This window comes from Haematobia irritans, chromosome 3 (assembly GCF_050003625.1).
Source record: "Haematobia irritans isolate KBUSLIRL chromosome 3, ASM5000362v1, whole genome shotgun sequence".
Taxonomy (NCBI): Eukaryota; Metazoa; Arthropoda; class Insecta; order Diptera; family Muscidae; genus Haematobia; species Haematobia irritans.
The window spans coordinates 23852551-23996729 of NC_134399.1; the positions used below are offsets into that span (position 1 = coordinate 23852551).

General features: G+C 31.2%; 4 protein-coding genes across 4 annotated transcripts; all 4 read left to right on the forward strand.

Moving 5' to 3' along the window:
• Positions 1-10087: 10087 nt before the first annotated feature.
• Positions 10088-12368, forward strand: LOC142229632 (glucose dehydrogenase [FAD, quinone]-like). The gene has a single exon (XM_075300209.1). It carries the CDS (start codon positions 10249-10251, stop codon positions 12106-12108), a length of 1860 nt encoding a protein of 619 aa, XP_075156324.1. The 5' UTR covers positions 10088-10248; the 3' UTR covers positions 12109-12368.
• Positions 12369-67527: 55159 nt separating this feature from the next.
• Positions 67528-73382, forward strand: LOC142229219 (glucose dehydrogenase [FAD, quinone]-like). Its single transcript, XM_075299760.1, has 2 exons — positions 67528-67760; positions 71538-73382. The coding sequence occupies exons 1-2, from the start codon at positions 67616-67618 to the stop codon at positions 73301-73303; spliced, it is 1911 nt and encodes a 636-aa protein (XP_075155875.1). The 5' UTR covers positions 67528-67615; the 3' UTR covers positions 73304-73382.
• A 17896-nt stretch (positions 73383-91278) lies between these two features.
• Positions 91279-98495, forward strand: LOC142230689 (glucose dehydrogenase [FAD, quinone]-like). Its single transcript, XM_075301320.1, has 2 exons — positions 91279-91545; positions 96696-98495. The coding sequence occupies exons 1-2, from the start codon at positions 91407-91409 to the stop codon at positions 98438-98440; spliced, it is 1884 nt and encodes a 627-aa protein (XP_075157435.1). The 5' UTR covers positions 91279-91406; the 3' UTR covers positions 98441-98495.
• Positions 98496-119874: 21379 nt separating this feature from the next.
• LOC142230797 (glucose dehydrogenase [FAD, quinone]-like) lies at positions 119875-121386 on the forward strand. Its single transcript, XM_075301424.1, has one exon. The coding sequence runs from the start codon at positions 119890-119892 to the stop codon at positions 121384-121386; it is 1497 nt and encodes a 498-aa protein (XP_075157539.1). The 5' UTR covers positions 119875-119889.
• The last annotated feature ends 22793 nt before the right edge of the window (positions 121387-144179 follow it).

A 144179-nucleotide genomic window follows, 5' to 3' on the forward strand; every position in this document is an offset into this window, starting at 1 on the left:
GTGAAATTTTGTTGTCGATGAACAGAGAGGAATTACGGCCATTGATTGGTATCATAACAGGACACAACACACTTGGGAAACACATGGTAAGAATAGGACTTAAAGACGATGATATCTGTAGATGGTGCCTGGACCCGGAAGTTACGGAGGACTCGTACCACTTCCCGTGTCAGTGCCCAGCTTTATCCTTTAGAAGAAACAAGATACTGGGCTCCTTTTTCTATCAGACTCTCACTGATCTGCGGGAGTGCAGCTTAAGGAACATACTTGCATTCATCAGGGCCTCTGGTTGGTTATTCTGAGATTTCTTTCAAAGATAACGAGCAGGTGGAAGTTTCTGGGACAAAGCGGCCGCATCGGAAGGAGAAAGATTGAAAAATCACATCGAGGGATCACAATGGACCTATACTGGTCTCTACAACCTAACCTAACCTAACCTAACCTAACCTAACCTAACCTAACCTAACCTAAAATGGCTATTGTAGATATTTAAAATATTTTTTTTTTTGTCTGACTCTAACTTACAATTCAGAAGACATTGTTAAGAAGTTTCAATATGTCTTTTCATCGGCACCTTTTACCACAACCCAAATATTTCGATTGTGAATATCTTCATGTGTGATAGGCCAAACATTCATTTCTTGATATAATTTGAGATCGTAAATCAATATATGGAAGGTAATCTATCAGTTTTACTTCTAGAATATACAAAATAAAAATTTTGAAACGAAGTCTAGCTCTTATTGGGACTAGCAGGCTTAACCATCTTAATATTTAAATTATAGAAAACTTTTACATGTGAGTGAGTCACTGATTTTAGCTAAGGGTGGAGAGTCTATGGGCATCGGCCCCGCTGAATTCAGCCATGTTTTAGTTATTATGAATTCGTTCACTCAGCAGATTCAAAACTAGAAACCTTTCGCTTAAAATGTTTATCTGGCTAAAATGTCTTATTTCGGTCTTGTGATTAAGATTAGTTGTTGACTTTTAAATTTTATTTACATTAATTACATTTCTTATAATGCAAATAAGATTTAAAAATTCTGGTTCTTCGCATTTAAAGATCACTTATCGCTACATTAACCCTCTAATGCCCAATCCCGCTTTTAGTAAAACACACCTTATGACAACAAAAGTGGGTAAAATAAAAAGAAAACGTATTAAAACTATTCATGAGGCTTTGCACCATATACTGAATTTAACCATATAATTTTTTTTTTTTAGTTTTCTTGCTTTTGTATCGTTAACATTGAATATTTAATCAGCTGGCAAAAAAATTGGGCATTAGAGGGTTAAAAAGTATATAAATATTCCGTATATCGTGTAAGCAGTAAATTTTCTATTAACTTTTTACCAACATTTCTAGATCAAAATAGTAAAAATTCTTAAAAATCATGAGCTTCTTACTACTTACACGTTTGGCATAAAATCTAAATAATTTGAATTCTGTGATTTAGAATAACAAAATATTAACCATTTATGGAGTCTCCTTGGAGCCTAAAACCAAAAACCGGATTATCTTCTTGATAGACCACAATATGCCAAAAAAGACAATTTTATGCCATGTAAACTCTAAAACAGTTACATAACAACACTCTATACATATAGATTTGGTGAAGAAAGCCTACAATTTTTTATGGTGTCAAAATCAATCACAAAGATGAGTGGGAATTTTATATTGTTAAGAAGAAAAAATCAATGCCACTGGCAAAGTGCCAAAAACAATGGACTTGTCTGAAATGCCCATAATAGCTAAATATATGGAATTCATTTTTTTTAATATTGATTAAGACAAGGCAACCAAAAAACGTAACAAATTCGCTGAGGAAATTTTCTATTTATTTCTTAAATGCAAAATTGTGCGTCATAAAATGAATTGCGAATTGCCAACCAACCCTCCCTTTCAGGTTCCAATTTCATAATCCTATGATGATTATGGAGCTATTCATACTTTACAATAACTTAAATTGATTAAATTTAAACAAAATTAATTTTCATTAAATATAACGCCATATTTGAAATAATATATAAGAGGGTTGCTTTTTATATTGTGGTATTGGGCAAACCTAGTGTTGGAATCTCGTGTCGATAGGTCGAACAACAATTTTGAATTTTGACAGTGGCATAGGAAAAGAGATATGTTTGTTTCGAATTTATTTCGGCATAAGCCGGCTATCAATGTAAAACCTTTTTTCGGAGGGTTCAAGTGTGGTTTTTGTTGGGTTTAATAAACTGCCTGAATTTATTCTGATAATTGGTTGATAGTTTTGCTGCAAGTAGAGGATGCTGATGAGGAATGTGGTAATTCCGAAACGTGCATCCATCCAACCATCTTGCAGTCTATAGGGCTTTGCCCAAATAAATTTGACAAACATTCTTTTCCTCTGTTGGTTAAGCTACTCTTGTAGTTTAGTCAATGTATGGTTTTAAGCTGAAATAAAAAACAACAACAATTTTGAAAAAAAATTAAATTTTTTTTATTTAGAAATAAAATTTTGACAAATTTTTCTATAGAAATTAAATTTTCATAAAAAAAATCTATAGAAATAAAATTTTGACAAAATTTTCTACAGAAATAAAATTTTGAAAAATTTCCATAGAAATAAAATTGTAAAAAAAAAAATCGATAAAATACAATTTTAACAAAATTTTCTATAGAAATAAAATTGTTACATAACTTTTTTGACAAAATTTTCTATAGATATACAATTTTGACAAAATTTTCTATAGAAATAAAATGTTGACAAAATTTTCTTTAGAAATAATATTTTGACAAAATTTTCTATAGAAATAAAATTTTAACAAAATTTTCTATTGGAATTAAAGTTTGCGAATATTTTTTTTAGAAATAAAATTTTAACAAAATTTTCTATAGAAATAAAAGTTTGACAAAATTTTCTATAGAAACAAAATTTTGACAAAATTTTCTATGGAAATAAAATTTTCACAAAATTTTCTATAGAAATAGTTTTGATAAAATTTTCTATAGAAATAAAATTTTTATAAAATTTTCTATAGAAATAAGTTTGACAACTTTTATTTCTATGGGCCACGGTTAGGCCCATTTCCTTAGGGGGTATTGAAATTCGCTTTGGTGAGTGTGCCTTGGCGTTATTTTGGACAGGAAGGTGAATTTTAGGCTTAATATTGAAGAAAGGGCGAGAAAAGCCACGGTAGCTTTGTACTCGTGCAAAAAGGCAATAGGGAAAAAGTGGGGACTAAAACCAAAAATTGTGCATTGGCTATACACGGCAGTAGTTAGACCTATAATGCTATATGGTGTTGTAGTCTGGTGGCCGGCACTTCAGAAACCGACTTATTTAGATAAAGTTCAGCGTATGGCATTTAGTAAGACAGGAACAGCCCTTAATGTCATGCTGCATGTATTGCCTTTAGATATTTTGGCCAAACAGTCAGCTGCAACAACGGCTTTGCGGTTGCGCGAGCTATCGCTGTGGTCGGAAAAAATGTACGATCACAGTTCGGTCCTCAAAGTAATGCCAGATGTGCCTAACGTAGTGGATTACACCCTGGCAAAACCACTTTTCGAAAAAAAGTTTGAAACTCTCATTCCCAACAGTGAGGCGTAGTGTACACAGACCTGGGAATAAAAGATATAAATATAGATTTCTATATTGATGGTTCCAAATTGAATGGACAAGTGGAGTTCGAAGTATATTCTAAAGATCTGGAAATTCGAATAGCGAAAAGATTACCTAATCACTGTAGTGTTTTTCAGGCTGAAATATTGGCAATAAGAGAGGTGGTGAATTGGCTGAGAAGTAATATTCCAAAAATTGTGGGCATTAATATATACTCAGACAGTCAACCTGCAATAAAATCCTTGGACTCTGTGCTCCTTAACTCGAAAACGGCCATCGACTGCCGCAAATCTCTCAATGAGATGGCTAAGCAGTACAACATTCACCTAATGTGGGTGCCTGGCCATAGGAACATACCGGGGAACTGCGAAGCGGATGAGTTGGCAAGGCTAGGGACTAACTTACATATTCCAGGGGAACTAAAATTTGTTGGTATGCCTCTGGCCACCTGCAAGCTCTTACTGTGTGAGAAGGCTGTTATGATGGCCAATATTCGATGGGAGAATTGCAAGGGTTGTAACGACACCAAGCAAATATGGCCCCATTTAAACTTAAACCACACACTAGTTATGCTAGTGTTCTCAAGGCGTCAGATAGCACTCCTGATATCTGCTATTACGGATCGCTGCCTGATAGGCGAATTTGCAAAAATTATAGGCACGAAGTATAATGACTATTGTATAAGTTGTCATGATGTGGAGGAAAAGGAATCAATTAAACACCTCTTGTGTGAGTGTCCTGCTTTTTGTGTAAGGCGTAAGCGAATTTTAGGAGCATATAGCTTTAGATTACTGGCGGACCTGGAAAACGTTAACTTAAGCAGTTTGTTAATGTTTTTGGAGCAATCTGGTTGGTTCAACAAAAGTAAATAATAGAGAAGGTTAAGACTAGAAGTGCCCATATTTAATAGGTACTTTTAGTTAAATGTGGTATCACAATGGACTGAATAGTCTAAGTGAGCCTGAAATTTAATCGGGCTGCCACTTTAACCTAACCTAATATAACCTTGACAACATTTTCTATAGAAATAAAATTTTTACAAAAAATTCTATAGAAATAAAATTTTAACAAAATTGTCTATAGAAATAAAATTTTGACAAAATTTTCTACAGAAATAAAATTTTGCCAAATTTTCTTTAGAAATAATATTTTGACAAAATTTTCTGTAGAAAAAGTTTTGAAATCTCGTGTCGACTGGTCGAACAAAAATTTTGAAAAAAAAAATTAAATTTTGACAAAATTTTATATAGACACAAAATTTTGACAAATTGTTCTATAGAAATTAAATTTTCAAAATTTTGACAAAATTTTCTATGGAAATAAAATTTTGACAAAATTTTCTATAGAAATAAAATTTTGAAAAAAATTTCTATGGAAATAAAATTTTGACAAAAATTTCTATACAAATAAAATTTTGACAAAATTTTACATAGAAATAAAATTTTGAAAAAAATGTCTATAGATATTAAATTGTGACAAAATTTTATATAGAAATAAAATTTTGACAAATATAACATTTTGACAAAATTTTCTACAGAAATAACAATTTGATAAAATTTTATATAGAAAAAAACTTTGGCAAAATAGAAATAAAATATTGACAAGTATTTTCTATAGAAATAAAATTTTGACAAAATTCTTTATAGAAATAAAATTTTGTCAACATTTTTTATAGAAATACAATTTGGACAAAAATTGCTATAGAAATAAAATTTTGACATAAGTTTTCTGTATAAATAAAATTTTGAAAAAAAATCTATAAAAATAAAATTTTGACAAAATTTTTTGTAGAAAAACTTTTGCTAAACATTTCTATACCAATAATTTTTTTTTACAAAATTTTCTATAGAAATCAAATTTTGATAAAATTTTATATAGAAATAAAATTTTGACAAAATTTTCCATAAATATAAAATTTTGACAAAATTTTCCATAAATATAAAATTTTGACAAAATTTTCTATAGTAATAAAATTTTTACAAAATTTTCCATAGAAATAAAATTTTGACAAAATTTTCTATAGAAATAAAATTTTGCAAAAATTTTCTATAGAAATGAAATTTTGAAAAAATGGCTATAAAAATAAAATTTTGAAACACTGATTTATAGAAACAAAATTTTAACTAAATTTTCGATAGAAATAAAAGTTTGAGAAAATTTTCTATAGAAACACAATTTTGACAAAATTTTCTAGAAATAAAGAAAATTCGTTTTGTTTTGTTATTTTTGGTTTGTACTTCAACCATATTTGCTGTTTTGATCTCAGCTTAAAAACCATTGCGTTGACTAAACTACAAAAGTAGCTTAACTAACAGAGAAAAATAATGTTTGTCAAATTTATTTGGGCAAAGTCCTATAGACTGCAAGATGATTGGATGGACGTACGTTTCGGAATTACCACATTCCTCATCAGAATCCTCTACTTGCAGCAATATCTATCTAACTATCAACCACTTATCAGAATAAATTGTGGTAGTTCACCATTCCCAAAGTGAAACACACTTGAACCTTCCGAAAATAGGTTTATGATAGTGGGCTTTTGCCGAAATAAATTTTTGTACAAAAATTTCTATTTTCCTTTGCCACCTTCTAATCATCGATTTGAGTGCAGTTGGCTGGGTTTATTTACTTACTTCATTGAGAAACTTTTCTATAGAAATAAAATTTTGACAAAATATTCTATAGAAATAAAATTTTGACAAAATTTTCTATAGAAATAAAATTTTGACAAAATTTTCTATAGAAATAAAATTTTGACAAAATTTTCTATAGAAATAAAATTTTGACAAAATTTTCTATAGAAATAAAATTTTGACAAAATTGTCTATAGAAATAAAATTTTGACAAAATTGTCTATAGAAATAAAATTTTGACAAAATTGTCTAAAGAAATAAAATTTTAACAAAATTTTCTATAGAAATAAAATTTTTAAGAATTTTTCTATAGAAATAAAATTTTGACAAAATTGTCTATAGAAATAAAATTTTGAGAAAATTTTCTATAGAAATAAAATTTTGAGAAAATTTTTTATAAAAATAAAATTTTGAAAAAATGTATTTAAAAATAATATTTTGACACATTGTTCTATAGAAATAAAAGTTTGACAAAATTTTTTACAGATATAAAATATTAACAAAATTTTCTATAGAAATAACATTTTGATAAAATTTTATATAGATATACAACTTAGGCAAAATAGAAAGAAAATTTGGACAAAATTTTGTTTAGAAATAAAATATTGACAAGTATTTTCTATAGAAATAAATTTTCGATAAAATTTTCTATAGAAATAAAATTTTGACAAAAATTTCTAAAGAAATAACATTTTGACAAAATTTTCTGTAGAAAAAGTTTTTCTAAACATTTCTGCAGAAATAATATTTTGACAAAATTAAAATTTTGCAAAAATTTTCTATAAAAACAAAATTTTGACACATCGTTCTATTGAAATAAAATTTTAAGAAAATTTTCTATAGAAATAAAATTTTGACAAAATTTTCTATAGAAATAAAATTTTGACAAAATTTTCTATAGTAATAAAATTTTGACAAAATTTTCTATATAAATAAAATTTTAACAAAATTTATTTGGACATAAAATTTTGACAACATTTTCTATAGAAATAAAAGTTTGACAAAATATTTTATAGAAATAAAAGTTTGACAAAATTTTTTATAGATATAAAATTTTAACAAAATTTTCTATAGAAATAAAATTTTGGTAAAATTTTCTATAGAAATAAAAGTTTGCCAAATTGTCTATAGAAATAAAATTTTGACCAAAATTTTCTATGGAAATAAAATTTTCTATAGAAATAAAAGTTTGACAAAATGTTCTATACACAAAATTTTCTTTAGAAATAAAATTTCCACAAAATTTTCTATATATATAAAAATATTGACATAAGTTTTTTTTATAGAAATAAAATTTTGACAAACTGTTCTATAGAAACTAAAGTTTGATAAAAATTTTTATAGAAATAAATTTTTTTGTTTTGTTTTTATTCAGTCTGTTTGTTTCAAAATACATTGATCAGCTATGATGCGAGCATTCGAGACTGTTGTTGTACGAAGTACATTATTGTACTCTAGTACAGGTAATGATATTATGGCTCACATATATGAGCCTATCATTACTCATTTTTTGTTCTAATGTACTTCGTTTATATATATAAAAATATTGACATAAGTTTTTTTTATAGAAATAAAATTTTGACAAACTGTTCTATAGAAACTAAATTTTGCTAAAAATTTTTATAGAAATAATTTTTTTTGATTTGTTTTTATTCAGTCTGTTTGTTTCAAAATACATTGATCAGCTATGATGCGAGCATTCGAGACTGTTGTTGTACGAAGTACATTATTGTACTCTATATTATTATGGCTCATATATATGAGCCTATCATTACTCATTTTTTTTTAATGTACTTCGTACAACAACAGTCTCGAATGCGCGCATCATAGCTGATCAATGTATTTGGAAATAAAATTTTGATAAAATTTCCCTATAAAATAAAATTTTGACAAAAAATGTCTAGACATAAAATTGTGAGAAAATTTTATATAGAAATAAAGTTTATAAAAATAAAATTTTGACATAAGTTTTCTATAGAAATAAAATTTTGAAAAAAAAAATTCTATAGACATAAAATTGTGACAGAATTTTCTATAGAAATAAAATTTTGCAAAAATTTTCTATAGAAATAAAATTTTGAAAAATGTCTATAAAAATAAAATGTTTACACATTGTTTACATTTACAGAAATAACATTTGGACAAAATTTTCTATAGAAACAAAATTTTGACAAAATTTTCTATAGAAATAAAATTTTGACAAAATGTTCTATGGAAATAAAATTTTGACAAAATATTCTATAGAAATAAAATGTTGACCAAATTGTCTATAGAAATAAAGGTTTGAGAAAATTTTCTATAGAAATAACATTTTGGCAAAATTTTTTATAGAAACAAAATTTTCTATAAAAATAAAATTTTGACGAAATTTTCTATAGAAATAAAATTTTGACATAATTTTCTTTCCAAATAATATTTTGACAAAATTTTCTATAGAAATAAAATATAAGCAAAATTGTCTATAGAAATAAAATTTTGACAAAATTTTCTATAGAAATAAAATTTTGACAAAATTTTCTATAGAAATAAAATTTTGACAAAATTTTCTATAGAAATAAAATTTTGACAAAATTTTCTATAGAAATAAAATTTGCGTATTTAGCGTATTATCACTTTTATTATAACTTAAACATTTAATTAATTATAATTTTTTTTTTAATTTAAAACTGTGTCATTTTATTTTTGTTAAAATATAAATTTTCATTTTTTCATCCTTTTCTGATCTAGAGGACATTCATTCTTTTAGCTATCAATGGCTTTAACAATTTCTTATAGTTTTCTATTTTTCTAGAATTTTTTTTGTAAAACTATTTTTAATTTAAATTGGGGGTTAGGCAAGGTAGTCACTTGCTATCATAAGCATGTCGTACGTGCTAAATGACATGTTATCAAAGAAACCAATCTTATGCTAAAAATTGGTCTGCACATGCGTGGCTGTTGCAAACAAAGAAGTAATTCATTGTTTTTATCAAAAAAAAAAAGAAAAAAAACTTTGGTATTTAAAACAAAACAAAACCGAAAGTTAAATAGGAAAAAAATGAGTAAGCATTAAACATAAATCTCATAAAAATGTCCAGAGGCAAAAGATAAAGAATCATCAGCCAGAACAAGAATATACGTTACCATAGATGGTGACTTTAAGGCAAACGAAAAAAAAAAAAAAAAAATTGAAACAATTAAAAAAGACCCAAACATCACCATGATATAGCCGTTGGCCAATTGATCGGAAGACAAGTGTTGACTCTATGACTAGACAATCGATGGATGGCAAAATGACTGCTTGGACACACAAACAGACGGACGGACGGACGGATGGACGGACAAACGAATGCACAGACAGCGGCATAGACCGGCCAAGAATTCTCCAAACATTGGCTTGGGCTGATGCTGCGTAATGCTATTTTCTTAATTTTCAAAGTTTAAGTTCAAACATCAAGACCAACATGTGCTGTTACAGAATCATGACGGCTCAGCTGAATGGACCAACTGAGAATGGTTGATGATAAGCGAGGGTAGGAGGTGATTTGCAGTGGCCAAAGCCAACCAGTTTTTTGCAAGAGTTTTGTTGGTAAGCTTAGCTTGCTTCTACGGTTTGCGCATGCGCAACAGCTCTGCTCATTAAGAACCTATGGACAAAAATTATATTTTGTTTGGCTTTGGTATTTTTTTTTTTTTTTTTTTTGAGACTATCACAAGTTTCATTCCTAAGACATTTGTTTTAGCCATTAAAACCAAAACATAAGACTTGGCTGCAGACATTGCGAGTTAAGATCGGCAACAGAACGGTTGGTTGGCTAATAATCAAGAGGCGCGAATCGCCCAAAAAACGATATCTAACAGACATCGCACAATTATTAAATTTTTAAAAGAAATCGGCAATTAAAAGTGAAATTAAAACTAAAGAAAAACACACAAAAAAACTGTTATGAAAAATTTTTAAATAATTTTGAAGAAGAATTTGAAAAAAAAGTGAACTGTTGTTGTTTTGAAAAAAAAGACGAAATTCCTTCACAATGTTCAAACCTCAATTGGTGTTGGCCTTAGTGGCATTTTGTGGACTTTTTGTAGGCCTTACATGGTCCCAAGATCGTAATGTGATTTTGGAAACTTTGGACTTTCTGCGACGCGGTCAAGAAGATGTGGAATTAGAAAACTATGACAATCAAGTGCAAATGGAAGGTGAATACGATTTCATAGTGGTGGGAGCTGGTACTGCAGGTTGTACACTTGCTGCCCGCCTCTCGGAAAATCCCAAATGGAAAGTTCTATTGCTAGAAGCTGGTGGCCCCGAACGCCTCATAATGGATGTCCCAATTGTGGCTCATTTCTTGCAATTGGGTGAAATGAATTGGAAATATCGTACTCAGCCCTCCGACAAGGCCTGTCTGGCCATGAATAACAATCGCTGTAATTGGCCCAGAGGCAAAGTCATGGGAGGCTCCTCGGTCTTGAATTATATGATGTATACCCGTGGTAATCGTCGTGATTATGATCGCTGGGAAGAGTTGGGCAATGAAGGTTGGGGTTTCGATGATGTCTTGCCCTATTTCAAGAAATACGAAGGTTCCAGTGTTCCCGATGCCGATCCCGATATGGTGGGCCGTCAAGGTCCTGTCAAAATCTCCTATGTGAATTGGCGCTCGGACATAGCCAATGCCTTTGTGGAGGCTGCCCAACAGGATGGTCTGAAATATCGTGACTACAATGGCCATATTCAAACAGGTGTAGCCTATTTGCATACCACCACTCGCAATTCCACCCGTTGGAGTTCCAATCGTTCATATCTGTATCCCTTGAAGGGAAAACGCCCCAACTTACATGTCAAGAAAAATGCTTTGGTAACCAAAATATTGATTGATCCCCAAACGAAGACAGCCTTTGGTGTTTTGGTTAGTACCGATGGTCATGAACATAAGATTATGGCCCGCCGTGAGGTTATTGTATCGGCAGGAGCCATTAATACTCCCCAATTGCTGATGTTGTCTGGTGTGGGTCCTGCCAAACATTTGAAGGAGTTTGGCATTAAAGCTTTGGCAGATTTAGCTGTGGGTTTCAACCTCCAGGATCATACAGCGCCAGCCGTTACCTTTACCACCAATGCCACCTCCCTGCATTTCGAAGATTTCGCCCAACCCAATTGGCTAAATAGATTCAATCGTCAAGAAGGTCCCTATGGATCGCCTGGAGGCTGTGAGGCCATTGCCTTCTGGGATTTGGATCATCCCGAATTGGAAGATGGTTGGCCAGATGTTGAATTGTTCTTGGTTGGTGGCTCCATGTCCTCAAATCCCGCCATTTCCCGTGGTTTCGGTTTGAAGAAGAGCATCTATGACAATATGTTTGCCGAAATCGAAGAACGCAATCTCAATGCCTTTATGATCTTCCCCATGATCTTGAGACCCAAGAGTAGAGGTCGTATTATGCTTAAATCTACCGATCCCTTCAAATATCCTTTGATCTATGCCAATTACTTTACCCATCCCTATGATGTGGACATATCGGTAAGGGGTCTCCTCAAGGCCATCAGTCTAATGAACCAGCAAGGTTTCAAGAAAATCGATGCCAAAATGTGGGATAAACGTATACCCACCTGTGGCAAATATGAATTTGCCTCCTATGCCTATTGGGAATGCTATGTGAAACATTTCACCTTTACCATTTACCATTATTCGGGTACTGCCAAAATGGGTCCCAAATCGGATAGAGCAGCTGTGGTGGATCCTCGTCTCAGGGTCTATGGCATTAAGAATTTACGTGTAGCCGATGCCAGTATAATGCCTGAAATTATGTCTGGCCATCCCAATGGTCCGGTCTTTATGATAGCCGAGAAAGCAGCCGATATGATTAAACAGGATCATGGTTTCAAACAATGAATAAGGTAACCCAAAATATCCAATGGGATCTGAGGCTTATATGGCATAGATCTTAGTTTAGTTTCAGTTCATTTTGTTGATTTGTTGAATGGGAAAATGTAGGAAACTTTGTTATTGTTTATGTTAGTTTGTGGGAGTGTTGGTTTTTTTTTTGTAGGAACCACCACATTTTAGTTAGAAATAACCAATAATTTATAGTCCCCGTAAAACAAAAGCCATGAGGTACAAGATATTCAAATATGCCTTGAGATAATCAATCCACTATTGTAGGTGAGCAAGGAGATTAATTTAAAATTAATTGAATTTTCTTTTTTTCTCACAGTTCATTTAGTGGTGTACCAAAGTATTGTGTGGCTACGTGTTTTTTTGTAAATTATATTTAAAGTTTAGCTTATTGTAAGAATTTTGATTATATAGATATTTTATATAAAAATGTTAAAAGTCATTAGTTTCTAAAAACTTCATGTACAAAAAAAACACAAAACGCAAAAAAGTTGTAAATATTCGCAATTTTCTGGAAATAAGATAAGACTAAGACTAAAGATGAGTAGAAGCTTTCAAAATTCTAAGCCACAGAGAAAGGAACTCCAAACATTGTGTTCATGAATAATCTGTCAAATTTGAGAAAACTGAACAGTTTCATAAATTTTATGAACATTTTATGAAGTATGTGTTTTTCATATATTTTATGAATCTGAGCATATATATGCTATAATAGCCGCAGAGGCCTTTTGAATTTATATAAAAATTCACACAATATTCTAATTCAAATCAACAGACAATTTCTCATATCCGAAGCGAACGAGCTGAATTTATAAACACAGAAAAAAAAACATCACCAAAATATTTCCAATTAAAAAGTTAATTGAGGTTGAAATTTTTTCCAATTAATAAATCAATTAATACAATTAAATTTTTAATCAAGATAGAAACATTAAGTTAATTAAGTCAATGATTGAAAATTTTTAATTAAAAAGTTAATTGATAAAAATAATTTTTTAATCAAATTCGGAAGACTAAGTCAGTAAAAACAAAAGATGAGCATTTTTTTTTAATTTTTAATTGAAAATGTATTTCAAACAATTAATTGTTAATCGAAATAAAAACTCTAAGCCAATTCAGAAAGTAATTGAAAATAGTTACCTTTTTTAATAAAAAAAAATTAATTGATTAATTAAATTATTAATTTTTCCAATTAATAAATTAATTAATACAATTAACTTTTTAATCAAGATAGAAACATTAAGTTAACTAAGTCAATGATTGAAAATTTTAAAATTTTCAATTAAACAATTAATTGATAAAAGTAACTTTTTAATCAAATTCGAAAGACTAAGTCAGTTAAAACAAAAGATGAGCATTTTTTAATTTTTAATTAGAAATGTGTTTCAAACAATTAATTGTTAATTGAAATAAAAACTCTAAGCCAATTCAGAAAGTAATTGCAAATAGTTATCTTTTTTAATAAAAAAAATTAATTGAGTTTTGCAATCAACATCAATTAAATTTTTAATTGAATCAATTAAAAAATTAATTGAAGTTTGCTAATAAAATCAATTAATTTTTTAATCAAGAAATTTTTCTATGCACAATTAAAACTGTGATTAATTGAGTTTTGCAATCAACATCAATTAAATTTTTAATTGAATCAATTCAAAAATTAATTGAAGTTTGCTAACAAAATCAATTAATTTTTTAATCAAGAAATTTTTCTATGCACAATTAAAACTGTGATTGATACCATCATTTTCGTGATTGAAGACATTTCACTTAAAAAATGAATTGGATCATTTCATTTCGTGATTGAATCAGAAAAAAAAATTTTTGTGTGAAGGAAATCGGCTATTTTGGCATTTCAGTCTAACGAAAGCGAAACCATTTTTTGATTGAGGAAATATTTTGATCTCTTTGAAAGAAAAATTCCTTGGAACTTTTCAGTGTAAACCCAAAAATGTTAGCAATATTTTTTATTACCAGACACTTATTTTTTATACCCTCCACCATACACAGAAAAAACTTTCACGAAAATTTTTCCAATTTAAATCTTAATTGAGTTTTAAAAAATATTCAATTAAAAATTTAATTGATTCAACAAATTTTTTAGTTGAAATAAAAATCAATCGCACAAATTAATAGTATCAATTAAATATTTAATTGGATCAATTAATTTTTTTTAAATTGACTGTCAATTAATTTTTTAATTGATACTATCATTTCTGCGATTGAAGACATTTCAATTAAAAAATTAATTGGATCAATTAATTTCGTGATTGAATTAGAAAAATTTTTTTTTGTGTGTAGGATGGGGGTATATTAACTTTGTCATTACGTTTGTAACACATCGAAATATTGCTCTAAGACCCCATAAAGCCCCATATTCTGGGTCGTGGTGAAATTCTGAGTCGATCTGAGCATGTCCGTCCGTCCATCCGTCTGTTGAAATCACGCTAACTTCCGAACGAAACAAGCTATCGACTTGAAACTTGGCACAAGTAGTTGTTATTGATGTAGGTCGGATGGTATTGCAAATGGGCCATATCGGTTCACATTTACTTATAGCCCCCATATAAACGCAACCCCAAATTTGGCTTGCGATTGCTCTAAGAGAAGCAAATTTCATCCGATCTGGCTGAAATTTGGTACATGATGTTAGTATATGGTCTCTAAGAACCATGCAAAAATTAGTCAACATCGGTCCATAATTATATATAGCCCCCATATAAAGCGATCCCCCGATTTGGCTTGCGGAGCCTTTAAGAGAAGCAAATTTCATCCGATCCGGTTGAAATTTGGTACGTGGTGTTAGTATATGGTCTCTAACAACCATCCAAAAATTGGTCCACATCGGTCAATAATTATATATATCCCCTATATAAACCGATCCCCCGATTTGGCTTGCGGAGCCTCCAAGAGAAGCAAATTTCATCCGATCCGGCTGAAATTCGGTACATGGTGTTAGTATATGGTCTCTAACAACTATGCAAAAATTGATCAATAATTAGATATAGGCCCCATATAAAACGACCCCCAGATTTGACCTCCGGAGCCCCTTGGAAGAGCAAAATTCGTCCGATTCGGTTGAAATTTGGTACGTGATGTTAGTATATGGTATCCAACAACCATGCAGGAATTGGTTCATATCAATCCATAATTATATATAGCCCCCATATAAACCAATCGCCCAATTTGGCTTGCGGAGCCTCTAAGAGAAGCAAATTTCATCCGATCCGGCTGAAATTTGGTACGTGGTGGTAGTATATGATATTTAACAACCATGCCAAAAGTGGTCCATATCAGTCCATAATCATATATAGCCCCTATATAAACCGATCCCGAGATTTGGTTTTGGAGCCTCTTGGAGGAGCAAATTTCATCCGAGTCAGTTGAAATTTGGTACATTGTGCTAGGATATGGCCATGTCTAACTAGGTCCATATCGGTCTATAGTTATATATATCACACAAAAATATGTCCATATCAAGTTCATAATTGTATATAGCCCCCATACACTGAAAAAAATATTGTCGTGAGGTCAAAGATTTCATGTCTTTAAAATACGAATACAAATTTTGCTTAGCATAGAAGACGTATTTCTCTAAAATAAAGTTATTTTCCTTGTCCAAAAGTCGATAAACTTTTCTATGAAGTCGTATTGTCCTTATAATTAAGTGATTTGACTTAAAAATGGGTATCTTAACATGAAAGAAACAATTTATAGGCTAAGGTCAACTTGACTTTAATAATTCAGAAAAATTCTTTAAATTTAATGAAATTGTCTTTAAATTTGTTGTCTTTTTGCATCTTGACTACAAAGCAAAAAATTGTTCAAATGTACGACATGTTTTTCAAAACTTTATTTTAAAGAAGTTTTTTACTTCAAACATAGCATAATTTCTACTGGAAGTCGAGTCCTAATTTGGAAAATAAAGTTGCCGTTAAGGACTTTGATAGCATATGAAGAAAAAAAGCTGAGAAAGCGAAAAATTAAAATTTGCTTCCTAGAAGCAAGTACACAAAACCTAAATTTAAAAGAGAATTGTGTTTTAAAAGTATCCTTACTTGTATTCTCCGCTTCTTTGGCTCGGAATCAATACCAAATTTTTTAAAGTAAAGACAAAATCTTTGGAACCGAGTATACTTTTTTTTTTCAGTGTATAAGCGACCCCCATATTTCAATTCTGGCTCTCTACGTATCGTTTAAAAAGTCCATGTCGATTCGTAATTATTTGTAGACTTAACTATACATACCTTTTTTGTCTAATATATACCACATATGGACTAACTCACAATCTATAAAACGATGTTGAGAAGTTTTAAGATACAACAACCCTAGTAATTCGATTGTCGATGACAGTCTTTCGTAGAAGTTTCTACGCAATCCATGGTGGAGGGTACATAAGATTTGGTCTGGCCGAACTTACGGCCGTATATACTTGTTTTTTTTTTTTTTTTATTAAATCTTAATATAATTTACCCGAAGGTTATGATTCATCTTCAGAAAAATTTTAGTTTCCATTTTCAGACAAATTTTAGTTTCACAACTTTCGGCAAAATTTTTTTAATTTTTTCCAAATTCTAGAAAAATAAACAGTTGTGTGAACATTTTATGAATTATGGTCTTTGGCATATATTTTATGAATATCAGCATACATTCTATGATAGCCAAAGAGGTTATTGAAATCTATATAAAAATTCATATAATTTTTTTAAATTCAAATTAAACCATTTTTGTTTTTATGTTAGCCTGATATCAATGCAGGCTGGTTCAATGTCCAAACCATTTAAACTAGAAATTATTACAACATTCAATTCAAACTTATTGGACATGAAGATTAAGGAATTCATATTATGGAGTTACTGAAAAGCCAATGCCAGATACCCATTTCGCAAGTCTGACTATACCTATATATTTCAATGATGGCCACTACACATTTCCATAGACTTTTTTTTGTGTTTAAGAAATATTTTAATCTCTTTTGAGAAAAATTCCCTGGAATTTATAATTTGAAGACAAAAATTTTAGCAATATTTTTCTCTTTTGAGAAAAATTCCTTGGAATTTATAATTTAAAGACAAAAATTTTAGCAATATTTTTTAAACCTGAAAATACTCAATTCTATTGCAGTCCCATATAATTTACCAGCAGTTTATGGTCCATGGAAAGATGTAGGTTATTTGGCGATCAATTTTAGGTTCTCAATTTTCTGGCAAATTGCTTCGTTTTTTTTTTTCAACATTCGTGTCATCAATTTTATGGACATTTTGTGAATTATGTTTTTAATAGATTTCTATTGTCGAATCCACGACAATGAAACACCATCATTGGTTTTCAATATTTATCTTCAAAAATTTGGAAAAATTACATCTTTCGTAAATTTTATGAACCATTTTTAAATAGTTTTTTTTTTTTTTTTCTAGGAAATATTTTTATGTCATTTGAGAAACATTCCTGGGAATTTATGATGGAAACCCAAAAATATTAGCATTATATTTAAATACCTGAAAATACTCAATTCTTCTATAGCCCCATATAATTCACCAGGAGATAAGTTATCTTTTGGGAAATTTTAGATTCACAACTTTCTTCATTTTTTTCAAATTCGAGAAAAATTATACGTTTCATAAATTTTATTAATATTTCAAAATTTTTTCATGCATATTATGAATATGATCATGCATTCCATGATCGCCTAAGAGGACATTTCCATGGTCATACAACTTCACACAAACGTCTAATTCAAATTAAGATTCACAACTTTCTGGCGGAATGCTTCATTTTTCCCCGCTCGAGAAAAATTATACGTTTCTTACAGTTTATTAATATTTCAAAATTTTTTCATGCATATTATGAATATAATCATGCATTCCATGATCGCCTAAGAGGACATTTCAATGGTTATACAACTTCATATAATCGTCTAATTCAAATTAAGCCATTTTTTATTTAGGAAATCTTTAATCCCTTTTTTGAGGTAAAGTCCCTCGGTGGTTATGATGTAAACTCCAAAATGCTAGCAATATTTTTCAATACCTTAAAATGAATATTTTTACTACAGTCCAAGCAATTATGGCCCACGAAAATATGTAGGATTTTTGTTTTACAAAATTTTAGGTTCTGACTAAATGCTGTTTTTTTTATAGTCCAAGATACAAAATCAATTAAAATCATTCCAATTAAAATTTTAAATGATTTTTTTTTTTTCAATTTATTTAAACAATTCAAAGCCTTTACAGGGCCAATTTAACGAATTACAATGTACTACTCTAAAAAAATTATATATTTTATTAGAAATTTTGATTTTATTCGATCTTTCTTTTTTCCAATAGAAAATAATAAATCAAGCTTGAGATCGTTTTTTTGTATGTATTGGTTTCTTTATTTTTCAATATTTCGCAATTACATTGAATTGCTTTATCAGGAGGATTATATATTTTATATGAATAGTACATTGGTAGAATACTGATTAGAATATTAACGAAATTTTCTCATTAAAATTGAGCTATGGATATAATTTCATAAATAGTTCATTATTATAATGAATTTTTAATGCAATAATAATATTATTATTGTGCTAGTGAAAATGTTTCGTTTCGCCAATTAAAATATTTCGTTGGCTCAATTTTAATGGTATTTTTGTTTTCAATTTTCATACGTTTTCTCTTTAAACTCTTTAATAACACAGAAAAAAAATTCACAAAAACTTTTCCAATTAAAATCTTAATTGAGTTTAAAAAAAAATTCAATTAAAAATTTAATTGATTCAACAATTTTTTTAATTGAATCGAAAATCAATCACACAAATTAATAGTATCAATTATTGTTTTTTAATTAGACCAATTAATTTTTTAATTGGCTGTCAATTAATTTTTTAATTGATACTATTAATTCTATGATTGAAGACATTTCAATTAAAAAATTAATTCGATCAGTTAATTACGTCATTCAATCAGACAACAAAAAATTGTATGTGAAACTCAAAATGTCAAATAGAAATTAAAAATATAAGCAGATTTCAACTATGTAACAAACACAAAAAATATTAATTAAAATTGAGCCAACGCCATGTTTTCATTGACATAACGAACTTTTTTCATAGAGGCAATGAAAATGTTCAATAATTGTATGAAATGTTTCATTATTTAATAGAAAAATGAAATTATTTCGTTGGCTAACATGTTTTCATTGACATAACGAACTTTTTTCATTGAGGCAATGAAAATGTTCAATAAGTGTATGAAATGATTCATTATTTAATAGAAAAATGAAATTATTTCGTTGGCTAACATTTTGCCATACAAACTAAAGCCAACTTAATAATTCTTCTTTTCGATGCACAGAAATCGCTAAAATATCCAGAGAATTTCAATCAGTTTTTATTTTACCACAAACATCAATCTTATGATCACGCAGAGAAGGAATATGATCAGCTCAAACATGTTTCAAGAGCAAAATGTTATGTTTGTATGGTGACCATGTAACATGTTTGTCACTACAATTTTATTTTCTAGTCAAATATAACCTGCTTGCCGAAATCAGATACATGATTTCCGAGATAATAACATGGTCACCACACAAAAATAACATTTTGCTCTTAAAACATATTTGAGGTGATCATATTCCTTCTCTGGGTGATAATGCAGAAAACATTCTGAATTTAATTAGAAAATAAAACTATTTTTTTCCTATAATCCAACAAAAAACGTTTACACAATATTATCTTCTTCGTTCCTCTCATAGAATTTTTACTGCTTTCTTGTCGAATTCGTTATCCCCCTTCGCCATTTACTAGAAAATTGCGATTATTTTTTTTTGGAATTTCTTGTCTTAATCAAAAGAAACGCTTAGCCATTAAAATATCAACAACTTTACAATATTTACATATACAAGCACACATTTTTTTTAGTTTTAAGTACTAAGAACTGATATTTTAGTTTGATAAGTTTATGTGATAATAAAGAAATAAATTTATTGTAAAAATTTTAGTGCGTTAATTTACTTTATTTTGTGGTAGGGGAAACAGTTCTGGAGTGGTAACATAATAATGGTTGCTCCAGGGGAGCAGAAGATGGTAAGCAATTGTATTAAAATCTTAAAAACACAAAGACAATTTTTTTTTGTATTGAAATCACGAAATTGATTTATCCAATTACGAAAGTGATAGTGTCAATCACAGGATTAACCCTTTGACAACCGATGTCCACTAGAGAGGACATACAAAAAAGACATCAAACTCTAACTCATCACTAAGTTTCGATTTCTTTCTCGATGTTAATTTACAGTAGAGGCTATAATATAACTACACGTTAAATATTTTCCGTATTAACGGGAACTAAAATGCATTTTATAATCATCTTTAACAATCAGCGCAAACTAAGCTATTTTGAGACCGTTTTTATACCCTGCACCACACTGTGGAACAGGGTATTATAACCCTACGCGAAATGGATCAAACACAGGACTGGTATAGGACTAGTTCCTGGTGTGCATGGACCAGTCCTAGTTATGGTCAAGACGTATGGAAGGGGCCGGTCACTTTAGCATGGGTTTGTCATTGACGGAGTAAATTTACACTTTAAGACACGCCTTGGACTCGTTCCTAAGGACACGCCCTAGGGCATTTTAGTAGTAGCACTCCATAGACAGGTCCTCATAAACCAGTCTCGGACAAACTCTTAGAAATCTGTTCCAGTTTGGTTATCCGAATCGCACCAGAAATGAACAACTTTTGACAAATGTTTAACAATAGGTTATTCTGGTAATTCTACTTCACTAAATGTGTAGATCCAATAAGATTTTTATATTAAGCGAGTATGGAAAGCATTAACCCTTTCACTACCGATGTCCACTTAGAAGGACATTCGAAAAAGGCACCAAATTCTATTTTCCCACATAGTTTCGGTTTATTTCTCGATGCTATTTTAAAGTAGAGGATTTAATCTAAATAACCTATAAATATTGTCCATATTGGTGAGGCCTAAAATGCATTTTTATAAACTTCTTTAACAATAAGCGATAAATACGAAAATTTGAGATTTTTTTGTACTGTATGTTTCTAGTAAATTGATATGTATACAAAAACTATAGCTGATACGTTTACGGGTTCTTTTTTGTATTTTTCCTCACACTTTGAAAGATATTATAAGCCAAATAGCCATTTAGGCCATTTAGTCACAATTCAAGAATCAAGTTTTCAGAACAAGCTCATATAGCTCTTGAAGTATTTGAGGTAGGTTTTCAAAATGACAATTTTTGTTCTACATGCTCTTAGAAGAAGTAAAAACAGAAGAAAAATGAAAGGTTTTATCATTAGGTTTATTTCGGTAGTGAAAGGGTTAAATTATCACCATTTAAAAACTGCGACAAACTGGATCACCGGTACCAATCCGTCAGTGGCAATTCGCACCAATTTCTCGTAGGGAAGTTTGTGCATATGTATGCAACACCTAGAAGGAGACGAGATAGATACATGGTGTATTTGGCAATAATGCTCAGGGTGGGTCTCTGAGTCGATCTAGCCATGTCGGTCCGTCCGTCTGTCTATGAAGACATTTTTGTGACCAAAGTCTAGATCGCAGTTTTAGTGCAATCGAATTCAAATTTGGCACAAGTTCCTGGTTTTGGGTCAGAATATAACCCTATTGATTTTGGAAGAAATCAGTTCAGATTTAGATATAGCTCCCATATACGAGTATATCTTTCGCCCTATATGCACTTATCTGGACCCAGAAGCAAGAGTTGTACCCTGATTTGTTTGAAATTTTGCACACGTATAACAATTGGTCGTACAGTCAAGATTTAGATATAGCTCCCATATATATCTTTCGCCCGATATGGACTTATATGGCCCCAGAAGCCATAGTTTTACCCTAATTTGCTTGAAATTTTGCACAAGGAGAACAATTAGTACTATAGTCAAGTGTGCAAAATTTGGTTGAAATCGGTTCAGATTTAGATATAGCTCCCATATATATCTTTCGCCCGATATGGACTTATATGGCCCCAGAAGCCATAGTTTTACCCTAATTTGTTTGACATTTTTGTACCCTGAAATATCACCCGATATAGACTTTTATGCCCCAGAAGATACAGTTTTACCCTGATTTGCTGGAAATTTTGCACTAGGAGTACAATTAGTAGTGTAGTCAAGTGTGGTTAATTTTATTGAAATCGGTTCAGATTTGCACTCATATGACCACAGTGGCCAATCTTTCACTCCGATTTAATTGAAATTTTGCGCAGGAAGTAGAATTAGCATTGTAGCTATGCGTGCCAAATTTGGTTGAAATCGGTTCAGATTTAGATATATCTCCCATATATAGCTTACGCCCGATTTACACTCATATGACCATATAGGCCAATTTTTTACTCCGATTTAGTTGAAATTTTGCACAGGGGGTAGAATTAGCATTGTAGCTATGCGTGCCAAATTTGGTTGAAATCGGTTCAGATTGAGATATATCTCCCATATATAGCTTACGCCCGATTTACACTCATATGACCATATAGGCCAATTGTTTACTCCGATTTAGTTGAAATTTTGCACAGGGAGTAGAATTAGCATTGTAGCTATGCGTGCCAAATTTGGTTGAAATCGGTTCAGATTGAGATATAGCTCACATATATATGTTTTTCTGATTTCGACAAAAATGGTCAAAATACCAACATTTTCCTTGTAAAATCGCCACCGCTTAGTCGAAAAGTTGTAAAAATTACTCTAATTTTCCCAAACTTCTAATACATATATATCGAGCGATAAATCATTAATACACTTTTGCGAAGTTTCCTTAAAATTGCTTCAGATTTAAATGTTTCCCATTTTTATACCCTCCATCATAGGATGGGGGTATATTTACTTTGTCATTCCGTTTGTAACACATCGAAATATTGCTCTAAGACCCCATAAAGTATATATATTCTGGGTCGTGGTGAAATTCTGAGTCGATCTAAGCATGTCCGTCTGTTGAAATCACGCTAACTTCCGAACGAAACAAGCTATAGACTTGAAACTTGGCACAAGTAGTTGTTATCGATGTAGGTCGGATGGTATGGTACGTATAGCCCCCATATAAAGGGACCCTCAGATTTGGCTTGTGGAGCCTCTAACAGAAGCATATTTCATCCGATCCAGCTGAAATTTGGTACGTGGTGTTAGTATATGGTCTCTAATAACCATGCAAAAATTGGTCCATATCGGTCCATAATTACATATAGCCCCCATATAAACCGATCCCCCGATTTGGCTTGCGGAGCCTCTAAGAGAAGCAAATTTCATCCGATCCGGCTGAAATTTGGTACATGGTGTTGGTATATGTTAATGCAAAAATTGGTCCACATCGGCCCATAATTATATATAGCCCCCATATAAACCGATCCCCAGATTTGACCTCCGGAGCCTCGTGGAAGAGCAAAATTCAACCGATTCGGTTGAAATTTGGTACGTGGTGTTAATATATGGCCTGAAACGCCCATGCAAAAATTGGTCGAAATCGGTCCATAATTATATATAGCCCCCATATAAACCGATCCCCAGATTTGACCTCCGGAGCCCCTTGGAAGGGAAAATTCATCCGATTCGGTTGAAATTTGGTACGTGATGTTAGTATATGATATTTAACAACCATGCTAAAAGTGGTCCATATCAGTCCATATAAACCGATCCCGAGATTTGGTTTTGGAGCAACTTGGAGGAGCAAATTTCGGTTGAAATTTGGTACGTGGTGTTAATATATGGCGTGAAACGCCCGTGCAAAAATGGGTCGAAATCGGTCCATAATTATATATAGCCTCCATATAAACCGATCCCCAGATTTGACCTCCGGATCCCCTTGGAAGGGAAAATTCACCCGATTCGGTTGAAATTTGGTACGTGATGTTAGTATATGATATTTAACAATCATGCTAAAAGTGGTCCATATCAGTCCATATAAACCGATCCCGAGATTTGGTTTTGGAGCAACTTGGAGGAGCAAACTTCATCCGAGTCAGTTGAAATTTGGTACATTGTGCTAGTATATGGACGTACACAACCATGCCTAACTAGGTCCATATCGGTCTATAGTTATATATAGCCCTCAGATAAATAGATCCCCAATAACACAAAAATTGGTCCATATCAATTTCATAATTGTATATAGCCCGCATATAAGCGACCCCCATATTTCAATTCTGGCTCTCTACGTACCGTGCAAAAGTCCATATCGATTCGTAATTATTTGTAGACTTACCTATACATACCTATTATAATATACCTATACATATCTAATATATACCACGTATGTACTAACTCGTAATTTAGAAAACGATTTTAAGATACCACAACCCAATTAATTCGATTGTGTATGACAGTCTTTCGTAGAAGTTTTTACGCAATCCATGGTGGAGGGTACATAAGATTCGGCCTGGCCAAACTTACGGACGTATATACTCGTTTATACACTGAAAAAACAGTGAACCCACCACGAAGAAAACTTTTGATTAATATTAGAAAATTTTGAATAGTTTTAGAAGTTTTTAACTAAACAGTATTACAAGCGCTGGCATCACGCCGATATCACAAAAATAAGTAAATATTTTTCTATAAATTCAAGAAAATTTGTGAGAAGTACGAATTTAGTAAAACGTTTTACTTCATTTGTGTATAATTTTTTCCCGTCTTTTAGTTCATTTAACTAACATACGCAAAAAATTATTAGAGTAAATCATAAACTTTCTGCAAATATAATAATTTCATGAACTAAAATATAGTTAAATTGGCTTTAGTGAAATAGTGAGTTCACTTTTTTTGAGTGTATTATACATTGTTTTTATTTTGTGTTTTTTTTCGGCACACATGTTTGTATAAATATATGTTTTCCATTGAAAATCAACAAAAATTAAAACTTCTCGTAATTTGCAAAAGAGCTGCAAAAGATTTTTAACAACTTTAAATTTTTTTGCAGGGTAGGTATTTTAGGACCACAAAGGGAGCCACCGTGATGCAACGGTTAGCATGCCCGCCTTGCATACAAAAGGTCGTGGGTTCGATTCCAGCTTCGGCCGAACATGAAAAAGTTTTTCAGCGGTGGATTATCCCACCTCAGTAATGCTGGTGACATTTCTGAGGGTTTCAAAGCATCTCTAAGTGGTTTCACTGCAATGTGGAACACCGTTCGGACTCGGCTATAAAAAGGAGGTCCCTTGTCATTGAGCTTAACATGGAATCGGGCAGCACTCAGTGACAAGAAAGAAGTTCGCCAATGTAGTATCACACTGGACTGAATAGTCTAAGTGAGCCTGATACAACGGGCTGCCACCTATCCTACCCTAACCTAGGACCACAAATATGCGTGCTGAATATGGTGCGTATCGGTCCATGTTTTGATATATCCCCATATAGACCGATTCCCTATTTAACTTCTTGGACTTCAAGAAACCGTATTTTTCATCCGATTTACCTGAAATTGAAAACTAGAGATATTTTAGGACCAAAAATGTTTTGGAATGTTTTGCTATAGCCCCCATAAAGACCGATTTCCTAATTGAACTACTGGGGCTTCTAGATACCGGCGTATAGATTGGTCCGGCCAAATTATGGTCTTCAAACTGGAGGGTTATGGTCTTTCGGAGATTTTGGTGGCCATTGTGCGATACAAATGAAGCGAGGAACCTTCCCATTAAGCAATTAATTCTTGGTTAAAACGTTTTGAGTGCAATGGTCCTAAGAACTCGTGGAATGTCCATGGTCTGGGGTCGAATTGTTTGTCTGCCCAGAGCTTCCATACTGACTTTTGGCACAATTTCCCGATAATATTCTGCATTGATTTTGACCCCACGGTCGATGAAAATGAGCGAGGAGCGACAATCGGGCTTTACGGCTGCAAACACCTTTACCATCAGCGGCACTTGGGTGCTGGTGGCCATGGGAAAGTGTACATTTCCAGCTGACCTCTTTGAAAAAGTACACCTGATTAATTCGTTTTTTCATAAACTGCTCAATTTGGAATGGCTTCTCATGGGAGAAAACAGAATTCGGTAACTCTTTGTGAAAAATCTGACATTCCAATGGCCATATCCCATGTCGTGACTGGGAAACGTGTCTAAAAACTTTTATATATCGACTGAACATTTTTATACCCTCCACCATAGGATGGGGGTATATTAACTTTGTCATTCCGTTTGTAACACATCGAAATATTGCTCTAAGACCCCATAAAGTATATATATTCTGGGTCGTGGTGAAATTCTGAGTCGATCTGAGCATGTCCGTCCGTCCGTCTGTTGAAATCACGCTAACTTCCGAACGAAACAAGCTATCGTGAAACTTGGCACAAGTAGTTGTTATTGATGTAGGTCGGACGGTATTGCAAATGGGCCATATCGGTCCACTTTTACGTATAGCCCCCATATAAACGGACCCTCCAATTTGGCTTGCGATTGCTCTAAAAGAAGCAAATTTCCGATCCGATCCGGCTGAAATTTTGTACATGGTTTAAGTATATGGTCTCTAACAACCATGCAAAAATTGGTCCATATCCGTCCACTTTTACGTATAGTCCCCATATAAACGGACCCCCAAATTTGGCTTGCGATTGCCCTAAAAGAAGCAAATTTCATCCGATCAGGCTGAAATTTTGTACATGGTAGTATATGGTGTTAGTATATGGTCTCTAACAACCATGCAAAAATTGGTCCACATCGGTCCATAATTATATATAGCCCCCATATAAACCGATCCCCCGATTTGGCTTGCGGAGCCTCTAAGAGAAGCAAATTTCATCCGATCCGGCTGAAATTTGGTACATGGTGTTGGTATATGTACTCTAATGACCATGCAAAAATTGGTCCACATCGACCCATAATTATATATAGCCCCCATGTAAGCCGATCCCCAGATTTGACCTCCGGAGCCTCTTAGAGCAGCAAAATACATCCGATCCGGTTGAAATTTGGTACGTGGTGTTAGTATATGGTCTCTAACAACCATGCAAGAATTGGTCCATATCGGTCCATAATTATATATAGCCCCCATATAAATCGGTCCCCAAATTTGTCCTCCGGAGCCTCTTGGAGGAGCAAAATTCATCCGATCCGGTTGAAATTTGGAACATGGTGTTAGAATGTGGCCTCTAACAAAGACGCAAGAATTGGTCTATATCGGTCAATAATTATATATAGCCCCCATATAAACCGTTCCCCAGATTTGATCTCCGGAGCCTCTTGGAGGAGCAAAATTCATCCGATCCGGTTGAAATTTGCAACGTGGTGTTAGTATAAGACCGCTAATAACCATGCCAAAATTGGTCCATATCGGTCTATAGTTATATATAGCCGATCCCTAATCATACAATCGGGTTATAATCATGGTTGCCACTCGAGCCAAAAATAATCTACCAAAATTTTATTTTTATATAAAACATTGTCAAAATGTTATTTCTATAGTAAATTTTGTCAAAATTTTATTTCTATACAAAATTTTTTCCAAATTTTATTTCTATAGTAAATTTTGTCAAAATTTTACTTATATAGAAAATGTTATCAAAATTTTATTTTGTCAAAATCTTATATCTATAGAAACTTTAAACTTAATTATATACGTATTTAATCTGCGTTTTTAGTTTTATATGTACCACGTATGGACTATGTGGTATATATTACGGTGTTAGGAAGTTTTAAGATACCTTGCCATCGGCTTCAGTAGAAGTTTCTACTCAATCCATGGTGGAGGGTACATAAGCTTCGGCCTGGCCGAACTTACGGCCGTGTATACTTGTTCTGCCATAATTTCCTTACGTACTTGTTTCCTTCTAGATTTTACCAAACTATTAAACTTGTTCCGTCAACTTCTTAGATTTTATTGAATTGTTTGCTGCATACCGTTTGTCAACGTTAATACCACTGTGTCACTATTGACATAATCCAATTTATTCAGAAGATGACATAAGTGTTAAAATTCAAATAAATATTTGATTCTTTTTTAAACAAACAAAAAACGCCATGCTCCATATGAAGAAGCAAATAGAGAAATAAACAAATAAAAAAACAATTTGACGTTTATTTTGACACCTTTTGGATTTTAATAGCCCATGAAGCTGGTAATTTGAAAATTAAATATTTTAGCTTATAAATCTAAAGCCTAAGAAACAAAAGAGGAGGGTAATTCCGAAAATCAAAAATAATGGTATCTTGGAAATACAGGTTCTCTTCTACTACTTGCAATATCCTACAGAGAATGATATGGTAAATCCCAAGTATGAAGAATAATCAGAATGTGAAATGGTACTTTTAGATTCTGGAAAGAATTTAGATGTAGATGACATTTAATTTGATTCTATTAAAAGTTTTATAGCTTGCGAATATGACATTGCAAAATTCACATAATTAAATCACTAAATGAATCGATAATTATAACACATGAAGGAGGCAGAGACGTGGTCAATCTACATCATTGAAGTCCACATTACCAAGCCATAAAATAAAGATATTTTTGAGGAGCCTCTCTGGCTATAAATCTACACTGAAACAAGTATATACAGCAGTAAGTTCGGCCGGGCCGAATCTTAAATACCCACCACCATGAACCAAATATTAGGTTTTCCTTTGAAATTTCAGGAGGGCTTGAGGACACTTCCGGAAGATAAATTTAAAGATTTCACCTATGAGGACTATATCAGGTTCTGGATTTATAAGAACAATTTTTGTTTGAGTTTTAGAGGAATTATTAACATCTCTTGTAAGTGTGCAAGAAAATTATAAAATAACGTCTTGATTTGAAATCTTAAATCTGTAGATTTTCACCCAGGAAGTAAAATTTGTAAATTTTACATTGAGTTTCAAGCAATTTTCATGATCAGTTGGTCTTCTACACCCTCAAGAAGTGAAGTCGGTCTTTATGGAGGCATTACCAAATGGACCGATAAAAACTTAATCCGATACACGTTTTTCTGAGCCTCAAATACCAGAATATTTAGAATTTCAGGCAAATCAGATAAAAACTACGGTTTCTAGAAACCCAAGGAGTTAAATCTGGAAATCGTTCTTATGGGGGCTATACTAAAATATGGACCGATACTCACCGTTTTCGGCACACCTCTTTATGGCCCGAAAATACCTCTAGATTTCCAATTTCAGGCAAAATGGATAAAAACTTTGGATTCTAGAAGCCCAAGAAGTAAAATCGGGAGGTCGGTTTATATGGGCACCATACCAAAACATGGACCGATGCTCACCATTTTTGGCACACCTCTTTACGGTTCTAAAGTACCTTTTGATTTCCAAATTCAGATAAATTGGATAAAAACTGCGGTTTCTATAAGCCCAAGAAGTAAAATCGGGAGATCGGTCTATATGGGGGCTATACCAAAACATGGACCGATACTCACCATTTTTGGCACACCTCTTTATGGTCATAAAATACCTCTAGATTTCAAATTTCAGGCAAATTGGATAAAAACTGTGGTTTCTATAAGCCCAAGAAGTAAAATCGGGAGATCGGTTTATATGGGGGCTATACCAAAATATGGACCGATACTCACCATTTTTGGCACACCTCTTTATGGTCATAAAATACCTCTAGATTTCAAATTTCAGGCAAATTGGATAAAAACTACGATTTCTATAAGCCCAAGAAGTAAAATCGGGAGATCGGTCTATATGGGGGCTATACCAAAATATGGATCGATACTCACAATTTTTGGCACACGTATTTGTGGTCCTACAATACCTCTAGATTTCCAATTTCAGGCAAATTGGATAAAAACTACGATTTCTATAAGCCCAAGACCCCAAATCGGGAGGTCGGTTTATATGGGGACTATATCAAAACCTGGACCGATATAGCCCATCTTCGAACTTGACCTGCCTGCAGACAAAAGACGAGTTTGTGCAAAATTTCAGCACGATTGCTTCATTATTGAAGACTGTAGCGTGATTACAACAGACAGACAGACAGACAGACAGACAGACGGACAGACGGACATCGTTATATCGTCTTAGAATTTCTCCCTGATCAAGAATATATATACTTTATATAGTCGGAAATCGATACTTCGATGTGTTACAAACGGAATGACAAACTTATTATACCCCCGTCACCATTCTATGGTGGTGGGTATAAAAACAGTGAACCCACCAGTAAAGAAAATTTTAGTTACTTTTTGAAAAAAATAAATTAATTTTAGAAAATTTTAACTAAACTGTATTAGAAAAGCAGATGTCACACCGATTTCACAAAAATAAGTAAATAATTTTTGAATTTCAAATTCAAGAAAATTTATTCAACATCATTCATTTTGTTTTTGTGAATAAATTTTTATACCCTGCGCCACACTGTGGAACAGGGTATTATAAGTTAGTGCATATGTTTGTAACACCCAGAAGGAGACGAGATAGACACATGGTGTCTTTGGCAATAATGCTCAGGGTGGGTCCCTGAGTCGATATAACCATGTCCGTCTGTCCGTCTGTCCGTCTGTCTGTGAACACATTTTTGTGATCAAAGTCTAGGTCGCAATTTAAGTCCAATCTCCTTCAAATTTGGCACATGTTCCTAATTTGGGTCAGAATAGAACCCTATTGATTTTGGAAGAAATCGGTTCAGATTTAGATATAGCTCCCATATATATCTTTCGCCCGATATGCACTAATATGGACCCAGCAGCCAGAGTTTTATACCGATTGGCTTGAAATTTTGTACAAACATAACACTTAGTCGTATAGCCAAGTGTGCAAAATTTGATTGAAATTGGTTCAGATTTAGATATAGCTCCCATATATATCTTTTGCCCGATATGGACTTAGAAGCCACATTTTTGGCCTAATTTGGTTGAAAGTTTGCACTAGGAGTACAATTAGTAGTATAGTCAAGTGTGCAAAATTTGATTGAAATCGGTTCAGATTTAGATATAGCTCCCATATATATCTTTCGCCCGATATGGACTTATATGGCCCCAGAAGCCAGAGTTTTACCCTAATTTGCTTAAAATTTTGCTCAAGAAGAACAATTAGTACTATAGTAAAGTGTGCCAAATTTTATTGAAATCGGTTCAGATTTAAATATATCTCCCATATATAGCTTTCGCCCGATTTACACTCGTATGACCACAGACAAGGCCGTAGTCAGAGGGGGGGATGAGGGGGATCAATAAAAATAAAATTTTGCAAAAATTCTATATAGAAATAAAATTTTGACAACATTTTCTACCCAAATAGAAAATCGATAATATAGAATCGCATTCTTTTTTCGACTAAAACATTCTTGAAGTTCAATAAAATCCTGTTTTTATACCTTCCATCATAGGATGGGGGTATATTAACTTTGTCATTCCGTTTGTAACACATCGAAATATTGCTCTAAGACCCCATAAAGTATATATATTCTGGGTCGTGGTGAAATTCTGAGTCGATCTAAGCATGTCCGTCCGTCCGTCTGTTGAAATCACGCTAACTTCCGAACGTAACAAGCTATCGACTTGAAACTTGACACAAGTAGTTGTTATCGATGTAGGTCGGATGGTATTGAAAATGGGCCATATCGGTCCACTTTGACGTATAGCCCGTATATAAAGGGACCCTCAGATTTGGCTTGTGGAGCCTCTAACAGAAGCATATTTCATCCGATCCGGCTGAAATTTGGTATATGGTGTTGGTATATGGTCTCTAACAACCATGCAAAAATTGGTCCACATCGGTCCATAATTATATATAGCCCCCATATAAACCGATCCCAAGATTTGGCTTGCGAAGCCTCAAAGAGAAGCAAATTGCATCCGATCCGGCTGAAATTTGGTACTTGGTGTTGTTATATGGTCTCTAATAACCATGCAAAAATTGGTCCACATCGGTTCATAATTATATATAGCCCCCATATAAGCCGATCCCCAGATTTGGCTTGCGAAGTCTCCAAGAGAAGCAAATTTCATCCAATCCGGTTGTAATTTTGAACATGGTGTTAGTATATGATCTTTAACAACCGTGCCAGAATTGGTCCATATCGGTCCATAATTATATATAGCCCCCATATAAAACGTTCTCCAGATTTGACCTCCGGAGCCTCTTGGAGGAGCAAAATTCATCCGATCCGGTTCAAATTAGGAACGTGGTTTTAGTATATGGTCGCTAACAACCATACAACAATTGGTCCAATCACTCAAAAATTGGTCCATATCGGTTCATAACCATGGTTGCCACTAGAGCCAAAATTAATCTACCAAAATTTAATTTATATAGAAAATTTTGTCAAAATTTTATTTCTATAGAAAATTTTGTCAAAATTTTATTTCTAGAGAAAATTTTGTTAAAATTTTATTCGGTTCACAATAAAATTTTCATCATTGTCAAAATTTTATTTCTATAGAAAATTTTGTTCAAATTTTATTCGGTTCATAATCATGGTTGCCACTCGAGCCAAAAATAATCTACCAAGATTTTATTTCTATAGAATATTTTGTCAAAAGTCTATTTCTATAGAAAATTTTGTTAAAATTTTATTTCTGTAAAAATTTTTATCAAAATTTTCTTTCTATAGAAAATTTTGTCACAATTTTTATTTCTATAGAAAATTTTATTTCTATAGAAAATTTTGTTAAAATTTTATTTCTGTAGAAAATTTTGTCAAAATTTTATGTCTACTTTGTCAAACTGAATTGTATACGTATTGGATCGATCTTTTTTGATTTAATATATACCACGTATGGACTTACATACAATTTAGAAGATGGTGTTAGGAGGTTTTAAGATACCTTGCCATCGGCAAGCGTTACCGCAACTTAAGTAATTCGATTGTGGATGGCAGTGTTTAGAAAAAGTTTCTACGCAATCCATGATGGAGGGTACATAAGCTTCGGCCTGGCCGAACTTACGGCCGTATATACTTGTTGACTATGTCTTTTACAAAATCGAGATTTTCTTCCCACATGAACATGTCTGTTTTGCCATATTTGTGAAAGACTATTAGCAAATAAGGTTGATAAAGACTTTCTCAAAATATTAAAATATTTGGTCAAAGCTATTGTACCATAAATCTGATATCGACTCAAAAATGTCTACACAAAAGGTACTAAATCATTCGCGGGGGTACTACGGTACTGACCGGGGTGAAAAAGTATTGAAAAAAGTACTATAGTACTGCATTTTCCATCCCTACGTACTCATCCGAACTTTCATTTTCAACAATGAAGAGATTAAAGACGTATCTTAGAAATTCGACTAGCGAGAGTAGACTCAATGGATTGGCATTAATGTCGGTTCATCGCCGAATAAATGTGCGACTGAAGAAGTAATTGATTTATTTGCTGTCCAAAAAGCCCGTCGGCTCAATTTAATATTATAAAAATATTGTATACATACCTATGCATAAATAAAATTTTCTACACATGAGATTATATGAATATTTTTTTTTTTTAAGTTGCCTTTCCTGAAGAAACACGGATGTTCCGTACTGTTTTGGCCGGATTTGGCATCTTGCCATTACGGTAAAAAGGCCATGGAGTGGTACGCCGCCAACAACGTGCGGATTCTAAAAAAGACCAAATAAACTGCTAAGGACGAGCAGCAGTTTAAGGCAAACTGGCTTTCTGCGGCGAAGAAGGTGGACAAGGTGGCTGTACAAAATCTGATGGCAGGTGTCAAGCGTGAGGCCCGGCAATTCGGATTTGGAAAAGCGAAAGCCTAACTGAATATTTTTCCTGAATTTTATACTAATTGAACTTGAAAAAGAAATTTAATTTGATTTTTTAAATAAACGATTTCACCGATTTACACGCGTTTTCCCTTGACCAAATTTTGTCCGTATCACCCTTTAACTTATAATACCCTGTTCCACAGTGTGGCGCAGGGTATAAAAAATTTTGAGTAGTACATTGTAATTCGTTAATTTGGCCTTTGAAAGGCTTTGAATTGCTTAAATAAATGGAAATAAATGGTTCTTAAAAATCCACAATTTGGATATATTCTTCATAGGTAAAACCTTTAGATTTATCTTCGAAAAGTGAACTGCTCTATTTGATAGAATATCTGTCATCAAACCCCCTGAAATTTCAAAGGAAATTATAATATTTGATTCATGGTGGTGGGTGGTGGCGACCCGGCCGAACTTACTCTTGTAAACACTTGTTTCATTTTAAAACTCTTTCCAAACCACCACGTGCAAGATGAGTAAGGTGTTTGCCGACAAACATCGCAAAACTCGGAAGCGATATTATTTACCGTTTAGCATTGACATTGAATTTTTTAATAATCTGCTTCGATATGAAACGGAAATTTATAAATGATAATTTTTGCAGAAATCAAGTTTTTTTATGTTTTTCTCTCCTCGTCATTTCGCCAATCATTATATTCTCATTTATATTAATCATCTGTATTCAAGCATAACATGCAATCAACTAGCATGCGTAACACAAGGGTCTTCCCTATCTAGTCATCTTGAAGAAGACACAATGATAGAAAAATATTTAAAAAAAAAAATGTCAAAGAACCAAAATTAGTCATTTTAGCAATGAAAATTATTTAATAGATGGTCTTTTAACTCTTAATAACTCTATTATATCATATAAATATTTTCTTAGGTTTTATGATATGCTGATAAAGTTTTAGATAGATTAACGACCTACGGCAAAATAAAAACAAAACATAAAAATGTAGTTAAATTTAAACTAACCCATATACATTATGCCAAGCTATTTCATAATTTTCAAATCCCCAAAAACGCAATAGATTTTGAAAACCTATTTATTTCCATAGCCATACGTTTACTATTTCCTAAGATTTATTTATGCATAAAGGGAAGATGTTAGCATTCAGAGATACAAATTTGACCACAAAAAAAAAATAAACCAAAGAAATAAGCGGAAGTATTTAGATGAGATATTATTTGAATTATGGCTATTAAATATTTTGGTTCTTGCTTCTTCAATTTGAGGAAATACAAAATAAAGGCATTGATATTGATGATGATCATCAGTATTTACTTGTTTCTATCTTCTCAAGATAATTAACAATATCACATGGCAAATTATATTGAATAGAAGGTTTCTATAACTTTCAAAGATACCTAACAAAAGAACGGATACAAATAATCAGTGAATGGCATTGTAGAACTAACAAAAAGTTCTAGAGGTATTTGAGGCAAAATCAAACCAAAGAAAACAAAATTATAAACCCGTTATAAACCTACATTTAGTTTAGATCGATTGTAGAGTTTTTATACAAAATCAATGTATAGTTAATAATAACTGTTAAACACGTATAGCAAGGGACACACCACACAACTCTCATTAAAACAACAATAATCTTAAAAAAATATGGCCTAACTATATTAAGAAATTTTTTAGCTTTATTTACTTGACGTTTAAAATGGGTTGTTTGAGTTATTTATATCAAGTGTGCAAGGGTTTGTATGAGTAACGATAATATAATTAAAATTACTTATACTCTCCTTAGTACAAATAATAAAATGCGCTTTAAATGTTAAAAGCAATTGATATTAGAATACCACTAATGGAGAACCTTTTCCTATGAATGATTATCTTAAAATAAGCTTATATCACTCTTGTGTGCAGAATATATAGGCGCTAAGAACACTAGAGTTTTCTTTAATTAGCGTTAAAAGAAAAATTGGTTGTTTGAGTTATTTATATCAAATGTGCAGGGGTTTGTTTGAGTAACGATAATTTAATTAAAATTACTTATACTCTCCTTAGTACCAATATAAAAATACGTTTTAAATGTTAAAATTAATTGATAGTGGAATACTATTAATGGAGAACCTTTTCCCATGAATGATTATCTTAAAATAAGCTTATACCACTCTCGTGTGCAGAATATATAGTCGCTAAGAACACTAGAGTTTTATTTAATTAGCGTTAAAGCAAAATTGTATTCTTTCAAACTAATATCAAATATGCAAGGGTTTGTATGAGTGACGATAATATAATTAAAATTACTTATACTCTCCTTAGTACAAATACTAAAATACCATTTAAATGTTAAAATCGATTGATAGTGGAATACTATTAACACAGAACCTTTTCCTATGAATGATTGCCTTAAAATAAGCTTATACCACTCTTGTGTGCAGAATATATAGTCGCTAAGAACACTAGAGTTTTATTTAATTAGCGTTAAAAGCAAAAATTGTGTTCTTTCAGTACTACTATAAAAAATACAAGGCTTTGTTTGAGTAACAATAATATAATTAAAACAAGTATATATGGCCGTAAGTTCGGCCAGGCCGAATCTTATGTACCCTCCACCATGGATTGCGTAGGAACTTCAACTAAAGGCTGTCATCCACAATCGAATTACTTGGGTTGCGATAACACTTGCCGATGGCAAGGTATCGTAAAACTTTTTAACACTGTCTTCTAAATTGTAAGTTAGCCCATAAGGGGTATATATTAAACAAAAGAAGGCCGATTAAATACGTATATAATATAGTTTGACAAAATTTTCTATAGAAATGAAAACTTGACAAAATTTTCTATAGAAATAAAATTTTGACAAAATTTTCTATAGAAATAAAAACTTGAAAAAATTTTCTATAGAAATAAAATGTTGACAAAATTTTCAATGGAAGTAAAATGTTGACAAAATTTTGTATAGAAATAAAATGTTGACAAAATTTTCTACAGAAATAAATTTTTTACAAAATTTTCTATAAAAATAAAATTTTGACAAAACTTTCAATGGAAATAAAATTTTGACAAACATTTCTATAGAAATAAACGTTTGACAAAACTTTCTACAGAAATGAAATTTTGACACAACTTTCTATAGTAATAAAATTTGACAAAATTTTGTATGGAAATAAAGTTTTGGTAGATTATTTTTGGCGATATGGACCAATTTTTGTGTAATAAGTCATCGGCTATATATAACTAAAGACCGATATTGACCAATTTTTACATGGCTGTTAGAGGCCATATATTGACAAAATGTACCAAATTTCAACCGCATCGGATGACTTTTGCTATATATAATTATGGATAGCTTGTTTTGTTCGGAAGTTAGCGTGATTTCCACAGACGGACGGACAGCCGGACAGACGGACGGACGGACGGACATGCTTAGATCGACTCAGAATTTCACCACGACCCAGAATATATATACTTTATGGGGTCTTAGAGCAATATTTCGATGTGTTACAAACGGAATGACAAAGTTAATATACCCCCATCCTATGGTGGAGGGTATAAAAATTACTTATACTCTCCTTAGCACCAATATAAAAATGCTATTTAAATGGTAAAAGCAATTGATATTAGAATACCATTAATGGAGAACCTTTTCCTATGAATGATTATCTTAAAATAAGCTTATACCACTCTTGTGTGCAGAATATATAGACGCAAAGAACACAAGGGTTTTATTTAATTAGCGTTAAAAGCAAAATTGTAATTTTAATTTACAATTTAACTAACCTTTAGATTATTTTTGGCTCGAGTGGCAACCATGATTATGAACCGATATGGACCAAATTTTGTGTGATTGGGAATCGGCTATATATAATTATGGACCGATATGGACTAATTCTTGCATGTTTGTTAGAGATCACATACTAGCACCACGTTCCAAATTTCAACCGGATCGGATGAATTTTACTCCTACAAGAGGCTCCGGAGGGCAAATCTAGGGATCGGTTTATAGGGGGGCTATATAAAGGGTGATTTGTTAAGAGCTTGATAACTTTTTTTTTTAAAAAAACGCATAAAATTTGCAAAATCTCATCGGTTCTTTATTTGAAACGTTAGATTGGTCCATGACATTTACTTTTTGAAGATAATTTCATTTAAATGTTGACCGCGGCTGCGTCTTAGGTGGTCCATTCGGAAAGTCCAATTTTGGGCAACTTTTTCGAGCATTTCGGCCGGAATAGCCCGAATTTCTTCGGAAATGTTGTCTTCCAAAGCTGGAATAGTTGCTGGCTTATTTCTGTAGACTTTAGACTTGACGTAGCCCCACAAAAAATAGTCTAAAGGCGTCAAATCGCATGATCTTGGTGGCCAACTTACCGGTCCATTTCTTGAGATGAATTGTTCTCCGAAGTTTTCCCTCAAAATGGCCATAGAATCGCGAGCTGTGTGGCATGTAGCGCCATCTTGTTGAAACCACATGTCAACCAAGTTCAGTTCTTCCATTTTTGGCAACAAAAAGTTTGTTAGCATCGAACGATAGCGATCGCCATTCACCGTAACGTTGCGTCCAACAGCATCTTTGAAAAAATACGGTCCAATGATTCCACCAGCGTACAAACCACACCAAACAGTGCATTTTTCGGGATGCATGGGCAGTTCTTGAACGGCTTCTGGTTGCTCTTCACTCCAAATGCGGCAATTTTGCTTATTTACGTAGCCATTCAACCAGAAATGAGCCTCATCGCTGAACAAAATTTGTCGATAAAAAAGCGGATTTTCTGCCAACTTTTCTAGGGCCCATTCACTGAAAATTCGACGTTGTGGCAGATCGTAAGTCTATTCATGATGAAATGTCAAAGCATACTGAGCATCTTTCTCTTTGACACCATGTCTGAAATCCCACGTGATCTGTCAAATACTAATGCATGAAAATCCTAACCTCAAAAGAATCACCCTTTATATACCCAGCAAAAAAATTTGGAAGTTCTTCCAAGGGCACAACTTTAAAAGCACTTCCAGAAGATGCACTCCCAATGAAGTTCTTTATTTTAACTACCCAGGAAGTTCTTTTAATTCAATTTCTTATACCTCGGTTTTTTCATACTTTTAATGGTTAATTTAAACTTTTTTTGTTTCCAATTGGTTAAAAACAGTTTAAGAATTCATAAAATGGAACAAATTATTTAAATTTTGTCGAAAAAAATGATTAATCCAATTTGAAAAAATTGTGAATATTTGAGGTCAAACGTTCCACACAAGCGGTAGAATCCATTAAAAATTATAAAAAATTTTAAAAATTATTTATTTGACAAAATATCACAGACTTTTTTAATTTACATTCAAAACATTGAATTCGGATCACTCCTAAAGAAGTGATGCAAATTCAGTGCATTGGCTGTTAAAATAGAGGACTTCCGTCCTATGACAAGCCCATGTTAAATTCATCGCTTCTGCATCAATTTTGCACCACTTCCGGAACCAAAAATAACATTTTCATTACTTTTTTGGCGACGCTTTTTTTGCTGGGTAATTATGGACCGATAAGGATCAATTTTTGCATGGTTGTTAGAGACCATATACTAACACCACGTACCAAATTTCAACCTGATCGGATGAATTTTGCTCCTCCAAGAGGCTCCGAAGTTCAAATCTGGGGATCGGTTTATATGGGGGCTATATGTAATTATGGACCGATATGGACCAATTTTTGCATGGTTGCTAGAGACCATATACTTACATCATGTGCCAAATTTCAGCCAGATCGGATGAAATATGCTACTCTTAGAGACTCCACAAGCCAAATCTGGGGGTCCGTTTATATGGGGGCTATACGTAAATGTGGACCGATATGGCCCATTTGTAATATCGCCCGACCTACATCAATAACAACTACTTGTGCCAAGTTTGAAGTCGCTAGCTTGTTTCGTTCGGAAGTTAGCGTGATTTCAACAGACGGACGGTCGGACCGACATGCTAAGATCGACTCAGAATTTCACCACGAATCAGAATATATATACTTTATGGGGTCTTAGAGCAATATTTCGATGTGTTACAAACGGAATGACAAAGTTAATATACCCCCTATCCTATGGTGGAGGGTATAACAAGTATATACGGCCGAATCTTATGTACCCGATGTGGCCCTAGCAGTCAGGGGAAAATTCCCATCCACAATCAGAGATATTATACAAAGAGCCCTCCGGATGACTGAGAAATCCTGCCAAGACAGAATTAATCATGTAGTGCAAAGATCGTAAAACTCCCACGGTTAAGCCCATTTCCTTAGGGGGTATTGAAATTCCCTTTGGTGAGTGTGCAAAATACCTTGGCGTTATTCTGGACAGGAAGCCGAACTTTAGCGAGGAAAGCCACGGTAGCTTTTTACTCGTGCAAAAAGGCAATAGGAAAAAAGTGGGGACTAAAATCGAAAATTGTGCATTGGCTATACACAGCAGTTAGACCTATAATGCTATATGGTGTTGTAGTCTGGTGGCCGGCACTTCAGCAACCGACAGGTTTAGATAAAGTTAAGCGTATGGCGTGCATGTGTATCTCAGGCGCATTAAGTAAGACAGGAACAGATTCCCTTAATGTCATGCTGCATCTATTGCCTTTAGACATTTTGGCCAAACAGTCAGCTGCAACAACGGATGTGCGGTTGCGCAAACTATCGCTGTGGTCGGAAAAAATGTACGGCCACAGTTCGTTCCTCAAAATAATGCCAGATATGCCTAACGTTGTGGATTATACTCTGGCGAAACCACTTTTCGACAAAAAGTTTGAAACTCTAATTCCCAACAGTGAGGCGTGGTGTACACAGACCTCGGGGAATGAAAGATATATGGATTTCTACACTGATGGCTTCAAATTCGATGTACAAGTGGGTTTCGGAGTATATTCTAAAGATCTGGAACTTCGAATAGCGAAAAGATTACCTAATCACAGTAGTGTTTTTCAGACTGAAATATTAGCAATAAAAGAGGTGTCGAATTGGCTGAGAAGTAATGTTCCAAAAATTTTTTGGCATTAATATATACACAGACAGACAACCTGCAATAAAATCCTTGAACTCCGTGTTCCTTAACTCGAAAACGGTCATCGATTGCCGCAAATCTCTCAACGAGATGGCTGAGCAGTACAATATTCACCTAATATGGGTGCCTGGCCATAGGAACATACCGGGGAACTGTCAAGCAGATGAGTTAGCAAGGCTAGGAAGTACCTTACATATTCCAGGGGAACTAGAATCTGTTGGTATGCCCCTGGCTACTTGCAAGCTCACTCACCAAAGGGAATTTCAATACCCCCTAAGGAAATGGGACTAACCGTGGGAGTTTTGCGATCTTTGCAGTACATGACTAGTTCTGTCTTTGCTGGATTTACCCCAAGACCATTATCTTTCGCCTATTTCTCAGTCATCCGGAGAGCTCTCTGCATAATATCTCTGATTGTGGATGGGAATTTTCCCCTGACTGCTAGCGCCACATCATCTGCGTATGCCACCACTCTTATCCTTTCTTTTTCTAGAGAAACCAGAAGGTTGTTTATAGCAACATTCCAAAGAACAGGTGATAGAACTCCTCCTTGGGGAGTGCCTCTGTTCACATACCTTTGTATGTTTGCTTGTCCTAGTGTGGCGTCTCTTTATTAGAAGTTCGTCTAACAGCCTAAGTATACCTGGATCGACATTCAGAGTTGTCAGTCCATTCAATATCGAGCTCGGATGGACATAATTGAACGCCCCACGATTGTGTATTCTTTGACAGATAGTGAGCTTTCAATAAAGCTGACTAGTTCATGCAATGCGGTCTCAGTAGACATGCCCGTCATGATGGCAAATGTTAGATGGGAAAATTGCAAGGGTTGTAACGACACCAAGCAAATATGGCCCCATTTAAACTTGAACCGCACACTAGATATGCTAGTGTTCTCAAGACGTCAGATATCACTTCTGATATCTGCTATAACGGGTCGCTGCCTGATAGGCGATTTTGCAAAAACTATTGGTGCGAAGTATAATGACTATTGTATGAGCTGTCATGATGTGGAGGAAAAGGAATCAATTAAACACCTCTTGTGTGAGTGTCCTGCATTTTGTGTAAGACGTAAGCAAATTTTACAGGCATATAGCTTTAGATTACTGGCGGACCTGGAAAACGTTAACTTAAGCAGTCTGTTAATGTTTTTGGTTCAACAAAAGAAAATAATAGAGAATTTTTCCATGCAAAAATTGGTCCCAATAGGTCCATAATTATATATAGCCCGGAGTATCTTGAAGGAACAATCTACCAACATCATGTACCAAATTTCAATTGTTTGTTTTTTTTCTCTATTAATTTCTATTTGATTTGACCCACTACCCTAATGACACTTCAACAATTATCTTCCTATTTCTGGTTTGTTTTGCTATGGAAAAAAATCACAAAAAAATTTAACCTATATTATTTGATTGTCATTACAACTAATAAACTATTCCATTCTCCAACGTAAGTTGCTTTAATCAGGAAATTACAAGTTCCCCTACAAAACTACTATTCGAGCTACTTCTCATTATTAATTTGATTCAATCAGATTTTACGTTGTTTCTACTTTTCTTTGGAATTTTACCAAACGGTATTAAAAACCCCATACGAATTACACATAAACGTCACATATTTTAAGTGGTACTTTTCCTTATTATCTGAAATCTTGTTTTCGAATTTCGAACTAACTCAAAACTGGGGTCAAGTTCAATAGCAGAGAGTTCATTAGCTTGTTGTCTTGTGTAACTCTTATTACAGGTTTTAACCCACATTTAACATTTGAAAATAATTTCCTTGGTAATCACGTAGCGTGTGTACAAAACGCTCAAGTAATAATGGTATAATAGGGTGGGGTCTAAATATGTTGCAAGTTGTAGAATATATCAAAGAACAACTAAAATTGCACTATCATAATAATAAATTGCATAATTTTTCAAAATTGTACTTAGGTTAATTTATATATAAGTTGATATAATCATAAAACAATATAAAATGTCGAAAGTCGAGTTAAGTGATTCGACTTAAAACTGGGTGTATTCACATAGCATAATTTCTAGTCAAAGTCTAGTCTAAGTATGAAAACTCGTGCCAAAAAAATGTACCAAAATTTGAAGAAAATTTTACCAAAAATCTACCAAATTTAAAAAAGGGTAGAATTTTAAATTTTTAATAAGTTAAGCTTGTGCCAAAAAGGAAAGATACCACAATTTTATTTTTGTGGAAGATTTGATCAAAATTTTATTTCTATAGAAAATTTTGTCAAAATTTTATTTCTATAGAAAATTTGTCAAATTTCCATAGAAAATTTTGTCAATTTTTTTTGTACAGAAAATTTTGTTAAAATATTATTTTTTTTGAAAATTTTATCAAAATTCTATTACTATAGAAAATTTTGTTAAAATTTTATTTCTATAGAAAATTTTGTCAAAATTTTATTTCTATAGAAAATTTTGTCAACATTTTATTTTGATAGAAAATTTTGTCAACATTTTATTTTGATAGAAAATTTTGTCAAAATTTTATTTCTATAGAAAATCTTGTCAACATTTTATTCCTGTAGAAAATTTTGTCAACATTTTACTTCCATAGAAAATTTTTTCAAAATTTTATTTCTATAGAACATTTTGTCAACATTTTATTTCTATAGAAAATTTGTCCAAATTTTATTTCCATAGAAAATTTTTTTGGTACAGAAAATTTTGTTAAAATATTATTTTTTTAGAAAAATTTATCAAAATTCTATTTCTATAGAAAATTTTGTCAAAATTTTATTTCTATAGATAATTTTGTAAAATTTTATTTCTATAGAACATTTTAGTTTTATAGAAAATTTTGTCCAAATTTTATTTCTATGAAAAATTTTGTCCAAATTTTATTTCTATAGAAAATTTTGTCCAAATTTTATTTCTATAGATAATTTTGTCAAATTTTATTTCCATAGAAAATTTTTTCAAAATTTTATTTCTATGAAAAATTTTGTCCAAATTTTATTTCTATAGAAAATTTTGTCAAAATTTTATTTCAATAGAAAAGTTTGTTTAAATTCTATTTCTATAGAAAATTTTGTCAAAATTTTATTTTTATAGGAAAATTTGTCAAAATTTGATTTTGATAGAAAATTTTGTCAAAATTTTATTTCTATAGAAAATTTTGTCAACATTTTATTTCTGTAGAATATTTTATCAAAATTTTATTTCTATAGAAAATTTTGTCCAAGTTTTATTTCTATAGAAAATTTTATCAAAATTTTATTTATATAGAAAATTTTGTGAACATTGTATTTCTATAGAAAATTTTCTCAAAATTTTATATCTATAGAAAATTTTTTCAAAATTTTATATCTATAGAAAATTTTCTCAAAATTTTATTTCTATAGAAAATTTTCTCAAAATTTTATTTCTATAGAAAATTTTCTCAAAATTTTATCTCTATAAAAAATTTTGTTAAAATTTAATTTTATTTCTATAGAAAGTTTTTTTTCAAACTTTTATATCTATAGTAAATTTTGTCAAAATTTTATATGTATAGTAAACTTTGTCAAAATTATATTTCTATAGAAATTTTTTTCCAAATTTTATTTCCATAGAAAATTTTGTCAATTTTTATTTTTGTACAGAAAATTTTGTTAAAATATTATTTTTTTAGAAGATTTTATCAAAATTCTATTACTATAGAAAATTTTGTTAAAATGTTATTTCTATAGAAAATTGTGTCAAAATTTTATTTCTATAGAAAATTTTGTTAACATTTTATTCCTATAGAAAATTTTGTCAAAATTTTATTTCTATAGTAAATTTTGTCAAAAGTTTATTTTTATAGAAAATTTTGTCAAAATTTTATTTCTATAGAAAACTTTGTTCACATTTTATACCTATAGAAAATGTTGTCCAAATTTTATTCCTATAGAAAATTTTGTCAAAATGTTATTTCTATAGAAAATTTTGCCAAAATTTTACTTCGGTAGAAAATTTTGGCAACATTTTATTTCTGTAAAAAATTTTGTCAAAATTTTATTTCTATAGAAAATTATGTTCAAATTTGATTTTTATAGAAAATTGTTTCCAAATTTTATTTCCATAGAACATTTTTTCAAAATTTTATTTCTATAGAACATTTTGTCAAAATTTTATTTCTATAGAAAAATGTGCCCAATTTTTATTTCCATAGACAATGCTGTCAATTTTTTTTTTTTTGTGTACAGGAAATTTTGTTAAAATATTATTTTTTTAGAAAATTTTATCAAAATTTTATTTCTATAGATAATTTTGTAAAATTTTATTTCTATAGAAAATTTTGTGAACATTGTTTTTCTGTAGAAAATTTTGCCACAATTTTATTTTTATAGAAAATTTTGTCCAAATTTTATTTCTATAAAAATTTTGTCCAAATTTTATTTCTATAGAAAATTTTGTCAAAATTTTTTTTATAGAAAATTTTGTCCAAATTTTATTTCTATAGAAAATTTTGTCAAAATTATATTTCTATAGATAATTTTGTCAATTTTTAGTTCTATAGAAAATTTTGTGAAACTTTTATATCTATAGTAAATTTTGTCAAAATTTTATATGTATAGTAAATTTTGTCAAAATTTTATTTCTATAGAAAATTTTGTCAAAATTTTATTTCTATACAAAATTTTGTTAAAATTTGAATTTCATTAGTAAATGTTGTCAAATTTTTATTTCTATTGGGAATTTGGTCAAAGTTTTATTCCTATTGAAAATTTTGTCCAAATTTTATTCCTATAGAAAATTTTGTCAAAATGTTATTTCTATAGAAAATTTTGCCAAAATTTTATTTGGGTAGAAGATTTTGGCAACATTTTATTTGTGTAAAAAATTTTGTCCAAATTTGATTTTTATAGAAAATTGTTTCCAAACTTTATTTCCATAGAACATTTGTTCAAAATTTTATTTCTATAGAACATTTTTTCAAAATTTTATTGCTATAGACAATTTTGCCAAAATTTTGTTATCTCTCCCAGCCAGATCTATACTAAAGGCTGTGGAAAGGTTCATTCGCCCGAACCGAAACATGTACAGTCCAGGCGTGTATAGATTGGTATCTGGCGTTTTCTTTTCAATGGCTCTATTAACCATGTTCCTTAATCTATATCTGTCCATAAAGCTCGAAAAATAATTGTATAATTAGATAAAATTTTATTTCTATAGAAAATGTGTCCAAATTTTATTTCCATAGAAAATACTGTAATTTTTTTTTTTTTTTTTTTTTTGTACAGAAAATTTTGTTAAAATATTATTTTTTTTTAAGAAAATTTTATCAAAATTCTATTTCTATAGAAAATTTTGTCGAAATTTTATTTCAATAGATAATTTTGTAAAATTTTATTTCTATAGAAAATTGTGTCACAATTTTATTTTTATAGAAAATTTTGTCCAAATTTTATTTCTATAAAAATGTTGTCCAAATTTTATTCCTATAGAAAATTTTGTTAAAATATTATTTTTTTAGAAAATTTTATCAAAATTCTATTTCTATAGATAATTTTGTCAAATTTTATTTCTATAGAAAATTTTGTGAACATTGTATTTCTATAGAAAATTTTGTCACAATTTTATTTTGTCAAAATTTTATTTCTATAGAAAATTTTTTCAAAATTTTATTTCTATAGAAAATTTTGTCCAAATTTTATTCCTATAGAAAATTTTGTCAAAATTTTATTTCTATAGAAAATTTTGTCAAAATTTTATTCCTATAAAAAATTTTGTCAAAATTTTATTCCTATAGAAAATTTTGTTGAAATTTTGTATTGCATATTTGTTTTGTAGTTAGTTGTAGCATTTCATATGCCGCCTAAAACTATACATCGCTTTTTTTGCGATAACTTATTATTTTTCCTAAAAGTAAACATAACAGCTTTATTTTATTGACTGAACGGAAGTCAGTGACTTTCAAACTGAATTTCTCTAGACATTTTGAAATGTATGTAGAAAAAAATTTATTTAAAATTGGTTAATCGAAATAGAACAAAAAAACATTTTATTTTCAGTATCTTAATTTTATCAATTCCCTTAATCTTCTTGTCCAATAAGCTCAAATAAATATTGTATTAATATGTAGCAAATTTTGGTTTTTTGTTTCTACTTTTACCCAGAAAAATAAGTCCAACGATGCTAAAACTTTCATTTTCTCAAGCTTCAAAAACATTTCACTTTATCGTTAGAAAACAAAAGCTCGAAGAAAATAAAGCATGAAAAATTAATCAAAAAACCGCATAAGCTTACATTTTTTACAGATTGTTTTTTTTTTAACAACTACATCCCCACCATATAATTTTTGACATCAGTGAAAATTGTTCTTCATTTAGAATTAAAAAAATGCGCATACACAAAAACAAAAACTCACCAAAAACCAATTAAAGCATTTTGTTTGCAAGATTCATTGGTCCTGCCTGAGACATGTACACAGTTGGTGGCAAGGAGGACTATTAATTTTAACAAAAACCCTCCAAATATTCATGGACCGTTGCACTCTTATGTGTGCACAAGTGCATCGTAAGCCTATAAGGCAAATGTTTTAACAAGGGATGAAAGTTGGTATATTTCATGTCTACCAAACAAACAATTGGCCTCGTATTAAAAAAGGAGCAGTTTGCTTTTCTTTTAAATGTTTTATCCCATACTCCAGACTCCCGAAAGGAGAGGGTGGAGGTTCAAATGTTAAAGGGATGCATGAAGGAGCCATATGTGGATTACCAGCGTTGCTTTCTTGTTGTTAATACATCAACATTTTTGTCATAAAGAATTTATTACGATTTTAGGAAAAAATTTAGCTTGGATTCCGTGTTACCGATATACCACGTTTTTCAAGCGTCGACACTTTTGTATCACTAAATGCCATACTTTTTACATTCCTGTGCCATCTTTTAGTCAAATTATGCAACTTAAATTAATTGATGTGTTCTCTTCGACCCTTAAAGTAAAGTTTTTGAAAAATTTAAAACTAACAGTGCAAATGGGAATTTTTTCTCACATAAACGCAGCTTGACAGTTGTAAGATACAGTGCTGTTCAAAACATTTGCAAATAACCCCACCTTGAACTTAATCTACACTCAAAGAAGTTTACTTGGATCCAAAGATTTTGACTTTACATTAAGGATTTTGGTATTGAGTCCGAGCTAAAGGCTGGGCTCTATAAAATTAAAATTGGTATACAGATATCATTCATCGAATTTTCATTCTCTTTCTGTGATATATTAACAAAGCTCCGGGTAAATAATAAAATCAGTTGAAAATTTTCACTTATGAGAGATATTTCAATGTAAAAAATATTGTCCTAATTTCAAAAAACTTTTAAACAATTTTGTGTAATCCTCAAAATAAACCAGCAAAAAAGAGCTTCCAAAAAGTAGTTTGGATGCCCAATTTGTGATGCGGAAGTAGTGCAAGCTTGGATCATCTCCAATGAATTTTACATGGGCTTGTCATAGGACGGAACTACTCCTTTTTTGGATCCTTTGCATTCTAACAGGTTGGCTGATAAGTCCCCGGTCTGCCACATAGATTGCGTCGCTAGTATTAAATGCATATTATTTTTATATAGTACCAACCTTCAAATGATTCGTGTCAAAATTTGACGTTTGTAAGTCAATTAGTTTGTGAGATAGAGCGTCTTTTGTGAAACAACTTTTGTTATTGTGAAAAAAATGGAAAAAAATGAATTTCGTGTTTTGATGAAATACTGTTTTCTGAAGGGGAAAAATACGGTGGAAGCAAAAACTTGGCTTGATAATGAGTTTCCGGACTCTGTCCTAGGGAAATCAACAATAATTGATTGGTATGAAAAATTCAAGCGTGGTGAAATGAGCACGGAGGACGGTGAACGCAGTGGACGCCCGAAAGAGGGGTTACCGACGAAAACATCCAAAAAATCCACAAAGTGATTTTGAATGACCGTAAAATGAAGTTGGTCGAGATAGCGGAGGCTTTAAATATATCAAAGGAACGTGTTGGTCATATCATTCATCAATACGCGGAATACGCGGAAGCTCTGTGCAAAATGGGTGCCGCGCGAGCTCACATTTGACCAAAAACAACAACGTGTTGATGATTCTGAGCGGTGTTTGCAACTGTTAACTCGTAATACATCCGAGTTTTTCCGTCGATATGTGACAATGGATGAAACATGACTCCATCACTACACTACTGAGTCCAATCGACAGTCGGCTGAGTGGACAGCGACCGGTGAACCGTCTCCGAAGCGTGGAAAGACTCAAAAGTCCGCTAGCAAAGTAATGACCTCTGTTTTTTGGGATGCGCATGGAATAATTTTTATCGATTATCTTGAGAAGGGAAAAACCATCAACAGTGACTATTATATGGCGTTATTGGAGCGTTTGAAGGTCGAAATCGCGGCAAAACGGCCCCATATGAAGAAGAAAAAAAGTGTTGTTCCACCAAGACAACGCACCGTGCCACAAGTCATTGAGAACGATGGCATGAATTGGGTTTGGAATTGCTTCCCCACCCACCGTATTTTCCAGATCTGGCCCCCAGCGACTTTTTCTTGTTCTAAGACCTCAAAAGGATGCTCGCAGGGAAAAAATTTGGCTGCAATGAAGAGGTGATCGCCGTAACTGAGGCCTATTTTGAGGCAAAACCGAAGGAGTACTACCAAAATGGTATTAAAAATTGGAAGGTCGTTATAATCGTTTTATCGCTCTTGAAAGGAACTATGTTGAATAATAAAAACGAATTTTGACAAAAAAAATGTGTTTTTCTTTGTTAGACTGGGGACTTATCAGCCAACCTCTTATGTTCGCTACACTGTATAGTGAAGGTTTCACAATGAGATGTCTTCATATTCGCAATAATGCTGCATAACTCTTTGTAGATTTACGGATAAGCATCACGGTTGCCACTCGTGCCAAAAATAATCTACCAAAATTTTGAAGAAAAAATTTACGACAAATCTACCAAATTTAAAAAAAAAAAAATATTTCTGTAGAAAATTTTGTCAAAAATTTTATTTCTATAGACAATTTTGTCAAAAATTTTATTTCTATAAAAATGTTGTCAAAATTGTATTTATATCGAACATTTTGTCAAAATTTTATTTCTATAGAAAATTTTTTTCAAAATTTTATTCCTATAGAAAATTTTGTCACAATTTTATTTCTATCTATTCTATTGTCACAATTTTATTTCTATAGAAAATTTTGTTAAAATTTTGTCAAAATTTTATTTCTATAAAAAATTTTGTCAAAATTGTATTTCTATAGAAAATTCTGTCACAATTTTATGTCACAATTTTGTTAAAAATTTTATTTCTATAGAAAATTTTGTCAAAATTTTGTTTCTATAGAAAATGTTGTCAAAATTTTATTTCTATAGAAAATTTTATTAAAATTTTATTTCTATAGAAAATTTTGTTACAAGTTTATTTCTATAGAACATTTTGTTAAAATTTTGTCAAAATTTTATTTCTATAAAAAATTTTGTGAAAATTGTATTTCTATAGAAAATTTTGTCACAATTTTGTCAAAAATTTTATTTCTATAGACAATTTTATCAAAAATTTTATTTCAATAGAAAATTTTATTTATATCGAAAATTTTGTTAAAATTTTATTTCTATAGAAAATTTTATTTCTATAGAAAATTTTATTAAAATTTTTTTTCTATAGAAAATTTCGTCACAATTTTATTTCTATAGAAAATTTTGTTAAAATTTTGTCAAAATTTTATTTCTATAAAAAATTTTGTCAAAATTGTATTTCTATAGAAAATTTTGTCACAATTTTGTCAAAAATTTTATTTCTATAGACAATTTTGTCAATAATTTTATTTCTATAGAAAATTTTATTCATATCGAAAATTTTGTCAAAATTTTATTTCTATAGAAAATTTTATTACAATTTTATTTCTATAGAAAGTTTTGTCACAATTTTATTTCGATAGAAAATTTTGTTAAAATTTTGTCAAAATTTTATTTCTATAAAAAATTTTGTCAAAATTGTATTTCTATAGAAAATTTTGTCACAATTTTATTCCTATCAAAATTTTATTTCTATGGAAAATTTTGTCAAAATTTTATTTCTATGGAAAATTTTGTCAAAATTTTAGTTTTATTGAAACGTTGGTCAAAATTTTATTTGTATGGAAAATTGATGTAACTCTTATTTAGAGGAATCTACCAAACATAAAAAAAATATACCAAAACATCATAAATGCTACCAATGTACCAAACAGTAGAAAATCTACCAATTTTGATAGAATTCTACCAACTGTGGCAACCGTGATAAGCATCCGTATAAAGTTCCCTATGATCTTCCTGTGGCCTCTCACCCATATTCGATAATTTTGCTGCAGTCTATGGACGTTTTTCGGCCCTTAAAGTTTTATACTGATGAGTGTTTCAATCCAGTTTGTGAAACATTCAAAAATAACTTTGCTTCTACACTGAAAAAATATTGTCGTGCGGCCAAAGATTTCATGTTCCTAAATTTCGAACGTGAAGTGTGCTTAGCATTGAAGACACATTTCTCCGATATAAAGTTTCCTTGTCCAAAAGTCGATAAACTTTTCAATAAAGTCGTTTTTACCGGGGATAATTTAGTAAACCTTTTTGCTTCATTTGTGTAAATTTTTTTCCCTCTGTTTAGTTCATTTAATTAACGTACGCACAAAATTATTAAAATCTCGAAACTTTATCAAAACATAATAAATTAATGAGCTAAAAAAGAATTAAATTGGCTTTAGTGACATATAAAAATCACTTTTTTTAATGTTACTCCCTGCATTACTTTCTTCTTTATTTTTCACCGATCTTAACTTTAGATTTTTGAGCATATTTTACATACATGTACAATGAGACTTTGATGTGATTGTAGGCTATTTTTGATAGAAGTCATCCTTAGGGTCTGAAGTGGAAGAAACATACCTGTAAAGAAAACAAAAACAAAACAATTAATTAGTAATAATTTTATTTTGTATGAAAATTACAATATCTGAAAATTTTTTTTTAAAACATGACAAACATAAATTTTGCACTGTTACATTAGCGCCATATACTAACAATAAGTTTCATTTTTCATATGCTTAGTGCAACTCTCCACTTATTTAAATATGACGATGTAAATTAACAAATTTTAAGCAAACAAAGGAAATAATAAAATAACAATAATTTAACGCCCTTTTTTGAGATTCCAATATTTTTATTTAAATTAAAGAAACTTGGAAGCAGCGGTAAAAGATATTCAAAAATATTGTGAATAATTAAAACAAAATATGGCACGAATATACCATATAAACAAACCTAGAGAAAAAAAAATTATTTAATAATAACAAAGAAAAAAGACCAATGACATATGGTCATGCTGCTATAAGCCAAGATTACCATACCAGCCCGCCAAAATAAACACCGGCTATGCCTGACAAAAATAACAATCGATGAATGAAGCATTTGTTTGGCGTTCGACCGGGTGTCGGGACTAGAAATCAAAAAAAAAAAAACTTTAGAATCGTATGTGGTAGCTTCTAAAGCGTCAAAAACCCTATGATCATAAAGAGAGGATGGATGGTATTTGCACAGTGACTAAATATATGAAAAATACCTAAGTATAAATAATATTTCTTTTTTTTTACTCAATAGCTTCTATACTAAAAGGTGACTAGATCCACGTCAACTTTTAGTGTAGAAAGTATGCAGTAAAAAAAATATAAAGAAAAAACATTATTTATATTTAGGTATTATATTTTTTTTTTAATTTTAACCTTAATTTAAGGACTGCAGTACTGAAATCGTGTCTCATTTTATTGGGGCCCATATACATAGCACCGCGGATATTAGTTTTGGTCAAAGATTTGGTGCACAAATAAGCTTGGTATTTCTTGAAGCTCTGAACGCTACTGCAATGTGATTAAAACCTTCTTCTAGACGGTGTACAAAAATCGTAAAAACTTATTTTGGACTACTCAACTTTTTCCCAAAATATCGAAAAATCAAAGCCGAAATTTTTTAATCGACTTTTGATATTTTTAATTTTTATTCAAATCGATTAATCGGCTTTTTATGTTGGCCAAAATAGGCTAATCTACTTTCAACAAAGAAGTCGAAAAGTCGATATTGGATGAAAAGAGGAATATGATTATAGTATTCCAAAAAATGCAAAATCCTAAAAATAAGTATTTGCCTATATTTGCATTTTTTATCTTTAATCTAAGTATTCAATATTTCAGGTGATCGAAAAATTATTATTCCCACCACTATAGAAAAGTGGTGAGGGTATCATAAGTTTGTATTCTTGATCAGGGAGAAATTCTAAGACGATGTCTATCTAACATATAGCGTGATTGCAGCCTGTAACGGAACGAAATACATTTTTGTATTGTATTCGTCCTTACATAGATTTAATTGATTGTGCCTCATGTTGTATAATATAAAGGCACACGCCTTGTTTGGCCACATACCCACTGCTCTACTCTCCACATACCCACTGTCATTCAATGCACTCTGGGTGGGCATGGGAAGAATGATTTATAAGGCAATCTGAATATAAACTGAGGGTTTTTGGGCAACGAGCATGGAGTCCAGACAGCCGAAGGGTATTGAACACTACGAGTGGCACGACCGCAGTCAGTTCACACTAAGCGACAGGAACTCTACCACCGCACTAAGTGTTTCGGCATTTAGCTTGCTTCCGCACTAATGGCTTCGGTTTTTAGCTTCCCACTAATAGCTTCGGCTATTAGCTTGCTTCCGCACTAATTGTTTCGGCAATTAGCTTGCTTCGGCACTAATCGTTTCCCGACGATTAGCTTGCTTCCGCACTAATAGCTTCGGCTAATAGCTTGCTTCCGCACTAATAACTTCGGCTATTAGCTTGCTTCCGCACTAATCGTTTCCCGACGATTAGCTTGCTTCCGCACTAATCGTTTCCCGACGATTAGCTTGCCTCCGCACTAATCGTTTCCCTACGATTAGCTTGCTTCCGCACTAATAGCTTCGGCTATTAGCTTGCTTCCGCACTAGTAGCTTCGGCTATTAGCTTGGTTCCGCACTAGTAGCTTCGGCTATTAGCTTGCTTCCGCACTAATCGTTTCCCGACGATTAGCTTGCTTCCGCACTAATCGTTTCCCGATGATTAGCTTGCCTCCGCACTAATCGTTTCCCTACGATTAGCTTGCTTCCGCACTAGTAGCTTCGGCTATTAGCTTGCTTCTGCACTAATCGTTTCCCGACGATTAGCTTGCTTCCGAACTAGTAGCTTCGGCTATTAGCTTGCTTCCGCACTAATCGTTTCCCGACGATTAGCTTGCTTCCGCACTAATAGCTTCGGCTATTAGCTTGCTTCTAATCGTTTCCCGACGATTAGTTTGCTTCCGCACGAATAGCTTCGGCTATTAGCTTGCTTCTGCACTAGTAGCTTCGGCTATTAGCTTGCTTCCGCACTAATCGTTTCCCGACGATTAGCTTGCTTTCGCACTAGTAGCTTGCTTCCGCACTACTGGTGTCCCGACGATTAGATTGCTTCCGCACTAATAGCTTCGGCTATTAGCTTGCTTCCGCACTAATAGCTTCGGCTATTAGCTTGCTTCCGCACTAATAGCTTCGGCTATTAGCTTGCTTCCGCACTAATAGCTTCGGCTATTAGCTTGCTTCCGCACTAAAGCTTCGGCTATTAGCTTGCTTCCACACTAATTGTTTCGGCAATTAGCTTGCTTCCGCACTAATCGTTTCCCGACGATTAGCTTGCTTCCGCACTAATAGCTTCGCCTATCAGCTTGTTTCCGCACTAATCGTTTCCCGACGATTAGCTTACTTCCGCACTAATAGCTTCGGCTATTACCTTGCTTCCGCACTAGTAGCTTCGGCTATTAGCTTGCTTCCGCACTAATTGTTTCGGCAATTAGCTTGCTTCCGCACTAATTGTTTCGGCAATTAGCTTGCTTCCGCACCTATAGCTTCGGCTATTAGCTTGCTTCCGGACTAATTGTTTCGGCAATTAGCTTGCTTCCGGACTAATTGTTTCGGCAATTAGCTTGCTTCCGCACTAATCGTTTCCCGACGATTAGCTTGCTTCCGTTTCCCGACGATTAGCTTGCTTGCACACTACTAGCTTCGGCTATTAGCTTGCCTTAGCACTAGTAGCTTCGGCTATTAGCTTGCTTCCGCACTAGTAGCTTCGGCTATTAGCTTGCTTCCGCACTAGTAGCTTCGGCTATTAGCTTGCTTCCGCACTAGTAGTTTCGGCTATTAGTTTTCTTCCGCACTAATCGTTTCCCGACGATTAGCTTGCTTCTGCACTAATAGCTTCGGTTATTAGCCTGCTTCCGCACTAATTGTTTCCCGACGATTAGCTTGCTTCCGCACTAGTAGCTTCGGCTATTAGCATGCTTCCGCACTAGTAGCTTCGGCTATCAGCTTGCTTCCGCACTAATAGCTTCGGCTATTACCTTGCTTCCGCACTAGTAGTTTCGGCTATTAGTTTTCTTCCGCACTAATCGTTTCCCGACGATTAGCTTGCTTCTGCACTAATAGCTTCGGTTATTAGCTTGCTTCCGCACTAATTGTTTCCCGACGATTAGCTTGATTCCGCACTAGTAGCTTCGGCTATTAGCATGCTTCCGCACTAGTAGCTTCGGCTATTAGCTTGCTTCCGCACTAATAGCTTCGGCTATTAGCTTGCTTCCGCACTAGTAGCTTCGGATATTAGCTTGCTTCCGCACTAATCGTTTCCCGACGATTAGCTTGCTTCCGCATTAATAGTTCCGGCTATTAGCTTGCTTCCGCACTAATAGTTCCGGCTATTAGCTTGCTTCCGCACTAGTAGCTTCGGCTATTAGCTTACTTCCGCACTAATTGTTTCGGCAATTAGCTTGCTTCCGCACTAATAGCTCCGGCTATTAGCTTGCTTCCACTAGTAGGTTCGGCAAGTAGTTTGTAATTTTGTTACTAACCTGACAACGAATCAACAATAAACACCGAATCGCCACATCACCCGGATTATCAACATACACTATCAAGACTGAATCGCCGCATCACCCGAATCATCAACATATCCCGTATCGCCCGAATCATCAACATATCGCCGCATCACCCGAAACATCAACCAACCGCCGCATCACCCGAATCATAAACATCGGCCAACCACCGATAGCCGACCAAACCAACACAGCCGACTCATCGACACCGGACTGCCACCAACGGCTGACCAGCAAACCACCATCACCACCACCGAATCATCAACCGAGCCTTCAACCGAATAGTCAACGACGACGAATCGTCAACGACAATCCCGAACCATCAATCGAATCACTAACCGATCGTCACCCAACAATCACCGATACCGTATCAGACTTTAGCCGAACCAAATCGTCAACAACCGATCCACCGGCATCTTTACTAAGAACCTACATAATAAATCACCGACTCCCCATCATACCTTGCAAACTTAAGCATTATACGTATATAAGGTCAAATAAATAAAATTCGTACTGCTATTATTGTATAAATACCATCGGATCGTGTGTTCTTAATTTAAGGTTTGTGGCTCCTTAAAGTTGATCCTGGACGACCGCTGATCTACCTCAGCCGACGACAAAACCACGTTACAAGCCTTCAATAATGACGAAATTGTCCTGACATTTGGCACAGATTCTTTTCTTATCTGCAAAAGCTAGCTTCTTGAGAACCTAGACGCCGTAATTTTTATCTGATTTGCCTGAATTTTGACGATGACTTTGGACTTTTCACTTCATGGACTTCTAAAAACCGCAATTTGTATCCGATTTGGCTGAAATTGGAAATCTAGAAGTATTTTATATTCATTTTTTTGTCGGTCCATGGTATGGTATAGGTCCCATATAGACCAATCTCCTGATATGACTTCTTGACACCGCAATTTTTATCTTATTTGCTTGAAATTCGAAATCTAGGTCAACAAACACCTTTGTAGAATTTATTGGTCCATATTTGGATTTATTCCATATAAACCGAACTCCCAATTTGACTTCTTGGACTCCCATAAACCGCAAGTTTTAGAATTAACTGAAATTAGAATTCCAGACATATTTTAGGTCCATAGGTGTGCATGTAATGTGCATCGGTCCATGTTTGACTTCCTGTGCGTCTGAAAACCGAAATTTTTATCCGTCTGGAGACCGCATTTTTTTATTGGCTGGAATTAAAGATCTAGAAGTACTTCAAGTCCAATAAGACCTATGTCGGATTTGGTTTCTATCGGTCCATGTTTTGGTAAGGCCCGCAATTATTTTTTAAAGGCCCATTTTCCCTAGTAGACTTCGTTGGCGTGAAAAAACCCGCAACTTTTATCCGATTTGGCTGAAATTGAAAATCTAAAGGTATTTCAAATAAACCCCCATATACAGCGAACTCCCGTTAGAAGCACTCATCCAAATTGCACGAAACTAGAAAGAACAAGTATATACGGCCGTAAGTTCGGCCAGGCCGAAGCTTATGTACCCTCCATCATGGATTGCGTAGAAACTTCTTCTAAACACTGCCACCCACAATCGAGTTACGCAAGTTGCGGTAACGCTTGCCGATGGCAAGGTATCTTCAAACTCCTAACACCATCTTCTAAATTGTATGTAAGTCCATACGTGGTATATATTAAATCAAAAAAGATCGATCCAATACTTATATAATTCAGTTTGACAAAGTAGACATAAAATTTTGACAAAATTTTCTACATAAATAAAATTTTAACAAAATTTTCTAAAGAAATAAAATTTTCACAAAATTTTCTGTAGAAAGAAAATTTTAACAAAAATGTCTACAGAAATAAAATTTTAACAAAATTTTCTATAGAAATAAACTTTTGACAAAATTTTCTATAGAAATAAAATCTTGGTAGATTATTTTTGGCTCAAGTGGCAACCATGATTATGAACCGAATAAAATTTGAACAAAATTTTCTATAGAAATAAAATTTTGACAATGATGAAAATTTTATTATGAACCGAATAAAATTTTAACAAAATTTTCTATAGAAATAAAATTTTGACAAAATTTTCTATAGCAATAAAATTTTGGTAGATTATTTTTAGCTCTAGTGGCAACCATGATTATGAACCTATATGGACCAATTTTTGTGTGATTGGACCAATTTTGGTATGGTTGTTAGCGACCATATCCTAACACCACGTTCCTAATTTGAACCGGATCGGATGAATTTTGCTCCTCCAAGAGGCTCCGGAGGTCAAATCTGGAGAATGTTTTATATGGGGGCTATATATATTTATGGACCGATGTGGACCAATTTTTGCATGGTTGTTAGAGACCATATACCAACATCATGTACCAAATTTCAGCCGGATCGGATGAAATATGCTTCTCTTAGAGGCTCCACAAGCCAAATCTGGGGATCGGTTTATTTGGGGGCTATATATAATTATGGACCGATGTGGACCAATTTTTGCATGGTTGTTAGAGACCATATACCAACATCATGTACCAAATTTCAGCCGGATCGGATGAAATTTGCTTCTCTTTGAGGCTCCACAAGCCAAATCTGGGGATCGGTTTATATGGGGGCTATATATAATTAAAGACCGATGTGGACCAATTTTTGCATGGTTGTTAGAGACCATATACCAACACCATGTACCAAATTTCAGCCGGATCGGATGAAATATGCTTCTGTTAGAGGCTCCACAAGCCAAATCTGGGGATCGGTTTATATGGGGGCTATATATAATTATGGACCGATGTCGACCAATTTTTGCATGATTGTTAGAGATCATATACTAACACCATGTACCAAATTTCAGCCGGATCGGATGAAATATGCTTCTCTTAGAGGCTCCACAAGCCAAATCTGGGGATCGGTTTATATGGGGGCTATATATAATTATGGACCGATGTCGACCAATTTTTGCATGATTGTTAGAGACCATACACCAACAACATGTACCAAATTTCAGCCGGATCGGATGAAATATGCTTCTGTTAGAGGCTCCACAAGCCAAATCTGAGGGTCCCTTTATATGGGGGCTATACGTAAAAGTGGACCGATATGGCCCATTTTCAAATACCATCCGACCTACATCGATAACAACTACTTGTGCCAAGTTTCAAGTCGATAGCTTGTTTCGTTCGGAAGTTAGCGTGATTTCAACAGACGGACGGACGGACGGACATGCTTAGATCGACTCAGAATTTCACCACGACCCAGAATATGTATACTTTATGGGGTCTTAGAGCAATATTTCGATGTGTTACAAACGGAATGACAAAGTTAATATACCCCCATCCTATGATGGAGGGTATAAAAATTGCCTTACGATTTTAAATTTGAAGAAAAACGTTTTTAAAATAAAGATTATGAGCCTTCCTATTAACCGCAATTTTTTGGCAGAAGTTGGAATATCTAGAGTTATTTCAAGTCCAAAAAGACCTATGTCGAATTTGGTTTCTATCGGTCAATGTTTTGGTAAGACCCCCATAAAGGCCAATTCCCCATTTGAATTCGTGGTCGTCAAGAAACCGCAATTTTTATCCGATTTGGCTGAAATACTCGTAAGAAATCTAGAAATCTCCCGGAATTGCCTTACAATTTTAAAGAAAAATAGCCATACAACTTTAAATTTGGAGGTAATAATCCGCCTACAAGCTGAGTCCTACCTGTTGGTATTTTCCTATTACTAACTATCCAATACTAACTCCAAGATTTTTTCGTGGGTGTAAATTTTTTGTAGCATGTTAAATAATGCCATAATGCCAGATATCTATATTCATTTTTAAATTTGATGTTTCACACCCCAAATTAAAAGTATTTCTTCTCAATTAGCATCTTGAGATGGATGGTCTAAGTTAAAGACATGCCATGCTTTGGCATCATTGGACAATGTTTATTTGGGAAGTCAATGACCCCTCCACTCACTAGCAAATATACACTCAATGAGTTATAATCGCAAAACTTTGAATATGATTAAAAAAAAAATACTGCATAATTGAGAAATACGAAGAAATGACAAAACAAAATCGAAAGGAATTATTAATTCAGATTGTATTGTAAAAACTCTATCTGACACATTAGTCTGGGGAAATCACCGAATGATAATATATTTTAAGTGGCAATTAATTTAAATATCATCATAATCGAACAAGACCGAAATTATCGTACCATACACACCGAAATAATATTGACATAATATGAAAGATTATTTAACCTAAATTTTAGGACATGACATTTTAATGAGAAATTTCTTTAAATTAATGAAATTTTAAGTAAAAGAAAGTTTGTACTCTTCGCGTCAAAAATTTTTATTTTATTAAACATGAATCTTCGAAATTTGCGTTGTTACGTTAAAGTCGAATGTCTTTGAACTAAGGCAAATTTTCCTAAAAGTATAGAAAACGATTTTTGGATTTAAAGAAATCGTCATTGAAATAATTTATATAAGCTAAAACTTATTTTGAGAATTTTGCATTTTTGGTTATTTGTTTTTTTTACACCCACCACCATAGGACTTTGTCATTCCGTTTGTAACATATCGAAATATTGCTCTAAGACCCCATAAAGTATATATATTCTGGGTCGTGGTGAAATTCTGAGTCGATCTGAGCATGTCCGTCCGTCTGTTGAAATCACGCTAACTTCCGAACGAAACAAGCTATCGACTTGAAACTTGGCACAAGTAGTTGTTATTGATGTAGGTCGGATGGTATTGCAAATGGGCCATATCGGTCCACTTTTACGTATAGCCCCCATATAAACGGACCCCCGATTTGGCTTGCGAGTCCCCTAAGAAAGGCAAATTTCATCCGATCCGGCTGAAATTTGGTACATGGTGTCAGTATATAGTCTCTAACAACCATGCAAAAATTGGTCCACATCGGTCCATAATTATATATAGCCCCCATATAAACCGATCTCCCTATTTGGCTTGCGAAGCCTCTAAGAGAAGCAAATTTCATCCGATCCGGCTGAAATTTGGTACATGGTGTTAGTATATGGTCTCTAACAACCATGCAAAAATTGGTCGAAATCGGTCCATAATTATATATAGCCCCCATATAAACCGATTACCACATTTGACCTCCGGAACCTCTTGGAAGACCAAAATTCATCTGATTCAGTTGAAATTTGGTACGTGGTGTTAATATATGGCCTCAAACTCCCATGCAAAAATTGGTCGATATCGGTCCATAATTATATATAGGCCTCATATAAACCGATCCCCAGATTTGACCTCCCCCTTGGAAGAGCAAAATTCTTCCCATTCGGTTGGAATTTGGTACATGATGTTAGTATATGGTATCCAACAACCATGCAGGAATTGGTTCCTATCAGTCCATAATTATATATAGCTCCCATATAAACCGATCCCCAGATTTGACCTCCGGTGCCTTTTGGAGAAGCAAAATTCATCCGATCTGCTTGAAGTTTGGTACGTGGTGGTAGTATATGATATTTAACACCATGCCAAAAGTGGTCCATATCAGTCTTTAATCGTACATAGCCCCATATAAACCGATCCCGAGATTTGGTTTTGGAACCTCTTGGAGGAGCAAATTTCATCTGAGTGAGTTGAAATTTGGTACATTGTGCTAGTATATGGTCGTTAACAACCATGCCTAACTAGGTCCATATCGGTCTATAGTTATATATGGCCCTCAGATAAATCGATCCCCAATCACACAAAAATTGGTCCATATAAAGTTCATAATTGTATATAGCCCCCATATAAGCGACCCCCATATTTCAATTCTGGCTCTCTACGTACAAAAAGTCCATATCGATTCGTAATTATTTATAGACTTAACTATACATAACTTTTTTGTCAAATATATACCATGTATGGACTAAATCACAATTTAGAAAACGATGTTAAGAAGTTTTAAGATACCACAACCCAAGTAATTCGATTGTGGATGACAGTCTTTCGTAGAAGTTTCTACGCAATCCATGGTGGTGGGTACATAAGATTCGGCCTGGCCGAACTTGCGGCAGGCCGAAAACATTTTTAATTTGAAGTAACTTTTATATTTTGGATGTTTAAATTCGCCAATAAATTGAATTTCAATTTATTTTGTAAAAATCATAATTTAATTGCGTTTTTATTTGTTTTCCCCCTCATTGATAAATTATTTTATTTAATTCCCGGCCTTTAAAGTACGTGAATAGCTTTTGTTAATATATCCCAAACAGAGAATGAAAATTCGACAGTGAGATCTATATCCAAATTTTAGTTTTATTGCTCATAGATCTAAAGCTAGATAGAATTATTATTATTATTATTTTTTTTTTTTTTGGAATGCAGAAGAGATTTTTAGGATCCAACAACATAGAAGTAGTTTTTTGTTTTAGGAATTGTGAATAAGTATTTGATATGGGATAATGGTTACATTTTCATTATTTGGGTTCGCTTTTGTACATTTTCCAAACTTTTAATTTTGCCAAAATTTTATTTCTAAATTTTCTATAGAAAATTGTGTCAAAATTTCATTTCTATAGAAAATTTTGTCATAATTGTATTTTTTAGAAAATTTTGTTAAAATTTTATTTCTGTAGAAAATTTTGTCACAATTTTATTTCTATAGAAAATGTTGTCAAAATGTTATTCCTATAGAAAATGTTGTCAAAATGTTATTCCTATAGAAAAATTTGACAAAATTTTTAATCTATAGAAAATTTTGTCAAAATTTTTATTCTGAAAAAAAATTATTTTTAATTTTTATTTCTATAGAAATTTTTTTCAATTTTTTTTCTATAGAAAATTTTGTCAAAATTTTATTTCTATGGAAAATTTTGTCAAAATTTTATTTCTAAAGAAAATTTTGTCACGGTGGCTCTCGAATTTTGTCAAAATTTGTAGTCTATAGAAAATTTTGTTAAATGTTTTCTATGGCCAAAATTTTATTTCTAAATTTTCTATAGAAAATTGTGTCAAAATTTCATTTCTATAGAAAATTTTGTCATAATTGTATTTTTTAGAAAATTTTGTTAAAATTTTATTTCTGTAGAAAATTTTGTCACAATTTTATTTCTATAGAAAATGTTGTCAAAATGTTATTCCTATAGAAAATGTTGTCAAAAAGTTATTTCTATAGAAAAATTTGACAACATTTTTAATCTATAGAAAATTTTGTCAAAATTTTTATTCTGAAAAAAAATTATTTTTAATTTTTATTTCTATAGAAATTTTTTTCAATTTTTTTTCTATAGAAAATTTTGTCAAAATTTTATTTCTATGGAAAATTTTGTCAAAATTTTATTTCTAAAGAAAATTTTGTCACGGTGGCTCCCGAATTTTGTCAAAATTTGTAGTCTATAGAAAATTTTGTTAAATGTTTTCTATGGAAAATTTTGTCAAAATTTTATTTCCATAGAAAATTTTGTAAAAATTTTATTTCTATAGAAAATTTTGTCAAAACTCTATTTCCATAGAAAATTTTGTCAAAATTTTATTTCCATAGAAAATTTTGTAAAAATTTTATTTCTATAGAAAATTTTGTCAAAACTTTATTTCCATAGAAAATTTTGTCAAAATTTTATTTCTATAGATAATTTTGTCAACATTTTATTGCTATAGAAAATTTTGTCAACATTTTATTGCTATAGAAAATTTTGTCAAATTTTATTTCTATAGAAAATTTTGTCAAAATTTTATTTCTATGGAAAATTTTGTCAAAATTTTATTTCTAAAGAAAATTTTGTCACGGTGGCTCCCGAATTTTGTCAAAATTTGTAGTCTATAGAAAATTTTGTTAAATGTTTTCTATGGAAAATTTTGTCAAAATTTTATTTCCATAGAAAATTTTGTAAAAATTTTATTTCTATAGAAAATTTTGTCAAAACTCTATTTCCATAGAAAATTTTGTCAAAATTTTATTTCCATAGAAAATTTTGTAAAAATTTTATTTCTATAGAAAATTTTGTCAAAACTTTATTTCCATAGAAAATTTTGTCAAAATTTTATTTCTATAGATAATTTTGTCAACATTTTATTGCTATAGAAAATTTTGTCAACATTTTATTGCTATAGAAAATTTTGTCAAATTTTATTTCTATAGAAAATTTTGTCAAAATTTTATTTCTATAGAAAATTTTGTCAAAATTTTATTTCTTTAGAAAATTGTGTCAAAATTTTGTTTCTATTGAAAATATTGTCAAAAATTTATTTCTATAGAAAATTTTGTCAAGAAAATTTTGTTAAAATTTTATTTCCATAGACAGTTTTGTCAAAATTTTAATTCATTCTATAGAAAATTAAAGTTCCTCTTAAAGGGTGATACGGTCAAAATTTGGTCAATATAAACTTGACGTATTTCTTTCAATTTTGCATTTAAAAAACCTGAACACACCTCATTTTGAAGGTGTGTGTGTGTAGAATGTTGCTCCTATTTTGATTTTGGAATTCACTCTTCAGTTGCCAAAATGCCGTCCAAGCAAGAAGAGCAGCGTATCAAAATTTTGCTCGCGCATCGCGAAAATCCGCTAAGACGACAAAGAGAGTTGCCGGTAGTTTCAAGCGAAACCCTAACCTCTCTCTCCGAGATGCCGCAAATAAGCTGGGTGTATCGTCTACAACCGTGCATCGAGCCAAAAAACGATCCGGACTATCGACTTACAAGAAGATAGTGACTCCAAATCGCGATGATAAACAAAATACGACGGCCAAAGCGCGATCCCGAAGACTGTACACGACGATGCTGACGAAGTTTGACTGCGTGGTAATGGACGACGAAACCTACGTCAAAGCCGACTACAAGCAGCTTCCGGGACAGGAGTTTTATACGGCAAAAGGGGAAAGGTAGCAGATATTTTCAAGCACATAAAACTGTCAAAGTTCGCAAAGAAATATCTGGTTTGGCAAGCCATCTGTACCTGTGGCTTGAAAAGCAGCATTTTCATAGCTTCCGGGACTGTCAACCAAGAAATTTACGTGAAAGAGTACTTGAATAAACGTCTGCTGCCTTTCCTGAAGAAACACGGTTGTTCCGTACTGTTTTGGCCGGATTTGGCATCTTGCCATTACGGTAAAAAGGCCATGGAGTGGTACGCCGCCAACAACGTGCAGGTGGTTCCCAAGGACAAGAACCCTCCCAACACGCCAGAGCTCCGCCCAATTGAGAAATACTGGGCTATTGTCAAGCGGAACCTAAAGAAGACCAAAAAAACTGCTAAGGACGAGCAGCAGTTCAAGGCAAACTGGCTTTCTGCGGCGAAGAAGGTGGACAAGGTGGCTGTACAAAATCTGATGGCAGGTGTCAAGCGTGTGACCCGGCAATTCGGATTTGGAAAAGCGAAAGCCTAACTGAATATTTTTCCTGAATTTTATACTAATTGAACTTGAAAAAGAAATTTAATTTGATTTTTTAAATAAATGATTTCACCGATTTACACGCGTTTTCCCTTGACGAAATTTTGACCGTATCACCCTTTAGTTGGAGGAGTTGGCGTTATTGCAGCGTTTGAAGGTCGAAATCGCGGCAAAACGGCCTCATATGAAGAAAAAAAGTGATGGCAAAAATACATGAATTGGGCTTCGAATTGCTTCCCCACCCACCGTATTCTCCAGATCTGGCCACCAGCGACTTTTTCTTGTTCTCAGACCTCAAAAGAATGCTCGCAGGGAAAAAATTTGGCTGCAATGAAGAGGTGATCGCCGAAACTGAGGCCTTTGGGGCAAAACCGAAGGAGTACTACTAAAATGGTATCAAAAAATTTGGAGGTCGTTATAATCGTTGTATCGCTCTTGAAGGGAACTATGTTGAATAATAAAAACGAATTTTGACAAAAAAATGTGTTTTTCTTTGTTAGACCGGGTACTTATCAGCCAATCTATTATTTTCGACATTGCGTCGGACTTACATTTTTACTTCGAAACCTAAAAATATTTTTTAAAGCATAAAGCCAGGAAGGAAGTATGATTGAAGATTGTGCAGAAATAAAAAATTTTGTAACACAACTTTTTTGTGATAAAAATTGAAGCCTTCACAGAAAACTTGCTCGTGAGCTGACCATATCGTGAGAATGGATGCATATTGAAAAATGAGCTTGGTCTTTGAAGTTCCAGAAAGGGCAAGAGCCCATCGATGCAATGCGTTTGTTGCACAAAAGTAGACAGCTACTGCATTTGCTTTTCTCCCATGAGAAGTCCTTCCAAATAAAGCAGTTTGTGAAGAAACAAATTGATCGGGTTTACTTGCCAAAGAGGTCAGTTGAAAATATATACTTTCGATTGGCCACCAAAGCTCAAGCGCCGTTTGTAATGGTGGGAACGCGGAAACGGCCGATGGTCGCTCCCCGTTCGTATTCTTCGACCGAGTGTTAAAATAAAGACAGTCTTGAAGTAACGGGCAAACATACACTTCGGGCGCGGAACAGGGACATTCCCACAGGACTCAGCACCATAGTATTCAGCACGCGTCAGCCAATAATGGCTTAGGTTAGGTTAGGTTAGGTTAGGTTATGTGGCAGCCCGATAGGTTAGGTTAGGTTAGGTTATGTGGCAGCCCGATGCATCAGGCTCACTTAGACTATTCAGTCCATTGTGATACCACAGTGGTGAACTTCTCTCTTATCACTGAGTGCTGCCCGATTCCATGTTAAGCTCAATGACAAGGGACCTCCTTTTTATAGCCGAGTCCGAATGGCGTTCCACCTTGCAGTGAAACCACTTACAGAAGTTTTGAAACCCTCAGAAATGTCACCAGCATTACTGAGGTGGGATAATCCACCGCTGAAAAACTTTTTGGTGTTCGGTCGTAGCAGGAATCGAACCCACGTCCTTGTGTATGCAAGGCGGGCATGCTAACCATTGCACCACGGTGGCTCCCATAATGGCTTAAACATCAGGTTTCTCGCTTCATTTTTACCGCACAACGACCATCAAAATCCGGATCTCATTCCTGGGCTGAGGAGTCGGAGTCTAAAGATTTTACTGGAGTCGGAGTTGTAAACATTTTGCTCGACTGCGGTCAAACCTAAATATTTTAGTTTATGGTAGATAATAACATAAGTTCACCAATGTGGTATCACAATGGATTGAATAGTCTAAGTGAGCCTGATACATCGGGCTGCCACCTAACCTAACCTAACCTAACCTAACATAAGTTTGTCAAAGTTATCTACTTACAAATATCCAAAATCTAGCTCAAATACATGGTACTTCCCAGTTCGGGTAGCATATACATCCAATACAAACGTATCTATTGGACAGATACATTTCCCCCTTACTGTGATATTTTCAATGATAAAAAAATACCATAATTATAATCTAATAATAGTGACAGATTACAAAACCTAAACAGATGAGAAATGATAATAACATAATCCAAAATTCGATTAGGCTGTCCTATTCCAACCTTCTTTCATAGCGGTATGCAAGCAGATTACTTAACAAACCTCTCTACGAATGGGGAAGCGAAATATGTAGGGGTGAAGTCTATGTAATTTTCTGCTAAAAACAGAAACCAAAAATTTTTTTATTTAATACAAATGAAAGCAAAAGTGTTCCGATTATTCAATATAATATTTGGCAATGATATCGAAGCCGTGAGGCAAAACCAAATTTGTAAACAAAATTTTCCAAATTCCATGGATTTTCGCTTCAAATCATCTTTAGCTTTCAAACAGTATCAATCCACTACGGCTCCCCTTTTGTGACATACAAAAAGAAAAATGTGTCACAAATAAAAACATAAAGAATTTCTTTATTAACTTCATCATTGTTCCCGTTGTATCCATAAAAACGCTTCATTCTAAGAAAAAGAGGGAAGACCATAAAAACCAGTTACCATCAGAACCAAAGACTTTATCCATTAACAGAATTCACTACTGGCATTTGTAAGTGATCAGCCTAAGTAACTACACCTTAAGAGTTTGGCGGTGGTTTGGATACCAAGACAACATTTTCATCAAACCAGTTTACCAGGAAGTTGGTAATGGCCACGAATGGAAGGGTTCTAAGTGCACTGGCACTAATTGCAGTGCTTCAAGTTGGATCATCAAATCTGGATATATTCAAAACAGCGGAGACCATGAATCTAGGATTGCATAATTTTTTGCGACAGAAGTACTATAATGATGGTGGGTAATAAGGAAGAGTTACAAAACTAAAAACAGAAATTTAAAAAGGAATTCTTTAAAAGATCGATGTAAGCCGGTTACATGTCTAGAGGAATGTGCCAAGTATAAGTGAATGACAAGTGTGGAAATATACAATGTGAAGAGTTAAAGTAAAGTTGGCCCACTGGAATAAGGTTTTCCAAAGTAAAACTTTAATTCAGCCTGGCTGAATAAGGTTTTCCAAAGTAAAACTTTAATTCAGCGTGGCTGAATAAGATTTTCCATAGTAAAACTTTAATTCAGCCTGGCTGAATAAGGGTTTTCACAGGAAAACTTAAAAAAAAAAAAATAGTGAAGGAAAAGGGTGAAAATACGAAAAGTGAAACGTTAAAGTCGAATTAGTTTTGTTGAATAAGTTTACCCATGGGCAAACTTTACTTCCGCATGGCTAAATAAGGCTTCCCATAGAGAGACTTTAATTAAACCTAGCTGAATAAGGTTTTCCATAAGAAAATTGTAATTTAGCCTAGTTGAATAAGGTTTTCCATAAGAAAACTTTAATTTAGCCTAGCTGAATAAGGTTTTCCATAAGAAAACCTTATGGGAAGCCTTATTCCGCATGGCTAAATAAGGCTTCCCATAGGAAGACTTTAATTAAACCTAGCTGAATAAGGTTTTCCATAAGAAAACTGTAATTTAGCCTAGCTGAATAAGGTTTTCCATAAGAAAACTTTAATTTAGCCTAGCTGAATAAGGTTTTCCATAAGAAAACTTTAATTTAGCCTAGCTGAATAAGATTTTCCATAAGAAAACTTTAATTCAGCCTAGCTGAATAAGGTTTTCCATAAGAAAACTTTAATTTAGCCTAGCTGAATAAGGTTTTCCATAAGAAAACTTTATGGGAAGCCTTATTCCGCATGGCTAGATAAGGCTTCCCATAGAGAGACTTTAATTAAACCTAGCTGAATAAGGTTTTCCATAAGAAAACTGTAATTTAGCCTAGCTGAATAAGGTTTTCCATAAGAAAACTTTAATTTAGCCTAGCTGAATAAGGCTTTCCATAAGAAAACTTTAATTTAGCCTAGCTGAATAAGGTTTTCCATAAGAAAACTTTAATTTAGCCTAGCTGAATAAGGTTTTCCATAGGAAATCTGTAATTCAGCCTGGCTGAATAAAATTTAATTCAGCCTGGCTGAATAAGGTTTTCCATAGGAAAACTTAAATAAATATTGAATTACAAGTGATGAAATAAGAAAAGTGAAGCGTTTAAGTCAAATTAGTTTGGGTGAATAAGTTTCCCCATAGGCAAACTTTAATTCCGCATGGCTGAATAAGGTTTCACATAGGAATACTTCAGTTCAACTTGGCCGAAAAAGGTTTTTAATAGCAAACCTTTAAAACAGCCTGGTTGAATAAGAATTTCCATTAAACTTAAAAAAATAGTACAGGACAAGTTTGAAAACTTTTTTCAGTGTGGATAAATAGCTATATCCATGGTTTTCCATAGGAAAACTTCAATTTGTCCTAGCTGAATAAGGATTTACATAGGAAATCTTTAATTCTGCCCGGCTGAATAAGGTTTTCCTTAGAAAATCTTTAATGTAACCTGGCTCAATAGGGTTTCCATAGGAAATCTTTAAGAATGAATGGTTGACAAGTGTGGAAATACAAAAAGAAAAGTATTAAAGTCAACTTAGTCTTGTGGAATAGTTTGCCCATAGGTAAACTTTAATTCCACATGTCAGATAAAGGTTTTCCATGGGAAAACTTTAATTCAACCTGACTGATTAAAAGTTACCGGAGGAAAAATTTAATTCAGCCTAGCTTAATTTGGCTTTCCGTAAGCAAATTTTAATTCAGCAGCGATGGGTAAGATTTTCAATAGGACAACTTAGATCCAGCCAGACTTAATAAACTTTCCCATAAGAAAATTTTAATTTAGTCTGGCTGAATAGGGTTTTCCATAGGAAATTTTAATTCCGACTGAGTTAATAAGATGTTACATAGGAAAACATTACTCGAACCTGGCTTAATAAGCTACAAAAAAATAAGGATAAGCGAGTAACATGGTTGGAAATACGGAAAGTGATGTGTTAAAGTCGATTTAGTTTGGATGAATATGGGTTTCAACAGGAAGACTTATATTCAGCCTTGCTGATAAAGCTGAATAAGGTTTTCCATAGGACAACTTTAATTCAGAATGGCTGAATAAGGTTTCCCATAAGAAAAGATTAATTCAGCTGGGGTGATTGACGTTCAGCCTGGTTTAATTAAGTTTTCCAGAAGAAAAGCACAATTTCAGCTTGGCTACATAAAGATTCTCAAAATAAATTTTTAATTCTGCTGTAATAAGGTTTTCTGTAGGGAAAATTTAATTCAGCATGGCTGAATAAGGGTTTGAACAGAAAAACTTTAATTCAGAATGGCTGAATAAAGTTTCCCATAAGAAAAAATTAATTCAGCTGGGGCGAATGTGATGTTTCATAGGAAAACTATAAATCAGCTTGGTTTAATTAAGTTTTCCAGAAGAAGAACACAATTTCAACAGGGCTACATAAAGATTCTCAAAATTAATTTTTAATTCTGCTGGAATCATAAGGTTTTCTGTAGGGAAACTTTAATTCAGCCTGGATGAATAAGGGTTTGAACAGAAAAACTTTAATTCAGAATGGCTGAATAAGGTTTCCAATAAGAAAAGATTAATTCAGCTGGGGTGATTGATGTTTTTCACAGAAAAACTTTAATTCAGTCTGGTTTAATTAAGTTTTCCAGAAGAAGAACACAATTTCAACATGGCTGCATAAAGTTTCTCATAAGAATTTTTTAATTCAGCTGCAAATTGAATGGTTTTCTATAGGGAAAATTTAGTTTAGCCTGGCTGAATAAGGTTTTCAACAGGAAAACTTTAATTCAGAATGGGTGAATAAGCCAAGAAAATTCAGCTTGGGTGAATAAGGTTTTCCCATTAGAAAAGATTAATTCAGCTGGGGTGATTGATGTTTTTCATAGAAAAACTTTAATTCAGCCTGGTTTAATTAAGTTTTCCAGAAGAAGAACACAATTTCAGCATGGCTGCATAAAGTTTCTCATAAGAAATTTTTAATTAAACTGCAAATTAAATGGTTTTCTATAGGGAAAATTTAGTTTAGCCTGGCTGAATAAGGTTTTCAACAGGAAAACTTTAATTCAGAATGGCTGAATAGGGTTTCCCATAAGAAAAAGATAATTCAGCTTGGGTGAATAAGGTTTTCCCATAGGAAAACCATCATTCAGCCTGGCTGTTTAATTAAGTTTTCCATAGGAGAGTTTGTTTCCGCCTGGCTCAATAATGTTTTCCAAAATAAAATTTATTTGCCTGAAACTTAATAAGAGTTTCCATTGAAAAAATATTATATTACGCTGTATAAGGTTTTCCATGAGAAAATTGACACTGAGCTTTAAGAATGTGACTTAGGATAGGTTAGGAGCCAGCCCGATGTATCAGGCTCACTTAGCCTATTCAGTCCATTGTGATACCACATTGGTGAATGTGACTTAGGTTGGCTGAATAAGTTTCACCATGGACATACTTTAATTCACCCTGGCTGAATAAGGGTTTTCTCGGGAAATCATTAATTCAATCTGACTGAATAAGGATTTCCATGGGAAAACTCTATTTCAGCCAAGCTGAATCAGGAATAGGACATCTTTAGTTCATCTATTTCATTATTTTAAAAATTTATATTTAAATTTTATTTAAATTATTTTATTTTCATATATTTTGTGAATATTACCTCCATGTCTTTCATTGTGTTTCAGCACCTCGTCAGAATGCCGAATTTGATTTCATTATTGTTGGCTCTGGTCCAGCTGGTTGTGTTTTGGCTAATCGTCTCTCCGAAAATCCCAGATGGCAGGTGTATCTCATTGAAGCGGGTAGTGTTGAAACTGTGCCACATCAAATACCTTTGGCTTCAGCCTATTTTCAGGGAACCCATTCAAATTGGGGCTATAAATCGGTCCCACAAAAACACTCCTGCAAAGGCATGAATAACAATCAATGTGCCCTGCCCAGGGGCAAGATACTGGGTGGCACCAGCTCCATTAACTATATGATCTACAATCGTGGTAATCGACGAGACTTCGATAGATGGGCAGAATTTGGCAATGAAGGATGGTCTTATGATGAAGTCTTGCCTTATTTCCTTAAATCGGAAAATGCTCATCTGGCAGGTTTGGATAGATCGCCGTACCATAATCATTCGGGACCTTTGAATGTAGAAGATGTCAAATATCGTTCTTATTCTATTCAGGCATATCTAGATGCTGCCCAAGAAGCAGGTCATAAACTTACAGACTATAATGGTGAATCACAAATGGGAGCGTCATATGTTCAGGCCAATACCAAAAATGGAAGAAGACATAGTGCATTTTCAGCTTATATCCAACCGATTAGATATGAAAGGAAAAATTTACATATAGTGACAAATGCTAGAGTTACTAAGGTTTTGATTGACCCGCAGTCGAAGCAGGCCTATGGGGTACGAGTGCTATATGGTCGCAATGTTTACACCGTCAAGGCAAGGAAAGAGGTAATTCTTTCGGCTGGAGCTTTTAATTCGCCACAAATTCTTATGCTTTCTGGCATAGGTCCTAGGGACAATCTCGAGGCTATTAGGATACCTATAGTTAAAGAATTGCCAGTAGGCAAGCTTATGTATGATCATATGTGTCATTTTGGACCCACTTTCACTACAAATACCACAGGCCAGACATTCTATATTCCTGACCTCACAGTTGATTTATTTGTGGATTTTCTAAATGGCAATCCCTCAACACCACTCTCATCCATTGGTGGAGTGGAAGCCTTAACATTTGCCAAGACTCCCAATTCTAAGGAACCCAGCGATATGCCTGATGTAGAATTCATTACCGTAGCCGGCAGTTTGGCTTCTGACCAGGGGACAGGTCTTCTTCAAGGTGCAAATTTCCGTCGAGAGATATACACCAAAGTCTATGAGCCTTTGTATCATAGCAAGAAAGATCATTTTAGCTTTCTTGTCATGCAGTTCCACCCCAAGTCGGTGGGTCGTTTATGGCTTCATAATCGTAATCCTTTGGAATGGCCTCGAATAGATCCGAAATTTTTCAAAAATCCCGAAGATATTGAATTCATTTTGCAAGGAATTAAGGAGGTTATTCGAATAACTCAAATGCCTGCTTTACAAAAACTAGGAGCTCGTTTACATGATATACCCGTACCTGGATGTGAAGATCATTCATTTGGATCGGATGACTACTGGCGTTGTTCGATACGTGTCATGTCTTATACATTACATCATCAGGTAGCCACTTGTCGTATGGGTCCAGAAACGGATAAGACCACAGTGGTTAATGCCAAATTACAGGTCCATGGTATTCAAGGACTACGGGTGGTTGATACCAGTATTATACCCTTCCCACCCACCTGTCACACCAATGCAGTCTCATTTATGATTGGTGAAAAGGCAGCCGATATGATACGAGATTATTGGTCAGAGGATCATGAAAATAGCGTATTTAGCTATCGCAAGTATTCGAAATAGTTGTAAGATTAATTTATTTTATAAACAAAATTATTTAGTTTAAGTTTTAAGCAATAAATATTTATTTATAATTATCGTACAGAGTATTGTGTTATTAATCAAGAAAGAGTATGGTTCTGTAGGCGGATAAGATGTTTTTCTGCAAATCTAGAGCTCTCCTCGTTGATTGTGTTCATTTTTAAGTCTGCCGGTGGATGTCCCTATTTCGTTCATACACACAAACAAATATTTTTCAGATTCAATCACAAAATTAATTGATCCAATTAATTTTTTAATTGAAATTTCTTCAATCACGAAAATAATAGTACCAATCACAGTTTTAATTGAGCATCAAAGAAATACTTGTTTAAAAAATTAATTGAGTTCATTAGTAAATTATTAAATTAATTAATTTTTTGATTGATTCAATTAAATTTTGATTAAAACGTTAATTGTATCAATTAAATTTTTGGTTGAAAATTTAAAAAATTTCAATCATTGACTTAATGTTTGTAGTTTGATAAATATATTAACAGTATCAATTAATTTTTTATTGAAAAAGTTTTCAACTTCAATTAACTTTTTAATTGGGAATATTTTGGTGATATTTTTTTTTTCAGATCATTATTTTTGTGTGTATTCAGAGTTTATTATCTGTGAAGAGGACAGAATTCTCCCGATTAACCAGTTGAACTTGCGGTATTTAATATTTAGTTCTTCGCACTTTTTGTCAATATGAATTTCCTAATTTAATTTTGAATCCAGGGTAAAGGGTGATACGGTCAAAATTTGGTCAAGGGAAAACGCGTGTAAATCGGTGAAATCGTTTATTTAAAAAATCAAATTAAATTTCTTTTTCAAGTTCAATTAGTATAAAATTCAGGAAAAATATTCAGTTAGGCTTTCGCTTTTCCAAATCCGAATTGCCGGGCCTCACGCTTGACACCTGCCATCAGATTTTGTACAGCCACCTTGTCCACCTTCTTCGCCGCAGAAAGCCAGTTTGCCTTGAACTGCTGCTCGTCCTTAGCAGTTTTTTTGGTCTTCTTTAGGTTCCGCTTGACAATAGCCCAGTATTTCTCAATTGGGCGGAGCTCTGGCGTGTTGGGAGGGTTCTTGTCCTTGGGAACCACCTGCACGTTGTTGGCGGCGTACCACTCCATGGCCTTTTTACCGTAATGGCAAGATGCCAAATCCGGCCAAAACAGTACGGAACAACCGTGTTTCTTCAGGAAAGGCAGCAGACGTTTATTCAAACACTCTTTCACGTAAATTTCTTGGTTGACTGTCCCGGAAGCTATGAAAATGCTGCTTTTCAAGCCACAGGTACAGATGGCTTGCCAAACCAGATATTTCTTTGCGAACTTTGACAGTTTTATGTGCTTGAAAATATCTGCTACCTTTCCCCTTCCTTTTGCCATATAAAACTCCTGTCCCGGAAGCTGCTTGTAGTCGGCTTTGACGTAGGTTTCGTCGTCCATTACCACGCAGTCAAACTTCGTCAGCATCGTCGTGTACAGCCTTCGGGATCGCGCTTTGGCCGTCGTATTTTGTTTATCATCGCGATTTGGAGTCACTACCTTCTTGTAAGTCGATAGTCCGGCTCGTTTTTTGGCTCGATGCACGGTTGTAGACGATACACCCAGCTTATTTGCGGCATCTCGGAGAGAGAGGTTAGGGTTTCGCTTGAAACTACCGGCAACTCTCTTTGTCGTCTTAGCGGATTTTCGCGATGCGCGAGCAAAATTTTGATACGCTGCTCTTCTTGCTTGGACGGTATTTTGACAACTGAAGAGTGCATTCCAAAATCAAAATAGGAGCAACATTCTACACACACACACACCTTCAAAATGAGGGGTGTTCAGATTTTTTATACAAGATACTGATTGCTGAGTTTGTAAAAGGCATTTGTCCATTGCCTATTTTTAGGGGTTTGTATCTTGAGGTAATTTTTGCAAAGTCAACATGAACATATTTGCTACCGTTGAGCCGTAGACCACATATATAAAGACACCCGGAGATTATGTACGGATACATCTGTATTTGTATACCATCCACCATAGGATGGGGGGTATATTAACATTGTCATTCCGTTTGTAACACATCGAAATATTGCTCTAAGACCCCATAAAGTATATATATTCAGGGTCGTGGTGAAATTCTGAGTCGATCTAAGCAATGTTCCACCATAGGATGGGGGGTATATTAACATTGTCATTCCGTTTGTAACACATCGAAATATTGCGCTAAGACCCCATAAAGTATATATATATATATATATATATATATATATATATATATATATATATATATATATATATATATATATATATATATATATATATATATATATATATATATATATATATATATATATATATATATATATATATATATATATATATATTCTGGGTCGTGGTGAAACTCTGAGTCGATCTAAGCCTGTCCGTCCGTCCGTCCGTTGAAATCACGCTAACTTCCGAACGAAACAAGCTATCGACTGGAAACTTGGCACAAGTAGTTTTTATTGATGTAGGTCAGATGGTACTGACCATATCGGACCACTTTTACGTATAGCCCCCATATAAACGGACCCCCAAATTTGACTTGCGAGGCCTCTAAGAGAAGCAAATTTCATCCGATCCGGCTGAAATTTGGTACATGGTGTTAGTATATGGTCTCTAACAACCATGCAAAAATTGGTCCACATCGGTCCATAATTATATATAGCCCCCATATAAACCGATCCCCAGATTTGGCTTGTGAAGCCTCTAAGAGAAGCAAATATCATCCGATCCGGTTGCAATTTGGTACATGGTGTTAGTATATGGTCTCTCACAACCATGCAAAAATTGGTCCACATCGGTCCATAATTATATATAGCCCCCATATAAACCGATCCCCAGATTTGGCTTGCGGAGCCTCTAAGAGAAGCAAATTTCATCCGATCGGGCTGAAATCTGGTACGTGGTGTAAGTACATGATCTCTAACAACCATGCAAAAATTGGTCCACATCGGTCAATAATTATATATAGCCCCCATATAAACCGATCACCAGATTTGACCTCCGGAGCCCCTTGGAAGACCAAAATTCATCAGATTCAGTTCAAATTTGGTACGTGGTGTTAATATATGGCCACAAACACCAATGCAAAAAATTGGTCGAAGTCGGTCCATAATTATATATAGCCCCCATATAAACCGATCCCCAGATTTGACCTCCAGAGCCCCTTGGAAGAGCAAAATTCAACCGATTCGGTTGAAATTTGGTACGTGATGTTAGTATATGGTGTCCAACAACCATGCATTAATTGGTTCCTATCAGCCCATAATTATATATAGCCCCCATATAAACCTATCCCCAGATTTGACCTCCGGTGCCTTTTGGAGAAGCAAAATTCATCCGATCTGGTTGAAATTTGGTACGTGTTGGTAGTATATGATATTTAACAACCATGCCAAAAGTGGTCCATATCAGTCCATAATCATATATAGCCCCCCTATAAACCGATCCCGAGATTTGGTTTTGGAGCCTCTTGGAGGAGCACATTTCATCCGAGTCAGTTGAAATTTGGAACATTGTGCTACTATATGGCCGTTAACAACCATGCCTAACTAGGTCCATATCGGTCTATAGTTATATATAGCCCTCAGATAAATCGATTCCCAATCACACAAAAATTGGTCCATATCAAGTTTCTATATAGCCCCCATATAAGCGACAACCATATTTCAATTCTGGCTCTCTACGTACCGTGCAAAAGTCCATGTCGATTCGTAATTATTTGTAGACTTACCATACATAACATAACTAATATATACCACGTATGGACTAACTCACAATTTAGAAAACGATGTTAAGAAGTTTTAAGATACCACAACCCAAGTAATTCGATTGTGGATGACAGTCTTTCGTAGAAGTTTCTACGCAATCCATAGTGGAGGGTACATAAGATTCGGCCTGGCTGAACTTACGGCCGTATATATTTATTATAAAGTGAATTTGTATTTGTGACCTCTCGTTATTTTGATCAAAGAAATATGTAAGACTGGTATATCCTTCAGAAAGATCTTTATACCAATTTTAATTGTATCCCTATTTTCCAAGGATTAATATTATTCCAGATTTTATATCTCCGACATACACCACGCAACCAGTTCTGAATGTCTGTCTTTTATTACGATTCAAAAAAATTAAAGTATCGTCTGTTTGAAGCTTTTTTGACGTTCGTAAGATTATTGAAGATTTGCTACATCACGAAGCTTCAAATCCATTATGGAGAGTAGATGAGTTTCGTTGAAGCCGAAAGCAGCTCCGTTTGATTATTGTTTATAAACGGTTTTTTTTTCTCTAAGGTTAAAGTTTAGTTTTCTCTAAGGTTAAATTTTTTTTGCAAACCTGGTTTCAAAGTATGTTGGTTTATATTGTAATTTTTTTATGGTTATGTAAAGTTTGCAATGCAAATGGCCGCATTTAAAAGATGCGCAAAAAAGTAATGCACTTTAAATATTATTGTTAACAATAAACTGTAAAACTTAACACAATTTAGTCTGCATGTGCATAATAAAAATATAATTTATTATTCACATTTCAAATAATTTAATTAACGCTTTAATAAACGCCTTTCATTATATTTGATATTTTAAATAAACAAAAATACTTCAAATTGTTGGAGCAACAATTATTTTAGCAATAAGACATGGCAAGATGTTAATTTAACCAGCTTATATGCCCTCCACCATATTTTGAAGTCTTATGATATAAAAATTTATCACGATAAAAAACGAAACCAGAACCTATGACTACACGGATAGAAAAATATGTTTTCCATATGTTCCGGTGTTAACAAAATGTGTCAAGGGCTGGAATTTTTAAACAAAATATTTTTAAATACAAAAATAAATAAAGATGTAACACTGTTCGCCGCGATCTTGTTTGTTGTCAGTGCTGAAAATGCCCTCAATTTGCCTCTATGCGTTGCACAATTTTTCCAACAAAATTCGTAAGCTTTTCAAACTGCTGCCTTTTGTAAACAAGAACCTAAGAAGTCATAGTTCGTGTAAAGATCGAAAAAAGTCCAAATATTCTACAAGAAAAGAAAACGAGGTTCGTTTTAAAGGGTGATACGGTCAAAATTTGGTCAATATAAACTTGACGTATTTCTTTCAATTTTGCATTTAAAAAACCTGAACACCCCTCATTTTGAAGGTGTGTGTGTGTGTAGAATGTTGCTCCTATTTTGATTTTGGAATTCACTCTTCAGTTGTCAAAATGCCGTCCAAGCAAGAAGAGCAGCGTATCAAAATTTTGCTCGCACATCGCTAAAATCCGAGCTACGCGCACGCAAAGCTGGCAAAATCGCTAAAATTTGCCAAATCAACCGTTACAAATGTAATTAAAGTGTTTGGGGAACGTTTGTCGACAGCCAGGAAGTCTGGATCGGGGGGAAATCGAAAACCGGAAGCCGCTGAGACGACAAAGAGAGTTGCCGGTAGTTTCAAGCGAAACCCTAACCTCTCTCTCCGAGATGCCGCAAATAAGCTGGTTGTATCGTCTACAACCGTGCATCGAGCCAAAAAACGAGCCGGACTATCGACTTACAAGAAGTTAGTGAATCCAAATTGCGATGATAAACAAAATACGACGGTCATAGCGCGATCCCGGAGGCTGTACACGACGATGCTGACGAAGTTTGACTGCGTGGTAATGGACGACGAAACCTACGTCAAAGCCGACTACAAGCAGCTTCCGGGACAGGGGAAAGGTAGCAGATATTTTCAAGCACATAAAACTGTCAAAGTTCGCAAAGAAATATCTGGTTTGGCAAGCCATCTGTACCTGTGGCTTGAAAAGCAGCATTTTCATAGCTTCCGGGACTGTCAACCAAGAAATTTACGTGAAAAGGTATTTGAATAAACGTCTGCTGCCTTTCCTGAAGAAACACGGTTGTTCCGTACTGTTTTGGCCGGATTTGGCATCTTGTCATTACGGTAATAAGGCCATGGAGTGGTACGCCGCCAACAACGTGCAGGTGGTTCCCAAGGACAAGAACCCTCCCAACACGCCAGAGCTCCGCCCAATTGAGAAATACTGGGCTATTGTCAAGCGGAACCTAAAGAAGACCAAAAAAACTGCTAAGGACGAGCAGCAGTTCAAGGCAAACCGGCTTTCTGCGGCGAAGAAGGTGGACAAGGTGGCTGTACAAAATCTGGTGGCAGGTGTCAAGCGTGAGGCCCGGCAATTCGGATTTGGAAAAGCGAAAGCCTAACTGAATATTTTTCCTGAATTTTATACTAATTGAACTTGAAAAAGAAATTTAATTTGATTTTTTAAATAAACGATTTCACCGATTTACACGCGTTTTCCCTTTACCAAATTTTGACCGTATCCCCCTTTATGAAGCAATTGCACTGAAAAAACAGTGAACCCACCAGGAAGAAAACTTTCGGTTAATTTTAGAAAATTTTGAATATTTGTAGAAAATTTTAACTAAACAGTATTACAAACGTTGGCATCACGCCGATGTCATAAAAATAAGTAAATATTTTTTGACAAATACAAGAAAATTTATTAGACATAACTAAGTTTTTTCACTTGTTAAAGAAAATTTTGTAGTTTGAAGAAAAAACTTGGAGTTCAAAATTGCAAGAATGTCTTTAGTGACATACGAAGTTCACGATGGACGCATTTTTGGTAAAATTTACAAATTTAAAGAAATTCTGAACTATTTTGTGGAAGACACGAATTTAGTTAATCTTTATGCTTCATTTGAGCATATTTTTTTCCTCGGGTTTAGTTAATTTAACTAACGTACACAAAAATGTATTAGAGTAAAGAAAACTTTATCCAAACATAATATTTCTATGAACTAAAATAAAGTTAAGTTGGCTTTAGTGAAATAGAGAGTTCACTTTTTTTTGAGTGTGGAAAAAAGAAATATGTATGCCAAAAATGCCCTGAATACATTGTGGGAATGCATTATGTTAATTATGAAATGAAAATTTTTTACCATATATAGATTTTTACCATATATAGATTGATACAAAATTATTCTCTCTTGATGAAATTTGCAAGCTGCAAGAATTCTTCTAAAAAATTCTGAAACTTATAAAAACACATTAAACTACGCTCTGATGCTAGAAACCAGTGATGACAGGAAGTTTTTTGAAAATTCTCTACGTGGCTCGTAAAAATTCAATTTTTCCCTACGCCCAACATTTTTTCCTACATTCTTCCATACGGTACTAAATTCAAACAAATTTAGCAAGAAAATAACAAATATTTTAGATTGAATTCAATTTCTTCAAAATTAATAGTCAGGGATTATATCCTTCAATAAAGGGACCAAATGTTCAATAAAATGAATATTGACATTTTTATTCGGATTTCGAACATTGCAGCATCATTGCTCATTTTTAACACTACCGACATTTTTCTTGTTGGTTCTTCAGGTCAGATTTCTACAATTTACGAACTTTCCACAAGCTTTGGTGTTTAAAATCGTCATTTTCGACCGCCTCTAGCCAACCCTTTAATTCAACAGTGAAGTGAGCCAATTTGGTCAAACAGGCTATTTTCTAAATTTGGTTGGAATGGTTTTATTTTCTTCACTAGACGACATTTTTCTACAACATTAAAAATGTTGTGAATGTAACAGTTGTAAAGCAGTTGTTGAAGATATTCCGGAATAAAAATACTACATTTACTATTTTTATGTTAGCCTGACGGTTTAATGTCCGAGTCATTTAAACTACATATTATTACAATACTTATTCTTTTCAGTAACTTAATAGTACTAATTTCTTTAATCTTCTTGTCCAATAGGCTCGAATAAGTATTGTAATAATATGTAATCCTACATTTATATACATGAATACGCGTATGCACTGCAAGTGATCTTTGTATTAGAAAATATTGAGAGGCATCAAGTTGAGGAAGCCATCACCTGTTTATGAACATCACCTGTTAATGGAAGCGTTTATTCCTGCAAATTAAATCTATTTACGCATTTGTAATTAAATACCAATGCAAAAACAACTTTTAACGTTACCGCTGAACTTTTCTAAATAAAATCATTACAATAGCATCGTTAACGGTGAATCGCGTATTCCATTAGTTGAAGCTTTGACTATCATATATTTCGGATCTTCAAATATCTGGAATATTAAGGAAAAGAACACTTCTTGTTGCTAAATGTAGTAAACTCTGGAAAATTGAAAAATTCCCTACATTTGTAGAAAAAATGAAAATTTTGTCCTTTTTTCCCTACATATGTAATTTTAGGAAACAAAAAAACCCTACAAAAAAGGATTTTTCCCTACACATGGCATCACTGCTAGAGACTACTAATACCCCCTTAGGTTAGGTTAAACTTGCAACCAGATTTATTTCAAAATCACTCCTTTGTGATACCACATTAACTAAAAATACCTATTACTTATAGCCACTAACAGCTTTTACCATTGAACCTATCCAATCATTTCCTTCTGTTGAACCAACCTGATTGTTCTAAAAACATTAGCAGACTCCTTAAGTGAACATTTTCCAGGTCGATAAATAATCTAAAGCTATGTGCCCATAAAATTCACTAACGCCCTACACAAAATGCGGGACACTCATACAAGAGATGTTTTATTGATTCCTTTCCATCCGCATCATAACAGCTCATGCAATTGTCATTATCCTTTTGCAAGCTCTACTATTAGGCAGCGACCCGTTATAAAAGATATCAGGAGTGATAACTGACGTCTTGAGAAGACTAGCATATCTAGTGTGTGGTTTAAATTTAAATGGGACCATATTTGTCGTTGCAATTCTTCCATCATTGCATTTGCCATCATAACTGGCATCTCACACAGTATGAGCTTGCTGGTAGCCAGAGGCATACCAACAGATTCAAGTTCCTTAGCTTGATATTAGAGATTAAAAAATTCCGCTTCAGAGAGATCGAGTATGGGAGCCTAACTTTTGATGATTGCTCAATTTGATCTTTTTCGTAGACTGGGCCCTAAAGTTACGGGTCTACTGGATGGCGTCGAATTTCTCTGATTTATGGCCTATTATACGTACCCACAATCAAAATTCGTAATAGGTACCTTCACGAATATACTTAATGTAACTCGTCGGCCCTTAAAGTTTTTGGTCCAACAGAAGGTTCTATAAAGCAAAGACTATACATAGGTTAGGTTAGGTTAGGTTAGGTTAAAGTGGCAGCCCGATTAAGATTCAGGCTCACTTAGACTCTTCAGTCCATTGTGATACCACATTAACTAAAAGTACCTATTACATATGGGCACTTGTAGTTTTAACCGTTGAACCTTCTCGATTATTTTCTTCTGTTGAACCAACCAGATTGTTCCAAAAACATTAGCAGACTGCTTAAGTTAACGTTTTCCAGGTCCGCTAGTAATCTGAAGCTATATGCTCCTAAAAGTTGCTTGCGCTTTACACAAAATGCAGGACACTCACACAAGAGGTGTTTTATTGATTCCTTTTCCTCCGCATCATAACTGTTCATACAATAGTCATTATACTTCGCACCAATAGTTTTTGCAAAATCGCCTATCAGGCGGCGACCCGTTATAGCAGATATCAGGAGTGATATCTGACGTCTCGAGAACACTAGCATATCTAGTGTGCGGTGTGGGGCCATATTTGCTTGGTGTCGTTACAACCCTTACAATTTTCCCATCGAACATTTGCCATCATGACAGCCTTCTCACGCAGTAAGAGCTTTCAGGTAGCCAGAGGCATACCAACAGATTCTAGTTCCCCTGGAATATGTAAGGTAGTTCCTAGCCTTGCTAGCTCATCTGCTTCGCAGTTCCCCGGTATGTTCCTGTGGCCAGGCACCCATATTAGGTGAATATTGTGCTGCTCAGCCATATCATTGAGAGATTTGCGGCAGTCGATGGCCGTTTTCGAGTTGAGGAACACAGAGTCCAAGGATTTTATTGCAGGTTGACTGTCTGAGTATATATTAATGCCAATATTGCTTGGAGCATTACTTCTCAGCCAATTCACCACTTCTCTTATTGCTAATATTTCAGCCTGAAAAACACTACAGTGATCAGGTAATCTTTACGCTATTCGAAGTTCCAGATCTTTAGAATATACTCCGAAACCCACTACGTTATGCACATCTGGCATTATTTTGAGGACCGAACTGTGACCGTAACTTTTTTCCGACCACAGCGATAGCTCGCGCAACCGCACAGCCGTTGTTGCAGCTGACTGTTTGGCCAAAATGTCTAAAGGCAATAGATGCAGATACACAAGCACGCCATACGCTGAACTTTGTCTAAACTTGTCGGCTGGTGAAGTGCCGGCCACCAGACTACAACACCATATAGCATTATAGGTATAACCACTCCCGTGTATAGCCAATGTACAATTTTTGGTTTTTAGTCCCCACTTTTTCCCTATTGCCTTTTTGCACGAGTATAAAGTTACCGTTGCTTTCATCGCCCTTTCTTCAATATTAAGCTTAAAGTTCAGCTTCCTGTCCAAAATAACGCCAAGGTATTTTGCACACTCCCTAAAGGGAATTTCAATACCCACTAAGGAAGTGGGCCTAACCGTGGGAGTTTTGCGATCTTTGCAGTACATGACTATTTCTGTCTTTGCAGGATTTACGCCAAGACCATTATCTTTCGCCCATTTCTCAGTCATCCGGAGGGCTCTCTGTATAATATCTCTAACTGTTGATGGGAATTTTCCCCTGACTGCTAGCGCCACATCATCTACGTATGCCGCCACTTGTAGCCTTTCTTTTTCTAGGGAAACCAGAAGGTCGTTTATAGACTATACATAAGAAGAAGACTATACATAAGAAGATGGGAAATTGACTGCTGAGAACATGAAACCATTGACGGCGCCACGTCCATACTTAATGCAACTCAACGCAAAACGAACAAATATTCCACAAAATTTTGGCTGAGAGCGGTCTTGTAATGACGGTAGAATCGAACCGAATGAATGAAAGAAAAAAAAGTAAAAAAAAAAAAATCATGTCAGAAAAGAAGAAATTTCAGTCATATTTTGGCATATCAAATGTATTTGACGGCATATCAAATGTACTCCTTGCGCAAAATTTGAAGAAATTTATTAATAACCTTTGGTCTATGGGTCCATATAAATTAGACCCCATATCAATTTTGAGGATGATTGGACGTAAACTACAAGCTATAATTACATGGACATGGACAGGCGGATATCGGAAAATCGTTTCAGAATTTAATTCCTAGACGATATGGGATATATTTAGATCTAAAGCGATTTGTTTGCAATTTGGCAAACGTACATTTATGATTTATTCAGTTCAGTTTTAAAAGTATTCGACTAAGCATTGGCGATTTTAAAAGGGAGAATCGTTAACTTGTTTAAGAAAATTGGCAGTCGCAACTGCATGTCTCTCAACTGCTGGAATATTTCGAAAGTATTGTGTTTAATAAAGAAACAAAATTCAGACGGCAGTGGTTATGCTCATTACTTGAGCGCACATTCTAACATTCAACTTCTGGAATGTGTTAGGATAAATATGTGCAGGAATCAATTTTTATGCTAGACGGGCGTAGTTAGATTTGGAATCAATCTTATAAAACTCTTTTATAACATTCCAACTGGCGTAACCTTTCGTTGGTTGAATGTCTCGTGCTATTAGGGGATTTCTCAATACTTGAAAAATGTGAGGAGCATCGAGGAATGTATAAATGTGATGACTTCGTGGAGGAAATAGAGACGACTGTCGATGTTGAGCAAACTACTAAACAGTTTGCAGTTGCTCCCTGCCTGGTCTCCAATGAGACAAATTATCCTCAAAGAGCACACTTTTTGTAAGACATTAATATTATGTTTAATAAGTTTTACAAAATCTTCGCCAGTATACCCGATTTTAGTAAAGTAATGACAAAATGCATACTTCCATACCTTAAACTCAACTTTCACCATTACAACTAGGACTTTTGAGCCAATCCTGCTGCCTTCGCCATCATCTTCAAGACCCTCAAATTTGTCCAAACCTTTATTGTTGGTCAACTCCAATATAATTGCCATCTCGTCCAAGAGGAGAATTGCACGCCTATCCCTTTTTTCTATCTGAGAAACTAATTGTTTCAAACTCTTCACAACGCGTTGGCCTGGTTTGATACTATAAATAGGAACCCACGATCTTATGATTCTCCTGTTTGGCAACGCAAAATTCTCCTCCTCCTTCATATAGTCCATGGCTCTAGGGCATTTAAAGTACATGTTGAGCATAATATTGCGTTCTTCCTGCAAATATTTATTTCGCCCTGGCTTGCAGATGAGGCTAGAAAAAACTCTGGCCCTTGGAGAGGCGTTACTAGTGTTTACAGCATTTGCTCGTAGACATCTGAGTTCTTCCAAACTCTTGTTTTTCTCTTCCACCTTCTCCATTTTCTTCTTCAGGCTGTGCAGCTGTTTGCGGAGTTCGTCATTCTTCTTTCTAGCCTCTTCTTCTTGTACTCTTGCCCGTTTCGAGCGCTCCAAGTATTTGTTCACTAAAATTGTTCCCTGTTTTGAAATAACGTTGGCGTTTGTGGGTGTCACGCTCCACTTTGACTTTTACGCCTCTGTATTCTTTAGAAGTACCAGGGCGTGCGTTCAACTCCTAGTCGAATTTTAATTTTGGCTTTATCCTATCCTCAAATAATTTCCCCTGATTAAATTGCCCTTATCGATTGCAAAGGATGGAGTAGAATGAATTTGGGGGGTAGTAGGAATGTCCATTTTCATTACGATTTCCACATTTATTTTAGGCATATGTTGGTACCTAGAAAATACATGGGAACAGCGTCCTCTGCCAAACGATTTAGACCAATCGTTTCCTTTGCGAAATGCATTGGGCAAATAACTAACTGCTTCAATTTCTGCAACGTCTCTTTTAAACAACAGACACATTGCCTAACAGCTACATCTTGGATGTAAGCGAAGTTACATCACAACCTTTCACGGCACAAACCCGCTTCCGAACGTTCAGTTCCAAGTGTGACAAGTAAATGTCGGCATTATTATGTCCTATGAAAAATAAATGGTTGTTAGAATCGCGATATTGCTACATGTGTCAATGTTTTAGAAAGTTCCCAAGAATTTCAATGATTATTCAATTTAACTATTAACTAGCACTTTGAATAATTGTTGCTATTGAGTTGAACTACAATGCAATTCTAAGGTAATCCTTTGAAAAAATGTCTACATTTGAAGTTTTCAGTAATTTGTTGTGCCATCACTTTCCAACTTACTAATATGTACCTATTACGGCGACAATTAATTCATGGAATTCCAATTCGTAAAACACGCCCGTTTAGCTTGGTATAACAGAAAGTTCCATGACTGGGTGAATTCAAATATTAACATGGGATTTCCACATCTATTTTAGGCATATGTTGGTACCTAGAAAATACATGGGAACAGCGTCCTCTGCCAAACGATTTAGACCAATCGTTTCCTTTGCGAAATGCATTGGGCAAATAACTAACTGCTTCAATTTCTGCAACGTCTCTTTTAAACAACAGACACATTGCCTAACAGCTACATCTTGGATGTAAGCGAAGTTACATCACAACCTTTCACGGCACAAACCCGCTTCCGAACGTTCAGTTCCAAGTGTGACAAGTCGGCATTATTATGTCCTATGAAAAATAAATGTTTGTTAGAATCGCGATATTGCTACATGTGTCAATGTTTTAGAAAGTTCCCAAAAATTTCAATGATTATTCAATTTAACTAGCACTTTGAATAATTGTTGCTATTTAGTTGAACTACAATGCAATTCTAAGGTAATCCTTTGAAAAAATTTCTACATTTGAAGTTTTTAATAATTTGTTGTGCCATCACTTTCCAACTTACTAATATGTACCTATTACGGCGACAATTAATTCATGGAATTCCAATTCGTAAAACACGCCCGTTTAGCTTGGTATAACAGAAAGTTCCATGACTGGGTGAATTCAAATATTAACATGGGAAAATTGTTTGTGTAATAGGTTGTGATATTACAATAAGTCAGTCCACCAAAGCGAATCTGAAATAACGCGTCACTATAGCCTAACCCATCTTCGAACTATACTTGTATGTAGGCAAATAGGAAGAATTTGGGGCAAAATTGAGGACTTCAACCAAAAAATTCGTCTTAGGAAACTTCTTCTATTGACTAATATGATCCCAGTAAAAACTGGGCAAGTAGCTGAGGGGATTACCAATTGAATTTGTACCATACCTAAGCAATACTGTATGCTTGAGAAAAATGACTTACCTTCACAGAATGATTTGGGTTAGACTTCCATGAGTACTTATATCTCGCAAATATATTGTTTTTCATATCTTATCCACACTTACAATTTAGCTCTTGGGAGCCACCGTGGTGCAATGGTTAGCATGCCCGCCTTGCATACACAAGGTCGTGGGTTCGATTCCTGCTACGACCGAACACCAAAAAGTTTTTCAGCGGTGGATTATCCCACCTCAGTAATGCTGGCGACATTTCTGAGGGTTTCAAAGCTTCTCTAAGTGGTATCACAATGGACTGAGTAGTCTAAGTGAGCCTGATACCTCGGGCTGCCACATAACATAACCTAACCTAACAATTTAGCTCTTGGTAATGCCAAAGGGAATTACTTTCCTCATAGGACATGTCCATGTGACAATAAACAAGATTGCCATTTAAGTGAAATTAATTATTCATATTTTCAACAAATCTATATTGACTCAGGCTTTTGGCAAACATAGGAGGCCCTCTTCCAAGCGAGCATCGATGTGAAATTTGGGCGTCGACACCACAGAGACGGCCTAGATCGAAAAAGCTGCTTTCAGTACAGAGAACGGCAGCTCTGAGTATCACTTTAGCATACTGCATATTAGTGATAGCAAGAACGATCCCAATAGATCTCCAGGCGATTAAGCGGGAAAAGGTATTCGAGTTTAAACATTAAGGCGCGACGGACTCGAGACTCGTTTAAACAAGAGACCAGAGATAGATGGTAGCAACGATATAGAAACGAGACAAAGGGCATATGGATGCACCCACATATAACTGACATACGGTTATGGTGAGAGAGAAGACATGGGAAAATGACGTATTACTTAACTCAGATGCTCTCTGGTCATGGATACTTTCGAAGAAATGCAGCTCAGAGAACTGTATTTACGAAGAAGATGGCGAACATATGTTACATGCCATAGATGAAGGACAGAACGACGGATATCGCTAGATGATGAAATTGGACATGTCTCTCCGAGAAATATAATCTAGAAGATGGTACAGAGTGAGCGGAACTGACAGGCCATAGGGCTATTTGTAGAACACGTTCTCCGCTGGAAAAAGGTTGACATCGACAATTAAGCTTGAATCTGGTAGCGGACTAGAAGAAGATTGTCACAAACCACGTGGTGTCCACCTCGAAGTAATGCGAAAACTTTTCCGAGGTGGTAATCGTACCCCGATGGAAGAGGGATGGGTTTTTAGCTGATAGCCAATTGTAACGGAGTCCGACACACGGGTGAACACACTATCAGGTGCATAAAGCAAAACAAAAAAATGTTGACGCATATTTATCTTCGCATTTTGCATAAAGGCATTGTTGTGGCAAACATATCCAGATTATGAAATGCAATTGCTATTGACAACAATTGGCTCTGTTCCACACGAGTAATATTGCAAGAATGTTTTATAGGTGTAGGCAACAAGCAATTAATAGTTCCTATTAAGCCAAGGCGAACAAAAGACTTCAAGTACATGACATTGACCAAATGACCACTGGTAAAAGAAAATATGCACTGTCCACTATCATTTGGTTATTGGACATTGAGGGAAGGTCGTAAGATAGCTAATTTTAAATTGTTGCAATTTTTCTGTCGAAAATGAGAAATTTCATAAGTTTATGATAATTTAAAAAATAACTTTACCGGTAGATTCTTATTTCAAATATTTAAAACTTGATTGAAAGTAACAAATATACAAACCAGTCCAAAAAAATTTGAGATCATAAACAAAATTATAATACGAAAATCATTATTGAAAAATATAAAAAATTTATGATCACAGATGGCAAATGGATTGTTGCGATTGCAATTTAAATAAAGGTTACAGACGAAGGTAAATGGACTTATATAAAAGTAATCTTTTATATAAAAATTGAAGCTTATATTAAATTAATAATATTTTCCAATATTTTCAAGTTGCCTCACAGCAATGTAACTTTTAAGTTTTTAATTTTAATTTACTTTAATTTGTTTTTTTTTGTGCAATTTTATTTATTTTTAATTTAATTTAACTTAATTTAATTTAATTTAATTTAATTTAATTTAATTTAATTTAATTTAATTTAATTTAATTTAATTTAATTTAATGTAATTTAATGTAATTTAATTTAATTTAATTTAGTTTAATTTAATTTAATTTAATTTAATTTAATTTAATTTAATTTAATTTAATTTAATTTAATTTAATTTAATTTAATTTAATTTAATTTAATTTAATTTAATTTAATTTAATTTAATTTAATTTAATTTAATGTAATTTAATTTAATTTAATTTAGTTTAATTTAATTTAATTTAATTTAATTTAATTTAATTTAATGTAATTTAATTTAGTTTAATTTAATTTAATTTAATTTAATTTAATTTAATTTAATTTAATTTAATTTAATTTAATTTAACTTAATTTCATTTCATTTCATTTCATTTCATTTCATTTCATTTCATTTCATTTCATTTCATTTCATTTTAATTTAATTTAATTTAATTTAATTTAATTTAATTTAATTTAATTTAATTTAATTTAATTTAATTTAATTTAATTTAATTTAATTTAATTTAATTTAATTTAATTTAATTTAATTTAATTTAATTTAATTTAATTTAATTTAATTTAATTTAATTTAATTTAATTTAATTTAATTTAATTTAATTTAATTTAATTTAATTTAATTTAATTTAATTTAATTTAATTTAATTTAATTTAATTTAATTTAATTTAATTTAATTTAATTTAATTTAATTTAATTTAATTTAATTTAATTTAATTTAATTTAATTTAATTTAATTTAATTTAATTTAATTTAATTTAATTTAATTTAATTTAATTTAATTTAATTTAATTTAATTTAATTTAATTTAATTTAATTTAATTTAATTTAATTTAATTTAATTTAATTTAATTTAATTTAATTTAATTTAATTTAATTTAATTTAATTTAATTTAATTTAATTTAATTTAATTTAATTTAATTTAATTTAATTTAATTTAATTTAATTTAATTTAATTTAATTTAATTTAATTTAATTTAATTTAATTTAATTTAATTTAATTTAATTTAATTTAATTTAATTTAATTTAATTTAATTTAATTTAATTTAATTTAATTTAATTTAATTTAATTTAATTTAATTTAATTTAATTTAATTTAATTTAATTTAATTTAATTTAATTTAATTTAATTTAATTTAATTTAATTTAATTTAATTTAATTTAATTTAATTTAATTTAATTTAATTTAATTTAATTTAATTTAATTTAATTTAATTTAATTTAATTTAATTTAATTTAATTTAATTTAATTTAATTTAATTTAATTTAATTTAATTTAATTTAATTTAATTTAATTTAATTTAATTTAATTTAATTCAATTTAATAAAAGATTTTTTAGTCAGAATTTAAGCGAATGAAAATATGCAATTTTTTTTTTTTTTAAATTTTAATAAAAACGATAAAAAATATTCACGTGCACAAGAAATAAAAAAAAAACAACATTTAATTATAACCTAGAATACTAATAATGATAAAGCCTGTTTTACGCACTGACAGTGATGATATCGTATTGTACCAAGCCCTCCCATTCATCATAAACCTGCAACTCAATCAACAAAGAAATTCTGTCCATACATGATTCAATTGCCAATACATTTAGCCAAAGGCTAAGCCGAGTAACAAAGAAGCCAAAGCACTGAGACATTACACATTTGCCAATTGAAACCTTAACGCAACGGACGTAAGGCGCGTGCGCTGCCTTAATAAAAATAATTATTCGAAAAAATCAAAATATTCATATTCGCATAATTTGAAGTGAAAATATTACGACTAAAATTCTTAATTTGTCAGAAATGTTCAATGGAATTTTATTTAATTTGGCAATATTCTTTTTTGTTGGATCAAATGCTTACTTTGGCCAGCAGCAATCGTGGTTCCAAACGTTAAATGGCGGTTTAGGGAATATAGTTAAACAAAATTTATACAATGATGGTAAGGAAGCGGTGTAAAGTGGAGAATTTAATGAGTAAATAATTAAATAAAAATTGTTAAATAAAATGATAATATATAAACAAAAAACAAAAGAAAACAAAGTTATCAATTAAGAAAAAAAATAATTGGCTAAATTCAAATGATTAAATAAATTAAATGTGCATGTGTCGATAATTAATAAATTAAAGTGAATATAAATCTAGTGAACCGAATGTGAAACAAGTAATAAGGAAATATTCTGCCAGAAATATCTACGAAAAATTTTCACAATTCTTTTTGAGTTAAAGAAAATAGATTCCTTGAAAAGTCCCATGTTTGTGATTAAAATTAACAAGTATATATGGCCGTAAGTTCGGCCAGGCCGAAGCTTATGTTCCCTCCACCATGGATTGCGTATAAACTTCTACTGAAGACTGTCATCCACAATCGAATTACTTGGGTTGCGGTAACACTTGCCGATGGCAAGGTATCTTAAAACTTCCTAACACCGTCTTCTAAATTGCAAGGTAGTCCATACGTGGTATATATTAAACTAAAAAAGGCCGATTAAATATGTACATAATTACGTTCAGGCCTTTAGAAAACCTTATTCAGCTATTAAAGATATCCTATGAAAAACATTCATCCGGTTGGCTGTATTAAAGTTTTTTAAATTAAAGTTTTCCTGTGTTCCTGAACTGGCATGGGAGCCACCGTGGTGCAATGGTTAGCATGCCCGCCTTGCATACACAAGGTCGTGGGTTCGATTCCTGCTACAACCGAACACCAAAAAAATTTTCGGCGGTGGATTATCCCACCTCAGTAATGCTGGTGACATTTCGGAGGGTTTCAAAGCTTCTCTAAGTGGTTTCACTGCAATGTGGAACGCTGTTCGGACTCGGCTATAAAAAGGAGGTCCCTTGTCATTGAGCTTAACATGGAATCGTGAAGCACTCAGTGATAAGAGAGAAGTTCACCAATGTGGTATCACAATGGACTGAATAGTCTAAGTGAGTCTGATACATCGGGCTGCCACCGAACCTACCCTAACCTTGCTGTGGGAAACCTTGTTCGGCTGAATATTTTTTTTTTGTGAAATGCACCCAGGCTGAATTAAACTTTGACTTTATAGAACCATATTCTGTGAAAAACATTATTAAGACAGGCTACATTAAAGGCTTTTTTTGGAAAACCTCATTCAAATAGGCTGAATTAAAGATTTCTTGTGAAAACTTGTTCGGCTGAATTATTTTTTTCTGCGGAATGCTTTGCGCAGCCAGGCTGAATTAAAGATATCCTATGGAAAACATTTTAAAACCGAATAAATTAAATATTTTTTTTCGTAGAGAGTGGAGTGGAAAATATTATTACGGTTGCTGAACTAAAGTTTTTTGTATGGAAAACTTTAACGTTTTTAGAAATTTATTCTGTCAAACTGAATTTCAGTTTGTCTGTTGGAAAATCTAACCCAACCAGGCGGAATTTAATTTTTTTTCTGTGGAAAACCTTACGCGGCCAGGCTGAATTAAAGGTGTCCTGTGAATAAGTTTTTATACCCTCCACCATAGGATGGGGGGTATATTAACCTTGTCATTCCGTTTGTAACACATCGAAATATTGCTCTAAGACCCCACAAAGTATATATATTCTGGGTCGTGGTAAAATTCTGAGTCGATCTAAGCATGTCCGTCCGTCCGTACGTTGAAATCACGCTAACTTCCGAACGACACAAGCTATCGACTTGAAACTAGGCACAAGTACTTGTTATTGATGTAGGTCGTATGGTATTGCAAATGGGCCATGTTGGACACCTTTTACGTATAGCCCCCATATAAACCGACCCCCATATTTGGCTTGCGGAGCCTCTTGGAGGAGCAAAATTCATCCCATCCGGTTGAAATTTGGTACGTGGTGTTAGTATATGGTCACAACAACAATTGGTCCATATCGGTCCATAATTGTATATAGCCCCCATATAAACCGATCCCCAGATTTGACTTGCGGAGCCTGTAAGAGAAGCAAATTTCATCCGACCCGGCTGAAGTTTGGTACATGATGTAAGCATGTGGTCTCTAACAACCATGCACAAAATTTGTCCACATCGGTTCATAATTATATATAACCCCCATATAAACCGATCCGCAGATTTGGCTTGCGCAGCCTCTAAGAGAAGCAAATTTCATCCGATTCGGGCAAAATTTGGTACATGGTGTTAGTATATAGTCTCTAAAAAACATTCAAAAATTGGTTTATATCGGTCAATAATTATATATAACCCCCATATAAACCGATCCCCAGATTTGACCTCCGGAGCTTCTTGCAGGAGCAAAATTTATCCGATCCGGTTCAAATTTGCAACGTGGTGTTAGTATATGGCCGCTAATAACCATGCCAAAATTGGTCCATATCGGTTTATAGTTATATAGCCGATCCCCAATCACACAAAAATTGGTCCTATAGGTTCATAATCATGGTTGCAACTCGGGCCAAAAATAATCTAGCAAAATTTTATTTCTATAGAAAATTTTGTCTAAATTTTATTCCTATAGAAAATTTTGTCAAATTTTATTTCTATAGAAAATTTTGGCAAAATTTTATTTCTATAGAAAATGTTGTCAAAATTTTATTTCTATAGAAAATTTTGTTAAAATCGTATTTCTATAGAAAATTTTGTTCAAATTTTACTTCTATAGAAAATGTTGTCTAAATTTTATTTCTATAGAAAATTTTGTCAAACTTAATTATATACGTATTTAATCGGCTTTTTAAATTTAATATATACCACGTATGGACTACGTGGTATATATTACGGTATTAGGAAGATTTAAGATACCTTGCCATCGGTGTTACCGCAACCCAAGTAATTCGATTGTGGACGACAGTCTTCAGTAGAAGTTTCTACGCAATCCATGGTGGAGGGTAAATAAGCTTCGGCCTGGCCGAACTTACGGCCGTATATACTTGTTTTTGTTTTTTTTTTTTTTAAACCGAACCCTTGTTCGGCTGAATTAATTTTTTTCTGCGGAATGCTTTGCGCAGCCAGTCTGAATTAAAGATTAAAGATATCCTATGGAAAACATTATTAGGGCTGGCTAAATTGAAGTTTTTTTTTCGAAGAGCGCTGTGGAAAATATTATTACGGTTGCTGAACTAAAGTATTTTGTATGGAAAACTTTAACATTTTTAGAAATTTATTCTGTCAAACTGAATTTCAGTTTATCCTTTGTCTAACCCAACCAGGCGGAATTTATTTTTTTCTGTGGAAAACCTTACGCGGCCTGGCTGAATTAAAGGTGTCCTGTGAATAAGTTTTGTTTTCAGGCTGGCTAAATTATAGTTTTCATGTCCAAAAATGTATTCAGTCATGCTGAATTATTGCTGAAGTTTATCTATCGAAAACCTTATGCAGCCATATGAATTAGAAGTATTTGAATTTAATTTAAATTTTCTATGGGAAAATATTATTCAGCTAGCCAGAATTAAAGAAATCCTGTTAATAACATTATCCAGGCTGGCTAAATTAAATGTTTTTATGGGGAAAATTATTCAGACAGGCTTACATAAAGTTTTGTTTTTATAGAAAAACTTATGTAGCCAGATGAATTAAAGCTTCTTTACGAAAGACCTTTTTCAGCAGGCTGATCTAAAGTTTTCTTGTTAAAAAACTTATTCGGCTAAATTAAAATTTTTCTGTGTGAAAACTTATTCAACCCTACTGAATTAAGATTTCCTTTTGAAGATCCTTATTCAGCCAAATCAGTCTTTGTTGAAAAATTTTATTCAGCCAAACTGAATTGAATGTGTCCTGTAGAATACTTTATTCACAAGGGCTAAATTAAAATCCCCGTTTGGAGGACATTAATGAACCGAAATTATTTGCAGTTTCACCTGGGAAAGCTTATTCAGCAAAGCTGAATTAATGATGTCCTCTGGATAATATTACTCTGGGTGGCTAAATCAAAGTGTTCCTATGGGAAACCTTATTCAGCCAGGTTGAACTACTGTTTCCCTTGGGTAAATTATTTTCATCAAGGCTAAGATAAAGATTTTCTGTGGAAACCCTTATTCAGCCAGGCTGAAGTAAATGTGTGCGGTGAAAAAAACATTATTAAAGCTGGCTGAATTAATCTTGGGGAATATTATTCAGCCAAGCCGAATATAAGTTTTCCCTTGGAAAGCCTTATTCATCAGACTGAAATAAGGTGTCCTCTGAGCAGCCGTCTTCTGCCAGGATTTGTTAAAGTTTTTCTATGGAAACTATTATTCAGACAGTTTTTCTGTCGAAAATCGTATTCAGCCATGGTGAATTTTTATTACCCGGAATTAAAATTTGCCATAGAAACTCTTGTTTAAATAAATGAATTAAAATTTCCCTATAAAAAATCTGGCTCGGGCTGAATTAAAGCAGAAATGGTTTAAAAGATACAATCCATGTCCTAGGGAGCCACCGTGGTGCAATGGTTAGCATGCCCGCCTGGCATACACAAGGCCGTGGGTTCGATTCCTGCTGCGACCGAACACCAAATAGTTTTTCAGCGGTGGATTATCCCACCTCAGTAATGCTGGTGACATTTCTGAGGGTTTCAAAGCTTCTTTAAGTAGTTTCACTGCAATGTGGAACGCCGTTCGGACTCGGCTATAAAAAGGAGGTCCCTTGTCATTGAGCTTAACATGGAATCGGGCAGCACTCAGTGATAAGAGAGAAGTTCACCAATGTGGTATCACAATGGACTAAATAGTCTAAGTGAGCCTTATATATCGGGCTGTCACCTAACCTAAAACCTAATCCATGTCCTAAATATTTCTTACCGCTTGCTATATGTATTTGTTGACAATCCATTTAAGCTTACCTGAAAAAGAAAATAATAAAATTATTAAATAAATACATATTAATTAAAATTTAAAAAAATTTAAGAAAATAATATGTATTTAGCAAATCATCTGGTCTGAAAATAGCAAAATAATGATCAATGTCTGGTTTTGGTCTAAATGATATCCCTGAACTGAATTCTAAAGTAGTTTACCGTAGTTCTATAACATTGTAGTGATGCATGTTAGCTAACCAAATTGTAGACAAAGTGTAATGATCCCTCTTTTGAATATTAATTAATTAAATTATTTTTGTTTGTTTATTTTTTTTTTTTGTTTCGTTCTCACACGCCTCCCTATAGCACCTCGTCAGAATGCAGAATACGATTTCATTATTGTTGGCTCCGGTCCAGCTGGTTGTGTATTGGCTAATCGCCTGTCAGAGAATCCCAAATGGCAAGTTTATCTCATCGAAGCCGGAGGTGTTGAAACAATTCCCCATGATATTCCCATTATGGCAGCATATCTTCAGGGGACTCATTCGAATTGGGGATACAAATCCGAACCACAAAATCAAGCCTGTTTCGGTATGCACAACAATGAATGCGCCTTGCCCAGGGGTAAAATTCTGGGAGGTACCAGTTCCATAAATTACATGATCTATAATCGTGGTAATCGCCGAGATTTTGATAGATGGGCTGAATTTGGCAATGAAGGTTGGTCTTACGATGAAGTCTTGCCCTATTTTCTAAAATCTGAAAATGCAAATTTAAAGGGCCTGGAGGGGTCACCTTATCATAATCATTCGGGCCCTCTGAGTGTTGAAGACGTTGCCTTCCGCACGAGTGCCGTCAAGGCCTATGTTCAAGCTGCCCAAGAAGCGGGACATGCAAGAACCGATTATAATGGCGAATCACAAATGGGAGTATCGTTCGTTCAAGCCACTACACGAAATGGTCACCGGCATAGTGCCTTCGCTTCCTATATAAGGCCCATCAGGAGTACTAGGAAAAATCTACACATTGTCACTCTGGCTAGAGTTACAAAGGTTTTGATAGATCCCGAAACGAAACAGGCCTATGGCGTAAGATTGTTGTACCGCAACACTTTGTATACCATAAGAGCTCGCAAAGAGGTCATACTCTCAGCTGGTGCATTCAATTCACCCCAAATACTTATGTTGTCTGGCATAGGACCAGGCGATAATTTGGAATCCATAGGCGTGCCCATAATAAAGGAGTTACCGGTGGGTAAAATTATGTACGATCATATGTGTCATTTTGGGCCCACTTTCACCACTAACACCACAGGCATGACCTTCTTTGTGGACCAAACAAATCCCTTGGATTTTGTTTCATATCTTCAAGGTAATCCTTCAACAATTCTGTCCTCCATTGGCGGTGTTGAGTCTTTAACTTTTGCCAAAGTCCCAATCTCACAGGAGCCACCAGATATGCCTGATGTGGAATTCATAAAAGTTGCCGGAAGTTTAGCCTCAGACCAAGGTTCGGGCCTTTTGCAAGGAGCCAATTTTCGCCAAGATATTTACACGGACGTCTATGAGCCTTTATTCAAAGCCAAGCAAGATCATTTCAGCTTTCTCGTCATGCATTTCCATCCAAAATCTTTTGGCAACTTATGGCTGCGAAATCGTAATCCTTTAGAATGGCCACAAATTAATCCGAATTATTTCAACAATTCCCAAGATGTAGAATACATTCTACAGGGTATTAAGGAAGTTATACGCATAACTGAAATGCCCTCACTACAAAGACTGGGAACACGTTTGCACGATCTACCAGTTCCCGGGTGTAAAGAATACACATTTGGCTCTGACGATTATTGGCGTTGTTCCATACGTGTAATGTCTTACACTTTACATCATCAGGTGGCCACTTGCCGCATGGGACCAGAGGCGGATCCCACAACAGTGGTCAATGCTAAGCTACAAGTACATGGTATTGACCGATTAAGAGTGGTGGACACAAGCATTATTCCCTTTCCCCCCACTTGCCATACAAATGCAGCATCGTTTATGATAGGCGAAAAAGCAGCAGATATGATACGGGAACGGTGGACAGAAGAGGAGTATAGAACAGTATTTTAGATTAGATTAGAATTTTTAAGAAAATTTATTATAAAATAAAAATATTAAAAGAGAAGCTAGCTTCATTTTCTTATGGCTTAAAATGATAAATTGCCACTCTCTAGATTACTAGGAACCACTTCGATGTCATAAAAAAATTTTAATGGGAATTTTTAATTTTTTAGAAAAATATCCCAGTAAACAAGCATAATCATATAATAAAAAATGTAGATGTGGTGCAAAATTAATAAATTTAACATGAGCTTGTGACAAATTGTTACCGTTTAGATTACAAAACAAAATATGCTTTAATCACGAAATTATTTGATACAATTAATTCCTTAATTGAAATGTCTTCAATCACTAAAATGACAGTATCAATCAATAATTGGGCATTAAAAATATTTGATTAAAAAATTAATAAGATTTTATTTAAAAATTACAATTAATTATTTAATTGCCTCAATCGAAAATGTAATTGATGCCGTTTGGAAAACTAAATCCGGATTTTAATTGATTCAATTAATTATTTTGTTAAACTTCAATCCAATTTGCAATCAACTTTTTAATTAAATCAGTTAAACAATTAATTGAGTTTTTCAATTAAATTGTTAATTAGTACAATTAATTTAAAATTTTCACACATTTCTTAATTAATTTTTGGGTTTTTATTTCGATTAAAAAATTGATTGCAACAATTAATTTTTTTTTTTGTATTAAAAATAAAAACACAAAAAGTCACTAATTTTTGTTTAACTGGCCAAGTCTTCCGAGTTTGATTAAAAAGTTAAATATATCAATTAATTTTTGAACTAATAATTTAAACATTTTCAATCATTTAGCTACACGGAAAAAAAATAAATTTTGGATTGGCCAAGTCTTCCGAGTTTGATTAAAAAGTTAAATATATCAATTAATTTTTTAACTAATAATTTAAACATTTTCAATCATTTACCTACACCGAAAAAAATTTTTGGATTCAATCACAAAATTAATTGATCCAATTAGTTTTTAATTGAAATGTCTTCAATCACAGAAATGATAGTATCAATCACCAAAGTCGATTAAAAAAATCAATTGATCCGATTAAAAAATTACTTGTGACTGACTTTGGCTTTAATTAAAAAGATTTTTGAATCAATTAAAATTTTAATTGACAATTATTGAAAATTCAATTAAAATTTTTATTGGAAATATTTTGGTGATATTTGTTTCTGTGTAATTGATTAAATGTTTCTACACCCTCAAAAAAAATCGCTTCTGTAACATATGCCCCAAGCATATATATTTTCAGGATTGGTCCAAACAAAATATTGTTTGTATTGTTAAAACATATTATGTTTCACCTCAGGCATACACTGGTAGAAAAAATTTATAATGAAATTTTCTTTGTGTATATATATTTTTAAGTCGCCAATTGGTTACTTCCAATAATTTACTTGCAGCATACTCTCTAGGTCTCTCTTTCTAAACACATATATGTTTATAGGCTATTTCTAAATTAATATATGTTTGCACACAAGCATATTATATTTACAAAGATTTTATGTCCCAAACATAATATGTTCTAATATATTAACATATATGTCCCAAACATGTTATGCTAGTTTATGAACATTATATGCTTGCACTTAAAAATATTGTGTTAAAAATTTGGAGTTCCAAACATATAATTTTTACACCCAAACATATGAAAAACAGTCTTTTTCGTAGTTTTGATTAAAAGTTTTGATTAAGTTTTAATTAAAAATTGTCAATCATTGACCTAATTGGCTTAATATTTCCAGTTCGATTCTAAAGGTAATTTTTTCATTTATTTTTAATTGAGAAGTTTTTAAACTTCAATTAACTTTGTAAGTGGAAATATTTTAGTGATATTTTTTCTGAGGAACAAGTACTATTCCAAATATAATTTTTTCTCAATTTTTTTTTTTTTAATTTTTTTGGAATTATATCCCAGCAAAAAAGCAATGAATTTTATATGGGCTTGTCACAGGACGGAAGTCACCGCTACATTGATTGATCGCATTAGATATATTGCTATTTCTGAATTTCAGAGTTCATTTTACAAAAATGTAGAGAACAAACTAAAAAAGAAAAAGGTTTTCGTATTTTAGCTCTACGTAAAGACGTTTTACATAGACGAGAAATGAATCGGTACACTTTTCACATATTTTTAGGAAATTTCCATTATTTTATTTGTCATTACTGTAGAATAAAATTTAGAAAATTTGAATTTGTTATGAAAACTGCATAAAACAAAGGATTTTTATATATCACCTCAATGAACTTCTTTGAAGTGCAGATTAAGTCCATCTCCAGAAGATACATTTTGGATGTACTTAGGAAGAGCTTCCGAATTCTTTTGTTGGGATATTAATTTCATATGATTTTGTTGCTTAAAATGATAAAATGCCACATTCTAGATTACTTGGGACAACTTTGAGAACTAGTTCGAGATATATGATTTTTTTCTATGAATTCGGAAATTTGAATTATAAATTGTTTTGGACTTGGAAAAAATTACATTTATTCAAGAGAAAAGAAAGATTCTTGTGGGAAGAAAAAGCAAATTAGTCATTGTTGAACTAGTAAGCGAACCGGTTCCGAAGTATCTAAATTGTGAGAATACATCCTATACTCCAGAAATGGAATCATTTGGTATCACGATACCTATAATCTGAGGAGATGAGATTAGATTTATTTAATATTAATTTTGTATATACAGATAACATTTAAATTCTTAATTTAAAGGATTAAAACCAAATAAAATTCAATTAAAATTAAGTATAAACTAATATTTAGTTTTGGTTTAAGGTAATAAAAACACAATGACTTAAACAAATATAATAAATAACGGATATAAGAAAATCAGGAAATATCGCCATATTTTTTTCTTTTATTTATAAGAAAGATATTCTTATAAGCATATATATATATGGACACCAAAAAAATTCTTATAAAAATATATGTCACAAAAATTCGATTATGGAAGGAAAATTAAAATAAAATTTCGCTTTAAAGTTTTAAAACAGTGTATTAAAAAATTTAATAACTCTTTAACAAAAAAATAACATAAATTAAAAAAAAAATAATTTCTTTTCAAGAGGTATTTAGTAAGTTATGAGGGGGTATTTCATAAGTTATGTTTTTGTTCTACATTAAAAAAAAAGTTATATTAGTTCATGGAATTATTATGTTTGTACAGATTTTCCTTTACTCTAATAATTTTTTGCATACGTTAGTTAAATAAACTAAAAAACGAAAAAAAATTATACACAAATGAAGCATAAAGATTTACTAAATTCGTACTTCTCACAAAACAGTTTATTATTTCTTTAAATTTGTAAATTTTACTACAAATGCGCCCATCTTTAATTTCGTATGGCACTAAAGACTAATTCTTGCAATTTTGAACTCCAATTATTTCCTTCAAACAACAAACTTTTCTTTAACAAGTGAAAAAAAAAATTATTTCTAATAATTTTTTTTTTTTTTAATTTGTCGAAAAATATTTAATTATTTTGTTTTTTATACCTACCACCATAGAATGGTTATGCGGGTATTATAAGTTTGTCATTCCGTGTGTAACACGTCGAAATATCGATTTCCGACTATATAAAGTATATATATTCCCGATCAGGGATAAATATAAGCATGTCCGTCTGTCTGTTGTAATCACGCTACAGCCTTCAAGAATGGCGCTATCGTTCTGAAATTTGGCACATGTTCGTTTTTTGTTTGCAGGCAGGTCAAGTTCGAAGATGGGCTATATCGGTTCAAGTTTTGATATAGTCCCCATATAAACCGACTTCCCGATTTTGGGTCTTGGGCTTAAAAAAAACCGTAGCTTTTATCCAATTTGCCTGAAATTGAAAATCTAGAGGTAGTTGAGGACTATAAAAAGGTGCGCCGAAAATGGTGCCCATCGGTTTATGTTTTGATATAGCCCCCATATAGACCGATCTCCCGAATTTGATTTTTGGGCTTCTAGAAACTGTATTTACTATTCGATTTGATGAAATTGGAAATCTAGAGGTATTTTGGGACCATAAAGAGGTGTGTCGAAAATGGTCCGTATTGGTCCATGTTTTGGTATAGCGCCCATATAGACCGATCTCCCGATTTTGCTTCTTGAGCGTCTAGAAACAGTATTTTCTATCCGATTTGCCTGAAATAGAAAATCTAGAGGTATGTTAGGACCATAAAGACATATGTCGGCCAATATTTTGGTATAGCCTCCATACAGACCGATCTCCCGATTTTGATTCTTGGGCTTCTAGAAACTGTATTTACTGTCCGATTTGCCTGAAATTGGAAATCTAGAGGTATTTTAGGACCATAAAGAGGTGTGTCGAAAATGATCCGTATCGGTCCATGCGTTGGTATAGCCCCCATATAGATCGATCTCCCGATTTTACTTCTTGGGCGTCTAGAGACTATATTTTCTACCCAATTTGTTTGAAATTGAAAATCTAGAGTTATTTTAAGATCACAAATAGGTGCGCCGAAATTGAGGTGTATGGGTCCATGTTTTGGTATAACACCCATATAGACCGATCTCCCGATTTGACTTCTTGGGCGTCTAGAGACTATATTTTCTAACCGATTTGCTTTAAATTGAAAATCTAGAGGTATTTTAAGATCACAAATAGGTGTGTCGCAAATGGTGCCTATCGGTCCATATTTTGGTATAGCCCTCCATATAGACCTATCTCCCGACTTTATTTCTGAGGCTTCTAGAATCCGTAGTTTTTATCCAAATTCCGGAAATTAGAACTCTAGAGGTATTTTAGGACCATAAAGAGGTGTGTCGAAAATGGTCCGTATCCCGATTTTATTTCTTGGGCTTCTAGAATTCGTAGTTTTCAACCAATTCGTCTGAAAGTGGAATTCTAGAGGTATCTGAGGAACATTAAGAGGTGGTGAGTATTGGTCCATGTTTTGGTATAGCCCCCATATAGACCTAACTCCCGCATTTATTTCTAGGACTTCTGGAATCCGGCTAACCACAAATAGGTCAGCCGAATATTGTGTGCGTCGACCCATGTTTTAGCATAGCCTCCACATAGGCCGATCTCCATATTTAACTCCTTGGGCTTCTAGAAACCGTAGTTTTTATCCGATTTGCACAAAAATGTAAAATGGAATTTTAGACCCTCAAAAATCTGTATCGCATTTATTTTTACTGGTCCGTTTGGTAAGGCATCGATATAGACCGATTTAACATCTTGAAGGTACACCCAAAGAAAATATATTTTCCACCGGAATGAAATTTTAGACAAACGAAATTCCCCTTTCGTATAAAGTATATTCGTTTAGAGCAAACTAATCCGAATTTTTGATAAACGATTTAACGATTGTCTCCAAAATTTTGTGTCAAAAGAAAACTTTGCTTGTCTAAAATTTCGTTCCTCAGAAAAGAAAAACACTTCTTTCAGGGTATAACAGGCGCACTGATCATGAAAATTGTTTGAAACTGAAAGTAAAATTTCCATATTTTATTCATCGTATTCATTTAAATAATGTCGAAAAAAAATCTACAGATTTAAGATTTAAATCAAGGCGTTATTTCATCATATACACGATATGTTTATGATTTCTCTAAAACTCAAACAAAATTGGTTCTCATAAATGCAGAATCTGATCTAGTCTTCATAGGTAGAATCTCGTTGAACTGATGTGCTTGGGAGAAAATTTGTCAACAAACCTCCTAAAATGCTATATATTATCAAGAAATCCGCTACGACGAAGAGTTTTCAAAGTAAACTAATATATTTGATTCATGGTGGTGGGTATTTAAGATTCTGCCCGGCCGAACTTACTGCTGTATATACTTGTTTTTAGTAAAACATTTCTAAAAATAGTCTAAATTTTCTAAAATTAACATTTTTTCCTGGTTCACTGTTTTATGTTCAATGTAGTTTAGAAAAATTTCAAAAAATTTTCTTTTTTGAACGATTTGTTTCACTGTTGTAGAATTTGTCGTGCTTGGCAAAATTAATAATTTTTCATTTCTCATACACATTTTACAATGCGGCACATTTCTCCTACCAAAAATAAGTATCCCCAGAGAAAAAGAAAATGAATTTTTTACAGCAGATTTAACTTTTTTTAGTTCAATTTTGGCTAAATTTTGAGACATTTTTCTTACTTTAATTATTTGTTGCTTACAACAACACAATTCATATTTTCCTAACATGGGTGAAGTTTACTTAAATTAAATTTGTATGGTTCTCACATAAGTAAACTTTTCTTAAATTGTTTCTGTCTTGAACTTTATATAGCGGTAAAGACATTTTAACAATTTTTAGTTCCAATTTTTTCTTCCAAAATATGAAATTTTATTAAACAACACAATATTATAATTTTTTTGTGGGTGTATTATTTTGCTAAACTCTCGTATATCCGTTTTCTTCTTTCTTTTATGAGATGTACCCATATCCGTTACCATTATTGTACCTTCTAAAGATACGGTATGGAAAATGTTTAATTTATATAAAATTTATAAAATTTTGTATGATTTTGTCATTTAAAATAACAAATTACCAACTTTTAGATTACATGGAACCAGTTCCTTGTTTTAATAAATTAAGTATAAAAGAAATATTAAATTTCGATTTAAAGTACTAACATAGCAATGTCTTCTACACACAAAAAAATATTTTTCTGATTCAATCACGAAATTAATTGATCCAATTAATTTTTTAATTGAAATGTCTTCAATCACAGAAATGATGGTATCAATTAAAAAATTAATTGACAGTCAATTAGAAAATTAATTGATCCAATTAAAAACTTATTTGATACTATTAATTTGTGTGATTGATTTTTATTTCAATTAAAAAATTTGTTGAATCAATTAAATTTTTAATTGAATATTTTTTAAAACTCAATTAAGATTTTAATTGGAAAAATTTTCGTAAATTTTTTCTCTGTGTATAGAAATGCTATGAAAAATATGTCATACATTTTATAACTAATCACACAAATTACAACCTTTTACCAGTTACAGAATTTACCAGTTACAGAATTTTATCAATATAAATTTTATACAATATTTAGTTTAGTTTAAAAAATTGTATAAATTTTGTCACTTAACTTAACAGTACTTAATTATTGTTTAATTAAGTATTAAACAATATTTAGTTTGGGTTTAAGTTACAAAGATATATTCTATAGAAATTATATGAAACAAATTTCATAGATTTTGTCACTTAACATAACAAATTACCACTTTTTCGATTACTTGGAATCAGTTACAGAACTTGATCAAAATAAAATTACGTCTCAGTTTAAGGAAATGACAAAGCAAAGTCTTTTATAGAAATGATATGAAATCCATAAGTTTTGTCACTTAACTCATAACTGGACATTTAGGCGACCGTCCGTGTCCACTTGTCAGAGGTTTCACTCTATATATTTCTCTGTCATATCTTTCCAAAAAAAAATCCAAATATATTCCAAATATACTGGAGAAATAATATGAAAAAATGTCATACATTTTGTCACTTACCATACAAGTTACCACCTTTAAGATTACCAATTCCCGAACTTGATCAAAATAAAATTAAATAAATTAAGTATAAAACAATATTTAATTTCGATTTAAATTAATAACAAAGCAATGTCTTCTATAGTAATAATATCAAGTGATAGCATCACGGATGATAAATGTATTTATAAAACAATTATACAATTTTGTATGATTTTGTCACTTAACATAACAAATTACCACTGTTTAGATTACTTGGAAACAGTTCCAGAGCTTTATTAAAATATATTTATCTGTCATATTTTCGTTTAACAAAACTTCAAATAGAAGACAAATAAAATGTATTTAAATTATTTAATATCAGAAACTCTTATGTCTTTTGTATGTTTTTGTTTCTTGAAGTAATAAATCTAGGGCCCAAGAGCCCAATTTCATCTCTGCTATGAGTGATGATGAGGAGTTACATAATCCACTACATATACATTGCTTATATTCGTCTCAAGGATTGTCTATATCATTATATCCCATTTTTCCTTACATTGAGCGGAGACATGGTCATTGTCCCAACGGTTATGGAATCGCCCATATAAACAGTGTTTCAATTATAATTACTTAGTTTTTATTTCTTAATTAAGATACATTGCTTCAAATTTATAAGACTTTACAGCTAACAATAACACTGACCTACATCACATTTTATAAAAATCCATTTACACCCCCTCCCATCCTCTTTCTCTGCTTCAGCAAAATCTCTTGGCAATATACAGACAACAGATCTAGAGATATTGTTATTATGTCAAACCTTTAAATGACTCACTTTAAATGTAAATCAGTCATTTCTGTCTTTTTTTGTTTTAATCGTTAAAGTATTTGCTAAGGTTTAATAACCTCATGCATTTCTTGCAAACTTATTAATTAATATGCAGTGTTAATTGGCTATTTAAAGTTTATATCTTATGATAATTAAATTGTCACAATTATTCTTATGATTAAGGTAGAAATAATGTATGCAATAGTGCATGGCGTATTTGTCTTTGTTTATAATTTATTACCCACATTTATGTGTAAATTATAATTTTATTATTCTATAAATTTATAAATAAGATTATTATAAAAACATTACATAGTACTAAACACGAAATCTATTTTAGCCAGATGCAAAAATATAAAATTGTCCTTAAATTTAAATATGAATATTAAAAAATTTAAACAATACTCGTAACGGTTTTTTTTAAAAAATCGTCTTAAAGATTTTAAATACAAATTTTAAAAATTAAAAACGAGACAATTTTTTAATAATAAAATTTATAAAATTTCGCCATTGGTCCTACGAGTAGGTTGAAAATAGATGATAATTTTAAATAAAACTTAAAACACCAAACCAGCAAAAATTGAGTAAATAGTACACGCTCACAAAAAATCGCTTCTGTAACATATACTCCCAAACATATTTTGCTTCAAGCATATACATTTTTGGGTATTGCCCAAACATTTATATGTTTGATCTCTTCCAATATATGATATGTTTGAAAGCATATTGGTCTAAACAATATATGTTTGGGTAGTCTAAGTTCCAAACATTTTGTATTTTTGCATCCAAATTCAATAATGTTGTCTTCCAAAAAACAATATGTTATTATGTGAACATATAATATGTTTGGAAGCATTTTGCACCTAAAAATATTATATGCTTAAAAAAATTTCTACCAAACAATATTGTGCTCAAAATTTTATTTATTTATTTATATATTTACAATCATAATGAATTATGAAAATAAACAGGTAATATAGGTGCTAACAACATAGGTTTTCGACCTGAATGCTCAAAATTTTGTTTCTGCCCAATTGTATATTCCCCACATCTTTCTCACTTCCACGAGATTTTTTAGTTCTTAGCACATTTTTCTGTAATACAAACATTGTAGAAGAAATTATTCAATTGTATGATTTTTTTATTTTAATTTTACGTTTTGCCGGATGGGGATTCGAACAGCGGACCACACAGTTTGTAAGGATCAAAGAAGTAGCTGATCAATTGCCCAAGGAAAAATAAAATGTTAATTTTGTAATAACAAGCAACAACCACCAACTTAATTCAATATCGCTCCCTGTTAAATAGCGCTCCAAGCTACAAAACACATATATGTTTATAGGCTATTTCTAAATTAATATATGTTTGCATCCAAGCATATTATATTTACAAACATTTTATGTCCCAAACATAATATGTTCTAACATATTAACATATATGTCCCAAACATGTTATGCTAGTTTATGAATATTATATGCTTGCACTCAAAAATATTGTGTTTAAAAATTTGTGTTCCAAACATATAATGTTTATAGCCAAACATATGAAAAACAGTCTTTTTCATCCGTGTAGTGGTCAAAAACTGCTTTCCAACAGCATTTGTTCCATAACCCCGGCATTATCGTTTGTTCGGAAATAATGTTTTATAATCACTGGATAGTTTGGGTTACCGTTAAGTGAGCCTGATACATCGGGCTGAAACCTAACCTATACAATTGTGAAAAATTTATTTCGTCAAAATTTTATTTCTATAGAAAATTTTGTCAAAATTTTATTTCTATACAATTGTGAAAATTTTGTTTCGTCAAAATTTTATTTCTATAGAAATTTTTGTCAAAATGTTATTTCTATAGAAAATGTAAAATTTTTATTTCTATACAATTGTGAAATTTTTATTTCTATAAAAAATGTTGTCAAAATTTTATTTCTATAGAAAATTTTGTCAAAATTTTCATTTCTATTTAAAATTTTGTCAAAATTTTATTTTAATAGAAAATGTTGTCAAAATTTTATTTCTTTAGAAAATTCTAGCAAAATTTTACTTCTATAGAAAATTTTGTTAAAATTTTAGTTCTATAGAAAATTTTGTCAAAATTTTCATTTCTATATAAAATTTTGTTAAAATTTTATTTCTACAGAAAACTTTGTCATAACTTTATTTCTATATAAAATTTTGTCAAAATTTTATTTTTATAGAAAATTTTGTCAAAATTGTATTTCCATAGAAAATTTTGTCAAAATTTTATTTCCATAGAAAATTTTGTCAAAATTTTATTTTTATAGAAAATTTTGACAAAATTTTATTTCCATAGAAAATTTTGTCAAAATTTTGTTTCTGTAGAAAATGTTATCAAAATTTTCACTTCTAAAGAAAATTTTGTCAACATTTTCAATTTATAGAAAATTTTGTCAACTTCTTGAATTATATAGAAAATTTTGTCAACATTTTCATTTCTAAAGAAAATTTTGTTATTTCTATAGAAAATTTTCTCAAAATTTTATTTCTTTAGAAAATTTTGTCAACATTTTATTTCTATAGAAAATTTTTTTTAAAATTGTATTTCTATAGAAAATTTTGTCAAAAAATTAAAATGTCACAATTTTGTTTTTACCGAAAATCTTGCAAAATTGTCTTTCTATAGAAATTTTTGTCAAAATTTTATTTTTATAGAAAATTTTGTCAAAATTTTATTTTTATAGAAAATTTTGTCAAAATTTTATTTCTATATAAAATTTTGCCAAAATTTTATTTCTTTAGAAAAGTTTGTCAAAATTTTATTTCTATTGATTTTTTTTTCAAAATTTTCATTTCTACAGAAAATTTTGTCAAAATTTTATTTCTACAGAAAATTTGTTAAAATTGTATTTCTATAGAGAATTTTGTCAAAATTTTCATTTCTATAGAAAATTTTGTCACAATTTTATTTCTATCGAAAATTTTGTCACAATTTTATTTCCATAGAAAATTTTATTTCTATAGAAAATTTTGTCACAATTTTATTTCTATAGAAAATTTTGTCAAAATTTTATTTCTATCGAAAATTTTGTCACAATTTTATTTCCATAGAAAATTTTATTTCTACAGAAAATTTTGTCAAAATTTTATTTCTATATAATATTTTGTCCAATTTTTATTTATATAGAACATTTTGTCATTTTTATTTCGTCTTAACAATTTAAAATTAAAATGTCACAATTTTATTTTTATAGAAAATCTTGCAAAATTTTCTTTCTATAGAAAATTTTGTCAAAATTTTATTTTTATAGAAAATTTTGTCAAAATTTTATTTTTATAGAAAATTTTGTCAAAATTTAATTTCTATATAAAATTTTGTCAAAATTTTATTTCTTTAGAAAAGTTTGTCAAAATTTTATTTGTATTGATTTTTTTTCAAAATTTTCATTTCTACAGAAAATTTTGTCAAAATTTACATTTCTATAGAAAATTTTGTCACAATTTTATTTCTATCGAAAATTTTGTCACAATTTTATTTCCATAGAAAATTTTATTTCTATAGAAAATTTTGTCACAATTTTATTTCTATAGAATATTTTGTCAAAATTTTATTTCTATAGAAAATTTTGTCAAAATTGTATTTCTATATAATATTTTGTCCAATTTTTATTTATATAGAACATTTTGTCATTTTTATTTCGTCTTAACAATATAAAATTAAAATGTCACAATTTTATTTGTATAGAAAATCTTGCAAAATTTTCTTTCTATAGAAAATTTTGTCAACATTTTATTTTTATAGAAAATTTTGCAAAATTTTATTTTTATAGAAAATTTTGCAAAATTTTATTTTTATATAAAATTTTGTCAAAATTTTATTTTTATAGAAAATTTTGTCAAAATATTATTTCTATAGAAAATTTTCTCAAAAAAATTTTTTTTCTATAGAAAATTTTATCAAAATTTTATTTCTTTAGAAAATTTTGTCAAAATTTTATTTTTTTTAAAAAATTTGTCAATATTTAATTTCTATTGAAAATTTTGTCAAAATTTTCATTTCTAGAGAATTTTGTCAGAATTTTATTTCTATAGAAAATTTTCTCAAAATTTTATTTCCATAGAAAATTTTCTCAAAATTTAATTTCTATAGAAAATGTTGTCAAAATTTTATTTCTATAGAAACTTTTACATTTCATGTTAGCCTGATACCGAAACGGGCAATTGACGTCCAAATGCATTATATCTAATTATACAATTATTTTTCGAGCTTAATGGACAGATAGATTAAGGAACATGGTTAATAGAGCCATTGAAAAGAAAACGCCAGATACAAATCTATACACGCCTGGACTGTACATGTTTCGGTTCGGGCGAATGAACCTTTCCACAGCCTTTAGTATAGATCTGGCTGGGAGAGATAAATCAATTTTGGGCCCTTTATGCTAACTCCTTATTGAGAAACTTTTGTCTAAATTTTATTTCTATAGAAAATTTTGTCAAAATTTTATTTCTATAGAAACTTTTGTCAAAATTTTATTTCTATAGAAAATTTTCTCAAAATTTTATTTCTATAGATAATTTGGCAAAATTTTTGTTCTTTAGAAAATTTTGTCAAAATTTTATTTCTTTAGAAAATTTTGTCAAAATTTTAGTTCTATTGAAAATTTTGTCAAAATTTTCATTTCTTTAGAAAATTTTGTAAAATTTTGTTTATTTATACAAAATTTTGTCAAAATTTAACTTCTATTTAACTTCTTCTATAGATAATTTAGCAAAATTTTTGTTCTATAGAAAATTTTGTCAAAATTTTATTTCTTTAGAAAATTTTGTCAAAATTTTATTTCATTCGTTTTGTTTGTTATTGTTGGCTTCTCTTCAATCGTTATTGTTGTTTTTTTTGTTTTTTGATCTCAGCTTAAAGCCATGCATTGACTAAACTACAAGTGTAGCTTAACCAACAGAGGAAAAGTATGCTTGTCAAATTTATTTGAGCAAAGCCCTATAGACTGCAAGATGGTTGGATGTACAGCTGTTTCGGAATTACCACATTCCTCATCAGCATCCTCTACTTGCAGCAAAACTATCAACCAATTATCAGAATAAATTCGGGTAATTCACTCAACCCAACGTGAACTACACTTGAACCTCCCGAAAAAGGGTTTGATAGTCGACTACTGCCTAAACAAATTTGCCAGCATGGTTGATAGTTTTGCTGCAAGTAGAGGATGCTGATGAGGAATGTGGTAATTCCGAAACAGCTGTACATCCAACCATCTTGCAGTCTATAGGGCTTTGCCCAAATAAATTTGACAAGCATACTTTTCCTCTGTTGGTTAAGCTACACTTGTAGTTTAGTCAATGCATGGCTTTAAGCTGAAATCAAAAAACGAAAAAAAAAAAAAAAAAAAAAAAATTTATTTCTTTAGAAAATTTTGTCAAAATTTTATTTCTATTGAAAATTTGTCGAAATTGAAAAGAATTGTCAAAACTTTATTACTATCGAAAATTATGTTAAAATTTAATTTCTATAGAAATTTTGTCGAAATAGAAAAGAATTGTCAAAACTTTATTACTATCGAAAATTGTGTTAAAATTTAATTTCTATAAAAAAATTTTTCCATTTTTTTTCTGTAGAATGGTGAAGTACCTCTTTGTCAGAGAAGAATATTTTCCAAAATCTACCAAAGCATCAAAAATTCTACCAAACAATAAAAAATCTACCATTTTTGGTAGAAATGTACCAACCTGCTTGTTACTTGATCTGCCATCCTGTATTGCTTGTTACCTGTATTGCTTGTCACTTGACAAGGATTTAAAAAGGTTTTTCAAAAATTCGATTACCTTTTGAATACTGATGTTGGTCCATAGGCCATTACCTTTTAAGATTGCGACGTTGGACGCAGTAGGAAGAGCACTGAAGCAGATATTAGCTACGAACAGTGTTACGAAAATAGCGACATATCAGGATAAAAAGCAATGAGCGAAAGGTTAGAATGTTACAATCAGCTTATCTAAATTATATTAGATTGTAATCTTTTAACGACCGATAGTTTATGTCTTCAATAAGTTCACCCGAATTTCGAAAAGTAATTACCTAACATTTATTTTCTTGTAAACAAGAATCGTTTTTTATTGCTATATGGGCTTTAATCCATAAAGAACTCAACCCCAAATGAACTCAATCATCATCTAGATACGTTTACTTGGCGTCTAGAGGAATACTGAAAGTCGAAATCTTCACTGTTTATATAACCAGTCTTCTAAATAGGTTTATATATTTAACAAATAATGAAAGAAGAAAACAAAGTAAAAATAACAAAAACCACAAAAAAATCTTAAAAATTTGTGTTCGAATTAAACAGCTTTGTTATTTTATAATAAAAGAGAATAGTAATTATAAATCAAGTTATTATTTAAATTAGATGATCGATAGGCAACGAATTTAAAATACTCTACTGTGAATCGTAGTGTTGGTTAAATTCTACCTTCTACTTTCATTTCTTTAGAAAATTTTGTAAAATTTTGTTTATTTATACAAAATTTTGTCAAAATTTAACTTCTATTTAACTTCTTCTATAGATAATTTAGCAAAATTTTTGTTCTTTAGAAAATTTTGTCAAAATTTTATTTCTTTAGAAAATTTTGTCAAAATTTTATTTCATTCGTTTTGTTTGTTATTGTTGGCTTCTCTTCAATCGTTATTGTTGTTTTTTTTGTTTTTTGATCTCAGCTTAAAGCCATGCATTGACTAAACTACAAGTGTAGCTTAACCAACAGAGGAAAAGTATGCTTGTCAAATTTATTTGAGCAAAGCCCTATAGACTGCAAGATGGTTGGATGTACAGCTGTTTCGGAATTACCACATTCCTCATCAGCATCCTCTACTTGCAGCAAAACTATCAACCAATTATCAGAATAAATTCGGGTAATTCACTCAACCCAACGTGAACTACACTTGAACCTCCCGAAAAAGGGTTTGATAGTCGACTACTGCCTAAACAAATTTGCCAGCATGGTTGATAGTTTTGCTGCAAGTAGAGGATGCTGATGAGGAATGTGGTAATTCCGAAACAGCTGTACATCCAACCATCTTGCAGTCTATAGGGCTTTGCCCAAATAAATTTGACAAGCATACTTTTCCTCTGTTGGTTAAGCTACACTTGTAGTTTAGTCAATGCATGGCTTTAAGCTGAAATCAAAAAACGAAAAAAAAAAAAAAAAAAAAAAAAAAAAAATTTATTTCTTTAGAAAATTTTGTCAAAATTTTATTTCTATTGAAAATTTGTCGAAATTGAAAAGAATTGTCAAAACTTTATTACTATCGAAAATTATGTTAAAATTTAATTTCTATAGAAATTTTGTCGAAATAGAAAAGAATTGTCAAAACTTTATTACTATCGAAAATTGTGTTAAAATTTAATTTCTATAAAAAAATTTTTCCATTTTTTTTCTGTAGAATGGTGAAGTACCTCTTTGTCAGAGAAGAATATTTTCCAAAATCTACCAAAGCATCAAAAATTCTACCAAACAATAAAAAATCTACCATTTTTGGTAGAAATGTACCAACCTGCTTGTTACTTGATCTGCCATCCTGTATTGCTTGTTACCTGTATTGCTTGTCACTTGACAAGGATTTAAAAAGGTTTTTCAAAAATTCGATTACCTTTTGAATACTGATGTTGGTCCATAGGCCATTACCTTTTAAGATTGCGACGTTGGACGCAGTAGGAAGAGCACTGAAGCAGATATTAGCTACGAACAGTGTTACGAAAATAGCGACATATCAGGATAAAAAGCAATGAGCGAAAGGTTAGAATGTTACAATCAGCTTATCTAAATTATATTAGATTGTAATCTTTTAACGACCGATAGTTTATGTCTTCAATAAGTTCACCCGAATTTCGAAAAGTAATTACCTAACATTTATTTTCTTGTAAACAAGAATCGTTTTTTATTGCTATATGGGCTTTAATCCATAAAGAACTCAACCCCAAATGAACTCAATCATCATCTAGATACGTTTACTTTGCGTCTAGAGGAATACTGAAAGTCGAAATCTTCACTGTTTATATAACCAGTCTTCTAAATAGGTTTATATATTTAACAAATAATGAAAGAAGAAAACAAAGTAAAAATAACAAAAACCACAAAAAAATCTTAAAAATTTGTGTTCGAATTAAACAGCTTTGTTATTTTATAATAAAAGAGAATAGTAATTATAAATCAAGTTATTATTTAAATTAGATGATCGATAGGCAACGAATTTAAAATACTCTACTGTGAATCGTAGTGTTGGTTAAATTCTACCTTCTACTTAAATATTGAACCAGTGCTAAAATTCCAGTATTGACATGTTTATCTTGATTACAACATAGAGACAGACATTATTATATCCTTTTAGATTAAGCTCTGATGAAAAATATATATGCGAAGTTTACAGTATTACACACCTATAATAAGACATGAAGGGCAACATAAAAGTTCATCTTCTGACCTAGATACCAATTTTTAAAAACTAAAAAAAGGAATTATCATCCTAGAACCAGTATAAAATTTATAGTAGCCTCCATAGGAACAAACAAAACGGGTCCATCGAACTAGATCAAAATTTTTCGAAACTAAAGAAATTCTTTAATAAAATGGTCCTGCGAGAACCAGTGTGACAAACCATCTTAAGGAAAAGAGCATAAAGGGGAACATATAAATTGGTCAGTCGGCCTAGATCAAAACTAAAAACAACTTTAATAAAATGGTCCTTCGAGGTATGGCAAACTTATAAAAGCCAAAGAAACATAAAAAATTGATCATTCGGCATAGATCAACATTTTTCGAAACTAAACAAAATATTCAATAAAATGGTCCTTCGAGAACCCGTCTTCCTCCTATGTTCGGCTTCGAGTTGAAAAGCACTTTATTTTCGCGATTAATTTTCCTGAAATTATCAAAATTATAAATGAAAACAAACATATTGCTGTAAAGTCTTGTCGAAACCTAGAGGAAAAAGGAACTGCACATCGATTGAGTTAATTTATCTTCAACTGAACTGTTTGAACGCGAAAAGCGAACATAGTACTGACCTTAACCCTTTCACTACTGATGTCCACTTAGAAGGACATTCGAAAAAGACACCAAATTCTATTTTCCCACTTAGTTTCGATTTATTTCTCAATGTTATTTTAAAGTAGAGGCTTTCATCTAAATAAGATATAAATATTGTCCATATTGGTGAGGTCTAAAATACATTTTTATAAACTTCTTTAACAAGAAACGAAAAATACGAAAATTTGAGACAATTTTTGTACTGTATGTTTCTAGTAAATGGACATTTATACAAAAATTATAGCTGATATTTTTACGGGTTCTTTTTTGTATTTTTTCTCACACTTTGAAAGATATTATAGGCCAAATAGCGCTTATTTTCGTAAGGCCATTTGGTCACAATTCAAGAATCAAGTTTTCAGAACAAGCTCATATAGCTCTTGAAGTAATTGAGGTAGGTTTTCAAAATGACAATTTTTGTTCTACATGCTGTTAGTGCAAGTAAAAAAAGAAGAAAAATAAAAGTTTTTTTCATTAGGTTTATTTCGGTAGTGAAAGGGTTAAGGTAAAAGACATAAAGAGGAACATATAAATTGGTCTTTCGACCCTTTTATAACTCAGGCCCTTGAAGTACAGAACTTATAACAGCTTTCATAGGAACATACAAAATTAGTCCCTCGTTTTTCGAAACTAAAAAGATCTTTAATAAAATGATCCTTCTAGGACCAGTATGACAAACTCCATAGGAATTAAATCTTTTCGAAACTAAAACAATTAATAAAATGGTCCTTCGAGGACAAGTATGACAAACTTATAATAGCCTCCATTCTAATGGAAAGGACATAAAGGGGAACATAAGAAATGGGTCTTGGCAAGGTTTCCACAATTGGTAGAATTTTACCAAAAATGGTCGATTTTTTCCTCTTTGGTAGATTGGAAGAATTCTTGATATCGATTTTACAAAATATTCCGCTTCAACTAAGAGGTACTTAAAATTTTGAAAAAAAATAAAAAAATTTTACAAAATTTTCTATAGAAATAAAATTTTTACAAACTTTTCAATAGAAATAAAATTTTTACCAAATTTCTATAGAAATAAAATTTTTACACAATTTTCTATAGAAATAAAATTTTGACAAAATTTTTAATAAAAATAAAAAATTTTCTATAGAAATAAAATTTTTACAACAATTTCTATAGAAATAAAATTTTGACAAAATTTTCTTTACAACAAAATTTTGACAAAATTTTCTATAGAAATAAAATTTTGACAAAATTTTCTATAGATATAAAAATTTGACAAAATTTTCTATAGAAATAAAATTTTGACAAAATTTTCTATAGAAATAAAATTTTGACAAAATTTTCTATAGAAATAAAATTTTGACAAAATTTTCTTTACAACTAAAATTTTGACAAAATTTTCTATAGAAATAAAATTTTGACAATATTTTCTATAGAAATAAAATTTTGACAAAATTTTCTATAGAAATAAAATTTTGACAAAATTTTCTATAAAAATAAAAATTAAAAAAAAAATTCTATAGAAATAAAATTTTGACAAAATTTTATATAGAAATAAAATTTTGACAAAATTTTATATAGAAATAAAATTTTGACAAAATTTTCTATAGAAATAAAATTCTGACAAAATTTTCTATAGATATAAAAATTTGACAAAATTTTCTATAGAAATAAAACTTTGACAAAATTTTCTATAGAAATAAAACTTTGACAAAATTTTCTATAGAAATAAAATTTTGACAAAATTTTCTATAGAAATAAAATTTTGACAAAATTTTCTTTACAAATAAAATTTTGACAAAATTTTCTATAGAAATAAAATTTTGACAAAATTTTCTATAAAAATAAAAATTTCTATAGAAATAAAATAAATAGAAATAAAATTTTGACAAAATTTTCTTTACAAATAAATTTTTGCCAAAACTTTCGATAGATATAAAAATTTGACAAAATTTTCTATAGATATAAAATTTTGACAAAATTTTCTATAGAAATAAAATTTTGAAAAAATTTTCCATAAAAATAAAAATTTTACAAAATTTTCTATAGAAATAAAAATTTGACAAAATTTTCTATAGAAATAAAATTTTGACAAAATTTGCTATAAAAATAAAAATTTTTTAAAAATTTTCTATAGAAATAAAATTTTTACCAAAATTTCTATAGAAATAAAATTTTGGCAAAATTTTCTTTACAAATAAATATTTGCCAAAATTTTCGATAGAAATAAAATTTTGACAAAATTTTTCTTTAGAAATAAAATTTTGACAAAATTTTCTACACACAAAGAAAATTTCATTAAAATTGAGCCAACGACAATTGTTCATTTATATAACAAAACATTTTCATTGAAAATATTCGTCAATAGGACGAAACGTTACGTTGATTAATAGAAAATTCGTGATAATAACGAAAAATTTCGTTGCATTAACGAATTTGTTTCATTGGCTCACTTTTAATAACACATTTCGTTAATATAATGAAATTTTTTCTATAAATAAATAATAACAAAATTTTGACAAAATTTTCTATAGAAATAAAAATTTGTACAAAACTTTCTATAGAAATAAAATTTTTAAAAAATTTTCTATAGAAATAGAATTTTAACAAAATTTAGACAAAATTTCCTATTGAACTAAAATTTTTACAAAAATTTGAGTTGGTTGATTTTTGATAAAGTTTTCTTCAAATTTTGGTAGATTTGTCTCGAGTAACACCCGTGGTCCTTGGATCAAGATTAAAATGTTTAAAACTAATATAACTCTTTAAAAAATGGTCTGATATAGCAAAGTTATAATATCATCCATACAAACATAAAAAATTAGTCTTTCGACACAGGTCAACATTTTGCGACACTAAAAAACGTTCATAAAATGGTCTTTCGAGAAACAGCATCCTAAGGTAAAGAATATAAAGGGGAACATATAAATTGGTGAGATCAAAATTGTTCGAAGCTAAGAATAGTCATCAATAAAATGGTCCTCTAGTATTACAAAATTCAGGGAACATTGAAAATCTATCCTTCGACCTATTTTTCGAAAACTAAAAAAAAAAAAATTCGAGGACCGGTATGGATAACTTATAATCACTCCCATAGAAACATAAAAACTTGGTCCTTCGACACAGATCAGTATTATTCGTAACTAAACAAAATTCTTTAAAAAAATTCTAAAACAATCCATTTCAAGGGAATATAGAGAAACATAAAAAATAGGTTCTTCCATTTTGCAAAACTTCAAAAATTCTTGAATAAAATGGTCCTTCGGGGACCAGTATGACAAACTTATAATAGCCTCCACAGGAACATAAAATATTGGTCCTTCGACTTAGACCAAAACGTACGAAATTGGTCCTTCGATATAGGTGAACAATTTTCTAAACTAAAACTTTAATAAAATGGTCCTTCGAGAACCAGTATGACAAACTTATAAACGCCTCCATAGAAATTTAAAATATTGGTCCTTCAACCCAGATCAAAACCGTTCTAAACTAAACAAAAATATTTAATAAGCACTTATTTTTATGTTATGTATCAAACTTACAAATCAGTTCGTAACCCCTTCTGTAGAGTACAGCAACATATTGACTATTTAGAGAGCTTAAAACTGATAGGTATGTGATTGCAAGTTTCAGAACAAATGTTGAATTCGTGAGTCAAACACACTCCAGAAATCTTTTTAATAATCGCATTAATATGGGATGCCAAAATCTCATTGGCCATGTGCAAATATTTATCTTCTGCTCATTGTTGACCATAGGCCAAGGAATCAGTTTAAGTACTATTAAAGAACAAATCTCACAAATTGGATTAACAAATACGGTCGAACAACTGTTAAGACCTACAAGTAAGTGGTAATGCCTGAAATTCTAGTAGAAAATACCAAAAAGAAGTAATCCGATCTCTTGTTCTATTTGCAGTACCTCGAAATAATGCCATCTACGATTTTATTGTGGTCGGAGGTGGTACCGCTGGATGTGTACTAGCCAATCGTTTATCGGAAAATCCCGCATGGCGTGTAGCGCTCATTGAAGCCGGAGGAACTGAGAACATTATTAATTTAGTACCAGCTTTGGCCATATTCCTACAAGTCACCTCTTACAATTGGAATTTTCCCACAGTACCACAAAAACGTGCCTGCAAAGGCATGTATAATAATGTGTGTTTTCAGCCTAGGGGACGTTTATTGGGAGGCTGTAGTGGAATTAATTTTATGATTTTCATAAGAGGTAATCGACGGGATTTTGATCGATGGTCTGAGGTTGGCAATAAGGGTTGGTCATATGATGAAGTTCTACCATATTTTCTAAAAATGGAAAATTCCGTTTTGAATGGCTTGGAAGATTCACCATATCATAACCGTACAGGCCCCTTGAATGTGGAGTATGTTCGATATCGTACTCAAATGGCCAATGCCTTTGTTAAGGGAGCCCAAGAGGCAGGCCATCCTGAGACGGACTATAATGGAGCTTCACAAATTGGAGTATCCTATGTTCAAGCCTCAACACAAAATGGTCGTCGCCATAGTTCATATAGAGCCTATCTTCAACCCATTATGAATCGAAGGAAGAATTTAGATGTTTTTACCTATTCCCAAGTGACCAAAGTTTTAATAGATCCTGCCACAAAAATTGCCTATGGAGTGGAATTTATGTATCGGAAACAGTTATATACATTCAAGGCTCGCAAAGAAGTTATATTATCAGCAGGAGCTTTTATGTCACCTCAACTGTTAATGCTTTCGGGCATAGGACCCAAGGATAATCTTCAGAAAATCGGTGTGGACGTAATCCAAGATTTACCTGTGGGTATGCGTATGTATGAACATGCTTCTCATTTTGGACCTACCTTCATTACCAATACTACAAGGCAAACATTGACACCTGATTTGGGAACATTGAGAAATACTCTGGAGTTTAATTTGGGTAGTGCTGAGACGGTCTACTCTTCTCTAGGGGGTGTGGAGGCTTTGGCTTTCTTGAAGGCTCCCTTTTCAAAATTACCTTCCGATTGGCCAGATGTTGAAATAGTTTTTGGTAGTGCAACTTTGGCTTCAGATGATGGGACCGCTCTCAAACAAGGAGCCAATTTCAAAGATGAAATCTATGATCGTTTATATCGCCCTTTATCTCAAACTCGCCAGGATCATTTCACTGTAATTGTAATGCCTTACCATCCCAAGTCCATAGGTCGAGTATGGTTGGAGAGTAAAAACCCATTTGTACGCCCCTTGATAGACCCGAATTATTTTGATGTTGAAGAGGACGTCGAATTCATGTTGCATGGCATAAAAGAGAGCATACGAATAGCAGAGACACCAGCTATGCAAAGAATAGGCACTAAATTGGATAGGACACCAGTCCCAGGATGTGAAGCGTATGAATTTGGTTCTGATGATTATTGGCGTTGTTCAGTACGAACCATGACCTATACACTGCATCATCAGGTAGCCACATGTCGTATGGGTCCAGCTACAGATGATACAGCTGTAGTTGATCCTGAACTCAAGGTCCATGGAGTTCGTAAGCTAAGGGTAGTGGATGCGGGTATAATACCATTTCCTCCCACAGCTCATACAAATGCTGTGGTATTTATGATAGCCGAAAAAGCAGCCGATATGATAAAGACAGCGTGGGAGAAGTGATCACATAGAGATGATAACTGCGTATTAATTTATATTAAATTAATTACATTAAATTAAAACTAAAATTAAGGTTATGTAGTGAATAAAGAAAGTACAAAAGATCTAGAAGATGAATATAAACTCCTTCGTGTATAGGTTAGCTGATATAATTTCCTATAAAAAATTGGAAAATTTACTATAGGCATAGCGTTTTGGTAAAATTTTTCTATAGGAATAAAGTTTTTAAAAATGTTCCAAAGAATTAAAAATTTGACAAATTTTTCCATAAAAATAAAATTTTGACAAAATTTATAGAAATAAAATTTTGACCAAATTTTCTATAGAAATAAAATTTTGATAAATTTTCTATAGAAATAAAATTTTGATAAATTTTCTATAGAAATATATTTTTCTATATTTTTCTATAGAAATAAATTTTTAATAATTTTTCTACAGAAATAAAATTTTGCCCAAATTTTCTATAGAACTAAAATTTTGATAAATTTTCTATAGAAATAAAATTTTGATAAAATTATCTATAGAAATAAAATTTTTGACAAAATTTTCCATAGAAATAACTTTTTGGCAAAATTTTTTATATAAATAACATTTTTACAATATTTTCTATAGAAATAACATTTTGACAAAATTTTCCATAGAATAAAGTTTTTCACAATTTTCTATAGAAATAAAATTTTAACAAAATTTTCTATAGAAATAAAATGTTGACAAAATTTTCTAAGGAAATAAAATTTTGAGAAAGTTTTCTATAGAATAAAATTTTGACAAAAATTTTTATAGAAATAACATTTTTACAATATTTTTTATAGAAATAATATTTTGACAAAAATTTCCATAGAATAAAGTATTTACACAATTTTCTATAGAAATAAAATTTTCTATATTATTCTATAGAAATAAAATTTTGACAAAATTTTCTCTAGTAATAAATTTTTGACAAAATTTTTTTGTAGAAATAAAATCTTGCCAAAATTTTCTATAAAAAAAAATAAAAATTTGATAAAATTTGCTATAGAAATAAAATTTGGAAAAAATTTTCTATAGAAATAAAACTTTGACAACATTTTCTATAAAAATAAAATTTTGACAAAATTTTCCATAGAATAAAGTTTTTACACAATTTTCTATAAAAATAAAATTTTCTATATTTTTCTATAGAAAAAAGATTTTGACAAAATTTTCTATGGAAATAAAATTTTGATAAAATTTTCTATAGAAATAAAATTTTGAAAAAACTTTCCAAAGAAATAAAATGTTGACAAAATTTTCTATAGAAATAAAATTCTATAGAAATTTTTATCAAAATGTTATTACAATTTTGACCACATTTTCTATTGAAATAAAATTTTCTATATTTTTCTATAGAAATAAAATTTTGACAAAATTTTCTAAGGAAATAAATCTTAGAGAAAGTTTTCTATAGTATAAAATTTTGACAAATTTTCTATAGCAATAAATTTTTGACAAAATTATCTATAAAAAAATTGATAAAATTTGCTATAGAAATAAAATTTGGACAAATTTTCTATAGAAATAAAATTTTAATAAAATTCTCTATAGAAATAAAAATTTGACAAATTTTTCTATAGAAATAAAATTTTTACAAAATGTTCTTAAGAAATAATATTTTGGCAACCTTTTCTATAGAAATAAAATTTTGGCAAAATTTTTTATAGAAATAAAACTTTTACAAAAATTGTGGATATAAAATTTTGACAAAATTTTGTATAGAAATAAAATTTTGACAAAATTTTCTATAGAAATAAAATTTTGACAAATTTTTTTTTATAGAAATAACATTTTTACAATATTTTCTATAGAAATAAAATTTTAACAAAATTTTCCATAGAATAAAGTTTTTACACAATTTTCTATAAAAATAAAATTTTGATAAAATTTTCTATATTTTTCTATAGAAATAAAATTTTGACAAAATTTTCTATGGAAATGAAATTTTGACCAAATTTTCTATAGAAATAAAGTTTTTACACAATTTTTCATAGAATAAAGTTTTACACAATTTTCTCTTTTAAAATTTTGACAAAATTTTACATAGAAATAACATTTTGATAAAAATTATATAGAAATTTTTATCAAAATGTTATATTAACTTTTTAGCAAATTGAAACAAAATTTTCTTTATTTTTCTATAGAAAAATTTTGACAAAATTTTCTAAGGAAATAAATTTTAGAGAAAGTGTGCTCTAGAATAAAATTTTGACAAAATTTTCTATAGTAATAAATTTTTGACAAAATTTTCTATAAAAAAACAGATAAAATTTGCTATAGAAATAAAATTTGGACAAATTTTCTATAGAAATAAAATTTTGATAAAATTTTCTATAGAAATAAAAATTTGACAAATTTTTATATAGAAATACACTTTTTACAAAATTTTTGTTAGAAATAAAATTTTGGCAACCTTTTCTATAGAAATAAAATTTTGGCAAAATTTTCTATATAAATGAAACTTTTACAAAAATTGCGGACATAAAATTTTGACAAAATTTTGTATAGAAATAAAATTTTGACAAAATTTTCTATAGTAATAAAATTTTGACAAATTTTTTTTATAGAAATAAAATTTTTACAATATTTTTCTATAGAAATAAAATTTTGACAAAATTTTCTATGGAAATAAAATTTGGACCAAATTTTCTATAAAAATAAAATTTTTACACAATTTTCTATAGAAGTAAAATTTTGATAAAAATTTCCAAAGAACTAAAATTTTATATAGAAATAACATTTTGATAAAAATTCTATAGAAATTTTTATCAAAATGTTATATAAAATTTTGGCCAAATTGAAATAAAATTTTCTATATTTTTCAATAGAATAAAATGACAACAGTTTCTATAGTAATAAATGTTTGACAAAATTTTCTATAACAAAAAATTGATAAAATTTGCTATAGAAATAAAATTTTGACGAAATTTTTTATAGAAATAAAATTTTGACAAAATTTTCTAAGGAAATAAAATTTTGAGAAAGTTTTCTATAGAATAAAATTTTGACAAAAATTTCTATAGTAATAAATTTTTGACAAAATCTTGACAAAATTTTCTATAAAACAAATTTTTTTGATAAAATTTGCTATAGAAATAAAATTTGGACAAAATTTTCTAAGAAAATACAATTTTGATAAAATTTTGATAAATTTTTATATAGAAATAAAATTTTGACAAAATTTTCTATAGAAATAAAATTTCGACAAAAATTTGATGCAAAGCAAATTTTGGTAGATTTTTTTTGGCACGAGTGAAAAACGTGAAGTATAGACTACTGAATGAGCTGTCATGATGCGGAATTAATTAAACACCTCTTGTGTGAGTCTCATGCATTTTGTTTGAATCGTGAACGAATGTTAGGGACATATAGCTTTAGATTACTGAAGGACCTTCAAGATGCTAACTTAAGCATAAGAATAATCAGGAAGGTGCAACAAAAGAAAATAAACGAGTGGGTTCATCGGGAAAAAACTAGAAGTGCCTGTAACAGGTTGGCTGATAAGTCCCCGGTCTGACACATAGATGGCGTCGCTAGTATTAAATGCATATAGTACCAACCTGCAAATGATTCGTGTCAAAATTTGACGTCTGTAAGTCAATTAGTTTGCGTCTTTTGTGAAGCAACTTTTGTTATTGTGAAAAAAAATGGAAAAAAGGAATTTCGTGTTTTGATAAAATACTGTTTTCTGAAGGGCAAAAATACGGTGGTAGCAAAAACTTGGCTTGATAATGAGTTTCCGGACTCTGCCCCAGAGTAATCAACAATAATTGATTGGTATGCAAAATTCAAGCGTGGTGAAATGAGCACGGAGGACGGTGAACGCAGTGGACGCCCGAAAGAGGTGGTTACCGACAAAAACATAAAAAAATCCACAAAATGATTTTGAATGACCGTAAAATGAAGTTGATCGAGATCGAGAGGCCTTAAAGATATCAAAGGAACGTATTGGTCATATCATTCATCAATATTTGGATATGCAGAAGCTCTGTGCAAAATGGGTGCCGCGCGAGCTCACATTTGACCAAAAACAACAACGTGTTGATGGTTCTGAGCGGTGTTTGCAGCTGTTAACTCGTAATACACCCGAGTGGCTCCATCACTACACTACTGAGTCCAATCGACAGTCGGCTGAGTGGGCAGCGAACGGTGAACCGTCTCCGAAGCGTGGAAAGACTCAAAAGTCCGCTGGCAAAGTAATGGCCTCTGCAATGAAGAGGAGATCGCCGAAACTGAGGCCTATTTTGAGGCAAAACCGAAGGAGTACTACCAAATGGTATCAAAAAATTGGAAGGTCGTTATAATCGTTGTATCGCTCTTGAAGAGAACTATGTTGAATAATAAAAACGAATTTTGACAAAAAAAAATGTGTTTTTCTTTGTTAGACCGGGAACTTATCAGCCATCCTGTTATGAGCCCTGGAAGAACACAGATATACGTAGTTTATTACCGTTCAATATGATTTAAATTTAATGTTTTAGGTGTATAGTATGTTGAAATAGGCTTTGTTACACAATAACTGCAATCAACAGATTTTGTTGCAATGAAATATGATAATTTTTATTCATCTTTCATTTTTTTATTTCATAAAGGAAAAGATTTAGAATAATCACTTTCCACTCTCTTCCAATTGCTGCATCTTTCTAGCATCCATATTATTCCCATTATTCACAGTTGCTAAACGATGTTGATCTTCCTCATCTCATATCTGAGAACTTTCCATTTCATACACCTGAATACACACAGACTTGTCATTGTCCAGCCTAGTCAACAATGCATGACATACAGACTAATCTCCATGCCAAAAGGATGGTGATTATTGAAATTATAGCAACCGCAGGAACACATTGTGCTTGGTCTGTAAGAGATGGTCTGTGTCCTGTTGAAATGCAAATAAAGTTACGCCCTCGATTTAACATCAGTGACAATTTGTAAATTGAAATCTGAAAACAGGGGAAAAGATTTTCTGTGTGTGTTTTTTTTTACAATCCAAACAATAAAAAATCCTAGACAGACAGACCCAGAAGCACATCAAAGAAACCCCAGACAATTACTGCAATATGAGACAACTTGAAAGTCATCATTTTATTTCACTCCACTATAATGACCATTATTGAAAAAATAACCCCTAAAGTGTTTGCTACGTAGTACAGTAGAGTATGAAGGAAATATTTTGCAAATTTTATAAGAAACAGGTAAATTAAAAAATATTTTAGATAACATTGAAGTATTATTTAAATGGTGATAAGTTGTACAATTTATCTAAATATAAAAAAAGATCAGACCCATTTCAAAAATATCTAATCCATTTCAAAACGTGGTACAATTTTCATAAAGACAAATACGCCTGATGCTGGTTCTGTGGAAGATCTTCCATTTTTATCGAGTCCAATCCCTAGTTCGGTCGAGCCATTAGCGCCAAAAGGGAGCCACCGTGGTGCAATGGTTAGCATGCCCGCCTTGCATACACAAGGTCGTGGGTTCGATTCCTGCTTCGACCGAACACCAAAAAGTTTTTCAGCGGTGGATTATCCCACCTCAGTAATGCAGGTGACATTTCTGAGGGTTTCAAAGCTTCTCTAAGTGGTTTCACTGCAATGTGGAACGCCGTTCGGATTCGGCTATAAAAAGGAGGTCCCTTGTCATTGAGCTTAACATGGAATCGGGCAGGACTCAGTGATAAGAGAGAAGTTCACCAATGTGGTATCACAATGGACTGAATAGTCTAAGTGAGCCTGATACATCGGGCTGCCACCCAACCTAACCTAACCTAACCTAACCATTACTGCCAAAATGCGTTCTATCGTGAATTTTCTGACCCATCCTCTTACGTAGACCGAAGCCTACGTCAGGTGTGGGATATCGCCTTTCCTGACCAATTTCAGATTGACTCCTGTACTATGAGAGGGGAATCCATCCACTATTTTCCGCAGGATCTTTACACAAGCCTTTAACGCAATTTTTCGGTCGATAACTGTGTAACACAGTTCCTCCTGGTAGCGTCTTTTTGCTATGTTGACGTAGGAAGGTGGCATTGTATACCAACCAACATTTCCGCCCTTCATGAGATTCCCTTGGTGCACCATTTTGGTCTGTCCAATAGACATGAAAGAGCGGTGCGTTTTTGTTTCTTTCCCGGCGTTACAGTGTTCTGCTCTTCCGTAGATCTTATACTCTTTCGCATACGATTGAGATGAATTTCAAGTTTCCTCTTCGGAGCATCTAGCTTTTCGTTCATCATCTGGTCCACCGTGTTGCAATGGTTAACATGCCTGCCTTGCATACACAGGGTCAAAACCAGATTCGACCGAACACCAACAATTTTTCATAGTAATGCTGGTAACATTTCTGAATGTGCCTTTATGTGGATTTTCTGCAAAGTGCAAAGCCTTTCGAATTCGGCTATAAAAAGAAGGACCCTTGTCATTGAGCTTAACAATCGGACAGCACTCAGTGATAAGAGAGAAGTTCGCCACTGTGGTATCACAATGGGCTGAATAGTCTAAGTGAGCCTGAAATATCGGGCTGCCATTATACCTAACCTATCATCTGGTTCATTCCCTTCGTCAGTGTGCACCAGATAATGCCTTCCTTCCTGTGGTTAGTACTACCACATCATCGCTGATCCCATCGAACTTTTTATTGACGCCGCCATAAATTGGGTTCCCCAAATTGGTATTATTGACACCTTCATTGGAAAATTTTGTCAAAATTTTATTTCTATAGAAAATTTTGTCAACAGTTTATTTCTATAGAAAATTTTGTCAATATCTTATTTCTATACAAAATTTTATTTTTATAGAAACTTTTATTTCTATAGAAAATGTTTTCAAAATTTTATTTCTATAGAAACTTTTTGAAAATTTTGTCAAAATTTTATTTCTATAGAAAGTTTTGCCAAAATTTTATTTCTATAGAAAATTTTGTCAAAATTTTATTGCTATAGAAAATGTTTTCAAAATTTTATTTCTATAAAAATTTTTTTGAAAATTTTGTCAAAATTTTATTTCAATAGAAAATTTTTTCAAACTTTTATTTCTATAGAAAATTTTGCAACATTTTATTTCTATAGAAAATTTTCTAAAAATCTTATTTCTATAGAAAATTTTGTCAAAATTTTATTTCTATAGAAAATGTTGTCAAAATTTTATTTCTATAGAAAATGTTGTCAAAATTGTATGTCTATAGAAAATTTTGTCAACATTTTATTTCTGTACAAAAATTTTGTGAAAATTTCGTCAAAATTTACTTGCTATTTACTTTATTTCTATAGAACATTTTGTCAAAATTTTATTTCTAGAAAATTTTGTCAAAATTTTATTTCTATAGAAAGTTTTATCAAAATTTTATTTTTATAGAAAATTCTGTGAAAATTTTGTCAAAATTTAAGTTCTATAGAAAATGTTGTCAAAATTTTATTTCTATAGAAAATTTTGCAACAATTTATTTCTATAGAAAATTTTCTAAAAATCTTATTTCTATAGAAAATTTTGTCAAAGTTTTATTTCTATAGAAAATTTTGTCAAAATTTAATTTCTATAGAAAATGTTTTCAAAATTTTATTTTCATAGAAAATTTTGTCAAAATTGTAGCTATATAGAAAATTTTGTGAAAATTTAATTTCTATAGAAAATTTTCTAAAAATCTTATTTCTACAGAAAATTTTCTAAAAATCTTATTTCTATAGAAAATTTTGTCAAAGTTTTATTTCTGTAGAAAATTTTATCAAAATTTAATTTTTATAGAAAATGTTTTCAAAATTTTATTTCCATAGAAAATTTTGTCAAAATTTTATTTCTATAGAAAATTCTGTCAAAATTTTATTTCTATAAAAAATTTTGTCAACATTTTATTTCTATAGAAATTTTTGTCAATATTTTATTTCTGTAGAAAATTGTGTGAAAATTTTGTCAAAATTTAATTTCTATAGAAAATTTTGTCAAAATTTTATTTCTATAGAAAATTTTGCAGCATTTTATTTCTATAGAAAATTTTCTAAAAATTTTAAATTTTTTGTAAAAATTGGAGTTACATAGAAAATTTTGTGAAAATTTTGTGAAAATTTAATTTCTATAGAAAATTTTCTAAAAATCTTATTTCTACAGAAAATTTTCTAAAAATCTTATTTCTATAGAACCTTTATCAAAATTTTATTTCTATCGAAAATTTTGTCAAAATTGTATTTCTATAGAAAATTCTGTACAAAGTTTTTTTTATAGAAAACTTTCCAACATTTTATTTCTATAGAAAATGTTGTAAAAATTTTATTTTTGTAAAAAATGTTGTCCAAATTTTATTTCTATAGAAAATTTTGTCAAGTTTTTATTTTTATAGAAAATTTTGTCAAAATTTTATTTCTATAGAAAATGTTGTCCAAAGTTTTTTTTTCTATAGAAAATTTTGTCTAAATTTTATTTCTATAGAAAAATTTCCCAAAATTGTATTTCCATAGAAAATTTATAAAGGACTTCTTTGCAAAATCGACCAAAACATCAAGAATTCTAATAAACAATAAAAAAACTACCAATTTTTAGTTGTCACGATCACTGTAGAACAGTAAATGATCACCGTCTCTCGGTGCAGTAAAAGCATCATCGTTTCGTTTAATATTCAAGTGATGAACGTGTCTGGTACCAATGAGTGCTGCCAAATAAAGGGTGATTCTTTTGAGGTTAGGATTTTCATGCATTAGTATTTGACAGATCACGTGGGATTTCAGACATGGTGTCAAAGAGAAAGATGCTCAGTATGCTTTGACATTTCATCATGAATAGACTTACTAACGAGCCACAACGTCGAATTTTCAGTGAATGGGCCCTAGAAAAGTTGGCAGAAAATCCGCTTTTTTATCGACAAATTTTGTTCAGCGATGAGGCTCATTTCTGGTTGAATGGCTACGTAAATAAGCAAAATTGCCGCATTTGGAGTGAAGAGCAACCAGAAGCCGTTCAAGAACTGCCCATGCATCCCGAAAAATGCACTGTTTGGTGTGGTTTGTACGCTGGTGGAATCATTGGACCGTATTTTTTCAAAGATGCTGTTGGACGCAACGTTACGGTGAATGGCGATCGCTATCGTTCGATGCTAACAAACTTTTTGTTGCCAAAAATGGAAGAACTGAACTTGGTTGACATGTGGTTTCAACAAGATGGCGCTACATGCCACACAGCTCGCGATTCTATGGCCATTTTGAGGGAAAACTTCGGAGAACAATTCATCTCAAGAAATGGACCGGTAAGTTGGCCACCAAGATCATGCGATTTGACGCCTTTAGACTATTTTTTGTGGGGCTACGTCAAGTCTAAAGTCTGCAGAAATAAGCCAGCAACTATTCCAGCTTTGGAAGACAACATTTCCGAAGAAATTCGGGCTATTCCGGCCGAAATGCTCGAAAAAGTTGCCCAAAATTGGACTTTCCGAATGGACCACCTAAGACGCAGCCGCGGTCAACATTTAAATGAAATTATCTTCAAAAAGTAAATGTCATGGACCAATCTAACGTTTCAAATAAAGAACCGATGAGATTTTGCAAATTTTATGCGTTTTTTTTTAAAAAAAGTTATCAAGCTCTTAACAAATCACCCTTTACTATGATTAGCTCGAGGCGAGCGGCGGTGACGGTGAAAGTACTTAGAGAAGCTTTGAAATTTGGAGAAATATTTTCCACACTTCAACTAAAAGACATAAATTACATCACCAAAAAATCTCTTAATGTTGGTTAGTTATGGCCGTTTGCCGTTTCTTATCTTCACATCCGTTTCGCCAAAACCCACAGTAAATATCCTTCAAACCTTCCTAAGGTCTTGGAACCCTGTATGACATTAACAATATTTTCTAGATTTTGTTTACAAACAACAATAATAATGTCAGTAGCATTTAAAACAAAAATCCTTTGGGGGGTAAAAGACTACAGGCTTCAAAATCCCTTAAATAGCCCCGGGCTCAAACAACCCCCTGATGTTCAAAGGAGACAACACATCAGCCACATTCAACAATATTCTGTTTACTTGTTTTTCCATGCCTTGTCATCTTTATATTCCTGTGGGTTAATGCACTTTTCACAAACTATGCCGAGAGCACTTTACAATATGGGCAAATGATAAAACCAGGAACCTGGTTTAATTCATTCACCCCCAATATATGAGAGCAGAGATGATGAGATGCTATGGTGATGATGATGATGTAGATGCAGCACCATCTGAAACAGGATGCAAACATGTAGGCAACATTTTTCACATAAAACAGCTAAACAAATGCTGTAGATGTAGACAGAGATACAGGAAGAGCGTGGCGGTTTAACCATAACCACCACTAGGCCAACTAATCTTGGGGTGGGTCCTTGACGTATGGTGGTGGTTGGGCAGACCAAACCATTGCCATGCACAACCCCCGTATATGGAGAAGTTTTGGTTTCGGTTTCTGTTTTTTTTTTTCATATATCCCATATTATTCCGGGTAAATGGAAACTCTAGTTATACTTTCCTTCAGTTATTTATTTTTGTTTTTTTTTTTTTTTGTTTCTCTGTGCACCATCTCTCTGGGGAGAGATTTGATTACCTGGGTTTCAAGGTTTTTCCCGTTGAGTTTTAGACATACATCCATCCACATTCACTTGGTTTGAACTCAATTTCACTTTTGATTTTCAATTAAAATGTAAGAGCATTGCTCGCTTGTCCTAAACCTTGAAAGTTTCCATTTGAATTTGGCTATTGCTAGGAAAAAGGCTAATTAATTCAGTAGAAAGATCATATACGTCAAGTCAATGTATCATCACTGTGGAAAAACTGTACTCGCTCTCTTTGCATAATGTCCAGTGATTACAATACAAGGGTGAGTACTACTGGCAAAAGAGATATTAAGACCAGGCAGTCTTAATTAGAAGATAATTTAGCTACCCTTTTGACTTGGAAAATTTATAAAGATATTATTTAACGAAATTATATAAATGAACAGGTTATGGAAAATATATGACTTAATTTTTAATTTTAACAATTTCTTAAAGAAGCATTAACTACTAGGTTAGGTTATAATAACTGTCTGATTCAATAAATTCTGATATCACATCCACATGAGGAGTTAGAAGTCAAATCTTGGGATTGGTTTATCTGAGCGCTATATATACAATTTTGAAAGGATATGAACCAATTTTGGCAAAGTTGTTAGAGGACATATACTAATATCGCGAACCAAATTTCAAGCGGAAATGTTCTCTTCCAAGAGGCTCTGGATGTACGGTTGTCACAGTTGGTAGAATTCTTCCGAAAATGGTAGATTTTTTACTGTTTGATAGATTGGTAGAATTCTTGATGTTTTGTTAGATTTCGCGCAACATACTGCCAACTAAGAGGTACTTCAATCATCTATAGAAATAAAATTTTTACAAATTTTTCTATAGAAATAAAATTTTGACAACATTTTGTATAGAAATAAAATTTTGATAAAATTTTCTATAGAAATACAATTTTTACAAAATTTTCTATAGAAATAAAATTTTGGTAAAATTTTCTATATAAATAAAATGTTGACAAATTTTTCTATACAAATAAAAACTTGACAAAATTTTCTATAGAAATAAATTGTTGACAATATTTTCTATAGAAATAAAATTTTGACAAAATTTTCTATAGAAATAAAATTTTGACAAAATTTTGTATAAAAATAAAATTTTGACAAAATTTTCTATAGAAATAAAATTTTGACAAAATTTTCTATAGAATTAAAATTTTGACAAAATTTTCTATAGAAATAAAATTTTGAGAAAATTTTCTATAGAAATAAAATTTTCTATAGAAATAAAATTTTGACAAAATTTTCTATAGAAATAAATGTTTGACAAAATTTTCTATAGAAATTAAAGTCTGACAAAATTTTCCATAGAAATACAATTTTGACAAAATTTTCTATAGAAATAAAATTTTGGTAAAATTTTCTATATAAATAAAATGTTGACAAATTTTTCTATACAAATAAAAACTTGACAAAATTTTCTATAGAAATAAATTGTTGACATTATTTTCTATAGAAATAAAATTTTGACAAAATTTTCTATAGAAATAAAATTTTGACAAAATTTTGTATAAAAATAAAATTTTGACAAAATTTTCTATAGAAATAAAATTTTGACAAAATTTTCTATAGAAATAAAATTTTGACAAAATTTTCTATAGAAATAAAATTTTCTATAGAAATAAAATTTTGACAAAATCTTCTATAGAAATAAAATTTTGACAAAATCTTCTATAGAAATAAAATTTTGACAAAATTTTCTATAGAAATAAAATTTTGACAAAATTTTCTATAGAATTAAAATTTTGACAAGATTTTCTATAGAAATAAAATTTTGATAAAATTTTCTATAGAAATAAAATTTTGACAAAATTTTCTATAGAAATAAAATTTTGACAAAATTTTCTATAGAATTAAAATTTTGACAAAATTTTCTATAGACATAAAATTTTGACAAAATTTTCTATAGAAATAAAATTTTGACAAAATTTTCTATAGAAATAAAATTTTGAGAAAATTTTCTACAGAAATAAAATTTTAAAAAAATTTTCTATAGAAATAAAATTTTGACAAAATTTTCTATAGAAATAAAATTTTGACAAAATTTTCTGTAGGAATAAAATTTTGACAAAAATTTCTATAGAAATAAAATTTTGTTAAAATTTTTTATAGAAATAAAATTTTGACACAATTTTCTATAGAAATAAAATTTTGACAAAAGTTTCTATAGAAAAAAAAATTGACAAAAATTTTCTATACAAAAAACATTTTGTTAAAATTTTATAAAGAAATATAATTTTGACAAAAGTTTCTATAGAAATAAAATGTTGACAAAATTTTCTATAGAAATAAATTTTTGACAAAATTGTCTAACGAAAACAAAATTGACAAAATTTTCTATAGAAATAAAATTTTGATAAAATTTTCTATAGAAATAAAATTTTGACAAAATTTTCTATAGAAATAAAATTTTGACAAAATTTTCTATAGAAATGAAATTTTGACAAAATTTTCTATAAAAATAAAATTTTGACAAGATTTTCTATAGAAATAAAATTTTGACAAAATTTTCTATAGAAATAAAATTTTGAAAACATTTTCTATAGAAATAAAATTTTGAAAAAATTTTCTATAGAAATAAAATTTTAATAAAATTTTCTATAGAAATAAAATTTTGACAAAATTTTCTATAAAAATAAAATTTTGACAAAATTTTCTATAAAAATAAAATTTTGACAAAATTTTCTATAGAAATAAAATTTTGACAAAATTGTCTATAGAAATAAAATTTTGACAAAATTGTCTATAGAAATAAAATTTTGACACAATTTTCTATAGAAATAGAATTTTGACAAAATTTTTTATAGAAATAAAATTTTGACAAAATTTTCTATAGAAATAAAATTTTGTTAAAATTTTTTATAGAAATTAAAGTTTGACAAAATTTTCCATACAAATAAAATTTTGACAAATTTTTCAAAAGAAATAAAATTTTGACAAAATTTTTTATGGAAATAATATTTTAACAAAATTTTCTATAGAAATAAAATTTTGACAAAATTTTCTATAGAAATAAAATTTTGTTAAAATTTTTTATAGAAATTAAAGTTTGACAAAATTTTCCATACAAATAAAATTTTGACAAAATTTTCAAAAGAAATAAAATTTTGACAAAATTTTTTATGGAAATAATATTTTAACAAAATTTTCAATAGAAATAAAATTTTGACAAAATTTTCTATAGAAATAAAATTTTGACAAAATTTTCTATAGAAATAAAATTTTGACAAAATTTTCTATAGAAATAAAATTTTGACAAAATTTTCTATAGAAATAAACGTTTGACAAAATGTTCCATCGAAATAAAATTTTGACAAAATTTTCTATAGAAATAAAATTTTGGCAAAATTTTCTATAGAAATAAAATTTTGACATTTTCTATAGAAATAAAATTTTGACAAAATTTTCTATAGAAATAAAATTTTGACAAACTTTTCTATAGAAACAAAATTTTCTATAGAAATAAAATTTTGACAAAATTTCTCTATAGAAATAAAATTTTGACAAGATTTGCTGTAGAAATAAACTTTGGACAAAATTTTCTATAGAAACAAAATTTTCTATAGAAATAAAATTTTGACAAAATTTCTCTATAGAAATAAAATTTTGACAAGATTTGCTGTAGAAATAAACTTTGGACAAAATTTTTCTATAGAAATAAAATTTTGACAAAATTTTCTAAGGAAATAAAATTTTAAGAAAGTTTTCTATAGAAATAAAATTTTGACAACATTTTCTATATACGCAGAGAAGGAATATGATCACCTCAACCATGTTTCGAGAGCAAAATGTTATTTTTGGGCGGTGACCATGGAGTTTTTTTGTCGCAAAAATGTTGTTTTCTCGGCAAACATATACATGGTTGCCGGAGTCTGACATAGGCTTTTTGAGAAAATAACATGTTTGCCGCAAACATGTTACATGTTCTCCGTCCAAAAATAACATTTTGCTCTCGAAACATGGTTGAGGTGATCATATTCCTTCTCTGCGTGTAGAAATAAAATTTTCTATAGAAATAAAATTTTGACAAAATTTTCTACAGAAATAAAATTTTGACAAGATTTGCTGTAGAAATAAACTTTGGACAAAATTTTTCTATAGAAATAAAATTTTGACAAAATTATCTAGAGAAATAAAATTTTGACAATATAGAAATTAAATATTTACAAATTTTGGCAAGAGTGGTAACCGTGGCAGGAAGTTAAATGTATACATAATTCTTTTATCCAATTCACAGCTTTTCAGTTGAATTACAACAATTTAATCCACTAGAAAAATATTTAAAATATTAATCTAATTTTGTATTTCTTAAATTAGCCAGCAAAACCACATTGTAGGTTTCCCTTAACATACAATTAAAATTATATGCGGTTGAAATTGCTAGCCATTGTGGTTGTATATATTTGAATTTATGAAAGAATTCTTAATGCCTAATAACATAACCTTTGCATAACCTAATCAATCAAAAAAATTGAAGGTGCTACTAATTGGAGATAAAGGAATAGGATATGGAAGAAACTCATTGACGCCCATCGAAATTTAATTAAATTTATTAGACAAGGGTTGTCTGGACTAGAATAGAACTACAAGATGGCTAATAGAAATTTACTAATATAAAAATAAAATAAATAATATATCTAAAACACATGAGTAATGCAAGCAACAAATATTTGATATAACAATATATTTTTATTATTAAATTTACTTTAAAAATTGGCATTGCCAAGCATCTTACATAGCTAGAAAGCTTTAGAAAGAGAGGTATACTCTCTGAAAATTGATATCATTTCGTTACCACCAAATTTCAATCACCATCAACATCACAGAAATCAAGCTCTATTTGAAAAAACAAGTCAGTGACTATTAGTAATGGAAGGTGTGTCTTTTCGATATTAAGACAATGTCAGGATAATCAACATAAAATGCAAAAACTTAGACCTAAAAATTAAAAACGAACAAGGACTTTTAAAAAATAAAGATGATATTGTAAATAACTTTGCGTCTTACTATCAAAAGAATACAATAATATACCAAGAAAAAACTTGAATGAGTCAATAATTCAAAAAAAAATATGTTTTCGTCAAAACAAAACATTCAAATTTAATTAATGGCTATACGCCGTAAAATCAGTAGGTGGGAACGCTTAAAACGAAATGCTATCATTTTACAAAAGCAAACAATAATATTTATACAGTGATAAAAATAAAACATAAACGTAAATACAAATATTTTTGCTTGATTTACAGATTTTAGTGATCATTAATATTTCGCAAAATAGCTGTTAATAATATGAATGAATTGTAGATGTTAGTAGAACAGTAAGAAAATATTGGAGAACATGTACTGGTCAAATGAGCTTCGCAATATTAATGAAGTTAGTCGCTGAGCCAACGAAACAATGCATTTTTTGGTAATTTAATTATTTTTCATTTCCTAAATCAAGTAGTGATCAGTGTATAATAACTTTGATCTTCAAGAAAATGTGCCTGCTCGAAATATTGCTTATATACCCCGTAAAGTATATTCCGGTTGACTCAGAATCACCTCCTTGGTGTCCGTGCGTCTGTTCATGTATTTGTTGTTCTCAAGATTCCAGTAACAATTATTAACCGATTTTAATTAAAGTTGATAAATAACGTTTTTTGCACAAGGACGATTGCTATTGAATTTTATTTCTATAGAAAATTTTGTCAAAATTTTATTTCTATAGAAAATTTTGTCAAAATTGTATTTCTATAGAATATTCTGTCAAAATGTTATTTCTATAGAAAATTTTGTCAAAATGTTATTTCTATAGAACATTTTTTCAAAATGTTATTTCTGTAGAACATTTTTTCCAAATTTTACTTCTACAGACAATTTTGTCAAAATTTTATTTCTATAGAATATTTTGTCAACATTTTATGTTTAAAGAAAAAATTGTCAAAATGTTATTTCTATAGAAAATTTTTTTAAAATTTTATTTCTATAGAAAATTTTGTCAAAATTTTATTTCTATAGAAAGTCTTGTCAAAATTTTATTTCTATAGAAAATTTTGTCAAAATTATACTTCTATAGAAAATTTTGTCAAAATTTTACTTCTATAGAATATTTTGTCAACATTTTATGTTTAAAGAAAAATTTGTCAAAAATTTATTTCTTATAAAATTTTATCAAGATTTTATTTCTATAGAAAATTTTTTCAAAATTTTATTTCTATAGAAAATTTTGTCAAAATATTATTTCTATAGAAAATTTTGTCAACATTTTATTTCTACGGAAAATTTTGTCAAAATTTTATTTCTATTCTATAGACATTTTATTTTTATAGAAAATTGTGTCAAAATTTTATTTCTATAAACAATTTTGTCAACTTTTTATGTTTAAAGAAAATTTTGTCAAAATTTTATTACTATAAACAATTTGTCAAAATGTTATTGATACAGAAAATTTTGTCAAAATTTTATTTTTATAGAAAATTTTGTCAAAATTTTATTTCTATAGAAAATTTTGTGAAAATTTTATTTCTATAGAATATTTTGTCAACATTTTATGTTTAAAGAAAATTTTGTCAAAATTTTATTTCTATAGAAATTTTTGTCAAAATGTTATTTCTATAGAAAATTTTGTCAAAATATTATTTCTATAGAAAAATTTGTCAACATTTTATTTCTACAGAAAATTTTGTCAAAATTTTATTTCTATTCTATAGACATTTTATTTCTATAGAAAATTTTGTCAAAATTTTATTTCTATAGAAAATTTTGTCAAAATTTTATTTCTATAGAAAATTTTGTCAACATATTATGTTTAAAGAAAATTTTGTCAAAATTTTATTACTATAAACAATTTGTCAAAGTGTTATTTCTATAGAAAATTTTGTCAGAATTTTATTTCTATAGAAAATTTTTTAAAAATTTTATTTCTATAGAAAATTTTGTCAAAATGTTATTTCTATAGAAAATTTTGTCAAGATTTTATTTCTATAGAAAATTTTGTCAAAATTTTATTTCTATAGAAAATTTTGTCAAAATTTTATTTCTATAGAAAATTTTGTCAACATATTATGTTTAAAGAAAATTTTGTCAAAATTTTATTACTATAAACAATTTGTCAAAGTGTTATTTCTATAGAAAATTTTGTCAGAATTTTATTTCTATAGAAACTTTTTTAAAAATTTTATTTCTATAGAAAATTTTGTCAAAATGTTATTTCTATAGAAAATTTTGTCAAAATTTTATTTCTATAGAAAATTTTGTCAACATTTTATGTTTAAAGAAAATTTTGTCAAAATTTTATTACTATAAACAATTTGTCAAAGTGTTATTTCTATAGAAAATTTTGTCAAAATTTCATTTGCATAGAAACATTTGTCAAAATTTTATTTCTATAGAAAATTTTGTCAAAATGTTATTTCTATAGAAAATTTTTTCAAAATTTTATTTCTATAGAAAAATTTTTCAAAATTTTATTTCTATAGAAATTTTTTTCAAAATTTTATTTCTATAGAAATTTTATCTATAGAAAAGTTTGTCAAAATTTTATTTCTATAGAAAGTGTTGTCAAGATTTTTAATTTCTATAGAAATTGTTGTCAAAATTTTATTTCTATGCCATTTACTCAAGCGTCTGATTTATATTTGCTCCCATTACCTTCCCTCATAAAATATCACAAAATTGTGGTTATTCACCTGTATGAATGACTCAGACATACCCTTTTAAATGTTCAACCACTTATATATTCCTCGAAGGATTCTTAATTAAAGTTCCCATACACAGAAAAAAATTTCATGAAAAATTTTCCAATTAAAATTTTAATTGAGTTTTAAAAAATATTCAATTAAAAATTTAATTGATTCAACAAATTTTTTAATTGAAACAAAAATCAATCACAAAAATTAATAGTATCAATTAATTTTTTAATTGGATCAATTAATTTTTTAATTGACCTTCAATTAATTTTTTAATTGATACTATCATTTCTGTGATTGAAGACATTTCAATTAAAAAATTAATTGGATCAATTAATTTGGTGATTGAACCAGAAAATTTTTTTTTGTGTGTACCATACAATAAAAGGCTTAACAAAAGCCCTTTCAACATTATGGCAATATCCTCCAAATAATGCCTTTTGCTTAAAGACTCTCCAGAGAATTTGTCAACAACAATAAAAAGAAATGCGAACGAATACGAGGAATACAAAATGACGATAATAATATAAAATATAAGAATATTAGGATGTATTGAGGATAACGGTAAAGTATGCTACACCTGGGATACAATCATGGATCCGAAAAGTATACAATGTTTTACATGTAATATTGCATACTTTTGGGGTGTAGTATTCATAAAAATATTTCATTTTCTTATTTTTGTTTGCAGTGTATACTGTTCCTATTTGCATTATATAAATAAAGAAAATAAACCGATCCCTCCCAATATTTAGGGCTAGCAAGAAATATCACAAAAAAGCAAACCAATAACTCTTTCCATGCTAAATTATTGTTCAACACGTAATGCTGGATATGGAGATGACAATAATAAAACAGCAACCACCAAACCATTACAAAGTTTGTTAATCATAGGATATCGGCATTCAGATCGGCACAACAATAACATACAATTGAAATGAACAATGAATGCTATTATTTTCTTCAATTTCACCAGACTGAAAAGAATAAAAAATTGAATGACTACTAAGAAACCCAAAAACAAGAAGGATATGCCTAAGAATTACGAATTAAGCAAATGAGTGGACGCCACACTTCAGATGGAATTATGGAAGGGATATTTTGATATAGGAGTTTCCCCCATTACATGTAGTTTGTAAAATAAACATTAGGTTACATTTTGACATTTTGTTTTTTAAATAAAGCAATTTTAAATAAAAACACGTCCATGATCTTCTCAGCATTAAAAGTATAAAAATATTAAATTTGGCACAAGAAACTTTGCAATTTCCATCTATTCATTAAAGTCCTATGTATTTGAGTTAAGATTAAAGTTTCTTAAAATAAAGTCAACCATTTTTGATTAAAAGCATTTGAATCATTAATCAACTGAGATATTGAATCTTTCGATTAATGATAAAATAAGAATCAAATAAAGCCTAAGGCTTTTTTGGAGATTTTTACATCTTTGATTTAATATTTTTTAAGAAAACATTTTTTATTTTGAAGATTGGTGGGCTCTAAATGGGTCATGAATCCAAAGGTGACGCACTTGATATACGACGGTTACCACGTGCCTAAAATATCTTCAAAATTAAAAAATACCACAAACCTACAAATTAAAAAAATATCCAAATAAATAGTTCTATATAAAATTTTTCCAAAATTTTATTTCTATAGAAAATTTTGTCAAAATTTTATTTCTATAGAACATTTTTTCAACATTTTAGTTCTATAGAAAATTTTGTCAAAATTTTATTTCTGTAGAAAATTTTGTCTAAATTTTCTTTCTATAGAAAATTTTGTCAAAATTTGATTTCTATAGAAAATTTTGTCAATATTTTATTTCTGTAGAAAATTTTGTCTAAATTTTCTTTCTATAGAAAATTTTGTCAAAATTTTATTTCTATAGAATTTTTTTTCCAAATTTTATTTCCATAGAAAATTTTGTCAACATTTTATTTCTATAGAAAATTTTATCAAAATTTTATTTCTATAGAAAATTTGGTCAAAATTTGATTTGTATAGAAAATTTTTTCAATATTTTATTTCTATAGAAAATTTTGCCAAATTTTATTTCTATAGAAAATTTTATCAAAATTTTATTTTTCTATAAAATTTTGTCAAAATTTTATTTCTTTAGAAAATTTTGTCAATATTTTATTTCTATAGAAAATGTTGTCAAAATGTTATTTCTATAGAAAATTTTTTCAAAATGTTATTTCTATAGAAAATTATGTCAAAATTTTATTTCTATAGAAAATTTTGTCAAAATTTTATTTCTATAGAAAATTCTGTCAATATTTTGTTACTACAGAAAATTTTGTCAGAATTTTATTTCTATAGAAAAATTTGTCAAAATTTTATTTCTATAGAAAATTTTGTCAAAATTTTTGTCAAATGTTATTTCTATCACAAATTTTGTCGATAATTTTTTTTTATAGAAAATTTTATTGCTATATAATTTGTTTGCCAAATTTTATTTCCATAGAAAATTTTGTCAAAATTTTATTTCAATAGAAAATTTTATCAAAATTTTATTTCTATAGAAAAAAATTTTGTCAAAATTTTATTTCTATAAGAAATTTTGGCAAAATTTTATTTCAATAGAAAATTTGGTCAAAAGGCCTTAAACTCATTTAATAGACAAATTCAATTTACAAAGGAATTAGAACAGGACAATAAACTACCATATCTTGACGTAATAATACATAGACAAGGAAACCAACTGAGACTAAATTGGTACCAAAAACCAACGGCTTCTGGGAGACTGCTCAATTTTTACTCTAAGCACAGTAAACGTATAATAATCAATACAGCGACAAATTTCATACGAAGGATATTTAATATTAGTGATCCAGAATTTCATTCCGAAAATGAAAATAAAATTAAACGAATTCTCCAAGACAACAATTTCCCACAACGAACGATATATCAACTCTTATCGAAAGTAAATGCCAACCTACACAACAACCGAGAATTGACCAAGAAAAAGGATTCAAAAATATACAAACCAGTGACATATATACCAAACTTCTCCGAGAGACTGTCCAAGTCTGACATATACAATAAAGAAAAATATCAACTCGCGTTAAAAACTACAAACACTGTCAACGGATTATTTAGTAAAACAAAAACAAAAATTAAGAATGAAGACCAACACAACGTAGTATATAAGATAAAATGCAACGGTGACAAATCCAACTTATGCCAAAAGACATATATTGGTACGACAATGACATCGGATATAAAAACAACAGACAAACCAATGGAACAAAAAACAGCACTTGCGGCCCACTGTACATTGACTGGTCACAAACCTAACTTTAATAACGTAGAAATCCTATGCAAGGAAAACAACTACAGACGAAGATTTACTCTGGAAATGTTACACATAATTAACACTCCCACTAACGAGAGAATAAACTATAAAAAAGATATTGAGAACTGCGCGAGAATATATCGACATACGATACAAAAACACAGGAGAAAGTGATCACCAGTAGAAAACCAGACAGCGAAGTAACAAGACATCAGATAAAATGTAAATGACAATAGTTTAACTTTAATTTGTGAATTTTGTAATTAACTTTTGTTTAATTTTGTAAATTGTAGCCTTGAAAACGGTCTGACGAAGTCAACCGAAATATCGGAAAATAAAAAACTAGAAACCAACAATTTCGAGTTTAATTTATAGACCTACAGCCGAGATTATGAGATAAAAATCATAAAAATTAAAATAAAAGGTCAACAATATCAACAAGAAACAAAATTTTGTTTCTATAGAAAATTTTGTCAAAATTTTATTTCAACATTTTATTTCTATAGAAAATTTTATCAAAATTTTATTTCTACAGAAAATTTTGTCAAAATTTTGTTTCTATAGAAAATTTTGTCAATATTTTATTTCTATAGAAAATTTTGTCAAAATTTTATTTCTATAGAAAATTTTGACAAAATTTTATTTCCATAACAAATTTTGTCAAAATTTTATTTCTATAGCGCTTTACTTTGTTTCAGCCACACTGAATTTGTATATGAATAGCTTTTGGACCGGAGTTGAAACTCGGAATCAATACAACAATTCTTAAAGGAGGAGCAAAATCTTAAGATCCAAGTTTGTTAAGTAAACCATTCTTTTTTTTTTTTTTTTTTTGCTGTCTCGAAAAACTTCAGAAGTTTTAGGTTGAAATTCCTCACTCTTTTATCACTTTAATGATGACCAAAAAATTGTTTTTGGCATGTCTTTAAGCACCATACGACACACAGTTTATAATCATTATGACTGGAAGTGGCAATATCATTAGGAAAGGCCAGTGACATAAAATTTTTGGCTCCATTTTTATAATAGCAATACAACAAGTACTATAATATTTAAGACACTTAAACTTGCCAAAAAAATGGGGTTGTTTTGTTCTTATTTCTTAACGTCGGTATCCTTATTCCTTGGCTAAGGCAAAGGATTATTGATTTTTTTTTTTTTTGCTTAAGCTCATAAAACGAAAAGCAGTACAGAATGGGAATAGGGAATGTAGGAATGGAATGCACAATGTTTATACAATGATAATA

Excerpts from the sequence above, each read along its gene's own strand:
- LOC142230689 (XM_075301320.1), top strand. The coding sequence starts at position 91,407 with ATGTTCAATGGAATTTTATTTAATTTGGCAATATTCTTTTTTGTTGGA. Across the intron at positions 91,546-96,695 it reads ACAAAATTTATACAATGATG|CACCTCGTCAGAATGCAGAA; the intron begins GTAAGGAAGCGG and ends GCCTCCCTATAG.
- LOC142229632 (XM_075300209.1), top strand. The coding sequence starts at position 10,249 with ATGTTCAAACCTCAATTGGTGTTGGCCTTAGTGGCATTTTGTGGACTT.
- LOC142230797 (XM_075301424.1), top strand. The coding sequence starts at position 119,890 with ATGTATAATAATGTGTGTTTTCAGCCTAGGGGACGTTTATTGGGAGGC.
- LOC142229219 (XM_075299760.1), top strand. The coding sequence starts at position 67,616 with ATGGCCACGAATGGAAGGGTTCTAAGTGCACTGGCACTAATTGCAGTG. Across the intron at positions 67,761-71,537 it reads ACAGAAGTACTATAATGATG|CACCTCGTCAGAATGCCGAA; the intron begins GTGGGTAATAAG and ends ATTGTGTTTCAG.